This window comes from Metopolophium dirhodum, chromosome 1 (assembly GCF_019925205.1).
Source record: "Metopolophium dirhodum isolate CAU chromosome 1, ASM1992520v1, whole genome shotgun sequence".
NCBI classification, from domain to species: Eukaryota; Metazoa; Arthropoda; class Insecta; order Hemiptera; family Aphididae; genus Metopolophium; species Metopolophium dirhodum.
Window position 1 is genome coordinate 13793929 of NC_083560.1, and position 144179 is coordinate 13938107.

At 30.0% G+C, this 144179-nt stretch overlaps 4 protein-coding genes and 1 pseudogene across 4 annotated transcripts; 2 read left to right on the top strand and 3 right to left on the bottom strand.

Moving 5' to 3' along the window:
• Positions 1-7027: 7027 nt before the first annotated feature.
• LOC132935780 (uncharacterized) lies at positions 7028-61326 on the bottom strand. Its single transcript, XM_061002392.1, has 5 exons — positions 61269-61326; positions 10768-11172; positions 9657-9845; positions 8597-8739; positions 7028-7261 (listed from the first exon to the last, which is right to left on the bottom strand). The coding sequence occupies exons 2-5, from the start codon at positions 10865-10867 to the stop codon at positions 7028-7030; spliced, it is 666 nt and encodes a 221-aa protein (XP_060858375.1). The 5' UTR covers positions 10868-11172; positions 61269-61326.
• On the top strand, positions 47131-48820 carry LOC132937223 (uncharacterized). The gene is made up of 3 exons (XM_061004040.1): positions 47131-47288; positions 47882-48032; positions 48134-48820. The coding sequence occupies exons 1-3, from the start codon at positions 47132-47134 to the stop codon at positions 48729-48731; spliced, it is 906 nt and encodes a 301-aa protein (XP_060860023.1). The 5' UTR covers position 47131; the 3' UTR covers positions 48732-48820.
• LOC132937222 (uncharacterized) lies at positions 48826-50297 on the bottom strand. Its single transcript, XM_061004039.1, has 2 exons — positions 49947-50297; positions 48826-49834 (listed from the first exon to the last, which is right to left on the bottom strand). The coding sequence occupies exons 1-2, from the start codon at positions 50276-50278 to the stop codon at positions 48922-48924; spliced, it is 1245 nt and encodes a 414-aa protein (XP_060860022.1). The 5' UTR covers positions 50279-50297; the 3' UTR covers positions 48826-48921.
• A 4718-nt stretch (positions 61327-66044) lies between the features above and the next one.
• LOC132935790 (uncharacterized) lies at positions 66045-67764 on the bottom strand (annotated as a pseudogene).
• A 31651-nt stretch (positions 67765-99415) lies between these two features.
• On the top strand, positions 99416-115609 carry LOC132937360 (neprilysin-2-like). Its single transcript, XM_061004178.1, has 10 exons — positions 99416-99512; positions 102595-102717; positions 102859-103104; positions 107091-107308; positions 111513-111898; positions 112350-112652; positions 112755-112851; positions 112994-113162; positions 113670-113920; positions 115271-115609. The coding sequence occupies exons 1-10, from the start codon at positions 99449-99451 to the stop codon at positions 115607-115609; spliced, it is 2196 nt and encodes a 731-aa protein (XP_060860161.1). The 5' UTR covers positions 99416-99448.
• The last annotated feature ends 28570 nt before the right edge of the window (positions 115610-144179 follow it).

Genomic DNA, 144179 nt, shown 5'->3' on the forward strand with positions numbered 1-144179 from the left:
TTTACTATGGCACTGATAAAACTTGTTTTATACTTTTTTTTATAAATTTGAATTTGTTAATAAATTATAACCATAATTATTATAAACGATTAGTATTCAACAGTAATATAATATGAAAGACACGCCTTAAAATTATAATCAATAAAACATTAAGATGACGTCACACACACATGTGTTGTCTACGTCTTTACACACATGTGATATAAACAAACCACCTTTACATAATTTTATTGTATACATCTAAATGATAAATTTTTTAAGTTTAGTTTCATAAAAAGAAATATATATTTTAGTTAATCTTTTTATCGAAACATTAACAATGCACTAGATTTTTAAGTTTATAGCCATAGTTGGAAATCGGTATCGGGGATTTAAAATTTAACTTAAAAATATTAAATGTAATTTGTGAACTTTTTCCACTAAGTTTGTCCACGTCTAGAGGTGTATTGTGGATTATAACCAACAAGTATAACGTTACCCTTCCCCCAGTTGCATATTATACATATGAATGTATGTACCTATTGTACCTATGTGTTTATTTTTTTTCCTGTTTACACGGAAATCAGTCGAAAAACGTCGTTAATATTCAATTTTTAAGGTAGTTCTTCAGTTTCTGGTAAAAAATTGGAGCTAGTTGACAGATTTTGACAAAATTTATCGAAATCACGAAAATTAGCAAATTGTTTTGTATTTAGAAACTATAAAATGTTTGATTTGTATAGCTGAAGGATTGAGAATATGCTTATTTAATCATTCCATATGGATCGTAGTTACCCTGTGTCTTTATTTAAGTATAGAAATATTATATATACAGACATAGGTACAAAGGCGTATTTTCAATTTTTTTCTGGGGTTTCCAATAATTCCGATATGATATAGGACATAGGTACTGACATGTTGTTTGTGTATACAATATACATTTCACATATATAATATACTCAGTGGCGAATTTATGGAACTGAGATCTAAGCGATTCATTGTACAGTATGTCCCAATATTCCCGTATCAGCCTTATAATATCTCCATTGAAAATCAATAAACTTAAATGTGATTTTTTTACAGTAATAAGTATGGAAATTCTGATTGAATAGCATAAGATCCGATATTTTTAAACTCAAAAATTACTTAAACCTTTTTTTTAGGAAATTAAGTTATTTAAATTTTCAAGATAGACATTTTGTTGATCATATTATTTTTAAAGGAGTTCCAAAAAATAAAACGTTAAAATTTAATGAAAATCAACTTAATTCCGATTTTGAATTTCTAACAATAATAGTTATGTTACCTAGCAAAACACAAATGGCATGCTTTAATCAAAATTTGGAACGCTGATTTTTTTTTATGTCAATCTGTAAATATCTAATTATTAGTGAAAGCTTTCAATTAAGATAAGACAATTATTGATTTTTACCTAATACGGGTATTTATAAGGTGGTAATACATATAATCCACGCAAGCTAAATTTTCGATCGTTTGACCACGTCCGTTAGCTAATTTTAAACTGTATTTCATATAAATATTTTGTTCAAGGTAAAAGACGCGTAACTACATAAATTGGGGTCTGCACAAATATTAAAATATTTAGTTTTCCTTATTTTTTGGGGGGTTCTTGGGGGTTCTGGGGAGCCAGTACCCTGGGATTCCCCGTAAATACGCATCTTAATATATATATATAAATATACACCTGTATGCATAATATACAACATGGGTAATGGGTATAAATGGTTGAATATATGTTTGCTAAAAATATTGCATTTGAAAACGTCATTGTGCGTGTATAAAATATAATAATATAGGTACCTACATTAAAAGTTTCAAGTTCACACGAATAATATTTTAAATTACACAAAAAACCTAAAATCCTTATTTTAGATTCTAAGTTGAACGATGAATGTATTGATTTTACAATGATGTGTGTTTTAGATTCTGTGCGAAGCGATGAATGCATTGATTTTACAATGATGTGTGTTTATTTTTTTTTATTTTTTTTGTGTCTGTCGTCACCTTTTAGGACAGTAAAAGTGCTTGGGTTTTCTTTAACAGTAACTTTTATGATAGGAAAGTGAATCTAGTTGTTACTTTGGGGGTTTAAAAGTAAAAATTTCCCAGTTGTTTTCAAAAGCGACGTGAAAAACAAAAGAAAAATTAAGGAAAAACGGGAATCTTTACGCGAAATCTGTTTTTGAGAAAATCAATTTTGGTTAGGGAATTCATAAAATTTTTTTTTTTTAAATCTAAGATTTAAAATGTAATACAAGATTTCTCATAAGTTTGTCTACCTTTATCAAAAAAAAAATATCTACAAAAAAGTCAAATTAAATTTTTATGTACGTTTGAAATACATATTTTTACAACATTTGATATTCATTCGATTTCTCGTGTAACGATTTTCTTATTTTGTTGTAATTAAAAGTAAATGACTTAAATACTTGAAAATTTCACTAAATGTTGATATTAGAATTTTCTGTTCACGATAGGATTTTTAAAATAATTTGTCTCTTTTTTAGCTGTTTATGGACATTGTCAGTTTTTAATTTTTTTAGTTTTTTTTTTCTATAAATGTCAATAAAATTTTTTTTGTTGGGTAATAAAGCAATTGAAAAATATTAAAAATACATAGGTACAATTTTTTTTTATAAGCATTTAAAGTTAAAATTTTGACAAAATTTATCAAATTTAAAATTTAATAATTATTTTGTAGTTAAAAATTTATAAAATGTTCAACTTTTGTAGCTAAGGATTGAACATTTAAAACAATGCTTCACGTAAATAAGTAAATATATAAATTACTTTATTCACAATAATATCATCAAATATACCTAGTAATATAGGCTGACTGACCGTTTTCGAATTCAAATTTAACACCATCCATTACAGTGACCCACTTGTGCCTACTGTACAGCAGAGTGACATCCACTTACCCACCTTTTTTTTATAAATATCAAATTTTGACGTAAATTAAACTTAGAATATCTATAAAAAAAATTGTATAATATATTATAATATTATGAATATTTTATATTACATTTAATAAATTGTTAACTACAACTACCGTGTCTACGCGTGCCTACATAAATCGGGGTCTGCAAAAATATTAAAATATTTAGTTTTCCGTATTTTTTGAGGGGTTCTGGGGGGTCAGTACCCCTGGATTCCAAGTGTATTGCGTGCATAATATACAGATATACATATACATTAGTTGAATATATGTTTGCCAAAAATATTAAATAATTGTATAAAATATAATATTATAGGTATCTACTTTAAAAGTTTCACGTTCTCACGAATAATATTTTAAATTACTTAAAAAACCTAATATCCTTATTTTTTTTATAAATATCAAATTTTGACCTAACTTAAAATTAAATTATCAAAAAAAAAAAAAAAAAAAACTATGATATATTATTATATTATATTATGTATATTTTCTATAAATTTTGGTTAAAATATGAACTTCTCGTAATGAGCCATATTATAAATGTTCAATCCAAAAAATAGTACATTTAATAAATTGTTAACTACCATATAATTTACATTTTTTTTTTTTATTTTTTATGATTTTTGTCAAAATTACATAAATTTAAACAAATAAACACAATTTGAGTATTTTACCAATGATAAAATAAACTTAGGTTCAATAACTTGGTTCAACATTTTAAGTATCTATGGTTGTTCGTTTTTTAATTATAACAAAATAAGAAAATCGTTTAGTTTGGAATTCGTTAATTTACGTGTTACTATCGAATGTCGTAACAATTTGAAAACAATATAAAAATATTAACTTGACTCTCCGGTAAACTTTTTATTTTTAAGATTTGAAAACTATTGAGGTATTTTGTATTAAATTTTAAAATTTAATATATAAATATAAAATTGTTTTGTAAAATGTATTTTTAACTTAAAATAATTTTCATGTTTTCGTGATTTTGACGAATTTTGTCGATTAATTATGCATAAATTATTGTCTTCTATAAGCATTCCTAAACGACGACCAACAGGCATAAACATCGGTAAAACGTGCAACGTATAACAATTTAATAATAAATATTATATTATCGAAATACTACGCAGTAGGTTTAAAAATGTGATATAATAATTTATTTAAAACATTTTTTTTCCGGACTACGAGCTACGGTGGTGTGGGAACGGAAATGCCCACAAATTATGAACTATTGTACTATAATAATATAGTATAGGTGTTGCTATAATGATCAAATGGTACCTATATTACAGGGATGCCCAAAGTTTTCTCGGTAAAGATCTTCTATAAAATATATACTTCACCTAGGAGCAGAGTTTCTTCAACTTTTTATTCTTGGAAGATACATAAGTTTATACTGCGCACCACTTAATTTTGATTTTTTCATTTTGTAATGACCTCGAAACTATTTTCAAAAACATAACAAACCGATATAAAACTAACCTTTATGTACCTTTCTGTATATTATTGCATATATGAAAATGATAATGAATTTATTTTATGATAAAATAATTTGTAACGATACCTACATCTATAATAACGCAATTAAAATAAATCAGTTTTAAATTGTTTTACTCTTCTTTTTACACCAAGAATGGCGCGCGGTGCACTGCGCTTATATTATTTTACCGACGGAACTAAATATGCACTTTGTCAGACGACAGACACTGCGATTTGAAACAATTAAATATACAGCAAAATTACCACTATCTACAGTATACACATTAATTACTAACCAATGATATATAAAGATAATAATAAAACCGGACCTGCCTGTATTTTATTACTTTTATGAAAATGATAATAATGTTATTGAACTCTGCAATAAACCAATTATATCCATAAAACACCTCCTCCTAGAATTCCCAAAGCTAACTGAAGAAAGAAAAATTTTTCCACATCTAACATTAAAAGATATTTTAAGTATAGAAAATTTTAACTGTTTCATAACATTTTTTAAAATAACCAATCTATACAATAAAATTTAAATAGTTACTAAAATTATGTTTTATTATTAGTAACATTATTATTACCATTTTCGTTGTACTGAATTACCTTAATTTAAATATTATGATGATTGTAAATAACATGTAAATATATTTTTGTTCCCGGCTAATGACTATAATGTTAAAGCCAAATAGTTAAAACTAATATCATATTATAAACTATAATTATAAATTTTTCGCGGGTGCACTATTTGTTATTACAAGAGAAATAATTTATAAAAGTTTTAATATGACGTAATAATAAACTTTCATGTATAATAATGACTTTTGTACCATAAACCTTAAATTATTAAAAAGTCGTAAAAAATTTTAATTTGTTCAACTGTTATAGAATATATAGAGTAAGACAATTTAAATTTATTTATTTTATCTGGTTATAGATTTACTGTAGTTATCGTTAAAAATATCTAAAATGTCGATTGATGGGATTTCTGTAAACAGACTCAAACAGTTGACACCTCAAATAGTTGTTCCTATCTTTGGAATTAGGATTAAGTAAAAATGACAAATTTGGTATAACTTTGAAACATTAGAGTTAGAAATTATATACTTACCTACGCACCTCATGGAATCCCCAATCCACCGCAGGTAGATTGCTCACCTTAATATAATATAAATACTACTCTCATAATTAAAAGCTAGTTTCACGCTTTTTGTATTTATCTTATTTCATGTAAATTTATTTAATTTAAATTTTTGTAAGTGCCTAATTGATTCTACCTGCTATTTAATTTGATTTGTTATAAGTTATAATACGTACATACAGTGGAGTTCCAACGTATTTTATTGTATGATAGATTTATACATTCATCAATAAAATGGTTTCTGACTTATAGTTATGTTCAAGTTTTAGTCGAGACGTTTGTGGCCAATAACACTTGGAAAAGAATGCAAGACTCTTCGCGTAGTACTGACCTTCTATTCAAGTACTCGTTATCGTGGTCAGTTGTTTGAGAGTATAGCGACCTTACATGACCTTATAATTTAGTCACAAAAAGGAGAGTTGTAATATAATTTATTATATTATAAGTATTGACAGCTGGTTTCGATATTTACTCGTTTGACGGTCTGACCTTTTACAAATTAGTTTTATATCTTCACATACCTAAACACACGGCAATTGTAAATTCCACAGATTTATGGGTTGTCGATTTTAGAGTTGGATTTATGTCAATTATTCCACCGCCGGTGGACCACCGGTACGTATATTTCACCCGAAACACCATGGATAATACAGAATTCTTTATTATCTATGTAAAAAATATGTAAACTGCACATATGATAAAATCCACAGTTTACAATTGTTTTAAGTATTCCTACACATAAACTCTTGAATCTCTTATTTTATTTATTTAATATTAATTAGACTTCCACAAACTAATTATCATTATTGATTATTCTATGATTTTTAAAATTATTGTATTATAATGTAATAATTAATAATATATAATATATGTATGATGAACCTGTACCTACATAATTGATGTAAGAACCTACAGGTAAAAAAACGGTGGAATGTATTTATAGATTTATGTTTTAGGTAGGTACCTAATAAAAAAGTGACATTGGAGTTTACACGAAAAAAAAGGTCAAAATCGGTGCAACTTACACCCACTTTGCGCCACCCACACACACTTTACATAGATCATTAGATTTACACGACAAACATAACTAATCCTAGCTGTGGTATAACACCATTATACACAGTATTAATTATGAATGTTTATTATTTTATATATAACTCACAAACAAATAAAAATATGTTTTAATTTAATTTTAAAATAATTTGATAACTTCATATACTAAGCGTGGAAATGTCTTTATTAAGTACTTTACAAAATATAATGTGTGAAAATTATAGTCAAAATTAAAAGCAAAATGCCCATGATCACTAATTTTATGGAAAATTAAAATAGTTTCGTGAGTCTATTAGTTATTATCAACATTAATATAAGAACAATTAAATGTTTGTTTTTTGAAAGTTATTATTTAAAAAATTTGAGCCAGGGCAATAAATTATTATGTAAAAACGTATAATCCATCAACCTGTTATCCAGTAATATCTAGACCCTGAAAAGTTCAGTTGTGTTGAGTTTTTATCTTCTGATGTGGAGCGCTCATGTCGTAGATTGTCTCTGAGTTTGTTCAACCGCAACAACATTGATCCTTTGAGGGGCGTGGCCTTTGAATAAAACATCATGCGTGACAAGCCTTCGCACGATGTGGTACCGCTAACTGCCATCATGTTCATCACGGAGTTCGTCATCTTGTACAACTTTTATGTATGCGAGAACAATATAAATAAAAAACAAATTAATCAATGTAAACAAAATGTTATGTGAGGAAGCTCAAATTATAGGGACGCACTTATTTGTGGTAAAAAGCCCTATTTTTGTCATCTGCATCTAAAAATTACATCGTGGTTCTATGTCACTTTGTACGGTCAAGCACTAAAAGTGCAAAACGTTAACAATTTGTACAGTCAGGAAAAAATGTTAATTTCAGAACGCGTATATATCCAATTTGTACTGTAATGTAGTTCATTATACATAAAGCATATATATTGTATATATACGTTATATACCTAAGTATTAAGTATATATTATTATATTGACTATTATAAATATGTAAAAATTAAAAACTAAATCACAAATGTTTTAAAATATAGTATATTAGTAATAGTCAAAATAATCAAAGTTTTTTTAGATTACAGCTAAATAATATTTGGTGCCATAATAAATTTAGAAATAAATTTAGAAACTTAATAACCTAAAAATCTTGAAATCATTAAAATTATCAAATAATCAAATGTGATTAAAAATTATAATTGTATTATATTATTATCAAAAGTTATGTTAAAATTAAATTAAAAATGTGTAAAATATAAATATGTCAAAATGACAAATAAAAATTATTTTCGATAGGTAATAAACTAATAACTCATGATTCCCTCTTATTTGGGATACTTATATTTACAAAATAATAATTTAGCTAAATAATAAGGTCTGGTCATGACTTCAGACTTGTTTACATTAAATATGTTACGTGTATAATATTATGCAGTGTCCTTGTTCTGCAATCTAAAATTTGGCTGACCATACAAAGTATCCGCGTTATGCATTTTAAACACCGTACAAGGTAACCGTTCACCTATATCGTTCGTATGTTTATAAATTGATAATCATTTTTATAACATATTGTCATACAAATGGTTTCAAGTGTCTAATGAAATTTACTGTTGCATTAATATAATTTATTATCTATGAGTAAGCTGTAATTAAGTTAGTTAAAATATTAAATTTTCATTAAATATCGACGAAGCTATACACTCTGTCTCAAATAACGAGAAACCTCAGGTGGCTACTTATTCTGTAACACTACTATAGTAATTATGTTACAAGACACCAATGTTTAGATGGCATATGTACGCATATATCTATTGCATAATAAAGGTAACCCATTTTCGCTGCATCCCCCCGACCGAGGTTACAATTATTTGAGACAAAGTATACCTAGTAATGAGAAACCTGAAAACATATCATAACATAAAATATGTTTTCAGATGTACTGGTTGGAAAACCTAATATATTTGTAGGCACAATATACTTACGACACATCTAGTCTGGTGTTTGCCCGCCGGTTTCAGAACATGGCCGTTAAGTCTGTACACTTTTCCATTGTCAAATTCTAGTGGCGGTGTGGCTGATTGGGATATACAGGAAAACACCAACTGGTCCACATCTGCATAGTCGCCTAACGACAGAATAATAATGACGCGTAAGCTCGATGAAAGTGGTATATTTTTAAATCGAATTTCTACATTATAATACATATAGTGATGAGTGGAGATCTTACGTCTTATCCATCAATGAATAATCGGACAATTTATCATATTACTGTGTTCAGTAGGATCGTGTAGTGAGATTGTGTGTGTGTGTGGTGGTAGGGGGGAAGGTGGTGACACGAAGGGGACAGACGAGATAGGTAAAAATTATTAGGGGCAAAAAACTTGTTATGTTTATTTTTTGGTGGGTGTTTCAATTCATTATCATTTAAAATGAAATTCTAAGAGAAAGATTCTTAAGAGGGCCCGCAAGTGTTGTCTCCGTATTACATAATATGTACAACACAGCATTGTCTCGCGCAAAATAGTTTTTGGTATGTTGTACATTTGTAAGACGGAGACAACACACGCAAGTATGACTCTTAATATATAAATATTTTTTTTATATTATTTTATGTAGGTATTGTTTTTTTCTAATTCAACATAAATTATTTCAGTTTTAAACTAAAATGGCTAGAGATAAATATGTACATTTAAATTTGTGTGATTATAATATTTTTTTTTTTTTTTTGAGATAAGTAAAAAAGTTATAATAAGTGGCACCATCAAGCATTATTTGTATCTAGGCGCTTTTTGAACATTACATAGTGACATACCTATTTTGCTATATCATAAATATTGTCAATTTTATCAAAATGTGATATATTGCGATACATGATCCTGCCCTGGGCAATATAAATAGTTGTAAATCAAATAGTTAACACTATATTTAATGTGCACGCGCTATATTCAGAATAGATGTATGTTATATTGGAATAGCTTTCTGGGAGCCGCAGAATCAGTGCAATAATTGTAGTTTTAAAAAATAATAAATTTATCAACGTACCTGACACACAAACACCGTCATACAAACGGCCAAACTTCACGCTGAATACTTTCATTTCGTTAGAGTCATGACGAGATCTGAATTCGAGTGAGGCACAACCTTTAACCGTTGACGAATCCTCACTATTGAAGATCACATCAAAATCTGCAGTTACATTTGGTGGACATCTGCTATGGATAGTTGGAAACTCTATAACACAGATAACAAATCAAATAGGTTTTGTATTTATAATTAGTAAATAGCGTAATAATAATTATTATAATTATTATTATTTGTATTATTATAATTGGGTATGCAATTAATAATTACAATATAATGCAGCAGTCATTAACTTGTGGGCCACAGCCACCTAACGTAAATAATAAGTGACACGAGTGCATTATGACAGTATTGTTGAATTATAATTTTTATATTCTTATTCATGTAAATAATAATATATAATAATAATATAATAATTATATTATAATATATATTATTATAAAAGAGATAGACCTATTTTATATTTATCACACCGACCGAAGACGAGATATAATTAAGTGTTAGATCCTAGGTGTAAATACTACACCAAATAATTGTATTATTAATATTTATTTATCAGTTTTTTTTGTTCATACGAAATTTACAGCCGTACAGCACTGTAGTGTTCAGTCGTATATTTACTGCCACTAAGTGTAGTTGATCAATCATACTCAATTATACTTTTATATTACATTTTTTTAAAAATAAAGAGCAACAAAAAAAATTATAAATGTGTATGTTTAGTTATGTCTACGTATGTAATTTGTAATATGAAATAATTGTTACAATTTCAGTTATAATAACATGAGATGTTTTGAAAAAAATGGTATTTGAAAAAATAAAAGTAAGGGAGTCAGCGATTTCTGAAAATCTTTTATTAAGGGTCCGTGATCTACTAAAGGTTAAGAACCGCTGATAAATAGCAAAATAATAATAATAATGAATAGTATAAAGTTATACTTAAAATGAAAATAATATTTATCTGAAATCCAAAAAATTGAAAAAAATCGTTCTAAAAATATAATAATTGTAATAAGCTCAGTGATAATAGAAGTTAAATTTAACGAGTAACGATATTCATGCCGGAACTTACCTTCCATATAATCCACGTCGAGTCTAGCGTCGGTTGCCACATTAGGAACAGTTACAGTTGCGACGATCGTCATAATCACTGCTACAGTAAATATCTTCATTATTGCGTTGCCTTTTGTAAAATATGCAAGGGAAAATCGGGAAGAAAATCGACAAATAGAACAAACGGTCGGCAAAATATTAAAATATTTGGATGGGCGAGAGAAACGAGACGGGAAAACGGGTAAGCCGGTGAACTGTAAGTAGTCCGTATACGGATCGCAAAGTGATAGCGAGACACCCTTCGCGAGCTTTTTTATAAGCCGCCCATCGGTGGTGGTTGTAGTGGTGGTCGTCCCCTCTACCGGTTGCTTAACACATAACAATATCTGACGTATCACAGGCTTGCATCGATCAATACTCCCGCCTACCAAATAGTTTATATTACAGTAATATATTAATGTGTTCATCCGTATCTAACAGCGGTGCCGGCCCGAGGGCGTGTCGAGCGGTGTGCATGACCCAGACCCCACGTATTACGGGGTTCCATAATGCGGGATCATATTATATATAATATATCGATGGGGACTGGAAAAAAAAACAATAGGTTTTTTTTAACCAGTTTAAAACAGTGTTTCAAACGCTTTTTTTATTGTTTAAAATGTTTCGTTTTTCGTTTACATGGTTTAAACTATATACAGCTTTTTTAATAATCCCTTGTTTAATTCAGGACTACGATATAAACAAATGTTAAAAACCTTGTTATTTTAAATCGTAATACTAAGGAGAAATAACAAAGTTTAAAACACGTTTTAATAGTTTTGAACATTCATGTTTAACGAATCTACGAGTTAAAAACATATTTTTTAAAACATTTTGCAACCTCTTGTGAAGTTGAAAAACGATAGAATACTATGCCTCAACGACGGCTTACGAGGCATGCTACGATTTGCATTGAAACGGAATAATTAGAATAGTTGAACAATGTAGAAATTATAAATGACTTTTGTTGCTTCTACAAAAGTGAGAATGAAATTTAATTTTATTGTTCCTGTAGTTCCGCCACGGTGTACTAATTTTATTCGCCTTACAAAATTGTGTGTACATAACAAGCTTTTGAATATGCTATCGTAAATTCGTACCTATAACGCATTGTATATTATAAAATAAATATGCAATAACCTTGTTGATAATTCTCTCTATCTATTTGAAACTTATTGTCGTATGACTAGCGACCGTAGATATAATCAAATTATAAACAATAGCAGCCTTTTGACTTTTAATAAAAAATCATAATTCTTTAAAATTTGAAAGTTTAAGGATTTATAGTGCAAAATCCAAAAACTGTATTGGTAACTCATATTATGTTTTTCATGTGTTTATATATTATTGGAGCTAAATTCTATTTTTTATTTTATTTGACTGGGCTATTATGGCTATGGGCTTCTAATTCGTTTTTAATTTATTTATACTTAATAAATAAATTATTGCCCTTTCCAGAAATAAACTATTTTTAATTAGATTGATGTACATAATGATGTCCTTATTAATATTTCTATATTGTGTAGGTATACTTACTGTCATTGATTATTAATACTATTATTATACTATTAATAATAATACTTGTACTATAGTATGTTTTAATACTATGTAGATATAATATTATATATAGTTAAACAATAATTGTTAATGTCAACTTATTAATACATAACTGTTTAAGATTCTTAATACATTTTATTCGGAGAGGAAAATATCGAGTAGCGTTGCGTTTGTCAATATTTTGTACTGCCAGCGCAAATCGCCAAACTGACTGTCATTTTTTCCCCTTTAAATACCTCATACGGATTTCGGACTATCACGAAGATTTACAAAAAATATTAGACAAATAGTTCCAGCTATTCTCAAGTGATGCGGTTACCAACGGACCTAATTGGCTAGCAATTAATTAAAATAATATAAAATTGTTCGCGTTTTCTAAACAACTATGGTTTGTAAGTATGTATAGTTATAAGCTACATACAGTTGTGATCAAATTGCCAGGATTTTATTATTAAATTTACATAATCTAATTAATAACTATGTAAACACTACCTGTTCGATCCAGGAACGAATAATAATAATTCGTGAGCCCAGCCTCATAAATAATAATATTACGTCGCGTATCTGCTACGAAAGTATTTATATATTTGAAAATATTTTTTTACATAGTTTCAAGTTGTTCAAAAAAAACTTTTTTATTAAAAAATTATATTTTTGAACCATAAAGTTTTTTAAGTTGTTTACTTTATAAATGACAATATAGAGTTTTAATTTCATTTTCAAAAGTAGAATATTTTTCTAAGTATTTTGATACATAAAAATCGAATTTAGGACGAGTAGTTTATGAGTTATTAGTATTTGAATCTTCGACAAGCAGAGTAGTGTACAAACATTTTGCGGGGTAACCCCATACCACACTACCACCCACATACTTATAACTCATAAACTACTCATCCTAAATTCGATTTTTATGTTTCAAAATGCTTAGAAACGTATTTTGCTTTAGAATATGAAATTATAACTCTATGCTGTCGTTCAAAAAAGTAAAATACTTAAAAATTATAAGGATAAAAAATATTTTTAAACATAATGTTTTAGTAAAAATATTTTCAAAAACATTAATACTTTTGAAGATAATGAGTGTTGTACGCTTAATGAATCACCTTGTATTTATATATAATGTATGAAGGTAGCCGGTAGGTACCTACTTGTGACGGTGTATTTTGTATATATAAATATTATTATTGTGCATTGTATAAAGGTACCATAGGTACACCGTACGCAGATACAATTCACAATAATAATATTCAGGGTGATTCTTTTATCTTTAATTACTTATATTATTTCAAGAAATGTAAATGTTTTTAAAAATATTATTTTACATAGTTTTAAGTCGTTTACAAAACAACGTTGTAGCGTCTTAAGTACTCTAATAATATGTTCCTACACAGATTCGGTGGCGTCATTTCAGTTTTTAAATTTCAAATTTAGGATGACTAATTGAGGCTAGAATGAAACATCTACTCTTAGGCAACGATAAATCAAATAAATAGTTAAAACTTTTTTCTAGACTATGAATGATTTTAAAACATAATGGTGTGCCATTACTATGCATTCTGCAGCGAATAGTTTATATAATCATTTGAATATAATATGTATTATACGAAATAAATAATAATATAATACTATAATATTTTGTTCGGCATATGGAAGCTGTGAGTGTATTTATACCTACAAGTATAGTGGCAGTATCCGATGTAAATATGAGTGCAGGATTGCGAACTCTCGTCAAATTTTCACTCTTCCATTTTGTCTGGAAGTTTCGTAGATACCTATATAATATTGTAACTGAGTGAGTAGTATATATTATAGGGCTGTATTACACTATAACCAACAGAATATTTATACTTTAATAAATAATTGTACTATGCTATTTCGAATTATTATTATTATTATGTTAGTCGAAAATTGACTGACGAGTTACTATAATATAGTAATAGTTACTATAATAAATAATATAATATTATTATTAATATTTATTAATTATTATCTGTAAGTACTATTATTGTAATATGCTTTTTCAATTTATTATTATTGAGGGGACCAGGAGTGCTCAATACCAGGTACCGACTGTCTGTTATGTGTACATTTTAGTATTCGCCCGTAATTACTTATTCGTAAATATATGTAGGATTAATAACAAAGTATAATAAGACAACTTTGTAATTAACCTCTTTGTTTTTATTACAATTCAATATAGATATAGATTAGTTATAATTTTTGAATTTAATAGGTATTAACGCTACTTTGCACGATAAATGCAAAACTTGTTTTACGTTTTAGTTCTAAACAACCATGAATGCAAAACTTGGAAAATGTTTTAATTCTAAATAATTTATTATAAACGCAAAAATTGTGTAACTTTTTAATATTATTAATAACATAAAACGGATTTTTTTTTAAATGCATGCCCTGCTTGAACACATCAACGAGGGGTTATACATATAACATTATCAGGTTATGGGAGTAGCGACCACGGAAAATACCTCTGTGTGGCGGTTAGTAAATAAACAGGTTTACGTACGAGCAATAAGTATTAATATTTTCAAAACTACTGCGTAGTAGCGGTACATCAAAAATAATATAAAATTCAACTGCGTAGTACGTTTTACCGATTTGTAGGCGTGTTTGCAGTGTTGAGCAGTATCTAGATAAATGTATCTAGATAATGTATCTCATCTAGATAAATAAAATATTAGGTATCTGATTGTCATCTAAGATAAACTATTTACCTATCTAGATAAATATACCTAGATAAATAAATAATCTTTAGTTTCGATTGATTTGTTGGTAGTTTGGTACTTTTAATTTTTTTATTTTATCTTGTCATTGATCAAAGAAAATATTATTACACTATTTCTGAAAATAAACGTGAATATATTTTTTTTTTCTTAGCAGTAATTTTATTTACAATAATAATATTATAATAGTATAATATTCATACGAATGTGTTTTATTCTTTGTTATTTATTATTACGTTTCTCGTGTAATGTTGATTACTAGAAATGGTTTCAATGAAATAATATCGTTCTTGTCTATTTATATAAAGCTAAATAATATTGATATTACGTAATAGTGTAAAACCCTCGTCCAGCAGCGCACATTATTTCGTGAACTCGTAATGGAAATATTCTATTATGAGGCATGACTGCAAGTCTATACTCTATATAGTTAATATTATATTATAAATCATAGTATAGTAATAGTCTTCGGAATTCGGCACTGTCCCGATAGACGTTCACAACTTCATGTTATAATAATAATATTATCTTGATTTTTGAATTGTGAGGCTGTGTTCGGAGGGTATATCGAACATAAATAGCTCAGAACATAATAATATTTGGTATAATATCTCGTAAACAATAATATTTTATTCTTATTCATTTGCTAACGTTCACTCGCAGTCGTCGCTGAAAGTTGAACCTTCAATCTTGAACATATTTATGTGTACTTCCATATTAGCTGTAAAGTGTAAACTTTTGAAAGTATTTACCTGTTACCTATATTATATAAATAACGGTATTATTTTTAATGGAGCAATATATTAGTATTACTAAAACATCAGAGCCTAAACGAATAAAAGCACGTATTCATGAAAATGTTAGTGATCCTAATGTTCCTGTTAGTGTTGTGGCAAGTACATAAACACAAGGACTTCAACAAAGTCACTCAACAAATTTACCCAAATTTCAATATCTGTTCAATCGTTTTTACAAGTTAATGACAATAAATGGTGAGAAACTAACGGCTTCGTGTGAATATTGTCCACAAATTTTAAGTGCATCTACAACATCCAGTGGGAACTTGTTAAGCCATATTAAAGTAAGTACAAGTACAACATTTGTCAAATAGTACAACATCAAATTATAATTATTTAGTAGTAGATACTGTTTATATTTTCTATCAATATTTCAAGTGCAAACATTTATTATTAAAATCTAATCCATGTATCTACAGACTACAGTACCTACATGTATTTTAATTATTTAGTTATTTATTATTCAATATTGTTTTGTAAATTTGACCGGTTTAGCAAACTTTTATTTGTAAAAAAATAACATTTTATTAATTATCAATATAATAGTCAAACAATAATTTGTAAAAACATTGTTACATTCCTATTTAGTATTTTACAGAGTATTTTATTATCTTGTCGATTAGTTGTATCAATCCAAAACTTTAAATGGTTGTTTAATTAGCTACCTAAACCTAATGTTGTATTTCTTTTTTTTTTTGAAAAAGCATAGTGAGAAGATGCGAGAAGGGAAAAGAATCAGCCATCAAATATCACTCAGACAAAAATTATGATTAATGATGTTTCTTCAAATAAAGTTTCAAAGCAAAAGGTATTCCTTGTCAATAATTTAATTTATGTCCATGTATGTGTAATATTATATTATTATACTAGAATCTATTAAAATTCTTAACTATTACCTATACAAAATACATAATAGTCTTAAATTTATTGAAATTAAAAAGTCAACAACAATATGGTTTCATGTTATTAACTAATTAATAAACTACTACTATTACTAAGTCTTAGATGTATTTTAAGACATGAAATTGTGTTGGTCTAATACAGTAAATTTATTTATTTAACTCAATAATTTGTTTAATAAAATAAAATATATTATTTCAGATTAAAGAATTAGTGTTTAACTATATTGTCAATGAAATGCGTCCATTAATTACATGTGAAAAAAGGCTTTTCGGAAATTAATAATTGGGTTAACTGGATTGAAAGACATCTCTATGATCCCCGATCGAAGACAAATGCGGTCCCATTTAAAATCTACTTAATATGCAGCATATGTGGAGATGTTGACAGATTTAATCAAAAAGCATAACTATATTTGTATGACTGCAGACATTTGGAGCATAAACAAAAACAGTTACATGAGTAAGTAATCAGTAATTAAATATATGTGCCTATATGTAAATATGTATAAATATTAATAGAAAGCTATTTATTGTAAATATTTTTTTTTGCTACCATAGAATTTTGATTCTAGTTACGCCAATGAAATGTCATTAATAATTGAATATCTGGTAATCCAAAATATCTAAAATGATCCAAAATATTTATGAAATAAGTAATAACTAATTAATAAAATTGTTTCATTCTAGGTATGACAACACATACCAACGGGAATCATTCATTCTTGGATGCAAGCGGATAAAAGAAAGCCATGATTATCTTAATATTTCCGATGTTATGACAGATATTACTGATAATTATAGAATAGATCTTTTAAAAATAACCCACACTGTAACAGACAATGCAAGCAATTTCGGTAAATCTTTTCGAACATTTTCAAAAGCTTTACCTTCTGAACTTCAATCGAATTCTACTACTATGGGTAATTTTAATGAAGATGATGATGTAAGTAGCTCTAATAGTGAAACAGATGGTGAATGTTCTAGTCTAGATATAGTGAATGTTGACACGTGTCCAGTTATGACTTATGACTCTATATTGCACGCAATAATATTGTGTAAAATATAATAATATATAAAAATGAATTGCTTTTGTACACCAAAAAGGAGCCGCGTACATTATAATACTGCGGTAATATCGGTAATTTGTACCAGCACTACAGTAATAAATCATATTTAAAATTAAAGAATAATGAGCATTCTCGATGAAGAGAGAATAAAAAATACAACATTGTAATAGCCAGTAACTATAGGTATCAGATAAGGCACGACGTACCTACTATCGCAGTGACAAAACAAATGCACAAGGTATATTATAATATAATATTATAATATTATAATGTGATAAATGATAATGAATCCCGATACCATATCTCACGCACATACAATCAAAATATTCAGTACGTACAATACGTCTCAACATACGCGTTGTATTTTTTTCTGTGCGGATTTATTATATTATGCAGCTAAGTCATAAGACTAATTATTACTAGTTTCTTTTGTTTAATAATGTGCTCTGCATTTTAGCGAACAGTGTCATTTATATTCTATGTGATTTATTCAAATATTATTTAACCCATCTATGTATTGTGTACTGTTGTGTGAAATTATTGTAACAGGAAGTACACTGGCCAGTCTCCACACCAAATTTGTGAGAACCAAAATTATTATATTTTATTGTGATTTGCAAAAATGTTGTGCAGTAGCCATATTTTTATATTTTATCGAATTCCGAGTATCTATATTCTAATTCAGCTATACTATATTATTTAATTAAATTGCAAAACTGTTGTACATCAGCCCATACTAGTCTAGTTATAATTTATTGTTATTTTCTAATCTGTTGTACACCAGGGCATATTAATTATTATTATGTTGTTATTTACCAATATGTTGTAAATTAAAACATATTATTATTTTATACGACTAATACCTATATTGAATTGTAATAAAAATAAATAGGTTAATTACCAAGTCTTATTAGACTTACATGTATTTACGAATAAGTACTTACTTGCGAATAATAAAATGTATACATAACATAGACAGTCGGGACCGTGTAATATTATTGAGCAATCCCGGCCCCCACAATTATAATAAATCGAAAAACCAAAATACAATAATAGTACTTACAGATAATAATCATAATTAATAAATAATAATAATAATATAGTCACTCGTCAGTCAATTTTCGACTGTAACATAATCATAACAATTTGAAAGAGCATAGTAGAATTATTATTTATCAAAGTAAAAATATTCTGTTGGTTTTAGTGTAATACTGTAACATAATAAAAATACTCAGCTATTGACAAAGCTGGCAAGTTAATGATTTTTTTTTAACTCAGTTAAGTTAAGTTAATATGCACCAATAACAAAAAGTTAAAAGTTAATTGTCAATTTAAATATAGGTTAACTCAGTTAAGTTAAAAGTTAATTCACACTTTTTGTTAACTTTTTAGTAAGTTGAAAAAAAGTTAATTTGTTTATACAATGCTAGCGTATTTAATTTTTGCCCAACCCAAAACTAAATAATAGGATATTATAATGTTAATACTTCATACAGTATTTCCATATAAGTTAGATTCGAATGATATACATTTTCAACTTTAAACAATTGATGATACATATTTTTTGACATGAAAACTATATAGACTGAAATAGACTGAAATAGTGAAATATTATAAAATTAAAAACACAATAAATTAACTTAACTTACTTCTTAAAATGAAAAATTAACTCGTTAACTTCACGTTAATTAAGAAAAAAATTTAGTAAGTTAACAGTTAAGTTAATGAAAAGCCAAAAGTAACTATTAAGTTAAAAAGTTAAAATAAAATTAACTTTTTAACTCGTTAATGCCCAGCCTTGGCTATTGATAAATATTTAAACATTTTTACTGGTCATTAATAAATATATATATTAAATTGAATATATTGTATATACTCAATACTGGTTATTAATAATATATATGATACTAGAAAGATGAACAGGTTAAATGTCATTATTTTTTTTTTGTCTTTATCATCACCTTTTAGGACAGTAAAAGTGCTTGAATTTTCATCAACAGTTACTTTTCTGATAGGAAATTGAATCTAGTGGGTCATTTTTTTAGTTTTTTTTTCTATAAATATCAATAAAATTTTCTTTGTTGGTTAGAAAGCTTGAAAATTTAATAGAAGGCTCCCAGGTTATTGTTTCAATGGCAGATGAAAAAAATTAAAAATCATTAGTCACAGTTTTTATTTATAAGAATTTAAAGTTCAAATCTTGACAAAATACGGAAAAATCACGAAAATTAGCAAATTATTTTGAGTTGAGAATTCATAAAAATCTTTCTTTTTAAGTCTAAGATTTGAAAATGTAACAAAGATTATACATAAGATTAACCTTTATCAAAAAAAAATGTCTACAAGAATGTCAAATTAAATTTTTATGAGCGTTTGTAATTCATATTTTTACAACATTTGATCTTCACTCGATTTCTCATGTAACGACTTTGCTATTTTTTTGTTATTCAAAAACGAATACCTTTAAATACATGAACATTTTACTGAATGTTTATATTTTTATTTTATATACACCATACAATTTTGAAAATATTTTGACTCTTTTTGGGCTGTTTACGGACATTGTCAGTTTTCAATTTTTTTAGTTCTTTTTTCGATAAATATCAATAAAATTTTATTTGTAGGGTAAAAAAGCGTGAAAATTTAATGCAAGGCTCCTGATATAATGTTACAATCGCAGTTGAAAAATATTAAAAATACATAGCACAATTTTTATTTATAAGCATTTAAAGTTCGAATTTCGACAAAATTTATCAAATTTAAAATTTAATAATTATTTTGTAGTTGAAAATATATAAAATGTTTAACTTTTTTAGCTAATGATTGAAAATTTAAAACAAGGTTCCACGTAAATAGGTAATATATAAATTACTTTATTAAAAATAATATCATCAAATATACTTGGTAATAGGCTGACTGACCGTTTTCGCTCAGAATCGTTTTTCTTATACAATGATATTATATCATTGCATTAAAATTTAACACCATACATTACAGTTACCTACTTGAAACCTACTGTACAGCAGAGCGACATGCACTTACCCACCTTTTTTTACATGTTATTATATTTTACACATTTTTATATTTTTTTTCATGCATTTTTTTCCACAGACTTTTTATCGACGTATTTTCCGCGATTCAACATTCATTATATAAATTTATAATGTATAATATTAATAAAATTATATCATTGAAATCAAATTTAACACCACCCATTACAGTTACCTACTGTACAGCAGAGTGACAACCACATACCCAGTATTTACTGTTAAATAGGGCTCAAATAGCTATCATTTAATATTAAACATTTATCCTCTCTAATAGTGTTAATGATTGTTAATATTTTGTTTTAAGCGCAAAGCATAATATTATTTTATAATTTATGCGTGAATCACCACTGTTATTATCTTAATATGTGTATGAAACTTCAGCTTGTTGCTTTCTGACAAGCCGATTACATGGGTTATTAATTATTATTATGACCATTTTATTGAGTCCAGTGGCATAAATATCCTTTTCAAAACCTAGTGTTAATTGTAAATTTGTTATAATAAACAAGGTTTTGTTCAATATTTTTTATTCAAAAAAGCATTTTTGCCATAATAATATTTTAATATTTTATAAAAAAATAAGTGCATTGCATTATACTGCATATTTGTAGTTTTTTTAGTGAATACATGTGCACAAATTTATTTATTTTTTAGCGTATAAATTTCAAAGCCCTGAGTTATAAATATTCAATTTTGCAGCAGAATATCCTCGTTTGTCGTGTAGTCTTTTATTTGGATTCTCTAGGTAACATAATAAAATAAAAATAATAATATTTAACTGCGCAGTATGTTTATTGAGTTGTCGGAACGCATTCCAGAGTGCCGTCTTATACGGATTACTTATACAAACACGTGTAATTTTTATGAAAATAAAAACATCAAAAAGGTCGAGTAAGACTTGGTGTTATAATATATATATATATATATATATAGTATATACACAATATATCAGCTATATTGTGTGTGTCAAATATGGATACGATTAATAATAATAATAACGTTTCGGATTTTCAGGAACGAACAATGGTGCTATGCTTCGTACGGTTTTAAAAGATTTTACACAGCCGACAGGTTTAAGTATAATATAATAACATAATACTCGAATTCCGGTACCATAATTGGGTATTACCGACCCTTATTTTATAAAACATCTGCTTAGTATTGTCGTATTACGCAGTAGTTTTATTGAAGAATCTTGGAAAAAATACAAGACATTCTTAAAAATCATAAAAAAATTAACACCAAGTTTTGAATTGGAAATACGTTTGTTGGAAATTATATTGAATAAAACATTGCATTAATATGCTGAAAGTCTTTAAATATACAAAATAATAGTAAACATTTAGTAAAATATTCAACATATACATTTTTGTACTTCGATTGTATGTATCATAAAATAAATTTGTATCGAATTTGATTTTGAATATACAGCTTCCTAAGAATAAATATTCTGTAAATCCATGAAGTTCCGAGCCCTAATTATTCTTTATTTATTATAATGTAACTTAGAGACAGTTGCTCGATGAATACGTATTTTTAAACATGTACTTAATGCGACAAATAAGGAATTATTGTACTTTTTTCGTTTCACAATATTATTGAAATGTGAATACCTTATATTTATATAATATATATGTATATCATGATACACATTGTATGTCTAGTCGGTATGTGTATTAAAAGAAAAAAAATTCCTCAGCCCTCTAGTACACATTAATCAAACTTTTGAGAGTAGACCCGCCAACACAAACAGGACTTTGAATTAGCGGCTTCGATTCCGGTACTGGTTCTCCAAAAATAAAATAATTATTACGGTTCAGTTTTGGTTTTTTGATTAAAAAAAAATAAAGATACCCACCTTTCCGGAACGCAGGTTTAATTAATAGTATGAGAAACATTAGAAAACTCATATGATCATACATAGCTTATACACAAAAAAGTTTTGCCATTAAATTATAATACATAAAACAATTTTATTTTTGAACCTAAAAGAACCTATTTAATTTCAAAATTCCTGTTCGGTTCCGGTTCAAATGACGTGATAATAGTTTGACTTTCACTATTATCAGTTATCTCCTCAAGGGCTATTTTAGAATTAACGGCTGATTCCATTCGTTGGACGTTATCCTCAACTGCAGCGCGAAGAGGGGTACCTAAGCCAGTGAGGTTTTTTGCAATTTTGACTCGTTTACCAGAATGTGTACGGTCATCATTGAAATCAACAGAAGCTTGGGCAAAGGATCTACGCCACTAATGATAAGGTAGGTAAACAATTATGCCTACACCTTATTATTGAGGGATAAGCATCTATTTGTGCAGGATGACGACTAGGACTTTTAAATAATTTGGTGTAATTAGTATTTATTAATATAAATGTGTATACCTAATGAAGCTGTACAGTCATCACAATTAACATCCTCAATTTTCTCTTCCTCTTCATCGAAAATATATAGTCACCGTTTCCCGGCTGGGTGTCACTACCTCGGTCACCACTATATACCTTGGACACGTTTGTGTTTATTTTTCAAGTTTATGAACGGGTGATTTTATTGTATATATTTAAAGTAAATATAGGTCCATTTCAGCCTTTGCATTGTTATAATACTAGAACAAAAATCAATTGTAATTTAATTATTCCACGAAATAATACTAATTTTGGAACACAAAGTCCAATGATTAAAGGAATTCTGTTGCTTCGTAAATATAATATTAATTTAACTAATTTTGATAATTTTAATAAGTATAAGAAACATATTAACACTATTTTATCTTGGTTGTAAATGTCCACATTTTAGTTCAATGATAATTTTAAGTAACTACTCTTAACGTTGAACTTTTTTCTTTCTTTTTTTATTTTATTTGTATACTTTTATAATACACATAACATGAACCCAGCTCATCCGTCTACAAGCATATCTATGCTTATTGGATGAGCTTGCAAACCTACTATAATTTGTTTGAATATATTGTTTTATCTTGTTTGTTTGCTAAATAAATATTATTATTATTATTATTATTATAATTTAGTCACCGGTAGTTCAAAGCAACTAACATAATACACGATAAAACCATTTAATATAATTTATATATCTATATGAATAGTCGTGTTCGGGGAAGGTTGCGTATATAACTGTGAATTGCATGTTTACTACATGTAAAAATAATGAACTAATTGGCTTGAAATTTACATGGGATGGTCAGTGTGCTGCGTAGTAATACATTTATATAAATTTCAATAATATTTAATAAAATGTAAAAATATGCTTTTATTTTGAAAAATATTGTTTTTTTAAAGCATAAGATATGCGATAAATTTGTAGTTATAATATAATATTATAAAATACATTTGTAGAGAACAATTTATAATTTTTTTTTGTTTAATTTGTTTGGCTTTAAGGGTTGGACATTGATCCAAACCCAAAAATCTTAACTTAATGTGCGTTATTACTAATGATTATACCATCATTTAAAATCATGTTTAACGATAGAGAAAATAAAGCACGAGAAAAGCCATTAATATATAACAATAGTAACGACTTGCCGCAGTCGAAGCATAATATAACTCAATATGATTATTATATAACGAGAAAAAATTTGTATGAAGATAATCATCAAAATAATAACTATAATAATAATCATAATAATAACGACGATATTATAATATAATAAAATTGAAAAAATATAAAATATAATATTATATTATGATAACATCACAGCTTAATGTGGTGGTGAGGTTACTGCTGGAACCAACAGCACACGTGAAGCGGCGGCGACAGCAAAGGTAGGCGAGCTACTTGTAGGTAAATATTATTATATTAAATTATATCAATGTGTGTTATTGAAAAACAGTCGATAAAGAATACAACAATATTTACCCTCCACCGCGCCGGAGTACTCGAAAATACAATATAAAAGCATCGACGCGAAGTCCGGATTATGGATCAATTGGGCCCCGGGACACCATACACTTAGTGGGCTCCCTTTCAACGTTAGCTTAAAAATAATTGTATCATTACATATTGATGACTTTATATTAATGTATAATTTTGTACATTATATGTCATTGTACAAGCGTTTTTTATTAACAATAAATTATGGATCAATGACATGGAATTTCGTTAAAACAAAAAAATACGTGTTTCTTTTTAACAGCCAATTTTTTTATAACATTTTTAAACACACAGTTTTATACCAATAATAAAATTGATTTTATTTTTTCAAATGGTAACTACTATTTTTTTGATGGATTCTGGTAAAGCAGTTTTTTTGAAGATTTTTACAGTCAAATGATCAATTTTGGTTCGTTATAGGTGCTAGATAATTAAGTATGGTCCTCTAAGGTTTATTATAATTATATGCATTAATATACTTTTAACCGAAGTACCTAATTTACAAGACCTAAATAATTTTTTCTTATAACTACATGTTGCCGCCGAATAGGCAATGATGATATGGCACGGCCGACCGACCGGCTGACCGACACACACACAACACATCTTTATGTTTATATTTGTATTATTTTATTTCTGTTTAATTGTGTCAGCTGTGTATTCTGAGTTATAATATTATGTAGATTCGATACCAGCCGCCGCCGTCTAGCTGGAACGAGGGTAATTATCACGGCCGCCGATACAACTAGTTCGTTGCACACAGTCAACGCGATACACCTATAATTGTACGTGGGCGCACATCGCCGGCATTTTATTAGATACATTTTTGGCTCGAATAGCCAACAATTATTATACTCTTTGTAGGCGTGAATCGCCGTCAGTGTCTTTTATTATTCTTGTAATAATTCATTGTATTAATAGGCGCGAATCGCCACAAATATTATATTGTTAGCGTCGGCTCTAATAGCCGTGTGTATATTTTATTATTTTGTTGATAGGTATATACCGCAACGCTAATCGTCGGGTTATTTCAGACAGTATTATATTATAACATTGTCACGAGTGCGATCGTAATTTAAATCATATTTTGTATTATCATATTATAACTGTACTTAGTTATTGCTATTTAAATTGTTGTCTGGCTTGAATATAATTTATATATATATATTATATATGAATAGTCGTGTTCGGGGGAGGAAGCGTATACAACTGTCAATTGCATGTTTTCTACATTGAAAAATATGTAAAAGCAATATTATAAAAAAACCATTCCGATTCGTCTGACGTGGCTTTGTATATATTTGTTTTTAATTTCGTTAAAGGACATCACAACACTAATTATTAAATAAATAGTAAATATTAAAATAATGAAAAAGGTTTTGGTAAAAATCCGAAATTAAAAAAATGATTATTCAACGAGATGATGAAAGTTGAAGAATAGCCGCTTGATGTTATAGAGCCGACGAGTGATCAGCTGCCCATGTTTTACGTGTAAAAGTATTTTGATTTACACAATGGTATTTATAACGTACGACTGTATTGTGAAGTTCGTTTATAGTATTATTAACAAACTCTCTTCCATTGTCTGAGTGCAGTATGGCTGGTGCTCCAAATGTTGTATAAATATCTAGTAAATTATGTGCAACTTCTTCCGCACGTTTTGTTTTTAATGGTTTAAGTACAACAAACTTTGTTAGGTGGTCTTGGTAATTCATTATAAATCGGAAATCATTTACGCTCTGTGATTGCATATCTATTAAATCCAGTTGAGCACGTGAGTTGTATGCCGAATGTAAAATAGGTTTTGATACAAGCCCTCTTTTTGGATTCGAAGATTTTTTTATGGCAATCAGAACATAGACTTAAATAAACCATTATTGTTTCCTTTGTCACATTCGCGTATTTTAATTTAAGTTCAGCCATCATTCGGTCTCGGCCTCCGTGACCGATTGCTGTATGTGTAGAATGAATTATATCAAACAACTCTTCATTTTTTACATAATAACGCACACCCTCTGACGCATTGGTTATAGTTTTAATAAGACGATCTTTACCGTTGATAATAAGAATATCGTACTTACGAACATTCCTATAGTCTTTCGTACACTTGTTTTACTCCAGCCGTAGATAGTGTAATTTTAGATTTTTTTATTTCTTCGATTCGTTCACAATATTCTTCATTATTCAAAAAAAAGTTGTTGTCGTTACGTTTCGATTCAATTAATAATAGAATTGCGTTATCAAATTTTATGCGCATTTCATTTAAATCCATTTTTAAGGAGATTGTTGAAAAAAAATACAATGTTATTAGTTAGGTATTACACGTTACTATTCACTACTTCAATGCACAAACAGTACTGTACAGTGTACAGTCACTTTCGGGATGTGACCATAACGATACCAGCTACGATAGTTCTGTATAATCAATTTTATTATAAGTTATAACTTATAAGCAATAAAAACGATAACATAAAACAGGATTTACCATATTATATACTATAATAACTAATAAGTAATAATATAGATAGCTATGTTTCATAATCAGACCACTGCAACATACCTATGTAGGTACATACATACATACATACATGTATACGACACGTGCATGTGTCAATATAATATATATATCGTGGCAACCACCAGATGAAAATTTCGCTCCGAGCTCGTGCGGTGTGCTGCAGCAAACATAGCATTTTGTTTTCTTTCAACCTTATAAAGTTATAACAATATAGTAAGAGATTATAATCTCTTACTATATTGTGTTATACACGTCGCACAATGAACGCCGTTGATAATAATTATTTTCATATTATATTATTTCCTATTGGCATCTGAATGGTGGGCGTGGTCTATCTCAAACGAGGTAACCGTTGAGCGGCGGCATACGCGTCTTCCGGGATATAATGGAAAACTTTTGAAAATTGTTAAATATTTTCATTTTTCAATCATAATGGGTTGATATTTTATTTGTAAATAACATACATATAGTTTTACAAGCGTTATCGTCTAAATTGGTGTTTTAAATATATTTCATGCGATACTCAGATCATAAATCATATTAAAATATGTAGTGTACTAGTCTGTGATAGTATAATTCTATAGTCTAAAATATATATTATATAATGTATACAATCTGAAATCATGATAATATATAAGATTGTGCACCATAATAATAAAATTTCTCTCCAAATTCGATATCTGTAGACTGTCATCGATGTTACCTCATTTGAGTTGTTACAAACAAATCCACCAGAGCGCGTACCATAGCTGAGCGAATGCCAATTGATTGGATTAGGGCAAATCAGTTAGCAAAAACACAACAGATTATTTTTTGATTAATTTTAAACAGTGGATTGTATGAAAATCTTAATTATGTAACATGTTGTACAATTATGTGTCTTATATTTACGGGAAGTGGGAAGCTTATTTGATACGGTATATAGTTGGTATAAACATTACATACAATATATACATATATAACAAAAGTCTGACCTGATGACCCGGGTGATGTGTAGCGGTGGATTGGCTATTTTAGTTGGACACAGGTAATTGGCGTCGGCGGCGTTACTCGACGCGTATGAAGTGTATGTGTGGCGGCGAGAGCACATGGCGATACGAAACACAACAACAAGCTCGAGGCGTTACTCGACGCGTATGAAATGTATCGGTGAAAGCGAAGGCGCACGGCGATACGACACACGACAACGGGTACTTTTGGACGCACTTTCTGGCGTTAAGTCGACGCGTATAAGGTTTTCGGCGGCGGCGAGGGCGCACGGCGATACGACACACTACAAACGGGTATAATAGACGTACTTTCTGGCGTTAAGTCGACGCGTATGAAATGTATCGCTGAAGGCGAAGGTGCACGGCGATACGAAACACGACAAACGGGTACTTTTGGACGCCGAGACGAGAAAAGCTTGTGTAATGGTCGTTGTTACTTGATACAGATAACGGCAATACGAAAAACAAGACAGCAGCGGCGTTCGTACAATATCATATTACGCATTATCGAGGGTGCGTAAAACCGGTACATCCGAATTGCATGCCAAAAAAATAAATATAAATCGGGTCGTCCGAATTGCATGCCGTCTCTTGGAGGGGTCTGTCCGAATTGCATGCCATCTCTTAGAGGGGTATATCCGAATAAATAACTTACTTTTCAACTGGAGGATCGTGATTTTGTTACATTACAATAAAACATATAAATATTGTAGAAGGTGACACTGTGAATAAGAATCATAAAATAAAACTCTTTACAAAAATTTAGTTTTGTTTATTTTGTTGTCGGCAATGACATGTATGCCAACTTTTCTACATATAAAAGTCTATTAATTTCATTATTTTGAAATTCCGTCATCACTAAACTTATACTTTTTTCTTTTTCTAATATTTCCCGGCGTCTATTACTTAAATTTGAACTACGCAATTTTACATATATATCACATTGTACTTGCTTTAAGACATCAACTAATTGAAAAATATTAGGACTTGGGGAGTAAAACATGCTATTCAGCTTGGAATGGAATGATAGTAAATAAACGTGTGGTGTACGGCATGCAATCCGGACAAAGCCCTCTAAGAGATGGCATGCAATTCGGACAGACCCCTCCAAGAGATGGCACGCAATTCGGACAAACCCCTACAAGAGACGGCATGCAATTTGGACATTTTTTTTTTTTGGCATGCAATTCGGATGCAGCCCGTAAAACAGCTGACGCGGTACCACGACGACGGTTACGCGCGGTTTAAAAAGGCAAGCACAACCGAACAGGGAAACTGATGCCCGCGCGGGGTACCGTCGTTAGTTTCCGCACCGTCTTGCCATCGGCACTGATAATGACGTATACCCAACATTACTAATCATAACACTACCCGCACCTTACTGCCCTTACCACCCCTTACTAGGTTGGTAAAAGAAATTTATAATCAAAAAACGGTTGCCACCACAGAGTGGAAGTGCAGTCCAGCCCTAGGTATTCGAAATATATGCATTATTAAAAAAAAAAAGGTAAGTCAACATCATGAACGTTTGAACAGATATATAGAACGTGAGTATGAGTTAGTATCGAATACGACGTCCGTTTAACATTTTATATCCATGCACATCGTCGTCGTGGAGGCAATATAACTCAGGTACAGGTCGTAAATATATCGTCCTTCATCGTTCGCAGCTTTCGTTCCAACAGGGTGAACAAGTTTTCTTGCATATAATGTATATAATTTTTGAAACACAAAAAAAATATAACAGTGAATATACATTAAAAAAGTTATTACATAATATATTATATATTATTAATACCTTCTAACTTTGAAGCCTTTGGACCAAAGTAAGCAATAATTACCATGCTTCTAATTTCCCCGGTTGTGGGATCAGTAGGAAAAGTATATTGACCGTTCCTTTGACTCGTGTCACATTTTGTCGACGATCCTCAGGAAAGGCAACAGTTTTAAATAATAATTGTACAAGTACGCTGATCCGATGGTATGGCAAGTAACCACCTGCACAAAATATTGGTCAAGTACACAAGTCGTGAGAACTGTGTTCTTGTTTTCTTGTTTTCGTGTCGGGAGAAGATAAACATACCCCGGGAGAAGAATAAAAGTCTATATTGTGTCTTTTAGGTCTTAATTCTTAGAAACCGATGCCGGCCAGATAAATTTTAATGACGCCTCACTACACACCTACCTACCCTCCGCCGCATTATAGTCTTGATCACTGTAAAGATTATGTCGCGTCTCCTTTTTTTTCTTTTTTCCTACCACAAATTCTTCGAACAGCCCCCTTTGTAAGTGTTAGTAAGACAGTTTCGGCGTGTATCGGCCACAGTAAATGCACACGTGCAGCAAGGACAATCGTCTCACGCATCGTTCCAATAATTCATGGACGTCTTCGGGATCCACTCGCATACAGCGAATATATATTATGTGCTATGTATATAGTATATTTAAGTATATTATATATATATATATATGTCTATCGAAAAGCGCATTGTGTTGAATAATGTTGTTTCCCGCTGTTGTAGTGTTGTGGTGGGTTAGGTTAGGTATTTAATATAATTATTTTAAAATATATTTATTTAAAAGGTCTATTGGTTTCGTAAAATCATTTTATTTCATGCAAACAATCTAAGAATAACTACATAGTACAAAATAATATTATACAAATATAATCCTTATACATAATATTATATAAGTCAGTGAAAATGGCGTCGGCTGGCATATATAACGGTATACTACCAAAAAGTCCGTGGTAAAAAAGTCCTAGGAAAAAAAGTCCGAGTAAAAAAGTCCGTGGTTAAAAAGTCCGCAGTGAAAAAGTCCGAGGTGAAAAAGGGTGACTCTCGAATTGCCTCCCATAACATACCTGGAATATTAATTAATATATCGATAGTTGTACGTGTACTATCGATTATTATATTATTCCGTAATGGTCAAAAATAAAATGTTTAAGACAGTATTTCCCAGACAGATTAATTTTTCGAATGTAATAATCTTATCCGCGATTAGTGATTATCAGTTAATGATTAGTCTATCATCACTAGTTAAACACAGTCAGTTTCGTTTTTGCAACCACGATAAAACGTTATTATCCATAACACGTTATTATACAGTATACATATACGTACATATATTTTCATAAAAATGAACGTGATCAGCGAGATCAGTGAAAAGGGTAAAACCATTATAATATGTGATGGTTTTAAGTTTGGATATCAAAAAGAATTAGCTAATGACATTAAACGGTGGACATGTACGAAAAAAATATGTACAGCTTATTTGAAAACCGATCAACACAATAAAATCCAGTTCGAAAACAGTAAAACTAATCACGATTGTGCGAAAGACTCGGAGCAAAAAATCAATAGACAGATACTCAGCAACAAATTGAAACGGAAAGCTTTAGAACAGATCTCTGAACGACCAGAAAAATTATTTCATGACGAGATGAAAAATTGTAATGTAAGTACATTAACAAGCTTGGACGTAACTTACATAAAAAATAATATGAATCATGCTAGGAATTCTATTTATCCAAAATTGCCTCAAGACGTAAATGAAGTCCATAGAATTTTATCGTTCATTGAAGTTAAAACATTTACAGATGAGAACTTTATAATGGTAAATGACTCATTAAATGGTTTGGTGATGTTTTCATGTGACGAAAATATCAAGTTTCTAAGTACGCTAACAACAATATATGTGGATGGAACTTTTGACTATTGTGTACGATATTTTTGCCCAACTGTTTACAATACATGGATTTCATAATAATTATTATATACCCTTAGCATTTTTTTTGCTAAAGGATAAAAGTCAAGCATCATATAAACGAGCTTTCATAGAATTACGTAACCAATGTTTGAAGTCCGTGGAAACATTTGAACCAAAATTGTGTTTTGTTGATTTTGAAAAATCCATACATAATGCATTACGTGAAGTTTGGCCACAAATTGAAGTTAAGGGTTGTATATTTAATTTATGTCAATCTTGGTGGCGTAGAATACAACAAATTGGTTTAGCTACTGAATATTCAAATGAGGGAGAAATTAGAAAATATCTTACATACATATTTGGCCTTCCATTTCTGCATCCAGAAGAAGTAAAATTTTAATTACTTTATTTTGAAATTATTGTAATTTTTATCAGACAATTATTTATTTTTAGGTAGGTGACGTTTTTGCCATAGATCTTGGTGAGGTACAACCTAATAATATCAAAATAATTCGATTTTCCGATTATTTGGTTGAAAATTATATAGATGAAGATTTATCTTTCCCACCGAAAATGTGGGCTGAAATGACATCCAGTGCACAAAGCTCTACTAACGCTTGTGAATCATTCCACAGTAAATATAATTCTAATTTTTCATCAACTCATCCTCATATATATAAATTTTTGGATGTATTAAAAGCAATGCAGGTAGATACAGTAATATTAATAAGATCTTCCAAAATAGAAACCAAAAAAATTAGGACAACGACAAAAAATAAAATGTATTTTATAGACGACTTAATCGATAAATTAAACAGAAAGGAAGTTTCAAAATTGCAACATTTAAAAGTATTGGCAAATAAATTTAAACCACGGACATTTTTTTTTTTTTTTTATTATTCAAAAACCATCATAAATTACATAGGATACAAAAATATTACGTTAGGTTACATGGTTATCTATCTCTTTTAAGCTTTTAGCTTGTGTTAGAGATAGAGAGTAATAATATTTAATTAATTAAGAACTATATACATTAAATTATATGAGTAGCACAGTAAGTGATGAATGAACAATAGAAGTACCTAATGAGAAAAAATAAAAATAAAAAAAAAAAAAAAAAAATTAATACAGATAAATAAATATTTTTAACAATAGAAAAATTGTAAGAATGAGAGATGATATTAAATATTACATATAAGATATAACATATTAAATATAGAATATAAAAAAAAAGAAAAAATGATAAATTAAAATAACAAAATATATAAAATATAAAATATAACAAAGGATATGAGAAAGTTAGGTTAATTGAGAAAATAGCCAATGATAAACAATTTTTTTAACATTAATTTTGGAACAGTGAATATTTTTTTTATATTGACATGGCATACCGTTAAAATACACTGGGCCCAAATAATTTACAAAAGATTGACCAAAAGATTTATTCGAATATTTGACAGGTATATTATACCATGTTATTTCTCTTTTACCTTCCAACAATTTGTTATCTTTATCTTGAGTGAACCTTTTTAGAGTGAACAAAATGGCAATTTTTTTATATAGAAATTTGGTTGGTAAAACACCCAGTTCCTTGTAATTTTGATTCGTAGAACCTTGCAGAGAGTACTAATTGTTTAGGCAAATTCTTATAATGTTATTCTGGTTAACTTGCAATTTGTATAAAACAGTATCACTTAAACCACCCCATACTAACATACCATATTGTAATATCGATTGGTACAGAGCAAAATAAATAACCCGCATTGTTTGCTTGGGAACTAAACCCCTTAATTTGTTGAATCTATAGGTTATAGAGCGTAACTTTCCAACTAGGTTTTGAATGTGAAGATTCCATCTTAAGTTTTCATCAAATATGATACCTAGATATCGAGTACTAGTAACTTCTTTGATAACAATACATTTATTTATGTTATTACAACTGTTACCATCAACGCATCTATGAATTGTTATAGGTTTAAGATTTGGAAAACTTTTATAAATTGAAAACGTCATAAACATTGTTTTTTCTTCGTTGAGTGTTAAATTTCTGTCACATAGACATTGATAAACTTTACTTAACCCAGCAGTCGCTTTTTCATGAGCCCCATCCCATGACTTATCGGTAAAAAGTAGGCAGGTATCGTCAGCATATGAAACAACTAATCCATCCAGACTTAAATCACTAACCAAGTTTATGTATAATAAAAATAAAATTGGACCTAATACACTACCCTGAGGGACTCCGTATTCAACGACACCGTCTTGACCTATTATATTATTTATTACAACCATTTGTTTTCGATTGAATAAGTAACTTTCAAACCATTTTAAGCTAAGATTATTAATTCCAAAAGTGGGTAATATGTGAAGTAAAATTTTGTGGTTCACAGTGTCAAATGCTTTTTTTAAGTCCAAGAATATAGCGATCACCTTGTTACTGTTGTTTAACTCATTAAAAATAAATTGGGTCGTACTAAATAGAGCATCCTCTGTGCCAATACCTGGTCTAAATCCATATTGATTTTTAGATAACAGTTTGTTTTTCTCTAGGAATGAGATAAGTCTAATTTTAATTATTTTTTCAAGTATTTTGGCAAAATTATTAAGTAAAGATATTGGTCTATAATTATTTAGATTTTTGCGGTCTCCAGCTTTAAAAATTGGTTTAATAACTGCTACTTTAAGATTGTCTGGAAAAATACTTTGCTGTATACATAAGTTATATATATACTAGTGGGTTCACTATAAGTTCGGTAATACATTTTAATAATTTGATTGTTATCATGTCTATACCTGCAGCTGTATCATCTTTGCAATTATTTATTATGTTGATAACATCAGTATTTGTTATTTTTTTAGAAAAAAGATTATCGAAAGAAAGTTCATTATCCCGATGTAAGGCATAATTTTTCGCCGAATAATTAGAGCTCTCAGCTAATTTCTTTCCCATATTGATAAAAAATTTATTAAAAATATTTGACACCACCAACGGATCATTGTTAACATCATATTTTTGTTCGTTAAAGATAACATTTTTAATGTCATCTTTATTACTATTAATTGTAGAGCCAGAAATTTCATTAATGAGTTTCCAAGTTAATTTAGGATTGTCTGAGACGTTCTTAAATTTTTTCTCATAAAAGGTTTTTTTTGCCATTCTCAAAATTTTTTATAGTTGTTTTTATATTTTTTATAGTGTAGAGCTAGTTTAGTATTATTTGGAGTTGTTCTAAGTTTTAGAGATAAGGACTGTTTATGGCGGGTAGAGCAAAGCAAACCAGCTGACATCCATTCTTTTAATCGGAAATTTTTTGAAGTAATTTTTTAGAAGTAGTTGATTTATTGATATAAGTAGAAATTATTTTCATAAACTCGGAAAAACACTCATTTGCATTGTTTTTGTTATACACTTCCTTCCATTTTTCATCAAATAAAAGTTTTCTCATTTTATCATGATCAATGATAGAAATCATTTTACTTTTATTTGTCAAATCAATAGTGGTTATAGGTATTGAAACGCAAGTTGTGAAATGATCGGTTATGTCTGTTTGTAATATACCTGCGTTTATCTGGGTAATTAAGTGTTCTTCATTGTGAACAAATATATGATCAAGACATGCATGTTTTTGCCCGCTGGGTAACCTTGTATATAAATTTATGAAAGACAAAAACCCGTTTTGTGACAATAAATTAAGATAATCATTATTTAGAGCATTGTCCCCAATTATATTTATGTTCATGTCACCGATAAGCACAGTCTAATTACCTTTTATTTTATTTTCTATTATAACTTTATTGACCGTATCATTGAAAACATTAATATCAGTTGAGGGTGACCTATATATACATAATAAAATAATTGGTGTACCTAAATTAGCAAGAGTTAGTTTAACAATATTTGTTTCGACAAAATCATATTCAAAAAAGTCTACACTGTAATTAGATCTAACAAAAACGAAAATGCCATCATTTTGGTTCCTTTTTATTGTAGAGAAAAATAATTTATATCCTTCAATAGTAAAAACATTTTGATCCAAAGTATTATGCCAAGTTTCAGTCAATATAATTACATCTATTTTAACACTATTTGGATCATTTTCTAAAAAAAGCGTAAGTTCATCAAAGTTTGAGTTTACACTCCTAATATTACAACACAGAATGTTTACGTACCTGTTGTTTATATTGTTATTAACATGCCAAAATTCCGTAAAAGATTCATAGTAGTTTATTTTGTAGCTAAGATATCCATTAATAATTAAAGAATTCTCCATTTATTATGAAAAATTAAGTTTTTACATTAAAATATTAAAAAAAAAAGAAACTAAACTAATTTAGATAAAGAGTGCTCATCATTTATAATAACGGCTTTACTATTTTCATTTTTTTTAATAAAAATTTTCGAATCTCTAAACCAAACAAATTTGTACCCTGTATCACGAGCAAATGCTCTAGTTTTGAAAAATAAATTTTTATTGAATTGTGTAAGACTATCGTTAATATAAATATTCTCATCATTCCAGTTTGGATTTACTACTTTGCCCTTCAATTTTGCTTTTTTGACATTATCCATCATAGATTTCTTGTTTTCAATTGACAGCAACTCTGCGACTATTTTTCTGGATTTATTTGTGATTTTTGAATGAACACGGAAAGCTTTTGATACGGAAATGTTTGCTCCTACTGCTGCCGCGATTGACTCCACTGTTTTTATACAGTCTTCGTTGTTGACTTCCGGGACACCCACAATTTCCACACATTTTTCAATAGATTTTTGGTCAAAAACGTTCATTCGTTTGTCTAATAGAGCAACTTCAATTTTTAATTTACAATTTTCATCTTTTAAAAAAGAATTTTCTACTTTGAGATTATTTATTGTAGTAACTAACTCTTGTAATTGTTTGCCGAAACTATCGAATTTATCACTCATAAAATTTACCGATTTGACTAGATTATTAATAGTTTCATTATTTACATTAATTGTGTCCGAATGAGTTGAGATTGATACTGTTTTTGAGTCCGGTTTATTCAAACAAATCTCGTTCGATTTGCACTTACTGCAGGACCATTTTAGCTTGGCTGTTTTGGACATATTTCTAAAAGCAGACTCCCTCAATGCAGCACATCCGAAGTGCAGTATTGAATTGCATTTGGAACAATTAATGTTATCATCTTCAAAAACGTCATCGTTACAAATAACACACAACATCGTTGTCATTGTTACAAAGTTAGAGTAAACCACTTAATTAAATTCGAACACAAGAATAATCGCATACACCGAGTTTAGAGATAAGAGAGTCAGCGTTCTCACCATACGTGCGTACAGGTCAAGCACCTGACGATTACTGACATAAACTTAAATTATTTTTAAATGTTATGTTTTTTAATATTATTAACTATTTTATTAAAACTATTTATCAAAACATCTATTTTAAGTTTTAACAGATTGATATTTCGTCATTATTATTTTTAATATTATTAATTATGACTGCTGTGTCAGTATATTTATTACAACATTTATTTTATACAAACTTAAGTTTTTGACTGTATAACAGAATATTTCATCTAAATTATGTTTGATATATTTTTTTTATAAATCGATTAATTATAACTATGGCAGGCGATTCCAGTACAATAGTAGGTAGTGACCCTCTTAGGAGGCAATTCAAGTGAACAATGTTTTTGAAATCGAGAGGCAATTCGGGTAACCTTTTGAAAAAAAAAATTCACGGGAGGCAATTTGAGGGTCAGATGGGAGGCAATTCGTGAGCGCCCTGAAAAAGTTCCGATCAAATAATTAAGTAAAAAAAACTTCCAGTTGGTATAAATATAAATTGTAATTATATAAATTATAAAAGTGCAATAATATTATGTACTTATTATATCATTATTTATTACCTATATATACAAAAATCGAAAACACTCTGCACAATACTGAGTATGTATAATACAATGGGTACTTTTGTATATAATATGATTTTTTTTTAGTAAGGTATAGTCTAAGACTATAAAGCAAAAATTATTAATATTGAGTTGCTTTTAATTACGTTAACTAATTCAACAAGTATTAAGTATACTTCGTTCCATAAGGTATATAGTTTAATTTGTTTTTAATGTAGGTATAGTAGGTATCTATTAATTATTAGTACAATTTTTAAACAAATTAGAATTATATATATTTTTAATTTTACTATTTTAGAATAATGGATGATTTCCAAAATATCCGTGATCATTTGTATGATTCGAGTCTTATGAGTTCCCTAGATACGTCTAGTAAACTTGATATAACTATTGACAATTTATTTGAAAACATGTTTATGATTTATTTCTAACGTTAAACAGAAAACAAAAGATTAAAACAATGTTTAAAAATATTATCAAATGTAAAACGAAAAAAATCAAATAATGTTTGGGCACGTTCCCACAATAACAATTCAACATTATAACATGTAGGTAAGTATAATGTATTCAAATACCCAAAAACATAAAGAAGATATATAATATAATTATTTTTAGTTAAAGCCCTGAAATAGACGAAAAGAAAATGTAAGTGCCTGAAAACGCCACAGAACGTAACTAATTTTTAGACTGATGAGAAATTTACAATCATTATGATACATTAATACATATAGTTTATACGAATATCCAGCGACAATCTCAAAAAAAATCATAAGGGGGTGTATTCTTCAAAATTGCCGACTAGAATTTGAAATTCAAAATCTTTGTTAACTATTAAGTATATTAGTATATTAGGTATATCGTTATAAATATGCGTGTTATGTTATGAGCCGTTCATTAGGTTTTCATCTTGTGCCGACTGCCGATTCTCGCAGTCTCGATGAACTATTGCGAATTTGCTCCATAACCCATTATGAAAATATTAAGTTAAAACAATATTAACATTCAAACAATTTATTTAGTTTTCTTTTTCTCGTCTTAAAAAAATTGGTTTAATTCAGGTGAAAATAAATTCCATTTTGCCGACTGAAAATCAAATATTACCGAGTGGGGGGTGTAACACCCCCCCCCCCCATGACCCACCTTCAGTTCGTCCCAACAGTAATATCACAGAAATTGTATTATTAATTATTAATTATTATGTTTTTTATAATCTTTGGTGATATATTGTCAAAAAATCTAAAACATGTTTTCGTTTGACCGTACTAAAAAAATATGTATTATTATTGAAAAACTAAATAATTTTTTACGTTGTAATTCCATTCGTCCTATGTACGGCGACGCGTATAAAATATATTATTATTGTTGTTGTTGCTGCTGTGGATTGTGGCGCCTTATGAAAACATAATACTGGGCGTGGTCGGCGGCGTTAACATTTACCGGTACAATTCGGTGGCGGCGGTACCGGGGGGTGAAAAAGACGAGTAGTTCGGCAGCGGCAGATGAACACGTACGAGCGAGTAACTGCGTGGTTGGTGGACCACAGATCTGATGGCGGGGGCGTCGGGGGCGGTGTCGGTGGAATTCGTCGCCCGATTTACGTTGTTGCGGTGTCGGCGTTGACGAGAGACGCCGGCGCGGTCACGTGTTCAGCACTCGGCGGCTGGTCAGTAAAAAAAAGCGAATACAGATACAGAATAACACGTGAACGTGAAACGAATTATAGACGAGCGATAACAAACTATACACCATACGCAGTGTGACGATAACGCGGCTTATCACCACTTCCTAGACAGCATTTTGAAATGATAATATTATAATTACGAATAATATTATATTATTTTTAGTCAAACATTTGCTGTATGGGTTGCTTCCGCCTTTCACTATCCCGTTCCGCATCGCGGACTATTTCGTATTGTACCTATTCGTTTTCATTGATTTATTTTATATTCGTTTTTATTTATACAACTGCTGTGACAATTAAATTTACGTTCCTTGTAAAGGTCCCCCCCCCACACACTACAGCGGTGGTGTTAAATTCTATTGTCTTGGCTTTACCGCCGCGGTGAGCGGTGAAATGTGTCCTGCAGCAATTTACCGCCACCGCTGCAATCAGGCCCGGATTAACACTGTCGTAGGCCCTAGGCACAGTACAATTAGACTTAAGTGCATACACGCAATATGGCCCTACAGTGTCCAGTGTTTAAATGGTTAAGAAACCTTCTGTTTGGAAGAGGAAGTGTCAAATCTTAGTGTTAATCCTTTAAAAACAAAAAACATTTACAGCATAAAAATCAAATCTAAACTTTTAGAACTTTTTAGTTACATGATAACAATTTTAACAGATCTTAAAAACAATTAATTTTACTCCAAATATTATATACAATTATACTGTCGAAAACCATAAAAAAACAATTTCTTTAATAAGTATAATACTGTTACCGCCGCAACATAACAATTTATATAATAGCAATATACCTAATTAAATATAAGCATATAGGATAACGGTCACGGGGGAACAGCTGCAGGTCATACAGACATTCACATATCACTATTTCGTATTGTTTTATTATTATTATTATCGTTGAATTTGTCTTATGAGTTATATAATATGTAGTTAAGGCCAGAGCGTTATCGTACGCCGCCTCGTCGGCTGCCGAATAATATTTTAACACGGCCGCCGTGATTTTTGTCTTTCACCGTACGTTGATGCGGCAATATCAGCGTGTACCAATATATTATTATAAAGGTATTAAAATTTTTATTTAAAAAATAATGATTGGCCATTCAATGTTATAATTTATCCCAGTTGGCCATAAGGGCTGTGATTTGTTATTATTATAATATCTTTTACACATTTTTGCTACGGAGAGTTTTATTATATATTTTGTACTGCTATTATTTAAATTTGTGAATTATACAGCAACTTACTTACCAGAAACCGTGTTTCAATTTTTATTATTTTTGTATACACACCCACTGTTCGAACACGGACGCGTTTTCGCGCCACCGTTATTCGGCATACGTCCTCAAACTTCGGATGCCGAAGTTCACGAGGTGGCTTACCCCCTCCACGGCCGTCCAGCGCCGGGCTGTTCGCCGCCACCGCCGTGTGCTTTGTACCGGCAGAAACCGCGTGTGCCGTCCCGCCAAATTACTTAAGGTAATAACTAATAAGTTACCATTGGCTTGCGAGCCGCCGTGTGCGTTTCACCTTGTACGTCGACCGTTGGCGCATGCTGCCGCCCAAAACCACCTTGTTGTGTGGTGGAAAAGGTTGAAATCGTACCTGTCGACGGTAATTGATAATTTATTATTGTTCGTGCAAATGTATACCGTGACTTTTGTGCGGGTTCAGCCGGTGCCATTAGTCAATAGACCCCTTGGCTTTGTGGCGTTCATCTTCGGAGCAATCGCTGTCTCCGTTTCCAGCGACGGACACTTTCCGGACGAGCATCAACGTCAACAACATAATTGGAGAGGTTTGGCAGTCAGCATAGACAAGTCTGTTTGTATTTTGTATTATGTTGAAGCGCGGCTTAGTAGTCGTCACTTATGTTATTATTCGTATAAGTGTTAAGGGCGCCCGTGATTTGTAGTCTATTGTTTTTGCGGCATAATCGCCAATTATTGTTATTATTATATTATTAAGTGACTAGCTCATTTGTACTCGCAATTGGAGTTTATTATTTACTATTATATATTATTGGGTAACCCTTCCCACTCCTGTGCCCAACACAATCGCGAGTCGTTGCCGACAACCGCCATACTCGTAGGATCGGTAGCGGCGGAAACACCCACACACATACACATAATACACAAATACACATAATTACACAACACGCACTACATGTCTATAGCCGACAGTAATTGCTAGGCGATCCCAACCACTACTGTTCGAGCTATTAAGCCATTACACACCCAGCTTGTCCTCCATATTTCTCTGACTTAGGTGTTAGTGGTGTAAATACCCTAAGTTGATGTCCGGGCGGGCATGGACCAATTGCGCCTAAAACAAAATTTGTATTTTAGGGTCAGTCTACCAATTGCGCCTCTTATATTTTACGGTTAGTACACCAATTGCGCTCTTTATATTTTACGGTCAATATACCAATTGCGCATGTGAAATACAACATCATGATTACCTTAAACTCAAAATCTTATTACTTTATGATTTAACCACCTATTATTTTATTTTAGTTTAGGCCTTAGGGTCAACACGTGACTTATAGGTCATGAGTTAAGTGCTGCCCTTAATTCATGTGCGGTAAGTAGTGCTAAGGTAATACAATTAACAGAAATATTATAACCTATTATACAGAAAAACCAAAAATAAGAAACTTCACATAGTTTGTTTTAAGAAATTACTGGTCGACATTTTCACAGTCGGCATAAATTATATTTCAGTCGCCAAACACTTGATCTCAACCCCCCGTAAAAATCGTGTAACTCCGGTCGAGCATTTATTATATAATTATAACTGACTAATAAGTTTTCCTTAGGTAGTGTAAAATGTATAAGCGCAATTGGTCTATCGACCCTAAACATTTTAGAGCGCAATTGGTATATCAACCCTAAAATGTTTAGAGCGCAATTGGTATATGAAAAGATAATTTTAAGCGCAATTGGTATACTCCCGTCCGGGCGCGTGTATTATTATTGTACGCTCCCGGCCCGCACAAAATATATAATTGTAACAAAAAAGAACAGTATATTATTTTTTTTATTAATTACCCCGTGACAACTTAGGCCATTGGGTGGTTTTTAACTATGGGGAGGGTACTGTGGGTTTTTGTAAACACGTGTGTTTTAGTTTGGCAGAATTTTTAAGTGGGCACCTGCAGGTATCTGCCATGCCCGGGTGGGGGGAAAGCGGCCTCTCTCTCCAGACACCGTAAGTCCGTAACTGCCCGAAAAGAAGTGCCATCCGAGACCAAGGTTTGAACCGGTGACGGTGCGCGTCGAAACTGACGCCTTAGTATGCTCGGCCACTTTGTCAATTATAACATAAAATGTTTGAATTTTGAATTTATCTCTAGCACTCATTTGATCTACAACATCAATTGCATTGCCATTATTTACAGAGACTAGTGAGTACCGTGCAGTCTTACGCGGTGCGACCGACCTGCAGTCGACAATAAACTTAAACAACTTTCACTTCTTCGATGAAATCATGAAAAATATTTATTTTTTTTCAAACTGTGTTTATCCTGTGGTATAATATATAAATAAAAGTTGACACACACAACAACACAAAAATAATAATAATATGGCGATTTGTGCCATGGCAAAAAAACAGTAATGATTTGAACTACGCCGGCGATTTGCGTACGGAAAAAAACAATAATAGTTACAATATAATATATAAATCACACCACTGTGATTTGCGCACGGCAAAAAAACAATAATAATTACAATATAATATATAAATCACACCATCGATTTGCACACGCAAAAAAACAATAAATACGAACAATATAATAATCAGGGCTTGCAAACGTTATAATAACGTTATGATTATAACGTTATATTTGATAAAAAACGATTGAAATTTGTAAACGTAATTATAACGAAAAACGATAAACATAAATAAATAAATAACACAAAACAAAACGTAACGTTTAACAAAATATATGATATATCATTAAACAAAACATAACGCAAAACGGTATATATTGTATTCCATTAAACAAAATAATTAATTTCCAATTATTTAATAATACTTAGTATTATTCAATTATTTATTCGATCCAAGAATTAATTTTATCCCGTATCCGGCCTATCCGGGAGATCCCGTATTAGATTTATTTTAAAATTTAATAAGAAGGTATTAATAGAATAATTTAATTACCAATAGCTAATAATAGTGATACTCTGATAATATTGTACTGTACTACGGTCGGAATTTATACCATTCAAGTTATTCAACTATTGTGTTCGGTGATCAGTTTGCTCAGATTTGTTCAGTCGTCAGTGTTTGAGTAATTGTATATTTTATATTTATTATTTTATAATAAAGTCCTTAGAGCCTAGGCAATTTATTAAATTCAATAATACATTATCACTTATAACTTAAGATTAATTATCATCATACTGTTTTATCATTTATTTTGTTTCCATTTCTTTACGAACTATGTATATTGTAATTTAATCTGTATCACTGTACTCTATATTTTGTAAATAATATGTAATTGGGTTATCTAACCCATTTAATTAAATAAATAAAATTACACAATACCTACTTAAAACTCAGAATAGGGAAATTATGTCCCCAAAAAAGGTCATAGTCATATACTTTTTAATTGCGGCCTGTGTACTTTTAAAACGGGTATCTAAATGCTTTTAAATATTAAATAACGATAGACGCAAAAATTGTATAACGTTTTAATTATGAATAACGTTAAACGCAAAAATTGTATAACGTTTTAATTCTGAATAACGATAAACACAAAAGTTGAATAACGTTTAAATTTTGAATAACGATAAACTCAAAATTTGTATAACGTTTTGATTGTAAATAACGTAAAACAATATTTTTTTTTCAAATGCAAGCCCTGATAATAATATGTAAATCACACCGTTAATTTGCGCATGGCAAAATTATGCTTCTTGCTGACACCGTAGAGCGAACTAGTTTTCGGCGGCCGTGTTAAATGTTCACACCGGTGAGTCGGCGGTGTATTATAACGCACCGGACGATTACTTTTTCCTTAAAATTCAACTGTCTCTCTTAAAATATAATAACATTTTTACTAAAGATAAGAAAATATTTTTTAAACTACTTTAAATTATAAATGAATTAAAACAAAATATCGATTTAATTATAATAATAATCATTTAATTTTTTGCAACATCACAGGTTTTACGTCTAATGTAATTGTGTTATGATTTTTAATTATCTATAGATTTTGAACACCATTTTTTTGTAAGCCTAAGAAAACGAAATATTAGTTATATATTAATTATCAAGCCTGGGCATTAACGAGTTAAAAAGTTAAAAAGTTAATTTTATCTTAACTTTTTAACTTAACTAGTTACTTTTGGATATTCATTAACTTAACTATTAACTTATTAAATTCTTTTTTTAATTAACGTGAAATCAACGAGTTGATTTTCATTTTACAGAATAAGTTAAGTTAATTTTTAAAAATTTTATATTTTTCCAATCACTCTGTACTCTAAAGAAACACCCTGTATAGTGATACATCAGAAAATATTTTATAATAAAAGGTTTTATATTATTATTAAATTAATTAATTATATTATCAAGTAACAATAAAAATATAGACATAATAATATAGTCCCATTATGACTCTATGGCATTATGAACTCTAAAGAAACACCCTGTATAGTGATACATCAGAAAATATTTTATAATAAAAGGTTTTATATTATTATTAAATTAATTAATTATATTATCAAGTAACAATAAAAATATAGACATAATAATATAGTCCCATTATGACTCTATGGCATTATGATTTATAGCTATACCATTATGGGTATATTATTGTTATCGATAACCGAAGTCGCCATTTCGGGAAAAAAATATAAATCCAACAAGCCTAAAAGTAAACAAAAACCAATTATCGATATTATGATTTTGTGTGATGTGGTCCTGAAATTTTATCATTGTTCAGTTGTGAACTTTTGGTTATACACGAACGACACAAACAGTATGCAGTATGCACGTTTATAATTTATTAAAATATAATATACTATATAAAATATAATAACTATATCTATATGACTAAAATGTGTATGCTGAAATAATAAAATATTATATAATTATCCAACTATTTCAACTTATTTATTATCTTTTACTTTAAATTATATGTTATATTTTAGTATTTTACTAAGTATGTAATACCTAGTACCTATCTATTTAATAAAATATTTAGTGATTATTTATTAAACACAGTAATATTCCATTTCAAACCCACACACACAAATAGTATCTGTTTTCAAGGCTTGATTAAATAATATTAATTCATTATTTTTAGGTATTTATTTACTACTTATTATATATAGGTAAGGTAACTACTGTTCTTTTTTTAGAAATGAAAACTTCAATGAAGTTCAATAATATACTGTATAGAGTATAAACATTTTTTCTAGCCACAGTCCAATAATTAGTTTTGGGTTTCAGGGTTTGTAAGAAAATAAAATATGCGTAAAAAAAAAATTAACTTTTTTTAACTTAATAAAAAGTTTAAAAAAAATGTGTATTAACTTTTAACTTAACTGAGTTAACCTAAAATTAAATTAACTTTTAACTTTTAACTTATTGTTATTGGTGCATATTAACTAAACTTAACTGAGTTAAAAAAAATCATTAACTTGCCCAGCCTTGTTAATTATTATTATCATTATTATCTCCATATAAATAAAAATAATATAGACTTATCGGCTATTGTTGAATTTTATGTGAAAATGAAAATAATTATATTTTTAAATTATAAAAACGTTTTTTATTTTGGTACCTACATAATCCAGTCTGTTGTTGTAAACGCGAGTGGTCGGGTATGACTATATTATATAATAAGTTTATTGTTCTACCATATGGGTATAATATTATTATTATTTTCTGTCAGTCTTGTAAAATCATTTAAAACAGAACCCCACAGCAGCACCATCATAATACACTATATAATATAATATATTATTTCTACCCAGTTATCTGTATAGAATTAAAACATTTTCTTTTTTTCTGTGTGGATTTTTTATATGCAGCCAAGTCATAAGATAAACAGACGCGTATTAACGAATTTGTCATGGGGAGGGTCCAGATCATTTTCAGAAAACAGAGCTGCGGGGGCAAAGCTTCCCATACCACACATTAATTCTTTACTAAACAAATATACCATATTTATAAGACGATATAAAATGTTTGAGTTTTGAATTATTATATAATAATATGTACAAAACAAATTAAAAAAAGCGGGTAAGTGGATGTTGCTCTACTGAACTGTAAAGGTACGGTTTCCTAGACGCGACCGGTCGCCGAGACAGGTCGCTGCGACAGTCGCCGTCCGACTGTTAATATGTAATTCCTATTATCTGGTTTCCAACGCACGACTGTTGTCGCGCGACTGAACTTTATCGTGGCGACCGGCGACACTACCGGTCCGAGAGCAGTGTATTGCGACCGATGCGCGCGACCGTCGATTTTTTTTAGTCACAAACCAACTTTTGGGTAGTGAATTTCGATCATCACGTGCATGAATATGGCTAAATTGCATTTTTCGGGAGAAGAAGAAGAACAACTCATCGAATTGGTTCGAAAAAATGTTGAGTTGTTTGATCTGTCACACAACAAATATAAAGATGCAGAACATAAAGATAGTATTTGGTTAGATATTGCTAACACCATCGGGAAATCTGGTATGTAATATTTATCTATAACATAATATATAATCTAGCAATAAGATTAATTTAATACAATACAATGGCGTAGATACAATTTTTTGCCTTGGGAAAGTGTTTTTGTTTCAAATTAACTTAATATAATATTATTACTATTCATAATAATAATATGTACCTTACTCAGGCCCGTATTTAGGGGGGGCACGGGTAGGCAAATGCCTGGAGGCGCCATGTTTCAGGGGCGGCAAAATATTTTAGGGAATATAAAAATGTAATGAAAAAAAAATAACTGCATTTCATTTAATATTTTTGTAGTTTGTATTTTAGAAAAATGTTGTGAATCACTGTCTATAGTAAAGTTGTATTATTGCTACGGACTAAGATATTATGTAATATAATATAATATATGTATAAATAGTATATTTTAGTCATTTCAATGACTGAACCGATAAGATAAAATACTATGGCTTATCTATATAATATATATAATATATAGTAATAATATAGAACCGACACGTGCACAATTTTAATATCTTATCTTAAGTCTGTATAGTATCCAACTAACTTATTATTATTTTAATATTATTATGTAGTATTTTATATTATTTTAGTTGACGACTGCAAAAAAAAATGGAAGTATATACGCGATTCACACAATCGCTGCAAAAGAAAACTCGGCACCGGGTCTGCAACTTCAGCGAAAAAATGTTTACCTTCAGCAGATCGTGCATCTTTTCTAAATACAGTTCAAAACGAACGGAGGTATCTATACAAATTTTTTTTTAATAAAATGTATCAAAAGCATACTTATATACCTACCTAATAATATTAATATTAATAATAATAATAAATATTTTCATTAGTTCTACTTGCAACATCATACCACAGAGCGAGGAAGACAATGTCGAAGAAGATGTGGCCATTGATGGAGATTTGGGCGTTTTACCACTCCAGGATAAAGATTCCCCTGGATGTTCCCTAGTAGATAAGCGTGCACGGTCTAAAGTAGACAAGCTATCAGCGTTAGTGACAAAAAGGGCAGAAGAAAGAAACAGGACATTTAAACGAATTGAAGAACAAAATCAACTAATCTTAAATGCAGAAAAACACAAAGATGATGATATCGATTTATTTTTTAAAAGTTTGGCATTAAGTGTTAAAAAACTGCCACAGGCAGCCATAAAAGAAGCCAAACTAAAGGCATTAATTATGGTTAACGAACTTGAGGACAAATATAGTGCAATTTCAGCAACACCTTCAAGTACTTTTTTGCCTATTCAAACTTACAATAACTATGAATATTCTAGTACTAGTTCACCATCATCAATTGCATACAGTATGCCAGATAATCAAAGTACGACCTCACCAGATTTATTTCAACCACAAGCAACAGTTTCCACTTCTTTTTTCAGGTCAAGCGACTTAGGAATACAAAATGACGTACAATTTCACAATGAGTAACATAAACAATAATTAATTTAAATGATAATAAAATAATTAATAATGTAATATTAAAGTAATGATGTAATAATAATAATTTAATAATTAGAAAAAACACAACTTTGTAAAATTAAATTAATAAATTGTTAATAAAATAATATACAAGTTCATTGAAATCATAATCAAATAATAGTATTAGTAAATAATAAATTTAAAATATTGTGTTGTTCTGCCAATTTAATGCTCCTTCATGGTTGAAAAAATGTTTAAATCGATCCCTCACTTCAAATCCTTGCATATTAAAAAATCCTCCTACTCGATTTAATTCCAGCATGTTGCCCGTTGGCAAAGTTTGTTCACAGTCATATTCGTAATGCGGCTGTCTGTTGTCTTCTAAATATCCATCCCTTAACATGTTGTGTAAACAACAAGCTACCCATATTAAGTTGTCACATGTTGTACTTTCAATATTAATTGGTTGGTAAAAAACACGGAATACTTGGCTCAATAAACCAAATGCATTTTCAGTGACACGCCTTGCTCTACTTAATCTATAATTAAATATTTTTTTAGAGGCATCTCCCATACTAGATTTTCTAGAATATGGCTTCATTATATTTGGGTGCAAGCGAAATGCTTCATCTCCAATAATAACGTGAGGCACAACAATGTTTGAACCTGGAAGTGAACTTTCTTCAGGGAATCTAAATGACCCATTTAAAATTTGTTGACCAATAAGAGATTTAAGAAAAATGCTACTATCGCCTTCTTTCCCATAAGAGCCAATATCAACAATGACGAATTTATAATTTGCATCAACCATTGCCAAGAGAACGATTGAAAAAAAATCTTTATAATTAAAGTATAGAGACCCCGAATTGTGTGGACTTCGAATACGTACGTGTTTACCATCAATGGCAAGTATGCAATTAGGAAAGTTCCACTTATAGGAAAATTCATCAGCCTTTTTTTTAAAATCAATTTGAGATGAATCCGGTAAGAAAACTGGAACTAACTTTTCTTTTAAAACTGACAAGGTCTGTTTTATTATTATACTGATGTAGCTATGACATACTCGAAAACCAAAGGCCAGTGATCGAAACGATTCCCCAGTTGCCATGTACCTACAAAATAAAAAATAAAAATATGGTGATACATCCAGTTTTTAGTGTGGTTAAAATAAATGTGATAAGTGTAAATAAAAATACTATAAATATCTAAATACTATTAAAATACCTTAATGTCAATGCCAATTTTTCTGCGGCTGTTATCGGTTTCTTCACTCGGTTGCTAGGCAATTTTGTTAATTGTACCTCGACAAGTGATAACAGGAAATCAAATTGGTTTTTATTAACACGTAAAAACTCGCGAAATTTTGTTTCATTTCCTATTAAATGTCTACTTATTAAAATTTCAAAGTATCCTTCAGCTTTCCTATTAAGAAAAAGTGCATCAACTTTTTCTCTCTGTTCTGATTGTGTTGTGATTAATAACTCATCGTCCTCTTCCTCTTCCTCGAGAAGAAGTAACATAATTTTATTATTGTTAATAATTGTATTCATACTCATAATAAATATAAAATTTAACTTGAAAACACTAGCACTCACTGCACGAAAGCCACAATGATACTGATTACAGATATAGAATTTGATAGTTTTTTTTACGTCACCGGAGACTGGTCTCGGCGACCAGTCGCGCCTGGGAAACCAGCACGCGCCAACGACAGGTTATAGCGACCGATCGCGGCGACCTGTCTCGGCGACCGGTCGCGTCTAGGAAACCGTACCTTAAGTAAAAAAGTGATCAATGTATAATGCATTGTATTAAAATTGAATTCAATGATATATTATCATTGTATAAGAAAAACGATTCTGAGCGGAGACGGTTAGTCAGTCTGGATATTAGATTCTGAGTGAAGCAATGAATGTATTGATTTAAAATGATGTGTGTTTTTTTTAATTTTTTTATTTTTGTGTCTGTCATCACCTTTTAGGACAGTAAAAGTGCTTGGATTTTCTTCAACAGTAACTTTTCTGATAGGAAAGTGAATCTAGTTGGTACTTTGGGGAGGTCAAAAGTAGTTTCAAAAAGCGACGTGAAAAGCAAAAGAAAAATTAAGGAAAAACGGGAATTATTACGCAAAATCTATTTTTGAGAAAATTGATTTTGGTTTTTGGTGTAACTCTAAAACAAATGACCGTAGGGACATGACATTTTGACTGAATATTTATAATTGCATTTTCTATACACGATAAAATTTATAAAATATTTTGACTCTTTTTGAGCTGTTTACGGACATTGTCAGTTTTAAATTTTTTTAGTTTTTTTTTTCTATAAAATATATCAATAAAATTTTATTTGTTGGGTGAAAAAGCGTGAAAATTTAATTTAAGGCTCCTGATATATCGTTCTAATAGCTGTTGAAAAATATTAAAAATACATAGGCACAATTTTTTTTATAAGCATTTAAAGTTCAAATTTTGACAACATTTATCAAATTTATAATTTATTAATTATTTTGTGGTTAAAAATGTGTAAAATGTTTAACTTTAATGGCTAAAGATTGGAAATTTAAAACAAGGCTCCACGTAAATAGGTTATATATAAATTACTTTATTCACAATAATATCATCAAATATACTTGGTAATAGGCTGACTGACCGTTTTCGCTCAGAATCGTTTTTCTTATACAATGATATTATATCATTGAATTCAAATTTAACACCATCCTTTACAGTGACCCACTTGTAACCTACTGTACAGCAGAGCTACATCCACCTTTTTCTTTATATTGTTATTATTTATTATAGCCTTTAGCGGACAATATTATAATATTACACAGGTAGGTTAGGTGACTAGGCAATACAACTAGGATAATATTTTATAGACTAAACCAAAAATATAGAAAATAGACGGTTTTAGGTATTGTCCTCGACGTATCAAGGTAGGTATATTATGTTGTACCTTTAAATTTTATTGTGTCAATATTGTGAATAATGGATGATCCATTTGGTCACGATACAACGAACATTATTTGTTTATATTATTTGATTCTATGACAGGGGTCACCAATTAATACTTTCTTTGGGGACATTAAGAATTTGGATCATACAAATTCAAAGTACATAATATTTATGTTTTTTGTAATTTGAGTTGACAATTTCTATTTCATATGTAGATTTTCAATTTTTGACTTAGTAAGTTCAGTACCAATGGGAATTTTTAGCAAATGACTTATTTGAGGTCTCATATAATGACGTTTGATATTAAACGCTTTCATAAAAGCCACTGTTTGGTGACAAATCAAACAAACTGACAAGGCACCTACTCTACCTGGTAAAATATAACAATATAAGTCTGTTTTCAATCTCTACTTTTCATTTTTTTTATCCATGTTCAAATAAAAACAAAGAATAATAAACAAACCAAAAATTAATAAACAAAACGGATGAAAAACAAAAATTACGTCACAACGGACACTACCGTCGCACCGACAACTGACGGATTAACATCTGGGCGTATTAGTATCGACGTGTTGTACGTGTATTAAAATGTGTGACTTTACGTAATACCAAACTGTCGTAATTTCAAATATCTAATAAAACAAATACGATATGATTCACAGCTAGTATAATATTTGTTGCAGTCAAAAAAACTTAAGTCGCTGTTTCCCGCCTGGGTGTCTCCACCGAGGTCACCACTATATACCTTGGACACGTATATACGTTTGTGTTTATTTTAATATAATTTATATATCTATATGAATAGTCGTGTTCGGGGAAGATTGCGTATACAACTGTGAATTGCATGTTTTCTACATCGAAAAATATGTAAAAGCAATAATAAAAAAAACCATTCCGATTCGTCTGACGTGGCTTTGTATATATTTGTTTTTAATTTCGTTAAAGGACATCACAACACTAATTATTAAATAAATAGTGAATATTCAAATAATGAAAAAGGTTTTGGTAAAAATCCGAAATTAAAAAAATGATTATTCAACGAGATGATGAAAGTTGAAGAATAGCCACTTGATGTCATAGAGCCGACGAGTGATCAGCTGCCCATGTTTTACGTGTAAAAGTATTTTGATTTACACAATAATATTTATAACGTACAACTGTATTTCAGAATTTTTTTTTCATTATCCTAAGTATATTTATATCCTTAAGACGGTGATGTGTTTCAAAATGTAATATAGCTTGTTATTATATACATATTATAAGTTATAATTAAGTACAATTATTATTGAGTTCGAGACTCGCGTTGTATTGGCGTATAAACCAATATTTACGATATTTGCTATAATAGTTTTATCTACTATAAAAAAACTAGAAAGTATATCAAAATTAAAATCACACCAGTATCATAAACACAAAACAGATACTTAAGGTAAGAAAAAAAAATTTAAAACTACTATCATCAACGATTGAAATTGTTGTGTTAATCTAGACACTTCAGCTGTATGACATCACACGCATATTTTCAAACGACTATTTCTCATTGAATAATTAGTATTCAAGTGTGAGACCCACACCATATTTCTTAGATATTGGCATATATCAAATACAAGTAAACTTATTTATAATTATTATTGTATTATCGCCCCACCAATATAATTTATCTCCAATAACCGTCCCTTGTAGGTACCATGTTTCTTTTTATTTTCTATATTATTAAATTATCATGACAAGACTTTTAAATAAAATTAAATAATTGTAATCGGAATGTCGTTTACAATATTAATTGTACAATGGCTGTTGAGGCAGCTCAAATGCGAAGTAGCTACGAACAAACGATAATTAGAAAAATACATGGACACACATACACATACACACACACTTACTATCATTATAATTTTAGTCGTTATTACAACAACACACGTGTAGAACTTAAGTGTGTGAATACACATACCCAACAATAATGTAATAATACGCACCGTCACAGGACAATAAAGGCGTCGAACAAAGTTTCGGACAGAGTTATGGCGTGCCCATGGATCATTATTTGACTAGCGATGGGATTCGATTGGACGTCACGGGGTACGACGATTTTCTTATTCCTATTCGGTATTCCATTATATCTTGTACTATATACATATATACATATTGTATACCTGTATATATAATATATACATATATACAATATGCATACATACATACATACATACATACAGTGGTTGAAGTGATTGTGGGAGGAACGGTGGGATGACATTCTTCCACTTTTATAATTTACATTTTCCATCCCTCCACTTTTTTCGTCGAAAATAATGTATTCCCCTTATAATTATATACAAATATTATCGATGTATATTGTATAGTGTTGTTTTTCATACAATTTTAATTTATAAAAATAGTTATTTTTACGATGCTTTTTTCAATTAGTTTTACAATAATAAAATGAATAATTATTTTTATTAATATTACAAATAAGTATTATCACTTTTTTATTAATATTATTAATAGATAGGTACCTATTATTACTTTTTTATAAGAAATAAGTGCCTATTTGTTTGCTCGTTTAAGTTAAACCTCGTTTAATATGAAAATACTAGATCTAATAAATCTAAACGTAATTTTTTACACTATTACGTTGATAAGATAATATATTAATTTAGATCTTGGACGTTAGGTGTTTGCATGTTTTTAAATAATCATTCAAAACATAAATACGTGGTATATAAATTTGTTTCATATCATAATACTAGAAGTTGAATGCAATATTTTTTATATTGCATATTTATCTATTTTTTTTCATATAAAAGTGCATATAAAAGTGCATATTTTGTTGTATTTGTATTTGAAGTGTAAGTTTAACATATTACCTATACTATATTAAATACTATATTACATTTTATAAAATACATAGTATACATGGAACAATAGATAATATTATATTATACACACCTCGATCAATACTACCACACTTATAGCAACAATTAATTTTTTGACGAGATTTTCACGAAAACGCGTTTCTATTATATTATTGTTACTGTATTTTAAACTATATTAACCAGTAACCACATATTACTGCATTGACATAATAGTCAACGAAATGTTGTATTCAATAATAAAAATAATTTATATCACTTATCAGTCATTATCATTTTATAAAAATCCCGATTTGTATTAAAACCCTAATATCTTGATAAAAATTCAAAAACACGCAAACCATGTGGTTACTCTACTCTTTGAACAGTTAAAAAAATTTAAACAGTCAATCTTGCTGGTTTAATATAATATATATCATTATACACAATACGTACGAATCTCAGTGTTCGCGCGGACGATATAATTCAACTCAAACGTCGGAGGATATTTTAAGAGAGAGCATTCGATAGTGTAAAAGGAATGTGAACGAACGTGCGTATATAATGATATTGTTGTTATGTATGCAGCTAACATCATTTTAATTTGAAAAACCTATCGATTTAATAACACTTCGTAATATTATATGACAATTTTAAATAATAAAAACAATTATAATTTATTTTAAACGAACAATAATTTGATCACTCATGAGTTAATAAATGCCCAACAGAGATTGATGTATTGATCAAGATGGCTATATTATTTTATAATTTAAGCATTTTGACGAAAACAAATTGTAGGTGCTTAGTTCGTAATTCCTAAAAAAGGTTTTCAAATAATGTTACAATATATCAGGAGCCTTGCATAAAATGTTCACGCTTTTCTACCCAAGAAATAAGATTTTATTGATATTAATAGAAACAAAAACTAAAAAACTGACAATGTGCGTAAACAGCTCAAAAAGAGTCAAATTATCTTCAAAATATTATCGTGTATAGAAAATGCTAATATAAACATTCAGTGAAATTTTCAAGTATCTACAGTCATACGTCTTTTAATTACAACAAAATAAGAAAATCGTTACACGAGAAATCAAGTGAATATCAAATGTTGTAAAAATATGAATTTCAAACGCTCATAAAAATTTAATTTGACTTTCCTGTAGACATTTTTTTTTTGATAAAGGTAGATACACTTATGTATAATCTTGTATTACATATTATACTCGTATTTTGTCAATATTTGAACTTTAAATGCTTAAAAATAAAAACTGTGACTAGGGATTTTTAACATTTTTCAAATGTCATTGTAACAATATAGCAGGAGTCAATTTATATTCAATTTTCAAGCTTCTTTACCCTACAAATACAATTTTATTGATATTTGTAAAAAAGGTGGATAAGTTGATGTCGATCTGCTGTACAGTAGGTTTCAAGTGGGTCACTGTAATGGATGGTGTTAAGTTTGAATTCGTACTGCGCAGTTAAATATTATAAATTTTTATTTTATTATGTTACCGACAGAATCCAAATAAAAGACTACACGACAAACGACGATATTCTGCTACGCGTCGAGCTGCCAGCTGTTACGCATTGGAAACGTACGTGGAAAAACGTACGTTTCGTTGCTGCGAAATTGACTATTTATAACTCACGGCTTTGAAATTTAAAAAATCTAAAAAATAAATAAATTTGTGCATATGTATTCACTAAAAAAAGCACAAATATGCAGTATAATGTAATGCACTTATTATTTTATAAAATATTAAAATATTACTGTGGCAAAAATGCTTTTTTGAATAAAAAATATTGAACAAAACCTTTTTTATTATAACAAATTTACAATTAACACTAGGTTTTGAATAGGATAATTATGCCACTGGACTCAATAAAATGGTGATAATAATAACCCATCTAATCGGCCTGTCAGAAAAGCATCAAGCTGAATTTTCACACACACATTAAGATAATAACAGTGGTGATTCACGCACAAATTATAAAATAATATTGTGCTTTGCGCTTAAAACAAAATATTAATAATAATTAACACTATTAGAGAGAATAAATTTATAATATTAAATGATAGCTATTTGATCCCTATTTAACAGTAAAAACTGGGTATGTGGTTGTCACTCTGCTGTACAGTAGGTCACTGTAATGCATGGTGTTAAATTTGTTTTCAATTATATAATTTGATTAATAATAGGTATACATTATAAATTTATATAATAAATGTTGAATCGCGGGAAATACGTCGATAAAAAGTCTGTGGAAAAAAATCCATGAAAAAAAAATATAAAAATGTGTAAAATATAATCACAAGTAAAAACAGGTGGGTAAGTGCATGTCGCTCTGCTGTACAGTAGGTTTCAAGTGGGTCACTGTAATGTATGGTGTTAAATTTTAATTCAATGATATAATATCATTGTATAAGAAAAACGATTCTGAGCGAAAACGGTCAGTCAGCCTATGATATTACCAAGTATATTTGATGATATTATTTTGTATAAAGTAATTTATATATTACCTATATACGTGGAACCTTGTTTTAAATTTTTAATCCTTAGCAACAAAAGTTGAACATTTTATAAATTTTCAACTACAAAATAATTATTAAATTTTAAATTTTAAATGATAAATGTTGTCAAAATTCGAACTTTAAATGCTTATAAATAAAAATTGTGCTATGTATTTTTAATATTATTCAACTGCTATTGTAACAATATACGAGGAGCCTTGCATAAAATTTTCACGTATTTCTACCCAACAAATAAGATTTTATTGATATTTATAGAAAAAAAAACTAAAAAATTGAGAACTGACAATGTCCGTAAACAGCTCAAAAAGTATCAAATTATTTTCAAAATGTTATCGTGTTTAGAAAATGCTTATATAAACATTCAGTAAAATTTTTAAGTATCTACAGTCATACGTTTTTTAATTACAACAAAATAAGAATATCGTTACATGAGAAATCAAGTGAATATCAATTGTTGTAAAAATATGAATTTCAAACGCTCATAAAAATTTAATTTGTCTTTCTTGTAGATATTTTATTTTTCATAAAGGTAGACAAACTTATGTACTTATCTTGTATTACATTTTCAAATCTTAGATTTAAAAAGAAAAATGTTTATGAATTCTCAACTCAAAATAATTAGCTAATTTTCGTGATTTATCCGTATTTTTTTAATATTTGAATTTTAAATGCTTTAAATAAAAACTGTGACTAAGGATTTTTAATTTTTTTTTATCTGCCTTTGAAACAATAACCTAGGAGCCTTCTATTAAATTTTCAAGCTTTTTTACTCAACATATTAAATTTTATTGATATTTATAGAAAAAAAAAACTAAAAAAAATGGAAATTGACAATGTCCGTAAACAGCTCAAAATAAGTCAAAATGTTATGGTGGTCTTATTAAAAATTAAGAGAGGTTATGAATTTCAACTCCTGAATTTATACTTTGTATGCGATACCTACCAATATAGGCCTACCAATAAGTATAACCTATATGGTTCAAATTACAAGTTTATCCCACTACGAGAAGAGTACCACAAAACATTGCACTTTTTTCATTTCACAATTTTTTTAACCCCCATACATACCTAAGACATCAATGTCAACAATCGAATTCCATTTACCATTTTACCATAATTACTTTAGCCACCTAATGAATCCAAATTTATGATATTATAAGAAAAGTAACTGTGAAGTAATTAGTTACGATTATCTATAATAACAAATTAAAATAATAATATTGATTTTGATGATTGTATGTTAAAATAAAAATAATGAACTATGTTTGCCAACAATTTTGTTTATGTTTCTTTTTGAGTGTCATTAGATTACTGATTAAACTACTTAAGTGTATACAAAGGTAGTTATATATAGATATTTATTTAAATTACAGGGAACAATTAGTTTGAGGGAAATGTTCATCTTTGAAGTACTATCCTATAAAAAGTTTAAAGAATGACGAAAAAACGAAAAAACAAACTGTCGAATTACAGTAAAATAGATTTTGTAAGTCATTTTTACACGTGAAAATAAAAACAAATTGACGACACCGTGCGTGATCACGGAGTGGGCATCTTTCTCGTGCCGTTTGTGGTCGATATTATATTACTAACTACCAAGTACCTGTCTATCAAATTTAAGGTGATATATTGTATATACGTATATATAATATATATTATAAACTAAATTTATGCTAAGGACTTACGTAAACAACATAATTTATATTTATAAAATATACGGAATCGGGTGGTAAAAGGTATATTGTGCAGAATCACGTAATCATTTTTATATAATATTAAATTTCAAACTATTGTTTAAATGGTAATTCCAAACGGTTATCAGGCCATAGCAAGCCATGGAATTATAATTCACACGTATCAAAGAGGGTTCTAAGCGATTGCAATATTCGTGCATTTAGATCAATAATAATGAATGAATTTCTAGCCATCAAATTTTAGTTTTTAAAAATAATTTGGATTCGTCGGCCCTTTTTCTATGTTTTGAAGGAAAACATTTTTTTTCCTTGGCCCTTTATAGAGCATGTTTATTTGGGGAAAATAAGTTAATTAATTTGGAACCGTACGTACCTACTACATAAACTCTAACATACAATTATTGAATTAAATAATATTTTTTTAATCTTGTAATTAAATCATTATCACTCGTAAGTAGAACACGAATGTTTGATCAATCGTATTTATAAATTATACTATGTGTTAATTGATCGACATTTCAATTTTTTTTTATTTATGATTCTGAGTGGAGCGAAGAAGTTAGTGGTTTTATACAATAGTATTTATTTTTTTATTATTTTATCTCGTATACAAAATTATTATTAATTATTAATTAACCACTAAATAGGTCTAAATAACAAAACGACAAAATCATAAACATATTCATATTGTACATATTATTATACATATCATATTGTTATCAATATTATTATAGTGCTGATTATACAAAAACATGCCTAGATAACAGGGACGTCACGGATATGGGCCAGACAACAAATTTTTCCGGCAAAGAGACGTTAGACAGTAGGAATGGGTTCTTGATAATATTTTAGTGATTTGTTTTATGTTTTTTTTACATCTGAAATCTGAATTAAAGTGTTTTTGACCTGAAACCCGAGTTTAATAGTATAACCGTCACTTGTATCGACATTTTCCCTGTTTGTTATTTAGTTATTTATTAAATTATTAGTTTCATGCAGTCGACATTATCTAGTAGTTACTCGATTATATCGGTCGGTACTTATATTATATTTTATGCTCGTTAACGTCGACACTAGATGAATAGTCGAATTACAATGATAATTTTTCGAGATTTCTAACTACCGACCGCCTTATCAACGCATCTGATAATTATTACAAAGTTTGATATCCGACCCGTCGTATTAGCGTGATAACGTAGTATTACGTGTAATAGCACAATATTATACATTTATTAGTTTTTGATAAAAAGAACGCTTGCCAAGTCAAGAATCGGCATGTAAACTTTCTTGATTTTAGTTTTTAGAAATTAATGAACTGAGATATCACACCCAAGCGGTATAACAATTTGAATTCAGAGAAATCTTGCTCCCTTTTATAATTTACAATATATTTCGATCATTATGTATTATTTATTTTACATAGGTGAAACATAACAATTTGTATTGGTTTTGTTATTAGACGTGATGGTTCGAATAGTTATAATATAATATAATATATTATATTGGCATATAGCCGCACCCCCGTCGGTGTATTTGTATAAAATCAATAATATTATTCTATAAGATACGGTGCAATAAACATATATCACCACAATGCCACGAGGGTCTCTCACTGTCGCATTTTACCTCTGGCTGGCTGCGGATTAGCGGCGTGGTCGAGGGTGGGAATGTGAATGTTTTCAAAATGTCTATATATTTATATTTATTTTTAAAATATTCTCTCGTTGTGAGTCTATCACTATAAAGTTTAAGATAATATATTATGATACGCGATTTAATAATTTTAATTTTTCACGTAAATGACATTTTTTTGATTTTTTAAATGACTATACAACTACAAAAACCTATTTTTTTTTATTATTGCGTGGGAATATAGTGCTTTAATAAAGAATAATTTTGGTGGTCTAAAAAATGTTGTTAGACAATATTGCTTCCGTGTTTAAATATAAGTCGCGTTATACGCGTGACGTCATAAAACCACATCGTCCGACAGGCCTTATCTAATATACACGCGTTGAATTTATTTTGCGTGATTAAAATATTTCTAGAGAAAAATTGATTATAAGTACTAGTTATTAAAGTACATTTATAAAAAGGTTATATATTTCTTTAGATGGTCATATTATTTTTATTGTGTTAAAATTTGTTTTAGGGTAGTTTATATAGGAAAGACAAAAAATAAAAATTTAAAATATCGAACATAAATAGGTTATTATACATTAGTACCGATATTTAATAATATTATAATTTGTTATTTAATGTATTGACAAATGTGTTATTATAATTTATGATATAAAAACTAAAATAAATGCGTAAAAAAACTTCAAAATAAAATATATTAATTCAAACCAAAATACAAATATTATACGTAATTGAATTATTATAATTATCATTAACTATATAATATATTATTATATATTTACGCAAATTTTGAGCTGCACAAAAATATAATAATACGCGTGACCCTTCTGGTCTAACAATTTAAATGATATAATAAAGTAATAATAAAAACTCACAGATTGTGGAGCGCAGACTGGCCAGCTGCTGGTCCTGTGGTATAATATATAAATACAAGTTGACACACACAACAACACAAAAATAATAATAATATGACGATTTGTGCCATGGCAAAAAAACAGTAATAATTTGAACCACACCGGCGATTTGCGCACGGCAAAAAACAATAATAATTACAATATAATATATAAATCACACCACTGTGATTTGTGCACGGCAAAAAACAATAATAATTAAAATATAATATATAAATCACACCATCGATTAACACACGGCAAAAAAAACAATAAATAAGAACAATATAATATTATGTAAATCACACCGTCAATTTGTGCATGGCAAAAGTATGCTTCTCGCTGACACCGTAGAGCGAACTAGTTTTCGGCGGCCGTGTCTCGGAGTTCAGGTGCACGTTATAGTAATCGTGGAGAACTACCGTCCTCTTATATATGGATATTTGGCAGTAGCTTTACAATAATAAATGTGGCACCTAAAGGGGGGGGGGCTTAATGTATAGTCAGCATATTTTAAATAATAGGTAAATAATATTGTTATATATGTATAGCACTTGCCGACCCGTCACAGCTTCGCCTGTGATTAGTTGTTTATTTTGCCTTCAGGCGATGATATGTATAATTATTTATCGTTTTATGTGATTGGCAAGTAAATATAAAATACGGAAATGTTTCTAGCGGTATTAATGGTAAATATATTTTTATAGCAGAACCCGTGCACTTCGTTGCCCGTAAAAATCGAAAATCATAAAAATACTAACTACTTTTAGGTGTAACTTACTGCAGTAAAAGCAACTCAGCCACCCTGATAGGCAATCCGACTACGTTGAATCGCGGACAAAAGGAAACTTTTTCACCTTGGTAGGCAATGTTCAATAATTTGATTTGATGCAAGCTTGTATAGGGGCGCCATTTAGGGTATCGCAGGGTATACATTGGCGGCCCTATTTTTCACCGTATCATATTGGCCTGCCTTAATATCATGCTGGCGCCGATGTCCGATGTATCAGTTAAATTAAATTAATTGAAATAATTAATATGAGATAAAAATATTTTACAAGTAAAGGGATATACATTGATATACTTAGATATTAATGATATAGAAAGAAAACGTATATTAATGAATAATGATATTATAATTTAATCAGTGTTATCAGTTAAAATATTAGTTATTTTTCATCCCTAATAGTAAGGTAAGAAATGACTCCAGTTGTGATCTTTTGTCTGTCTAGTAAGGTTGTGTTACGATTAATATAGTTGTCCTCGCTCTCTTATCTATAATGCCGTGTAACGTCTGTAAATCGAACGTTTCACCAACAAAAAAAATCACGTGTTCTTTTTGTGGAAAATTTTTTCATCAAAACTGTTTGTCTAATTACAATAAAAACAAAAATGACCCACTAAACTGGATATGTGATGAATGTGAACAAGATATAATTATTAAAAAAAATGTTACCTCAAGGAAGAACCGTCAAGAAAATTAAAAAATAATTGACATCAACAATGTTAATAATATAACTTCGGTTGATATTAATGAAATAAAAACATCGATCAGTAAGATTTTAAATAAATTAAATAATCTAACAACATCCTACAACGCAATTGAAAAATCTATGTCCTTTTTATCTGATAAAGTGGATGAGTATAATTTAAAATTACAGAGCATAATCAAAAAAGTGAATGATAATGACACTAGACTAAATACTTGTGATACTAAAATTGCTAAATTTCAACGAGAAATTGATATTTTAAAAGGTAATATTAATATTACAGAACAAACAAAACTTGCTAACAACCTAGATATAACTGGTGTACCCAAAACGACAAATGAAAATTTAAAGGTAGTAATTTCTACTTCAGCTAAAATTGTTAAAGTTGAAGTAAAAGAAGAACACATAAATAAAATTTACCGTTTAAAACATAAAGATGAAAATAATAGTCGTGTTATCGTTGAATTTAACAATAAAGAAGTGAAGAATAATTTATTATCCGCCATCAAATCCAGAGTTAAGACGAAAATTCCTATCCTAGCAAAAGAAATACATAATAGTTTTCCTGAAAATCACATTTATGTGAATGAACAATTATCTGCTGTAAATAGAAAAATGTATTGGCTTGCAAAACAAATATCTAAAAAATACAAGTATGATTATGTCTGGGCAAACGGAAGTGGAGTCTTTATGAAAAAAGCGGAAGGTATGTATGGTACGCGTATTACTAATCTGTCCCAATTAATGGCAATTGATACCGAAAAATCATTTGATCAACTATGGAATGATAATTAAGCCTCATCGTTAGTCAAAAACTTAACCAATTTTAGTATTTTAGTTTATTTTTATGAAAAATATGAATAATACCGATATCAATTTTTTACTTAACAATATTATGGATATTAACAATGTTAAAACTATATCAGTTAATTATATTGACGATATAAAATTTAATAAAAATTGTATTAGTGTATTTTCGATGAACATTAGTAGCCTTAAAGCACATATTAATGAACTAATAACATACCTAAGTTCCATAAACAACAGATTTGATATAATAGTTTTAAGTGAGATATGGATGAAAGACGAGTGTGATATAAAAATTAATGGATACCAAGTGTTTCATTCTTTAGGATTAATAAATAAATCGGATGGGGTTTCCGTACTTATTAGTGATGACTGTACATTTGACAACATTTCTACTCAAATTGTTGATAACTGCAGTTCAATACAATTATCAGTAAATAAAGGTGGGTTTCAGTATATAGTTACAGGTATATATCGGTCACAATGTTATTATACTAAACAGTTTATTACCTCATTAGATGACTATCTTTCAGATAATGGTTTTAAAAGTAATCATATAATCTGTGGTGATATTAACATCAATTTGTTTTCCAATTCATTTGAATCTAATGCATATCTTAATACAATGGCCAAGTTTGGATTTACCTCTGCAATTAACGATTTCACTAGAGTTAATGGCAATTCTAAAACATGTATTGACCATATTTTTGTAAAACAATCTAAGACTATAGCTGATCACGCTATCATAAATGGTAGTACATTTACTGCATATATCCTTAAATGTAATATAACTGATCACTTTAGCACTATTATTATTAACGATATACCGCCTCTCATCGATAGAAACAATAGTATTAATTATACTGAACGGATCCTTATTAACTTTGACCATCTTAATATGCTAATTAGTACCGAGAATTGGGATTGGCTAAATCATTATAATTGTGTAGATAATATGATTGAAAAATTTAATCAGGTGCTAAATTCGTTTATTAATTCATCCTCAACCAATATTAAGCATTGTAAATCTAAAAATAAAAAAATTAAACAATGGATTACTAAAGGGTTAATTACGTCAATAAGAAATCGAGAAAAATTATCTAAGAAATTACTCAAACAACCATTCAATACGTTACTTAAATGTAAATACGTTAAATATAGGAACATATTAAATAATACAATTAAGCTAGCCAGGAACCTTTACTATCAAAATCTTATAAATCTTGCGGGCTCAGATTCTAAAAAAATATGGAATTTAATTAAAGATGTATCATACACTAATAAATCAAAAAAATCGAATGTTAGCAATCTAACAAATAACGATGGTGAAAAAATAACTGGAAAGCAAAACATAGCACACGAGTTTAATAGTTTCTTCTATAAAGTCGGCAGCGTAATTTCTAATAATATTAAGTTTAGCAATTTCCAACCTATAAGTTTTGATACACTAAACAAAAACTGTTATATTTCTGAAACTATATTTTTAAAACCAATTGAAACACTTGAAGTCCTTAACCTATTAAATAGTATTAAAAGTTTCAATTCCTTTTCTGAAAACTCGATATCTAATTATATTCTTAAAAAAACGTCAAATGCTATAGCTGTACCCTTATCTATAATATTTAATAGCTTTATTTCTAATGAGAAATTCCCTAAATCATTTAAAGAATCTATAGTTATACCTATTTACAAAAATGGCGATAAAAGTAAATGTTCGAATTACAGGCCTATATCGCTCACTTTAACTCTGTCTAAATTATTTGAAAAGTGCCTTAAAAGTAGGTTATTAGACTTTTTAAACAAACATAATTTTTTTCACAATAATCAATTTGGTTTCCGAAAAAATGTAGTAAAAAAGTAAGATCGGAGTTTACATTAAAAAAGTTCAAAATCGGTGCAATTTACATGCGCCACCAATACACACTTAACATATATATACGTCACATAACTAGTTCATTAGTTTTTACACGACAAACATAACTGATCCTAGCCGTGCTATAACACCACTATACACAATATTATTTATGTATATTACACTTTAATGTTGGTCAGTAGGACGAGTAAAACGATATTGCACAAAACATTGGGTACCTAACCATGATCGTGGATTATATATACGTTCCAAGTTCAAACAGTATTACACAATGTATTCGATTTTAAGGCACTCCAAAAACTTCCATTTTATATAGAACTCACATACAAATAAAAATATATTAATAATTTAATTTTAAAATAATTTGATAACTTCAAATACTAAGCGTGAAAATTTCTTTATGAAGTACTTTATAAAATACAATGTGTGAAAATGATACTCAAATTTAAAAGCAAAATGCCCATGATCACTAATTTTATGGAAAATTAAAATGTTTTCGTTAGTTTATTAGTGTTTATTTTGAAAGTTATTATTTAAAAAATTAGAACCAGGGCAATAAATTATTATGTAAAAACGTATAATCCATCAACCTTACGTTATCCAGTAATATCTAGACCCTGAAAAGTTCAGTTGTGTTGAGTTTTTATCTTCTGATGTGGAGCGCTCATGTCGTAAATTGTCTTTGGGTTTGTTCAACCGCAACATCATTGATCCTTTGAGGGGCGTTGCCTTTGAATAAAACATCATGCATGACAAGCCTTCGCACGATGTGGTACCGCTAACTGCCATCATGTTCATCACGGAGTTCGTCATCTTGTACAACTTATATGTATGCGAGGACAATATAAATAAAAAACAAATTAATCAATGTAAACAGAATACTATGTGAGAAAGCTCAAATTGTAGGGAAGCACGTATTGGTGGTAAAATGCTCTATTTTTGTCATCTGCATCTAAAAATTACATCGTGGTTCTAGGTTATTTTGTACGGTCAAGCATTAAAAGTGCAAAACATGGACAATTAATATAGTCAGGAAAAAATTTTAATTTCAGAACGCGTACACTTAGTATTGTTATGTAGTATATTATACATGAAGCCTATATATTGTATATATACATTATATACCTAAGTAGGAAGTATATAATATTATATTGACAATTATAAATATGTAAAAATTAAAAATTAAATCACAAATGTTTTAAAATATAGTATATTAATAATAGTCAAAATAATCAAAGTTTTTTTAGCTAACTGGTTAGATAACAGCTAAATATTATTTGGTGCTATAATACATAAATATTATAAATTAATTTAGAAACTTGATAACCTAAAAATCTTAAAATTATCAAATAATCAAATATGATTACAAATTATAATTGTATTATATTATTATCAAAAGTTATGTTAAAAGTAAATTAAAAATGTGTAAAATATAAATATGTCAAAATGACAAATAAAAATTATTTTGGATAGGTAATAAACTGACTCATGATTCCCTCTTATTTGGAATACTCATATTTACAAAATAATAATTTAGCTAAATAATATGGTCTGGTCATGACTTCAGACTTGTTTACATTATATATATATATTATGTGTATATTAGTACGTAGTGTCATTGTTCTGAAATCTAAAATTTGGCTGACCATACAAAGTATCCGCGTTATGCATTTTAAACACTGTACAAGGTAACCGTTTACCCTATATCGTTCGTATGTTTATAAATTGATAATCTTTTTTATAACATATTGTCATACAAATGGTTTTAAGTGTCTAATGAAATTTACTGTTATATTAATATAATTTATTATTTATGAGTAAACTGTAATTAAATTAGTTAAAATATTTAATTTTCATTAAATCTCGATGAAGCTATACTCTGTCTCAAATAAGGGTGTAACCTCAGGAGACACTTATTCTGTAACACCACATAATTCTAATTCTGTAGCAATCATGTTACAAGACACCAATGTTTAGATTGTTTGAATTATTTGAGACAAAGTATACCTAGTAATGAGAAACCTGAAAACATATCATTAACTAAATTAATTATGATAATATGGAATTAAAAAAATGGAATGATCTATTCTCAGTTAATTTTATAATTAATGCAAATATGTTTTCAGATGTACTGGTTGGAAAACCTAATATATTTGTAGGCACAATATACTTACGACACATCTGGTCTGGATTTTGCCCACCGGTTTGAGGACAAGGCCGTTGAGTCTGTACACTTTTCCATTGTCGAATTCTAGTAGTGGCGTGGCTGATTGTGATGTACAAGAAAACATCAATTGGTCCACATCTGCATAGTCGCCTAACGATAGAATAATAATAACGCGTAAGCTCGATGAAAGTGGTATGCCATATTTTTAAATCGTATTCCTACATTATAATTCATATAGTGATGAGTGGAGGTCTTACGTCTTATCCCTTAATGAATCATCAGACAATTTATCATATTACTGTGTTCAGTAGGGTCGTGTCGTCAGATTGTGTTTGATTGTGATGGGAGGGTGGGGGGGGGGGGGGGTGGTGGTGACACGAAGGGCACAGACGAGATAGGTATAAATTATTAGGGGTAAAAAACTTGTTATGCTTATTTTTTGGTAGGTGTTTCAATTCTTTATTATATCTAAAATGAAATTCTAAGAGAGATTCTTAAGAGGGCGTCACACCCGCAAGTGTTGTCTCTGTATTACAAATGTACAACATAACAATTGTCCTGCGCAAAACAGTTTTTGGTGTGTTGTACATTTTTAAGACGGAGACAACACACGCAGGTATGACTCTAAATATAGAAATATTTTTTTTTTCTTTAATTTTATGTAGGTATTATTTTTTTCTAATTCAACATAAATTATTTCAGTTTTTAACTAAAATGGCTAGAAATAAATAGGTACATTTAAATTTGTGTGATTATAATAGTATTTTTTTTTTTTTAGTAAAAAGGTTATAAAAAGTTGAACCATCAAGCATTATTGTGTTATAGGCACATTTTGTGTATAACATAGTGACATATACCTATTTACCTATATTATAAATAAAGTACATTTTGGAAAAAAATACATGATCCTGCCTGGGCAATATGAATTGTAAATCAAATAGTTAACACTGTATTTAATGTGCACCTGCTATATTCAGAATAGATGTATGTTATATTGGAATAGCTTTCTTGGAGTCGCAGAAACAGTGCAATATATTGTAGTTTAAAAAAATAATAAATTGATCAACATACCTGACACACATACACCGTTATTCAAACGGCCAAACTTCACACTGAATATTTTCATTTCGTTAGAGTTATGACGAGATCTGAATTCGAGTGAGGCACAACCTTTAACCGTTGACGAATCCTCACCATTGAAGATCACATCAAAATTTGCAGTTACATTTGTCGGACATCTGCTATGGATAGTTGGAAACTCTATAACACAGATATCAAATCAAATAGGTTTTGTATTTATAATTAGTAAATAGCGTAATAATAATTATTATAATATTTTTATTATTTGTATTATTATAATTGGGTAATAGTAAGAAAATATTGCAACGGTTCTTAACTTATGGTTTGCAGCCCCCCGTGGGTCCGCAATACTCATGTCGTGGGTCCGCGGGATCCATAAAACATAACTACGTAAATAATAAGGGACATGAGTGCATTTTTACAATTTTGTTGAATTATTACTTTTTTATTCTTATACATATATATGTAAATAATAATATATAATAATAAAAAAATAATAATATATATTATTATATAAGAGATAGACCTATTTTATTTTTATTACGCCGAAAACGAGATATAATTAAGTATTAAAGTGTTAGATAATAGGTTTAGATACTACACAAAATAATTGTATTATTAATATTTATTTATCAGTTTTTCTTGTTCATACGAAATTTACAGGCGTACAGCACTGTATTGTGCTGTCGTATATTTACTGCCACTAAGTGTAGTTTATCAATCATACTCAATTATACCTTTATATTAATTTTTTTTTAAAAATTAAGAGCAACAAAAAAAATTATAAATGTGTATGTTTTGTTATGTTTACGTATGTAATTTGTAATATGAAATTGTTATAATTTCAGTTATAATAACAAGAGATATTTTGAAAAATGGTATTTGAAAAAAAAAAGTAAGGGGGTCCGCGATTTCTAAAAATATTTTATTAGGGGTCCGTGGTTTACAAAAGGTTAAGAACCGCTGATAAATGGCGAAATAATAATAATAATGAATAGTATAAAGTTATACTTAAAATGAAAATAATATTTATCCGAAATCCAAAAAATTTAAAAAAATCGTTATTAAAATATAATAATTGTAAAAAGCTGAGTCATATTAGAAGTTCAATTTAACGAGTAACGAGATGAGAAAATTCATGCCGGTACTTACCTTCCATACAATCCACGTCGAGTCTAGCGTCAGTTGCCTCATTGGGAACAGTTACATTTGCGACGATCATCATAATCACTGCTACAGTAAATATCTTCATTATTGCGTTGCCTTTTGTAAAATATGCAAGAGAAAATCGAGAAGAAAATCGACCAAGTCGAACAAGTGATCGGCAAAATATTAAAATATTTGGATGAGCGAGAGAATTGAGACGGGGAAAACGGGTAAGCCGGTGAATTGTAAGTAGTCGGTACACGGATCGCAAAGTGGTAGCGAGACACCCTTCGCGAGCTTTTTTATAAGCCACCCATCGGTGGTGGTTATAGTGGTGGTCGTCCCCTCGGCCGGTTTCTTAACACATAATAATATCTGACGTATCATAGGCTTGCATCGATCAATACTCCTGCCTACCAAATAGTTTATATTACAGTACTATATTAATGTGTTCCTTCGTATCTAACAGCGGTGCCAGCCCGCACGCCCAGACCCCGAATTTTACGGGGTTCCACAATAAGGGATCATATTATATATATATATCAATGGGGAATGGAAAATAAACAACAGGTACCGTCTTGCTCCCAGTAATATTGCTAAAAATTCAATTTCATAATACGTGCTTTTACTATATAGAAGCAAAATTGAGCGAGTTCTACTCAGACTGTGTAAACGCGTTTTGTCTATGTCGTACGTGACGTAATCACGGCTACGAATAAACGAGTCGAGCCACACTGTCGATACTATAGGTACCTATCCGTTTACGAAGGACGGGTAAAAACCATGGTGTGTTGGTAAAAACGTCTACGTTTTTGAAGAATAGTGATATAGTGGTCAAACCCATCGGTTTTTAATCCGTATTAAATTAATATCCAATAATTTATTTTTGCATCACAACAAGGCCCGCAGAACCTTTCAATGCGCGGGGCCAATGCCGCTGCATAGCTCAAACCGCCTTCAAACCGCCTTCAAACCGCCTTCAACTGTAATGGATGGTGTTAAATTTGAATTCAATGATATAAAATCATTGAATAAGAAGAAAGATTTAGAGCGAAAACGGTCAGTCAGCCTATGATATTACCAAGTATATTTGATGATATTATTGTGAATAAAGTAATTTACATATTACCCTTTTTACGTGGAACCTTGTTTTAAATTTTTAATCCTTAGCAATGAACATTTTATAAATTATTAACTACAAAATAATTATAAAAATTTAAATTCAATACATTTTGTCAACATTTGAACTTTAAATGATTATAAAAAAATTTCGCCTATGTATTTTTAATATTTTTAAACTGCTATTGTAACAATATAATATCAGGAGCCTTGTATATAATTTTCCCGTTTTTTTACCGAACATATAAATTGAAAACTTACAATGTCCGTAAACAGCTCAAAAAGAGTCAGATTATTTTATAAATTTTATCGTGTATAGAAAATGCTAATATAAACTCGGTGACATTTTGGAGTATGTATAGTCATACGTTTTTTAATTACAACAAAATAAGAAAATCGTTACATGAGAAATCGAATGAATATCAAATGTTGTAAGAATATGAATTTCAAACGCTCATTAAAATTCAATTTGACTCGTTTGTAGACTTTTTTTTTTTTGATAAAGGTAGACAAACATATGGTAATCTAGTATTACATTTTCAAATCTAAGGTTTAAAAAGAAAAAAATTTATGAATTCTCAACTCAAAATAATTTGCTAATATGATTATTAATGATCACACCTACTTTATTAATTTATCATTTTTATCGTATTTTATTATATTATATCGTATTATATTTTATTTTTATTATCGTATTTTTATCGTATTCGTTATAATACAGGTAGCTACACGGAATCAGTGGCGTCATTTCAATTTTTGAGAGGGGGGCAAACTTTTTGACCATCCCATAACAAAACTAAAAAAAAACTGCTCACTAACAATATTACATTACATTATATTATTACAATTTAATTTTTATCTCAATACAAATTGCCTTCTTACATAATTTTATAATTACTTCCAGCTACTATCACGGTTATCTGAAATAATAACCATTGTTAACCATATCATAGCCTATATAACCATAGTTGCATAAATAACAATTTTTTTAACAACGAATAAATAATTGATACATAATAATAAGGATACCTAAATATTTTACCTATTAGCTATACCAGGGATGGGCAATTTTTCACTGGCCCATGCTATATTTAATTTAGTTTATAAAATTATAAAATGTTAAGATTTTTCGATGAAATGTTCATCGTAAAACGTAGATATAAATTCTTGACTAGTATTGAACCATTAAATGTAAATAATATAATATTATTTATAACGTTATGGTTAACATTAGGTTTTTTTTTTATTTATAAGTTTTCTGGCACTCTAGATATTCGCACATTCAAAATTGACCCTCTGGTAGAATTGAGTTGACCATCCCTAAGCTATACGAAGGCCTGAAACTAGTCCATACCTGTCCTGCTTATGATAAGGAGGAATACCAACCCTGCCCCCCCCTCCACAAATGACGCCACTGCACACCTTATTTAATTAGTACAATATTGTACTGTACTTCGGATTTTACTGTGAGCGTATGTAGTACTATATTATGTCATTAGCAATGGCTAGTGAAATATGTGCGTTAGGTTTTAAAACTAAATTTGGAAAAAACTAAATGAAATTACAAAAAATGAATATAGTGCTCTATTAAGTGATAATTATAAAATTATATTTAAATGTGACATTTATTTTAAATAGACATTTTGCTTTATTAACAAAATATTTTATATCAAGTAGGTATAACATACAAACACGTATGTTAAAGTTGTAGTAGTACAATTTTGGTGACGTATTTCGGATTGATGATGTAAAAAAAATATAATAATTTAAGACAACATGTGTGGTAACGGAGGCTTCGCCCCCCTCGAGTTAGTGGTAACTGCATAATTCATATTCCTCCTCAAGAAAATTCTATATAATATATTACGCCTATGCTACAGGATTTTCTTAATGTACGTTGTTAACTGCTTATATTACAAATCAAAGAACTATAAGATCTTTTAGTCTTTCATGGAATTGTAGAGAACAAATATGACTTAATATATTTTTTGAGCGATAAAAAAACCTTTAGTTAATTATTAATTGATAGCACACAATTTGTCAATTTATTTCATCTGTTAATCTATTAAATTTCTTTATGAACGTAGATAACTCATTGAAAATTGATTTATTTATCTCCAACATGATTTATAATTTTAAAAATGCTTTAATTCTCTTAAGTAATTAATGTCAAATTATTATGAAGTTATATTCTTGTTTGATGGAGACCTTGGAATCAAAATGAAAAATTTTGATTTTAACTTCAATTTCAATTTTCTGTGTTTTCTGATTTCAATTAAAAATAATGGTCATTTTATAATTTTATGATTTTTATATTGTTGCAAAATATCAATTTAATTATAATAATAATCATTTAATTTTTTGCAACATAACAGGTTTTACATCAAATATAATTGTGTTATGATTTTTAATTATCTATAGATTTCGAACACCATTTTTTTGTAGGCCTAAGAAAACGAAATATTAGTTATGTAATAATTATTATTATCATTATTATCTCCATATAATTAAAAATATAGACTTATCGGCTATTGTTGAATTTTATATGAAAATGAAAATGATTATATTTTTCTATTATAAAAACGATTTATATTTTGGTACCTACATAATATTATCGATTTATTTTTTTTTTTTATTTTAATATAAATTTTGAATAACATTAAAAGTAATATTTGATTTTGATATCACTTATGATTTCTTGTATGGTTTTTAAAAATTTTTATCAATAGTTAAAATCTTGCTTAAAATCGATTTCAAGCATCGGTTAGATTCAAATGTTCACCTTTTTCAGTGGATATCTCTAAATCATAAAACAAAGCTACGGCCAGATTGCGCATATTCATAGATTCAGCTTCTCCGGCTAGGCGATGATGAATCAGTCAGTCAGCCGTCAGGACGAGATATTTTATATAAGATTATAATATATTATATTCCATAATAATGAAATTATTTTCCTGGTCTGTTGTTGCAAACGCGAGTGGTCGGGTATGACTATATTATATAATAAGTTTATTGTTCTACCATATGGGCATAATATTATTATTATTTTTTGTCAGTCTTGTAAAATCATTTAAAACTGAACCCCACAGCTGCACCATCATAATACACTTTATAATATAATATATTATTACTATACCCATTAATCTGTATAGAATGGAGCCACCCTGTTGGCACGCCTCTATGTATTCCTAAACGACGACAAACATATCGACCTACACATCGGTAAACCGTACTACGCAGTTGAATATTGTATTCTTTTTGAAGTACCGCTACTACGCAGTAATTTTAAAAATATTGTATTATGTTATACCATACTATATATTAAGTTTATTGTCGTACCATATGCGTATAATATTATTATTATTATTTTTCGGTCTTGTAAAATCATTGAAAACCAAACTCTACAGCTGCACCTTCATTATACACTATATATTATATATTATTACTACCCAGTAATCTGTATAGAATGGTGCCACCCTGCTGGCACGCCTCTATGTATTCCTAAACGACGACAAACACATCGACCTACACATCGGTAAACCGTACTACGCAGTTGAATATTGTATTCTTTTTGAAGTACCGCTACTACGCAGTAGTTTTAAAAATATTAATACTTATTGATCGTACGTAAACCTGTTTATTTAATACCAGCCTTTTACAAAGTTATTTTCCATGGTCGCTACTCCCATAACCTAATAATGTTATATGATTAACCCCTCGTTGATGTGTTGTTCCAAGCAGGGCGTGCATTTGAAAAATAATAAGTTTTATGTTATTTACAATTAAAATGTTCAACAATTTTTGCATTTATCATTATTTAGAATTAAAACGTTATCCAAGGTTGCATTTATTGTTTTTTAGAACTAAAACGTTATACAAGTTTTGTATTTATCGTGTAAAATAGTGTTAATACCTTTTAAATTTAAAAATTATAACTAATCTTTATTGATATCTATATTGAATTGTAATAAAAACAAAGAGATTAATTACAAAGTCTTCTTATTATACATTGTTATTAGACCTACATGTATTTACGAATAAGTAATTACGGGCGAATACTAAAATTTACATATAACATAGATAGTCGGGACCGTGTAATATCATTGAGCACTCCTGGCCCCCACAATAATAATAAATTGAAAAAACATATTACAATAATAGTACTTACAGATAATGATTAATAAACAATAATAATATCGTAACTCGTAAGTCAATTTTTGTCCAACATAATAATAATAATTCGAAATAAATAAATAAATAAATAAATAAATAATAATAAATAATTTATTAATGAGTCACGAGTCACAAACAGACGAGTGTCTGTTTACACTTATTAGTGTTTAGCAAGTATTGCATATTTCATACTCGCATGGTAATATCGTATAACCTAACTTACAACACTGTCCAACAGACCCCCACAGAACACGTGACATTTCGATTCAAACCGTATGCAGTGTGAAAACATTTTTCTAATGGGTCGTTGGGCAACCATACTATCTTAAATTGTGCTGTTTACTCAACGCCATGTGGATGATAACGATAACAAGGTATCAGGTATACTACCATATCATGTAACCATGGAAAATGGAACTAAGATAACAAAGAACAATATAAAATAAATAGCAGCTGTTCGGAAAAAGTATGATTTACCTAATCGCGAATCAGCCTAATCAGTAATCAGCCGTTACCGAAGGTATGTAGTGGGGATTACAAGGAAGTATGCGACAATTAGTGTCAGTAATGGTCCAATTACTTATAACATGGATAAAATTGTGACAGTAAGTTATTAAAGGTATTTTTATTATAAATAGTAGGTACAAATGTACAATGATTATCACCATTATACTTAAGGGTCGAACGATATCAAATTTATTACTTATAACTTCTGGTCTTTATAAACGATAAGTATTATTATGGCAATTACCTGCAGTGGGTCGAACGTCGCGACACCCTACCAAATGGGCATTATACTTTAGTTAAATAAACAGGCACAACTTAAGCTTAGGTACTATACTTCGTTATTTTATTTAAAAAGTGAAATATCTTTTACCCCGGGACATAAAAATCATAATTTCTACGGTATCTGCTGACGAGGTATAACATATTTGCGCACTAATACCTCCCAAAACCAGCAAACTTTAAAGAGCTACCTATATCTCGTTTACGGATTAACAAAAAATGAAAATCTTAACGTTATAATTCATAAAAAAAATAGTTTTATTATTTTATAAGATTTTTATGATGGGTTGCCATTTGAAAATCAAAAGTTGATAATAGTTTGACCAATAAATATAAGAGTGAAAAAAATTAAAGTGTTATACAAATGTAGAAAAGTATATAACTAAAATTTTTAGAAAAAAAAAATTTGGTAAAAAGTCTATACTTTCAGAAATAATGAGTGTTCTTCGATAAAAAAATCATCCTGTAGACCGGACTGGGCGCGCATATGCCATATATGTTATAATAATAATTGTATATAAATACTAACTGATCCGGCAAACGTTGTTTTGCCATATAAATAATTTCCTAGTAATTTCTAGTGTAGATTAAAAATAGCTTACTTATTGGAAGTATGTATCTATGTTAGAATGTGTATATTGTATGTATGTAAGAATGTGGTATATGCGTGAAATAAGCATGGAGCGCTGTGAACGATGAGGGAATATAAAAATAACATAAGGCAAACATTATTTTTAAGTTATTATAATTTATTCCGTAAAATTATATATCATTAATTAAACAATTACGACAGTAACACTATTAAACAATATCAATCTCTTAATGCTATAGCGTGAACAATATTTTTTGTTAGTCCATCATTAGCTAACACAAACAAACTGGATGGTTTACCCACTTGAGAGCATGCCACGTATAATTGTCCGTGTGAAAAACATGGTGTTCTCAAATCTAATCCACAAACAGACATCGTTTGACCTTGGGATTTGTTGATAGTCATTGAAAATGCCAATCTAATCGGAAACTGAATACGTTTGAACGTTTTTTATGTTTTGTACGGTGAGCAATGCCAATAAAACGCGAAGGGGCAGATTAAAAGGAAAAATGATTAAATTACTAAAATGGCTATTAAATAATAAGGGTTGATCGTAGAAGGGTGAAAATTGAGGATTGTATGTATTTTTGTATGTTGTATCTATTATTTTTTTTTTTATATATAACCAATACCTTAGCAACCATTTATAAACAATTATTTCTACCGTAAATTATCAAAATCCCTGTTTGAGCACTTCTTTTATTTTTTTCTGGACAACCCTTATCACTTAGGGGTATGAAAAATATATGTTAGCCGATTCTCATACCTACTGAATATGCACAAAAAATTTCATCAAAATCTGTCAAGCCATTTCGGAGGAGTATGGCAACGAAAACTGTGACACGAGAATTTTATATATTAGATAATAGATATAATAATGTGTACCTATAATATAATATGTTTAGTAAACGATACGTGAATGTCATTCGTTTTTTTCAAATAGAACGTGAACGTGAACGACGTTTATATATTTAATGAACTTGAACGATTTTTAAGACGTGCAAATTTAATAAATATAGATTGATAAAACTATTATGGTTGTTGACAAAAATACAACATTATAATAGCCAGTAAATATAGGTATCAGATAAGGCACGACGTACCTACTATCGCAGTGACAAAACAAAATAAATGCACGAGGTATATTATAATATAATATTATATTATTATAATGTGATAATGAATCCCGATACCATATCTCACGCATACACAAATCAAAATAGTCAGTGCGTACAAAACGTCTCAATATACGCCTTGTATTTTTTTCTGTGCGGATTTATTATATGCAGTCAAGTCATAAAACAAATTATAATTAGTTTCTTTTGTTTAATAGTGTGCTCTGCCTTATATCGGGCAATATATTGTTGTAGTCCGTACAGAAAAAATAAAGCTTTTAAAAATGTATAAACGAATAATGTGCTCTGCCTAATAGGGAGCGATGAAAATTGGCGTATTATGTATAAAATATCTCATATCATGTATACCTATGTATTCCTATTATGTAACTAGCTATCTACAGTTGAATAGTGTGCTCTGCATTATAGCGAGCAGTGTCATTTATATTCTATGTAGACTGGCCAGTATAAGCTCCACACCACATATGTGAGAACCAAAATTATTATATTTTATTGTAATTGAAAAAATGTTGTGCAGTTGCCATATTATTATATTTTATTGAATTCCTAGTATGTATATTGTAATTCAGCTACACTATATTATTTAATTAAATTTCAAAACTGCTGTACATCAGCCCAAACTATTAAAGTTATAATTTATTGTTATTTTAAAATCTGTTGTACACCTGCAGGGCATATTAATTATTATTTTATTGTTATTTGACAATCTGTTATAAATTAAAACACATTATTATTATATAAAACTAATATCTATATTGAATTGTAATAAAAACAAAGAGGTTGATTACCAAGTCTTATTAGACTTACATGTATTTACGAATAAGTTATTACGGTCGAATACTAAAATGTACACGTAACATAGACAGCCGGGACCGTGTAATATCATTGAGCACTCCTGGAACCCACAATAATAATAAATTGAAAAAGCATAACAATAATAGTACTTATAGATAATAATCATAATTAATAAATAATAATAATAATATAGTTACTCATCAGTCAATTTTCGACTGTAACATAATAATAATAATTTTAAAGAACATAGTACAATTATTTATTAAAGTATAAATATTTTGTTGGTTTTAGTGTAATACATAATAAAAATACTATTGATAAATATTTCAACATTTTGACTAGTCATTAAAATAAATATATATATTGCTAGCTGATCCCGTGAACATCGTTGCCCGTTAAATGTATCAACTCTTTATGACTCAAACTTTGTTCACTTTGTTATTTAATATTCGGTATATGGTATTAACTTTTCCGTTGCCCGGAATAAAAATTCTGAATCACAGCAGTACATTAGCAGGTAGGCAATCTACCTGCAGTAGATCGCGGATCCCATGCTGTTTGTGCGTAAGTGTATGATTATAGTGTAAAACTCTAAAGTATTAAAGTTATACCAAGTTTATCGTTTTTACTTAATTCCACCTACAGTGGATTAATATAATCAATTTATACAAAATCCTGTTCTAACCTAATCGTACAAAAATCCGATGAATAAAAAAAAAAAAAAATTTAACCTTTTGTAAATTAACCTATCTTCTTCTCATAGGAAAACCCACCCGTGTATAATATATTGGTTGCTATTGGTTATCGGGCATATTTGTTGGTTTGTATTATTGTCTTTTGTCAATATACATATAAGATCTGATAATTAGTTCCAGAGTTTGTATAGTTATAGTCTGTGTATTTATATAGTTAGTTGGTCGATTAGACCAAGTGGGTCACTGTAATGGATGGTGTTAACTTTGAATTCAATGATATAATTTCATTGTATAAGAAAAACGATTCTGAGCGAAAACGGTCAGTCAGCCTATACCAAGTATATTTGATGATATTATTGTAAATAAAGTAATTTATATATTTACTTATTTACGTGGAGCCTTGTTTTAAATATTATATCCTTAGCTATAAAAGTTGAACATTTTATACATTTTTAACTACAAAATAATTAATAAATTATAAATTTGATAAATGTTGTCAAAATTTGAACTTTAAATGCTTATAAAAAAAAATTGTGCCTTTGTATTTTTCATATTTTTCAACTGCTATTTGAACGATATATCAGGATCCTTGTATTAAATTTTCAAGCTTTTTACCCAACAAATAAAATTTAATTGATATTTGAAGAAAAAAAAACTAAAAAAAATGGAAACTGAAAATGTCCGCAATTAGTTTAAAATAAGTCAAAATATTTGGAAAATGTTGTGGTGTATAGAAAATGCTAATATAAATACTATAATATAATACTTCATATGTTTTTCATGTCAATTTTGAAAACAACTGGGAAATTCATACTTTTGACCCCCTAAAGTACCAACTATAAGAATCACTTTCCTATCTGAAAAGTTACTGTTGAAGAAATTCCAAGAACTTTTACTGTCCTAAAAGATGATGACAGACACAAAAAAAAATTAAAAAATTTAAAAAAAAAACATACATCATCGCTTCGTTCAGAAAATCCCAGTAGTTTTCAAAAGCGACGTGAAAAACAAAAGAAACATTAAGGAAAAGCAAGAATTTTTACGCAAAATCTGTTTTTGAGAAAATCGATTTTGGTTTTTGGTGCAACTCTAAGACAAATGACGGTGGGTACATGAAATTTTGACTGAATGTTCATATTTGCATTTTCTATTCATCATGACCTTTTCCAAATGTATTGACTTATTTTGAGCTGTTTACGGACATTTTCAGTTTCCATATTTTTTAGTTTTTTTTTCTATAAATATCAATAAAATTTTATTTGTTGGTTAAAAAAGCTTTAAAATTTAATAGAAGTCTCCTAGGTTATTGTTTAAAAGGCAGATGAAAAAAATTAAATATCCTTAGTCACAGTTTTTATTTATAAGCATTTAAAGTTCAAATCTTGAAAAAATCGATAAAATTACGATATAAAGCAAATTCTTTTGAGTTGAGAATTCATAAAAATTTTTATTTTTAAATCTAAGATTTGAAAATGTAATACAAGATAATATAAGATAATGATATACAAGATAATGTTTACGGACATTGGCAGTTTTTAATTTTTTAATTTTTTTTTTCTATAAATATCAATAAAATGTTATTTGTTTGGTACAAAAGCGTGAAAATTTAATGCAAGGCCTCTGATATAATGTTACAATAGAAGTTGAAAAATACATACAAACAATTTTTTTTATAAGCATTTTAAGTTAACATTTTGACAAAATATTACAAATTTCAAATTTAATAATTATTTTGTAGTTAAAAATTTATAAAATGTTCAACTTTTATAGCTAAGGATTGAACATTTAAAACAAGGCTCCACGTAAATAAGTTATATATAAATTACTTAACTCACAAAAGTACCATCATATATACTTGTGAATATCATAGGCTGACTGACCTTTTCGCTCAGAATTGTTTTTCTTTTACAATGATATTATATCATTGAAATCAAATTCAACAACGTCCATTACAGTGACCTACTGTACAGCAGAGCGACACCCACATACCCAGTTTTCACTATTAAATAGTGCTCAAATAGCTATCATTTAATATTATACATTTATTCTCTCTAATTATTGTTAATATTTTGTTTTAAGCGCAATGCACAATACTATTTTATAATTTGTGCGTGAATCACGACCACTGTTATTATCTTATTGTGTGTGATTATATAATATACCATTTTATTGAGCCCAGTGGCGTAAATATCCTATTCAAAACCTAGTGTTAATTGTAAATTTGTTATGATAAGCAAGGTTTTGTTCAATATTTTTTATTAAAAAAAGCATTTTTGCCGTAATAATATTTTTTTATTTTATAAAAAAATAAGTGCATTACATTATAGTACATATTTGTGATTTTTTTAGTGAATACATATGCAAAAATGTATTTATTTTTTAGTGTATAAATTTCAAAGCCTTGAATTATAAATATTCGATTTCGGAGCACGTTTTTCCGATGCGTAGCAGCTGCATGAATATCCTCGTTTGTCGTACAGTCTTTTATTTGGATTCTCTCGGTAACATAGTAAAATAAAAATAATATTTAACTGTGAAGTACGTTTATCAAGTTGTCGGAATGCATATCAGAGTGCCGTCCTATACAGATTACTTATACAGACGGGTGTAATGTTTATAGGAAAAAAAAAAACATCAAAAAGGTCAAGTAAGATTTGGTGTTATAATATATATATATATATTATATACACAATATATCAGCTATATTGGGCGTGTCGAATGTGTATACGATTAATAATAATAATAACGAATCGGAATTTCAGGAACGAACAATGGTGCTACGCTTCGTACGGTTTTAGAAGATTTTACACAGCCGATAGGTATAAGTATAATATAATAACATAATGCTCGAATGCCGGTACCATATATGGGTATTTCCGACCCTTATTTAATAAAAAATCTGCTTAGTATCGTCGTATTACGCATTAGGTTTATTGAAGAATCTTGGAAAAAATACTGTACAAGATATTACTTATCATAAAAAAATTACAAAAATTAATAGTAAGTTTTGAATTGGAAATACGTTTGTTGTGAATTATATTGAATATTAAATACGACATTGCATTAATATGCAACTTAAAGTCTGAAACTTAAATATGCAAAACAATACTAAACATTTAGTAAAATTTTCAACATATACATTTTTGTACATCGATTGTATGCATCATGAAATAAATTTGTATCGAATTTGATTTTGAATATACAGTTTCCTAAGAATAAATATTCTGCAAATGCATGAAGTTCTGAACTTCATTATTATTATTATTATTATTATTCTAATAATTATATTAATAATTATTAATTTAATATTAATTTATAATTATATTATATTATTATTGCTCTAATTATTATTTATTTATTATTATGTTATCGAGACGCAGTTGTTCGATGTTCAAGTATTTTTAAACACGTACTTAATGCAGCAAATATGAAATAAGGAATTATTGTACTGTTTCCGTTTCACAATAATACATACATAAATATGTATTATATATGTATATCATGATACACATTGTACGTCTAGTCGGTAGGCTTATAAAAAGAAAAAAAAAATTTCAACCCTTTACACATTAATCAAACTTTTGAGAGTTGACCCCCTAAGCACACCCAGGACTTTGAATTACCGGTCTCGGTTCCGGTACTAGTTCTCCAAAAATAAAATAACTACTACCTACGGTTCGGTTCTGGTTTTTTGATTATAAAAAATAAAGGTAACGGTTCCAAATAATTTCGGTACTGATTGTAGATAATTTAGGTACCAAAAAGTATAATTATTTTGGATACCTACCTTTCCGGAATGCGGGTTTAATTAATAGTATAAGAAACATTAGAAAACTTATATGATCATACATAGCTTATACGGTTCCGCACTTTATTTATTAAAATGAAAGGTTCGTTTCCGGTTCCGTCCTTAATACTTTAATGGTTACGGTTCTAGAACCGGTTCTTTTAGGTTCAGCTCCAGTCCCTGCTGCACAAATACACATAAATATCCAGAGCTAAGTAAAAAAAGGGCTCGTGACATGACGGCAGTATATTACACGAGACGGCCAACTCTTAACCTGTGTAATTTTAAGAAAAATGGTTTGACCTCTCCTAAGCTCTCTAGGTTAGAGCCTAAAATAATGAACTGATTGACTTGAAATTTACATGGGATGATCAGTAGGCTATGTAGATAATACTTTTATAAATTTAAATAATAATTAATAAAATGTAAAAATATTTAATTTATATTGAAAAATATGTTTTTTTTTTAAGACATATCATATGCAATAAATTTGTAGTTATAATATAATATTATAAAATGCATTAGTAGAGAACAATTTATAAGTTTTAATTTAATTTGTATGGCTTTAAGGGTTAGACATTAACGATACTGAACCCAACCCAAAAATCTTATCCCTATGTGCATTATTACTAATGATTAAACCATCTTTTATGATAATCATCAAAATAATAATTATATTGTAATAATAATAATAATAATAACGGTGATATTATTATAATATTATAATATTTAAATAATATAAAATTGAATTATATTATGATATCATCAGTGCTTCATGCGGTTGTGAGGTTACTGCCATGATTATTCCATCTTTTATAATCATGATTACTAATAAATGATCAGTGTGCTATGTAGATAAGTTATACATTTATATAAATGTCAATAATATTTAATAAAATGTAAAAATATGCATCATGTTTATCGATAGAGAAAAACAAGCACGAGAAAAGCCATTAATATATAACAATACTAACGACTTGCCGCAGTCGAAGCATAATATAACATAATATGATTATTATTTAACGAGAAAAAATGTGTAGGTACGATGATAATCATCAAAGTAATAACTATATTGTAATAATAATAATAATAATAATAATAATAACGAAGATTAATTATAATATTATAATATTGAAAAAATATAAAATATAATATTATATTATAATAACATCAGAGCTTCATATTGTGGTGGTGAGGTTACTGCCGGAACCAGCAGCACACGTGACACACAAGGCAAGCTACGTGTAGGTACATATTATTATATTATATATCAATGTGTGTTATAGAAAAACAGTCGATAAGGAATACACGAAAATACAATATAAAAGTATCGACGTGCGTTCGAGCAGGCTGTCCTCCCCTGCACGCAAGCACGCCACCGGCAATTCCGGATTAAGGATCAATTGGGCCCCGGGACACCATACACTTAGTGGGCCCCCTTTCAACGTTGGCTTAAAAATAATGTATCATTACATATTGATGACTTTATATTAATGTATAATTTTGTACATAATATGTCATTGTACAAGCGTTTTTTTTTTACATTTTTAAACACGCATCAATATTTTATATCAAGTAGGTAATATACTAACATGTAGTTAAAATAGTACAATTTTGGTGACGTGTTTTATACGGATGATGTAAATTAAAATATTATAATTTAAGACAACATGGGTAGTAACGGAGGTTTTGCCTCCCTCAAGTTAGTGGAAACTACATAATTCATATCCCCTATTCAAGAAAATCCTATTAACTCCAATGCTACAGGATCTTCTTAATGTATGTTGTTAACTGCTTATTTTACAAACTAAAGAACCATGAGATATTTTAGTCTTTCATGGCATGGTAGAGCGTAAATATGACTTAATATATTTTTTGAGCGAAATAAAAACCTTTAGTCAATTATAATTAAAATAATTGATAGCACACTATTTTTTTCATCTGTTAATCTATTGAATTATTTTATGAACGTAGATAACTCTTTGGAAATCGATTTAAATATAATAATAATCATATATTTTTTTGCAACATCACAGATTTTACATCAAATGTAATTGTGTTATGATTTTTAATTTTTAACAGCCAATTTTTTTATAAAATTTTTAAACGCGCATTTGTATACTAATAATAAAATTGATTTTATTTTTTCAAATGATAACCACTATTTTTTTGATGGATTCTGGTAAAGCTGTTTTTCTGAACATTTTGACAGTCAAATGATCAATTTTGTTCCCTATAGGCGCTAGGTTATTAAGTATGGTTCTCTAAAGTTTATTATAATTATATGCACTAATATACTTTTAACCGAAGTACCTAATTTACAAGATCTAAATAATTTTTTCTTATAACTACCTTTTATATACTTAAATGGTTAAATCGGTAATTTAAATTGCTCAAAAAAAAAACAATTTGACGGACAATTCATTATTAATAGTTATTTTTCGTAATATAAAATTGAATACAAAACCTACCTACTTAAAAAATTCTTTTTTTTTGAAAACTGTATTGGACGCGTTAAAAAAATATATTTTGAGGATAAAGATGGGCCCACAAAATCGATAGATTTGTCCTAAAATAAACACACATCATTGTAAAATCAATACATTCATCGTTCCACTCAGAATCTAATAATTAACTAATTAAATTGAAAAGTTAAACTTTACTTACTATTAACAAGTTAATGCCCACCTTTAATCTTATATAGAAACATTCGCCTCTACCACCACGTCAACCACCGTCTAGTTAAAATGCAGAATAAGTCAGGAGATAACTCGTTCATATTTGGGAAGCAATTTGTATAAATATTATCGTATTATCACAAATCTATAGTTTGCTCCCCACATTATTTATCATATAAATCGTATATACAATCGTATTTGTATTCAATATATTATATTGTATACCGAGTGGTTCATTTAACGTTGTAATAGAAAAACATTTTGGTGACGTATTTTGGATTGATGATGTAAAAAAAATAAAATAATTTAAGACAACATGTGTGGTAACGGAGGTTATGCCCCCCTCGAGTTAGTGGTAACTGCATAATTCATATTCCTCCTCAAGAAAATTCTATATAATATATTACGCCTATGCTACAGGATTTTCTTAATGTACGTTGTTAACTGCTTATATTACAAATCAAAGAACTATAAGATCTTTTAGTCTTTCATGGCATTGTAGAGAACAAATATGACTTAATATATTTTTTGAGCGATAAAAAAACCTTTAGTTAATTATTAATTGATAGCACACAATTTGTCAATTTATTTCATCTGTCAATCTATTAAATTTCTTTATGAACGTAGATAACTCATTGAAAATTTATTTATTTATCTCCAACATGATTTATAATTTTAAAAATGCTTTAATTCTCTTAAGTAACTAATGTCAAATTATTATGAAGTTATATGCTTGTTTAATGGAAGCCTTGGAATCAAAATGAAAAATTTTGATTTCAATTTCAATTTTCTGTGTTTTCTGATTTCAATTAAAAATAATGGTCATTTTATAATTTTATGATTTTTATATTGTTGCAAAATATCAATTTAAATATAATAATAATCATTTAATTTTTTGCAACATCACAGGTTTTACATCAAATGTAATTGTGTTATGATTTATAATTATCTATAGATTTTGAACACCATTTTTTTGTAGGCCTAAGAAAACGAAATATTAGTTATATATTAATTATTATTATTGTTATTATCTCCATATAAATAAAAATAATATAGACTTATCGAGTATTGTTGAATTTTATGTGAAAATGAAAATAATTATATTTTTATATCATAAAAACGTTTTTTATTTTGGTACCTACATAATCCGGACTTTTGTTGCAAACGCGAGTGGTCGGGTGTGACCTTACTAATATAAGAAGTTTATTGTCGTACCATATTATGGGTATAATATTATTATTATTTTCTGTCAGTCTTGTAAAATCATTTAAAACGGAACCCCACAGCTGCACCATCATAATACACTATATAATATAATATATTATTACTACCCAGAAATCTGTATAGAATGGTGCCACCCTGCTGGCACGCCTCTATGCATTCCTGAACGACGACAAACACGCCTACAAATCGGTAAAACGTACTACGCAGTTGAATATTATATTCTTTTTAATGTACCGCTACTACGCAGTAGTTTTAAAAATATTAATACTTATTGCTCGTACGTAAACCTGTTTATTTACTACCCGCCTATCACAGAGGCATTTTCCGTGTCGCTACTTCCATAACCTGGTAATGTTTTATGATTAACCCCTCATTGATGTGTTGCAAGCAGGGCATGCATTTGAAAAAAAAAATCCGTTTTATATTATTTACAATTAAAATGTTACACAATTTTTGCGTTTATGATTATTTAGAATTAAAACGTTTTTCAAGTTTTGGATTCATTGTTGTTTAGAACTAAAACGTTACAGTTACAAGTTTTGCATTTATCGTGCAAAGTAGCGTTTATACCTATTAAATTTAAAAATAATAACCGATGTCTGTAAGTATTGGCCCGGATGCGGATAATATTTAGATTGTTTGCATGAAATAAATGTTTCTACGAAACCAATAGACCTTTTAAATAAAAGATTGTAAATGATTTCGTTTTACTCTATTTTTTGTTTAATGATATTCTTTAAATTATGGTTTTTGTTATGTTTTATTTAATGAAATATAATATATTTTGTTAATCTTTATTCGTTATGTTTTGATTTGCGGAATTATTTTTGATTATCGCTTTCCGTTATAATTGCGTTTACAAATTTTAATCGTTTTTGTCAAATATAACGGTATAATCGTAAGGTTATTATAGCGTTTGCAAGCACAGGTTCAAAAATTTGTATTTTATCAAGTTGTCCTACGCGCCTTGGTTATAATGGTTATCTGTTCCAGTGATTCCTACTATTTGTATTATTTATATCTACATCGCTGTATACTAGAACTCAGAAATAATCATGACAGTCACTCGTCATTCATATTTTCGACGGTAACATAATTGTAACAAATGTAAATATAAACATAAATTATCTGTATATCATCAACAAAAATACAACATTATAATAGCCAGTAAATATAGGTATCAGATAAGGCACAGCGTACCTACTAACAAAGTGACAAAACAAATGCGCAAAGTATTTTGTATTATGTGATAATAAATCCCGAATACCATATATCACACACACACAAACACGCGCAATGAAAATAGTCAGTATTACAAAACTTTTTTTCTGTGCGGATTTTTTATATGCAGCCAAGTCATAAGACAAACAGTGGTGTATTTACGAATTTGTCATGGGGAGGGTCCAGATAATTTTCAGAAAACAGAGCCGCGGGGGCAAAGCTTCCCATACCACACAATAAGTCTTTACTAAATAAATATACCATATTTATAAGACGATATAAAATGTTTGAGTTTTGAATTATTAAATAATAATATGTACAAAACAAATTTAAAAAGTGGGTAAGTGGATGTTGCTCTGCTGAACTGTAATTAAAAAAGTGATCAATGTATAATGCATTGTCTTAAACTTGAATTCAATGATATATTATCATTGTATAAGAAAAACGATTCTGAGCGGAGACGGTTAGTCAGTCTAGATATTTTATATAGTTATTATATATTATAGCCTTTAGCGGACAATATTATAATATTACACAGGTAGGTTAGGTGACTAGGCGATACAACTAGGATAATATTTTATAGACTAAATCAAAAATATAGAAAATAGACGGTTTTTGGTATTATTATTCCTCGACGTATCAAGATAGGTATATTATGTTGTACCTTTAAATTTAATTGTGTCAATATTGTGAATAATGGATGATCCGTTTGGTCACGATACAACGAACATTATTTGTTTATATTTTTTGATTCTATGACAGGGGTCACCAATTAATACTTTCTGCGGGGACATTAAGAATTTGGAAAATTCTCTCAGGCCATACAAATTCAAAGTACATAATATTTATGTTTTTTTGTAATTTGAGTTGACAATTTATATTTCATATGTAGATTTTCAATTTTTGACTTAGTAAGTTCAGTACCCGATGGGTATTTTTAGCAAATGACTTATGCGAGGTCTCATATAATGACGTTTGATATTAAACACTTTCATAAAAGCCACTGTTTGGTGAAAAATCAAACAAACTGGCAAGGCACCTACTCTACCTGGTAAAATAAAACAATATAAGTCCATCCACTCACGACAAAACTTTCTGTTTTCAATCTCTACTTTTCATTTTTTTTTATCCATGTTCAAATAAAAACAAAGAATAATAAACAAACCGAAAATTAATAAACAAAACGGATGAACAGCAAAAATTACGTCGCAACGGACACCACCGTCTCACCGACAACTGACAGATTAACGTCTGGGCATTGGTATCGACGTGTTGTACGTGTATTAAAATGTGTGACCTTACGTAATACCGAACTGTCGTAATTTCAAATACCTAATAAAACAAATACGATATGATTCACAGCTAGTATAATATTTAAAAAAAATATTTAAAAATCGTCGCTGAGTCGCTGATCGACCCACCGATGAGGATAATATCGCATCCGTATAGTAGATAAGGCCGACATCGTTATTGTATTTAATTTTATTTTAGTCGTACGTATAATTGGTCTAAAGCTCTGTTTATAATATTATAAATGACTATAATATCGTTGGACATTCATATGGATGTTTTTTTTATGTTTTCCACGGTGGTCTATTAATAGAGTATATTATCATAATCGGAATCAAGCAATGTTTGATTTAAAAATGACGACGCAGCTGCGTCCATCCTAGATGATATTGTCAATTAATGAGCATCAGCGAAAGCAGCTAACTCATGATTGAGATAAGAGTTTGACTTTCACTATTATCAGCTATCTCCCCGGGGGCTGTTTTAGAATTAACGGCTGATTCCATTCGTTGGTCGTTATCCTCAACTGCAGTGCGAAGAGGGTTAAGCCAGTGAGCTTCTTTGCAATTTTGACTCGTTTATCTGAATGTGTACGGTCATCATTTAAATCAACAGAAGCTTGGGCAAAGGATCTACGCCACTAATGATAAAGGAAGGCAAACAATTATGCCTACGCCTTATTATTGAGGGATAGGCTTCTATTTGTGCACGATGATGACTCGGACTTTTAAATAATTTGGTATAATTAGTATTTATTAATATAAATGTGTGTACCTAATGAAGCTGTACAGTCATCACAATTAACATCCTCAATTTTCTTTTCCACTTCATCGAACTATAGTCGCCGTTTCCCGCCTGAGTATCACCACCTCGGTCACCACTATATACCTTGGACATATTGTATAATATTATACGTTTGTGTTTATTTAGTCACCGGCAGTTCAAAACAACTAACATAATACACGATAAAACCATTTAATATAATTTATATATATAAATGAATATTCGTGTTCGGGGAAGGTTGCGTATAAAACTGTGAATTGCAGGTTTTCTACATCGAAAAATATGTAAAAGCAATTATAAAAAACCATTCCGATTCGTCTGACGTGGCTTTGTATATATTTTTTTTAATTTCGTTAAAGGACATCGCAACACTAATTATTAAATAAATAGTGAATATTCAAATAATAAAAAATGTTTTGGTAAAAATCCGAAATAAAAAAATGATTATTCAACGAGACGATGAAAGTTGAAGAATAGCCGCTTGATGTCATAGAGCCGACGAGTGATCAGCTGCCCATGTTTTACGTGTAAAAGTATTTTGATTTACACAATGATATTTATAACGTACGACTGTATTTTAGAATTTTTTTTCATCATCCTAAGTATATTTATGTCCTTAAGACGGTTAGGTGTGATTCAAAATGTAATATAGCTTGTTATTATATACATATTATAAGTTATAATTAAGTACAATTATAACCGAGTTCGAGACTCGCGTTGTATTGGCGTATAAACCAATATTTACGATATTTGCTATAATAGTTTTATCTACTATAAAAAAACTAGAAAGTATATCAAAATTAAAATCACACCAGTATCATGAACACAAAAAAGACACTTAAGGTAATGTCCATGAAATTGACCCACCCACTTTCTATGATAAGACCCAAACCAATACCAAAAGTTAGCAAATAGTTTGCAAATAATAGCAAATCAATTTTTGAAGTTGGCAAATCAAAATTCTATTTTTGGCCGATTTTAGAAAAAAAAATTCCAGCTCACCCACTTTGTCCGATCGTCTCCAAACAAACGCCGGTAGTTAGCAAACAGTTAGCAAATAATAGCAAATCAATTTTTGAAGTTGGCAAATCAAAATTCTATTTTTGGCCGATTTTAGAAAATCTCAAAACCTAACTCTGTATAGGTGTTGCTGTTGGTAATAATCTTGTCTTTTCAGGATTACAGAATGAACTAGCAACAAAATGTTTACTACATACCCGATAACTTTTATAAATATAATCTTCCGACTGGCCGCAAAGATCATATAATTTACAATTTTTCAACCACTGGTTACAACTACAATAATTGTAAAATATAATTAACATTGACTTGAAAACTTTTACACTAAAAAAATATTAATTATACATACCGGGATATATCTTTTGGAAACCTATGTAATTGACAGTCGCATTGTTTAGTCTTCCTTTTAGAGTTAACACAATTTTTAACAGCGCACACAAGCACCATTGTTTAAGGTAATTGAATATACCAAAATAATACAATCAAAACACTAAAATTGGGACTCGGAAAATCGAAACAGTCAGAAAAAAACGAATAACGAATCAATTTCGAATGTTATCATTGTTGTCTTATTCTGCGTGTTATCATGCAGAAAACACGTTGTTATCACAGAATAAAACAATGAACGTGATTTGATTATAGTGGTGATAACAATTTGTCCTCCAAAAAGATGGCGGCCGAGTGTCCAAGGGCTGATATTACTGTCCATGTATTTACTTTCTGTCATATTGCGGTCCGTGATATTAAGGTTTTCCGTTATACGGTCCGTACATTTTTTAATTCCGGTATTTGACGGTCCGTAATATGACGGTTAACACTATTTTTATTTCCGTAATCTGACGGTCCGTAACTTGGCACAAGAATTTCGCAATCTGACGGTCCGTTTGATTATTTTCCGTGTATTTACGGCTTCCCGTTAAATGATGAATCTACTAAAAACTAAAAACAAACATAAACATGAACAGGTGGAGACTGCAGTGAAAATTAAAATTCAAGAGATACGTAATGCATGTAAACGCAAGGCTTCTAATGGACCGTCGTTCATAATCGCACACTTTAAAAAAAGGTCGTTGTTGAAAACCGCACACTTTTCTACCTTAACCCCGCATATTTTCCCCAAATCAAACAGTATTAACATTAATAACAATAAAATATGTTTAATTTTTACTTGTCAATCAAATGTGTGCGGTTTTGAACTATCGACCTTTCAAATTTCCCTTTTTAACAATAGAATAAATGTGTGCGGTATTGAACGGTGTAAAATGTGCGGTTATGACGACCGCCGTTCTAATGACATTCATGAATCACCGTGAAAAATAATACATTTTTAGGAAGCAATGACGACATTTTTTTACATTAGTTTAACATTTTTACACATTATAATGTATGATTTCAGCCAATCAAACTTTAAAAATTGTACACTTCCCATTTTTCATTTTTTTTAAATTTGAATACTCGTTTCTATATAAATTTTTTTTTGTTTGAATAAATAATAATTAATAAATAATAGAATTTTAAAATACTTTTATTATCTATTTACTATATTATAATACTATTTGTCTGTCGACCTTTTTGTAGTCGAATTAATAAGTGTGCGGTTTTTGGATACAACAATTACAAAAATTGTGCGGTTTTAATCTATCAAATGTGTGCGGTTTTTTCCTGTATTTTATTGAAAGTGTGTGGTTTTGGGAGTCAATGATAAGTTGTAGCCGCGGCACCAAGGCACCAAAACCAGAATAATCATGTCCTTTATCGAATTTAAATGTAGAATCGTATTGTGGGCCTAGTGGCACATGAAACATTTTTTATTTGACGTATACAAACTTTGCACAACATTAAAGCATTTAAAAAAAAAAAATTAAAATTAAGGATGTTAATAGCCCTACGTGCATTAAGATGATAATAAAATCTATGCGATGTCTGTTTTTGTTCTCAAAAGTGACATCATCACATTGTAATATCTATGTGCCATCAAATAGATTTAGAGAAAAAAATATTATATTGCGATATCTATATTACGACGCGCTACAGTTGTATATTTGAATACAATAAGTATAGTTTACTGGAAGTTATTAATTGGTATCAATAGTTATTGATCATATAAGTATGTGACTTCACAAAGAAATTACAATGATTTTTAATATGTTAAGTTCTAAATCAGTTTATAATATACATATATTTAATGTTGGTATATTATGATATAATATCCATCGGGTTTTTATAGACAAATTATTAATAGTTTCAATAATATTACAAAAATTAACATTACAATATATTATATCATACGTCATGTATAATGTACCTACATATACATATATTATCACGATTATAGCCGATATACATCACATTATTAGACAATTTAATAATAGGTATAAATAGATGTATTATTATATATTATATATATACACGGTACCTACATTGGCTATTGGTGATAAGGACTAAGTCCTTAAACAATCATTTTTCACCGATTTACATTTCCTGGGCAATTTCAATTTTTACTATTGTTCTAGCATGCAGTGTCCCGCATTGAAGACACTCACATACATAATATACACTCTCCGTTACTCGTTACTACATGTTACTCAGTCGTTTGTATCGTAATATCGTTATTCGTTATTCTTATAACTTATATTCATCGGTTACAGTCAGTCCCGAAAAACGTATATACGTATAATATATAGTGTATAGTATAGCGTACTTACTACATTTAGTTATTTTGAACTTTGAAGTTACAAAGTGTTACTTTATTTAACTATAGTTTATTAATTGTTATTTGTGAATACTACCTACACAAACATGGCTTCAAAACAGGTAATTATTATTTACTTTTACAATTCAAAATTTTTACAATTTTTCTATAATTAATATTATGTGTCTATAAACTTATTTTAAATAGGATGACCAGGTGAATACTATTAAAATAAGAGATATGCATATACTAGTTTTCCTACCATGACAAATTTAATTTGTTATGGTTTCTTCACTTAATATGGGTTACCTATTAGAAGGGAACTCGTCGCACAGACAAAAACAGAAAAATCAAAATGTTCACAAAAATGAACTCTATAAAATGGCTAATTTAAATTGTTTCTAAAATAAAAAAAATGAAGTTTTCACCAAAAAATTTAATTAATTCAGAAAATAATATATGTGTAACCATTGTCTCTATGAGTCTAATAAAAAAAACTGATTTATGATATATTTTTTATCTCAGGAGATATCTGGAAAATTAAATCAATCTTTTTGAAATGTTATAGGTATATATATTATTTAGAATAAGAATTTAATTATTTCATATTAACTATATTGAGTTTACCCGTTACCACAATATAGGTACCTGTCAAATAATTGAAAATATATTAATAAATTAATACGCTGTAGGTTTGGTGGTTATTTAAATGTGGTTATTAATGACTAGTGAAATTGTATTACCTAAAAAATATTATTGAACTTGGTGAATAACAAGAAAATTCAGAACAACGGACCACACGGTTACAATTATTACGGTGACAAAGTAAAAAAGTTTTATCACCTTTATGGATTAATTGAATATTATAATAGCAGAGATAAAATTTAGTTATTTAGTTATAACGTTATATTATATTAAGTTTAGAAATTGCAATCATGGACAATGAATATACTTCGAAAACCAACATGCGATGCTTTTGAGCGTAATATCATAGCATAAGTCACGGAGGGTGAAGTTATTGTAAATTGAAGCGACATTAAAAATTGTTAAAAGGATCAAGTATTCTGTATTGTCAATAAGATAATAGAGAAAATTAGGTACTTACGTCTTAATTTTTTTTTAAGGACACAAGTTCGGTTATTAATTTTTAATACTTTAAAAAAAACCCGCCTTTTTTATAATAATACATTACATCGCATGAATTTTCTATATGCATAATACAATAAAGACACTGAATATTTATGGCCTTTAAAATGAATATTGTTGGATTTAGACTAAATTTACTGAAGTGAATAAGTGTTAAAATATTACCTATTATTACAATTTATACAGAACTAATAAAATGTAATTGAACCCATGCATTTAATCCAATTACTAGTTTTTATTAGGTATTATTGTTACATAAAATATAATTATATATACCTATATAATATATATTTTTATTGTTTATTGCAAAACTTTAAGTATACCGTTCATACCAGTATAATATATACAATAGTCAATACTGTTATATCTACGAGTTTGATGTGACTTAATCAATATTTCCAAATGAATATCAATAAATTATTTCACAGAACTGCATTCATTTTTCATATTAATGCTCGCTTTTATAATAATATAATTCTAAGCCTATTCATATTTTATATTCATAGTTATTCAATTACCTACTTAATCAATAATAGGTTAGATTGTTACACGCCACAATTGATATAACGATATCGTCTACTGTAAGTGATATGTGGAAATTTGTTTCTGGTAAATATAACTCCTATTATAGTATAATATATAGCTATGTAAGCTATATTATTCTACAGCATGTCATTTAACCGTGTTTTTAACCTACTCGTTTGACGTGACTTTATTAATATTTCCAATCGAATATCAATGAAATATTTCACGGAAATGCATTAATTTTACATATTAATGCTCGCTTTTATGGTATAATGTAAAGCCTAATCATATTTTTTATTAATAATTATTCGATTACCTAATCAGTAATCGGTTATATTTTTACACGTCTGAAATTCAATAACGATATCGGTTACTGTAAAGCGATTTGTGGAAATTCGTTTCTGGTAACTACAACTTCTGTAGTATATATCAAGCTATATTTTTCTATTGTGTGTCATTTACCTTCAACATTTTAGGTGTGAACGCGAGGCCGTGCAGTCTCTCGGGCCGTCATTCACGCCACACCATCCGTCGATCAACGTATTTACTATATCAAGGCTTGGCAAGTTAACTATTTTTTTTAACTCGTTAAGATAGGTTAATATTGAAAAACGACTTCGTCTTTATATATCTTTGAATTTCCGCAGTTGTATTTTCTTATAATTTACATGTATATCGAAAAACACTGCAAAACAAAAACAAAACAGATGTATAGATGATTGTGATCTAATTAAAGTTGATTAGAATAAAATGTTTAGACCTCGAAAATGTTACTGTTTTAGTTTTCGCAATTTTTTCCACACGCATCTATTTGTAACATTTTCTTTTCTCTCATAATACTGCACAACAGAGAACAGAAGTACAACTTTTATAATTAAAATAGCGGTTCGTATTTTTTAGTCTGAGGGGACCGATGAATTTATTGATTTTTACAATAATGCATGTTATAAAATCTTTATTTGTCTCTGTCATTACTTTTTGGACATTAAAAATGATTTGATTTTCTTGTGTAGTATCTTTTCTGATAGAAAAGTGAATCTAGTTAGTACTCTGACGGGAGATACAATTTGCAGTAGTTTTCAAAAGCACCGGGAAAAACAAAAAAAAATTAAGGAAAATCGGAAATTTTTACGCAAATTCTGTGTTTGAAAAAATTGATTTTAGTTTTTGGCGTTTCTCTAAAACAGATGACCATAGATACATGCAATTTTAACTGGTTTTTTATATTAGCATTTTCTATACAAGATAACATTATCAAAAAATTCAACTGTTTACTTTCCAATTTGTTGTTTTTTTTTTTCTATGAATGTCAATAAAATTTCATTTGTTGAGTAAAAAAGCTTGAAAATGTAATACAAGGCTCCAAATATATTGTCTTATGATATTTGATAAATATTTAAAAATCCATGGTCACAGTTTTTTTTTACAAGCATTTAAAGCTCAAATCTTGACAAAATACGTAAAAATCACGAAAATGTGCAAATTATTTTGAGTTAGAAATTCCTAAATATTTTTCTTTTTTACATCAAACATTTGAAAATTTAATACAAGGTTCCTTATAAGGATATGTACCTTCATAAAAAAAATGTCTATAATAAAGTCAAATTAAATTTTTATGAGCGTTTGAAGTTCAAATTTTTACAATATTGGATATTCACTCGATTTCTCAAGTAGCGACTTTCTCATTTTGTTGTAATTCAATAACAAACAACCGTAGACACATGATCACAATAATATGTTTATATTATCAATTGATAATATTTATAATTGAATTTCACTTATTATAGTATTATTAAAATAAATAAAGAAATAACTAATATGCAAGTAGGTACCTACTAGTAAATTATAATTTAACATTTCCCAGGATATTAACAATTAATTGTGATTAGGGACAAGTAATTAACTAGTGTGATTAAATATTTCAATACTTATTACTTATTACTACTATATATTTTATTGGCGAATGTCGACCAGTCGTCGTTACTCGTATCAATTGGGAAAAAATCATAGATTTTTATATAAATTAAATATAGCTTGTATACCTACATTTAATTAAAAATTAATTTAATTATATACAAAACATACAAAATATTTATCCTAAGTCCTAAAATATAAATAGCGTTAAGAATATTTTTCATTATTCTAGTAACAGCTGCTGTAGTTGTGAAAGAAGTTTCAGTAAACATAGCATGGCAATTTTATTCATAGAACATGAATTTGGTAGAAAAATTTCATATAACGAAATTATTGATGAACTATCCAGCGTTAAAGCAAGAAAATTCATAATTTCATTTTTGTTTGTTTTACCCAACATTTATGAAAATTACTGGAAATATTTTACTTTAAGGTGATGGCCGACACAAAAAATATAATAAAGAAAGAAAAAAGATACACAATTAACATTTTAAAATCAATAGGTACATCGCTCAAAATCTAAAACTATGTTTTTAGTAACATATTATAATATAGACTTAGTATATTATTCAACATTAGGCGCATAAAAAAATTAATTCTAAACATAAGTCTTATGCGTGTATAAATATTTTACTATTTTGCTATTTGCGGACTGAGAATGAAAAGGTTCTATGTCCACTTTTTTCAAAAATCGTTTTTTTGCATACATTTGTTTAATATTCAACTGTGGATTTTTTTGTCCAAAACGGTGTTTCTACATACAATACTTAGTGAGATACAGAAAATGAAAAGGTTCTATGTCATGAAAAATAACTGCATCGTGATTATAGTTGTAGTTCGATAGAACTTTTTTATTCTGATAAGTTTACATAAGTATGAAAAGGTTCTATCATCATATTATTCAATGTTGGTTAGTATTAAAAGGTATTATCAATAATACATATCAATGATACAATAAAAACAAAAATTAGAATAATATCATTCAATATTTTTGTAAAAGTAGGTATAATATAATAATATAGACTAAATAATATTATCTTATTATTAAGAATTGAATTTAAAAATTATTTAGTATGTTATCAATTTCAATTGCCACCAATATATATTTATAATTTTGTTTTAATGTTTTTTAAGACGTGTCAACGATGATGTCATAATGTGATATTACTTATTATAGTTATAGTATTAGCGGGGATATACATTATAATGTAGTCTCAATCTGAAATATAATTAAAATAATAAAATTAGGCAGGTAGGTACATTAGGCAATTTAATTATTTATTCGCTCAAATTTTTAATAATTGTTTTCGATTAAACATTAAAATAATGTAAAAACAAATGTTATTATAAATATTGATGTTGCATGTTTCGATAACTCTGATAAGAAATTGTAATGACTAATGAGTAATTATCTGATGGAATTAAAAAAAAAAAAGTTCCAAGTATATCCATCGGTATATCCATTTAGTTGGAAGAATGAAAAGGTTCTATACACAGAACTTTTTTATTCTTATACACTTTTTTCCAGTTTTTTTGGGTTTTATAAAATGTGTGGATGTCTAATACTTAATATTAATAATGTATCTGAAAATAATTGTATTTATTAATTCATTAAAATTATGGTTATATTCATAAGATAATCTTAAAAAAAGATATTGGGTATTAAAGTTAAGAATCGCTCTGCTGAACAATTGGATATTGTGACATAGAACCTTTTCATTCTCAGCCCGCGATATTAAACATCGTTGTATTATGTAAAGGAAGAACTTCATACTATTAGATAATTTACTACACACATACAAATACGAAATATGTATTTCAGTACTTTCTAGATTCCTTGATCTCATTTGTATAATAGGACGAATCATGCACTGTTGTTTACTTACTTGTCATACATTTCACACACACACGCATACTTACGTACGTTTTTTCATATAGTAATAGCTTAGAATAATAATATTGGTGATTGTTCCATTTCAGAAGCCTGACAAACTTGGAACTGAATCTGACCATCGTCACCAGCAGAATGCTATCCTGGTTCCTGGCCCTAGCTCTGTCCATGTTGTATTTGAACCACAGCTGCAATGCGAGTAAGGCGAAAAACTTATTGTAATGACATAATACCGAGCACAATCAGTATTCGGTAACAACGATAAAATAAATAAAGGCTAGATACGTGATGGTAGGTAGGACAGGTAGGTATGCAAAGCTGGGCAAGTTAGTTATTTTTTTCAACTAGTTGAAGTTAAGTTATTTTAATAAAAAAACTAAGTAAGTTAGAATATAAGTTAGTTTCTGAAACTGTCCAAATTTCTAACCTAGTTAGTTAGAAGTTAGTTTGGTGAAAATAGTAACTTAAATTAGAGTAGAAGTTAGAAGTTAGTTTTTTTTTATAGATTAAAAAACCTTTTTGTTGAAATGTAAATAATAAGTTATCCAACTTAAATTATTATTGATTATAACTGAGAAATTGAATTAAACACCTTGGAAATTAATTGGTATAATATCACTTATCAGTTATTAGAACATAAAGGGTGAAACAAAATAAAAGGGATATTAGGCATATAGCCATAATGCCATGATTGAAGAACAGCTTTTGGAATGAAAACAAAAATAATAATAATAACTAGTTAGTTTTATTTCTAACGAGTTAGATTAGACTATTTTACACATTAAATTCAACTAGTTAAGTTACAAAGTTTATATGAATTAAAACAAACTAGTTAAGTTAGAAAGTTACTTAAAAAGTAACTTTAACTTTCTAACTAGTTAGTGCCCAGCTTTTAGGTATGTACCTAAATATAGTATAACACTCCATACGAATGTGAACCTTTATAAAGTTGTTGCAGCTAATTATGGCCTTAGACGCAGAGGCTTTAATAAATAAATAATTACCTACTATATACAGAGTCGTTCACCATTCAACTAAACACTTTAGTTATCCTTAGTATCAGGGGCGGAGTGGCCGGTCTGGAAATGGGAATTTTCCAGATGGCCTGGACCATACTATGGCCTGGTGGCCTGGCCATTTTGTTAGATTTTTTTTTTTTAATTTAATTTAATTTACAAAATATTAGTTAATGCTAAATGCTAAATGTGTCAAAAATGTGTGTCTATTAAACTATTGTATTACAAATATTATTAATGTAATAATAGAACATTGTAATAGCCTCGTACAATCGTATACTCGTATGAGAAAGCTTTGGATATAAAATTACAAAATATTTGGTACATAAATATAGACATTAAATAAAATTAAAGCAATATTATATTGATATAGGCTGGTTATTTTTATAACATGACACCCAGATTCGACGTATTTCCACCTGTTGAACCGACAAGTTGTTTATCTGTACCCTTTATCTATAGACTGTAGTAGGACTGTAGAGTGGCGACGAATATAGCAATGCGCCAATGCCTAATGGCTAATAATAACTAATAATACTAATAATGTCTAAAATATTAGTATTTATAATAATATAATCAATATTAATGATAATACATATTAATTTTGTATTATTGGTCCCTTTACTTTGGTCATTGTTATTTTTTTAAATAATATCTATAATAAGCCCAAACAAATTAGTCATTAGTGTTTGATATTTGTACACTGTTCACTTGTTGTTGAGCGTGTCGACAGTGTCGTTTATCCACGTTTTTCCTTTTATTAATCCAGCTGTTGTTAACATGTTGATTTGTTTGCTCTCTAATGAAAATTTAAGTTTTATATTATTGATCGTACGATATTATATTGTAATTATGAATAAAAAAAGGAAAAGGGTGGCAGGAAGAGATCGCGAAAAAAACAAAAAATTACTTGCAAAATGTGCTGAAAAATGTAATCAATTAGATTCATTTTTTCTAAAAGGTACACCTACCTAAGAACTGTGTAATATGTTGTTATAATGTTTTAATTAAATATAATTTATTTGCAAATGCTTACCCGACATTAACTATAGCATATCAATATATTTTAACCCTCCCTGTTACGCAAGTTTCTGGTCATTCTCAACATTGAAATATTTAAAAAACCGGCTGAGAAATTCAATGACCAACGAACATCTTGAGTCTTTTATGCTAATGGCCATTGAAAATAAAATTCTCATGGAAATTGATAATAATATTATCATAAATGCAGTTGGTGAGAAATCTAAACTATTATTTAAATTATTATTATAAATGTATAAACCATTTTTAATTTTTATTATATTGTTTATAATTTATGTATTTATTTATTACTTATTACCTTATACCTACTATACCTAAACCATGAAAACACAATATATAATTATTAATTATTAATATTTCGTTGGTTTCAACTATTAAACTATGCCTACAAATTTTATTTTTCAGACATTCAGGTATTAGTAGTATATTAATAAAAGGTGGGCAATTTAATGAAAATAATTAAGTCTGGCTAGTTAAGTTAATTAAATTAAATTGCTTTCAGGCTTCAGTTAAATTTAAAAGTTAACAAAAAAAAAAAAATTAACTTAACTCATTGAAAAAAATTAATTTTTTTTTCAAGTTATAAATTGCACTAGAATTAAATCTACTTATATAATAGTTATGAAATAGGTGAATAGAAAAACAAAATTCGAGCGTAGCGAGAAAAAAATTTTTGGTGGGTGGCCTGGATAAATTTTAAACTCCCGGCCTGGATTTGGTTCCCACTCCGCCCCTGCTTAGTATATAATATTATAATACAATGTGTCATACAGAAATGTTTTCATTGGTTACGTTAAATAGAGTCGTGTTAATTTTTTAACTAATTTATTACAAATAATATCAAAATGAGAGCCAGTTAGACGTTATACCTAGTAATATTACACAGCCGTTATTGATGGTGTGCATGTTTATAACAATCGGTTATTACTTATAGATTATATGAAAAAAACAATTTATTTAATGTTACCTAACTTTAATCACTGCATTTTTATTTAGTTATTATTTTATAATATTCTGTAAATTAGATCAGTTCTTAATTGATTTATAACACGTTACGTCAACTATCCAACAGAAATGTATAATTATATCATTTACGTTGCAATGTTGTATACACATATAATATCAATTGTTAAATATTATGCTACATACAAATTAAGGTATAATGACAATTATTTAACTAGATTATACGATTATAATTTACACCCAATTTTGTAATTTTTACAGAGTGCCTTCCGTCGATATCACCTGAAAAAAATGGTTTGGTTGCCAATTCATGGAGATTGCTCCAGAATAGTGAATACGAAAAAGATAACCTTTTTTGTCTCTCAAAAGGTTGTGTGAAAGCTGGTAAGCATCATTTATTATTGATATACCACTCGACTAATTACTGATATATAAAAAATTTTATAAAACGCTCATGTCGTATAATTGGTAAATATATATATATCTGTATGCTTTATATGATACCAAAACTGATTAATATTCTAGCTGCTTCCTTAATCAACAACATGGATCGATCAGTAGATCCTTGTGATGATTTCTATCAGTTTGCCTGTGGTAGTTTTATAAAAAACACTATTCTCGACGATGACAAAGAGTCACGAAACGAATTTAAAGTGGTCGACGATGCAATTTCAAATTGGAAGCAAATTATCGTCGCCGAACCCATTCAACCTGATGAACTGAGACCGTTCAAAATGATGAAATTACTGTATAAATCGTGTATAGACCAAGGTATAATGATCTTAGAAATTATTATAGTTAATATTATGAAGTCATATATTTGGGCCTATTTTTCGTGATATACCTATGTTCGAACTGTGAGAGTAAAAGTTTGAACAAACGACCAGATTTTCTGACCTGCATATACCTCTATTATAGAATAAAATGTATAGCTAAAAATACGATAATATACTATAAAATGGATTATCTCAATGGGATTGAATCAGTGATATATATTATGTATGATTATAATTTGATAAGTATGTATAATATTATAATGATATATATATAAGTTAGCACCTAGATCAATATGGGTACGACAATCAAAATATAGGCTTACAATTATTTGTATTTATTTTAATTCAATTAATTTTAGAATATTAATTAGTATTGCTGTCACAATGTATGATGAGTATTTTAATTTTTTAATTTTCTTATGTCTCATTGCCTAATGTAGCAGTGAAAATGCTTTAATTTTCTTCTTCAGCATATTTTCTGTTAGGAAAAAGAATTCAAGTGACACATTGGGAGGTCAAAAGTAAAAAAGCGCGTAAGTGGATGTCACTCTACTGTAATGGAATGTATTGAATTTGAATTCAATGATATCATATCATTGTATACGAAACGATTCTGAGCGGGGACGGTTCATTGGTGTGGATATTTTATACTGTTATTATATTTTATTATAGCCTATATCATGTTGATTTAATATTATAAATTACAACAAAATTACTAAAATCGTTATTTTTATTTTTATTTTAATTCGTTTTTATGGTGATAAACAAAGCGTTGGAAATTAAAATCCCATTTTTAGCGGTTTTTTGTAATTTGTCAGTGGTTCTTCTTTTGACATTAAATATCTATTGAGAAAATCGAAAAATGGCCTCTTTAAAGTACCATCTTAATCCAATTTGCTAAAAGATAAGATACTAAATGTTGAAATCAAAGCACTCCTCCTGGTAGAAATTTTGTATACAGGATATAAAAAAAAATAAATAATAATAAACACCATTGTAAAACCACTAGATCCCTCACTCCGCTCAGAATCTAATAATAGTTTTCAAAAGCTTCGAGAATAATCTAAAAAATTTAAGGAAAAACTTGTATTTTTACGCTTAACCAGTTTCGACAAAAATGTCGGTTTTAATATTTTTGGTCAACTCAAAAACTGATAACCATTTATAGATACTTTAAAATCTCACCAATTGTTTGTATAACAATTTCCCATTCATAATGAAAATATGTTCCTCATTAGTTGTTAATGATGTAATTCAAAATCAAAAAGTTGTGCGAAAATCCGCAACAACTTTTTACGATCGTTTTAAATTAGAATTTTGATAATTTCGTCCGAATCGTGAAAATTTGAAATTTTTTTTTATTTTAGTTAATCCACGGCAACTTAGACCATTGGGTGGTTTTTAAACGGTGGGGAAGGGAACAGTAGGTGTAAACACGTGTGTGTAGTTTTTGGCAGATTTTCAAGTGGGCACACGTAGGTATCTGCCATGCCCGGTTTGAACCAGCGCCGGTGTGCGTCACATCCGACGCCTTAGTCTGCTCGGCCACTCCGTTCCCCAATTTGCAAATTATATTGTAATTAAAATTTATTTCAACAATTTTTCTTTTCTAAGCTAACTTAAGAGAAATTAATACATAATTTCTCATACATTTTTTAACCTTTAACAAAAAAAATTAAGTTTACCGCAATATCTAATACATTTTTATGAGTGTTCAAAGTTAAAATTATTACAACATTGGATAAATAACCAATTCCTCATCCAACAAAATCTTATTTTGTTGTAAATTGTAATTCAAAATATGAATAACCGTAGTTACTTGAGATTTTCATCAAATCTTTATTTTAACATATTATATACATGATTAAAATATATTTACTGGATTTCAGCTATTTATTAAAATGTTTAACTTTGTTTTTTTTAAATTTACCTACGCAAATATCAATAAATTTTTTTTCGTTAGGTCAAAAAGATTGAAAATTTAATACAAGGTTTGAAAAAAAAAACATCAAAACTTTAAAAAAATTTCAAATTATCATGTAATTAAAAGTTTATTAAATTTTAAATTTTAAAACCAGGTTTCTCAAGAAGTTCGTACTATAACCAAATTATTTAAAAAAATATATGAATATGTTAACACTGGTATTTTTTATAGATGTTTAAAGTTAACATTTCGACGAAATTAGATATTGAATTGAATTTTAGTTATTTTGTTGTAATTGTAATTAAAAAATATTATTGGTGGGTACTTGAAAATTGTAAAGTATGTAATAACGTAGAAATAAGATAAATAGATGGCGACTCCTGTCGATAGTTATATTAAAATATTAAAATTACGCTAATACCTTCCTCCAGGTGTTCGGAGGGCTCTCGAGATCGTGTATTCGAGAATTATATCAAATACACCATACAATATAATTTTATGGAAAAAAGCACATAGAATGTATTATCTGCAATCAACATAAAATATTATATTATATGCCTTACCTGATTCGCAGTTGTTTGTAGATAATATTGTAGGAGTTTTAGGTTTTAGATAAAACAAAGTAATACTTCAAATACACAAATTGAATTAAAGATTGCACTGATTATTGCTCGCATAAGGAGTCCAGTTGTCGCTCGTTGAAATCGGTTTCTTTGGGACTTGAGAGGTTGTTACTCTGGTGGTTGGTGCTCATGCACTGACTTAAGGGACGACGCGAGGATGCTGACCAGAGAGTGGTGGGCGACTTTATCAAAAAGTTATCGTGGGCCTGGGAACTAGATTATTCTTCGACGTCAGCATAAAATAAAGTCACACACATCCTACGTAATACCGTTATAAGTGCGTGCCGATATCTTAATTGTCGTTGTTAATGGTTTTATTTGATGCGACCGATTTCTACAAACGACAGTCTGGCCGTTGTTTATTATTATGTACAATTTTAGTTTATTATAATAGTGTGTGAGCATATCATTACAAGTATATATTATGATTATATTTAATACACACAATGATATAAATAATACGCGATAATATCATAAAATATAGGTACTTTGTAATATAGGCTGACAGACAATCTTTATTCAGAATTGTTTTTTTTTTTGTACAATGGTTGTTTATTATTATATTTAAATTAAATTCATCCATTACACAGTGACCCCTTCTAGACATCATTTAACCAAATTTATTTTGTATTTTTTTTATCAAACACATTATAACATACGATTATAATATCTAAATATAGTTACCTATTAACACGTATATTTGTTTTAAGGTGCCAATGTAATTTTGAACACAGAAATAGGCCTTACAATAATGACGATCCTGTTCCGTTGAATCAACCAAATTTTATAACTTTTTTTTAATTGTAGAAGTAATATTTTACAGGCCACGTCAAACACAATTTTTCAATATTTTAAACCCAAACTTTATAACATGTCTTCAAAAATAATACAATTTACAGTTTACTTATAAAATATATTATTATAAAATAATGGTGTATATATCATTATTTGATATAAAATAAAAAATCGGAGTTCGTAAGTAGTCTTATTCTTTCAGATAAAATAATAGTTATCAAAATCCGACAATTTTACAAGGCCTGAGAATTATTCCCGTTAGTTAATTTTTTTCGATATAATACACCCTATCAACCCACCTCCTCCTCTCTAAATAGGTATCGGGTAGTATATTTTGTGGAAAAGTATTATAATTAAGGTGGCAACTAAAATATAAACTTGAATTTTCATATTTTATAGAACTGCGGAAAATTTTAAAAACTGGCACCAGGCACCTGAATTTGTAATCTTTTAGTATTTACATATCCGATGATCGTTTTTACTCAATATGTATTAAACAATATGTCGTTTGTATATCACTCAAATCAGTTCTGTCGCAAAAAAATACCAATCACACAATTTAACCTAGATCATGATTTCACCACGTAATTGAGAAACACCGATAATATCAAATAACCACCATAAACTTTATGTTAACAGAACACATAAAAAAAATAGGCTTGGAACCGATAAAGGAAATACTGAAAAGCATCGGTGGATGGCCAGTACTGGAAGCTGAGAAATGGAACGAATCGAAATTCACGTGGACGGACAGTATGCACAAATTAATAGTGCCGGAAAAGATAGGGGGCGTGGACTACTTCATCAAAATACGTACTATAGTACATCCGGAAAATAACACGAACCCTATTCTATATGTGAGCTATCCTCTACTTTATCCATTAATAAAATACCATTCTATTCAACAGAAAACAAAACCAATTACCTATTGTCGTTATGTGCAGAGTCCTGGTTTATAAACATTTTCGTATTCACATTATGCGCAATGTGTTTGTACGACTATGAGGGTTTGAAATAGGAGCGATTCAAATCACACTGATTTCATAGACTAAATTGTATTTGGAATCTTATATATAAATGTGAAAATGAAAATCTTTGAGGTCTATGTTCTCGGAAACTACTGAACCGATAGTTATGAATTTTTTTTTAAAACTGAAGAGCTCATTGCGGAGAAGGTTTATGGCATTTGATCGATTCTCTAACTTAATAAACAAAGGAGTTATTAATTATTATAAATAATGGCCTGTTACGTAACAATAAATAATAATAATAAATCAGTATTATTCTCAACTCCTATAACCCATAGCAACCATTAATAAACAACAATTTCTATCGTAAATCTCAAAATTATTGAGATTATAATTATAATTATAATTACAACTTCGTTGCCCGTTAAATGTATCAACTCTATATGACTCAAATTTTGTTCAATTCGTTATTTAATATTTGGTGTATAGTATTACACTTTTAGTATACTCTTTCTTAATGTCCAGCCTTGCACTCTATTAAGTCTTATTAAATAATATATCAACTATATCCTCTTCGTAATATAAACAAGAATTAATGTGCTTATGTGTCGATCAAAAATTTATTTGAAAATAATGAAATAGTAAAAATAGTTAGGTATGTATAGGTACATTGTTCACAATAATATAATATATAATCTATATTATCTATCGATATAAATGTGAAATGAAAATCTCTCTACAGGCCAAACTCTGGAACTACTTATTAGAGCTTCTTAATTTTTTTTTAAACGCATGAGTATATCACTTATGAAATAAAATTTAAGGAAAATCTACCGGAAATGTAGGAAATCTGAATGTCAAAAATACAAAAGTGGCGCCATTTGTCCAGAAAAAAATAAACTAAATAATAAAAATGTAGTTAATTGTTACACATTAAAATAATAATAGTGTATTATATTATATTGGTTGCTATTGGTTAATCGGGCATGTTTGTTGATTTATATTATTATTTTTTGTCAATATATATAATAGGTATATTTATAAATAATGTTTGTGGGTAAATTAGACCTCTGGGAAGAAGATAGGCTAAATTAAAAGGGTTAAATTTGCTTGAGGAACACAAACACACAAAAAAGGTGGGTAAGTGGATGTTGCTCTGTTATACAGTAGGTTACAAGCGGGTCACTGTAATTGATGGTGTTATATTTGAACTCAATGATATAATATCATTGTATAAGAAAAATGATTCTGAGCGAAAACGGTCAATTAGCGTATATTACTTTTTTTTTGATACGGGTAAAAAAACTTATGAGGAATCTTGTATTAAATATTAAAATCTTAGATTTAAAAAGAAAATTTTTTATGGGTTTCTAACTCAAAATAATTTTCAAAGTTTCGTCATTTTTATGTACTTTGTCGATAATAGAACTTTAAATGCTTATAAAAAAAAATTGTAATTTCTAATTTTTTTCATCTGCCTTTGAAATAATATACTAGGAGTCTTCTATTAAATTTTCAAGCTTTTTAATCAACAAATAAAATTTTATTGATATTTATTGAAAAAATAACTAAAAAAAATGTCCTTAAACAGCTCAAAATATTTGGAAATTGTTATGGTGTATAGAAAATGCTAATTTAAACGTTCAGTCAAAATTGCATGTACCTACAGCAATTTGTTTAAAAGTTGCACTAAAAACCGAAATCGATTTTCTCAAAAACAGATTTTGCGTAAATATTCCCGTTTTTCCTTAATTTTTTTATTGTTTTTCACTGCGCTTTTGAAAACTTCTGGGAAATTTTTACTTTTAACCCCCCAAAGTACCAACTAGATTCACTTTCCTATCAGAAAAGATACTGTTGAAAAAATCTTAGTATTTTTAATGTCCTAAAATAAAAAAAAAATAAAAAAAAAAACACACATCATTGTAAAATCATAACATTAATTGTTCCACACAGAATCTAAAATAATTCTTAGATCTTAAGCGAAGCGAGGAAACTAGTGGTTTTACAATGATGTTTATTTTTTATTTTTTCTTACCTGTATGCAAAATTTCTACCAGAAGGAGTGCTTCGATTTCAACACATAGTATCTTATTTTTTAGCAAATTGGATCAAGATGGTACTTTAGAGAGGGCTTTTTTGATTTCTCAATAATTATTTAATGACACGGGAAAAACCACCGATAAATTACAAAACACCGCTAAAAATAGGATTTTAATTTCTAACGCTTTGTTTATCACCATAGAAAAGAATAAAAATTTTAATATTATAATATCAATTCCAACTTACATGCTATAATAAATAACAACAATGTAAAATACCCAGACTGACAAACCGTCTCCGCTCCGAATCGTTTTTCCTATACAATGATACTATGTCATTGAATTCAAGTTTAATACAATCCATTACAATATATTGACCCACTTGAAACCTACTATACATCAGAGGACATCCACTTACCCGTTTTTTTTTTTAATTTGAAAGAATGTTCAATTCTAAGAATAATGGTATAGGTTTTACGTTTCTACTCAAATTATTCAATAAGTTATGAGAAATTATAAAAGACGCATGACGCCCAGCTAATCGTAATTGTCTATCTTATACGTGTAAAATTTCCTCGCTTCGCACGACGATTTACCAATCAAAACATTTTATTTTTGAAATTTTGTTTACGTATAAATGTGTGCTTTTATGTGTTTAAGACGATAAAAGTATCCGAATTTCAATACAACGTTTAGTTTTTTAAATATTAAAAATCTTAGATGATGTATTAGATATATTTGAATTTTTATTTTATATTTAAATGGCTATGACGTGCCTTTTAACAAAAATATCACTTTAAAGATTAATATTTAAAAATTTAAACGTTATATTGAGTTTCTGATACTTTTATCGTCTTAAGCACATAAAATCACACATTTATACGTAAACTTAACTTTAAAAATAAAATTTTTTGATTGGTAAATCATCGCGTTAAGGAGGAACTATTACATGTATAAGGTAGACAATTATATAGCAATTACGATTAGCCCAATGACGTCACGCGACTATTCTACATTAATTCTTAGTAACTCTTAATGTAATAATTTTTTTTTACATCGGATTTTCACCAAATCATTTCATATAGCCATAGTATAACAATAATATAACATTTAAAAAAATTTAATTTTGTATTGTGTGCTCCTTTAAGTTCTGAAGACCATCACACTGAATACCAAATAACGAATTTTAACTACAAAATAATTTTCAAATTTCCACTTTGATAAACTTTTGATGAATCTTGTATACATTTTCAAACCTTTCATATAAACAATTTTTTTATAAATTTCTAACTCAAAATAATTTGACAATGTTCGTGAATTATTGACGCTAACATTTTTTTGACCCAGCGAAAATTGTTTATCAACATTAGTTAGAAGGGGTTTATAGATAATGTTTCCACCACTATATATAGCTGAAAGGTAGCTTCCTTTTTCACTCATTATAAAGATATTTACTCACAAAAAAGGAATATGTATAGGGTTGCCATTTAGTTAGGTATTATATTACTAATATGATTTGTGGAAATATTGCACATAATAATATTAACTTATTTTGGTTGTCATTGGTTACAGATTACCAATATTTCACATATTATATGATAAAATATTTATCATTATATTTCTTTCATTCACTGAATGACAGAAAGAAAAAAACACATCATTGCAAAATCCATACATAATTTCACACTACTCAGAATCTAAAAAGTGAAGGTGTCTATTATAGTTGTTCTATATAATTTTTTTTATATATTGTACATTTTTTTATAACCATACTATGATAATACATTATTGAATATATTGTATAGCAACAATCACAGTCTCAGTACGGACAATTTACAATGTAGCAAATAGCAATACAATTTAAAACAACTCTGTAGAGCGTATATATATATTATTTCCCTTTAGTTAAACATAAATGTTAACCCAGTAGAGTTTACCATATTATGGAGATTTTATTATCGGTATTGGTTACCATAAAATCAGGAGAGTTTACTATTGCCCATATCAATAATGCGTTTAACGGGTGTTGTTGTGTCCGATCGAAATTTCAGCTGGACAAAGCGTCCTTAGGACTGAAATTGGAGTACCTGGTGAAGGGCAAAGACCACGAACTCACGAACAAATACTACAGGTACATAGTGGACATTGCGGTACTATTCGGCGCTGACCGGCAGAGGGCCACCAAGGAGCTAAGTGAGTCGTTGGACTTTGAGATAGAATTGGCCAAAATAGAAGAGCAATGGAACTCCTCCTATATTGGATATAAAACTGTAGAAGTAAATATCCTCAATCTACAAGATTATTTCCCGAGTATACCATGGAAAGAGTTCCTCGACAAACTGTTGAACAAGTCCATACGGCGGGACGACATTATAATTGTGTCTTCGTTAAAATTCTTGGAGGACTTGGAAACCCTACTCAAGAAAACGCCCAAAAGGTAAATATTATATAGATATATAACGCAAGGCATAAGATCGTATTATTGTTGTTATTGATGTATATTCAGGTATAATATTTAGTAATTCAGAGGAAGTTATTTAATATACCTCCAAATGATTACTCGGAGAAATGTGATCACTGATCACTAGTTATCAATCGTTATATTTTTTGTACTCTTTGAAATTATTAAATAAATGCAAACTAATATTAAATTGAAAAACGAATCCGTCTGGTTTTCTTCGAAATATTGACATAATTTGGTTTTATAATAAAAACAGGAATAGCCGATGATCTGCGTCAATATGATAGAAATTAATTTTCCAATATATAATTTTCATAATTACGTATTGAATAATTTGATACAATTCGTTCAACATATATACAATTTAGAAATTATAATATAATTTTAAAAACACCTGTGTACTTACTTAATTTGATTATTCTATCAGGGTCCAATCGAATTACGTGATTCAGAGATCTGTTATTGACTCCTTAAGTTATATGACGGAAGAACTGAGAAACAGACAGTACAAGTACAAGAAAGAGCTAAACCCCAATTTTAAAGTATATCCCCGATCGAATTATTGCATGAAAATCAGTACTGAGTTGTTTAATTTAGCCACTGGGTCGTTATACGTTAAACGGGTTTTCAATGAAAACGCTAAACAGAATGCTTTAGAAATGGTGAATGGTATCAAGGAGGAACTGTATAAAACATTATCATCAAATGAGTGGATGGACGATAGAACAAGGTAAAGATTGACTTTCGGTTGATATAGCACTAAGTAAAAATAGATACGGAAGGTAGACAGTAAAAAACATTATGACATTATTATTTTTGTTATTTCATTTAGGGAAAAAGCGATGGACAAAGCAAAGGCAATGACACATACCATTGCATACCCTGATGAGCTATTGGATGACAGCAAGTTGAATGCGTATTATGAAAATGTAACTAATTCCTTAGATCCAGACTATAGTGCATTGGAGATTAGAATAAAATGCATGATAAAACGTTTTAAAAATTGTTTTTGTTATGATTAATGAGTATTTAGTTACTACTTAACTTACTAACTATAAGTTTTTTTCTTAGTTAGAAGTCAACGACCAAGACTACTATACATCATTATTGAATTGGACTAAATTTAGCACTGACTATGAGTTTTCGAAATTGAAATCTTTTAATAAATCAGATTGGGTTTTTCTCAGTGGTACCGTAACAACGGTAAATGCGTACTATCAACCTCAGAAAAACAATATCAGTGAGTAACATTGGAATAATATATACTATTTTATACTATACGTATACTTAGTCGTTAATTATAGAGTAGCCAATCTTGTTGAGTAATAGGTGAAAATGAAAATGAATCTTTTAAATAAAAATCAGAAACCAAAAAGAATTTAAATTTTAAATAATAGTCAATAACATTTAGAAGTAATCGAGAAGTTATTTTCCTGACAATTCCACAACATTTTAGATGAAGTATTGAGAACAGAGTAAATTCAAAATATAAATAAGAACGCTCAGAATTTCTCCCTCTAAACTCAATACATAATGTATTCGAAATTAAAATAAATTATTAGTATTATTAAATGATCCTTTTTTTACAAACATGTTGAGTTCTATATACTTTATGCAAAACATTTAAAAATATTTTTCACAGTCATAATTTATAAATTAGAACACTTTACCTATATAATATTAGTACTTAAAGTTAGGCATTATTACAACCATATTTATTATACTATAAATTATTTTAATTTTCCAGTACTTCCCGTTGGTATCTTGCAAGGTGCGTTCTTCTCTAACGATCGTCCTCAATACATGATTTACGGTGGAATTGGATCTGTAATTGGTCACGAGATCACTCATGGTTTTGATAACGAAGGTAAAAAATTTGATAGACATGGCAACCTGGCGAACTGGTGGACGGAGGAGACGAATAAACGCTTTTTGGAAAAGCAAAAGTGTTTTATCGATCAATATGGAAATTACACTGTTCATGAAATCGGTCTCAAGGTGTGTGTGATAAAATAAATTTCATAAGACTACGTTTTTGCATGGATTAATTTTGAAGTTGACTTATCATTTGTTGAAAATTTAATAATTCCCGAATATAATGATTAAAAAAAACGTATTCAATTTTTTTGCTTATCTAAATTTTTTGCGCAATACTCTTACCCCGCCACTTCTCAACCCGTTATTTTAGATTCTGAGCGGAGCGTTGAATGTATTGATTTTACATTGATGTGTTTTTAAATTTTTTTTAAATTGTTGTTGATGCCTGGTTTGGGGCAGTAAAACTTCTTCGATTTTCTATAGCAGTATCTTGTTCGATGGGAAAGTGAATCTAGTTGTTGCATTTGGGAGGCCAAAATTTTAAAATCGATCCTACTATATTGTTATTTGTAACAATGACAATTGAAAAATATTTAAAATCCTTAGCACAGTTTTTTTTTTTATAACATTTAAAGTTCAAATCTTGACATAATACGTAAAAATCAAGAAAATTAACAAATTATTTTGAGTTGAGAATTCATAATTTTTTATTCTTTTTAAATCTAAGATTATTCATAAGTTTGTCTACCTTTATCAAAAAAAAATGTCTAAAGAAATTTAAATTAAATTGTTATGAGCGTTTGAAATTCAATTTTTACAACATTGGATATTCACTCGATTTCTCATGTGCGATTTTCTTATTTTATTGTAATTCAAAAATGAATAACTATAAATACACGACAATTTTACTGAATGTTTATATTTTAATTTTCTATACACAATAACGTTTTGAAAATATTTTGACTCTTTGAAAGCTGTTTACCGACATTGTCAGTTTTCAATTTTTTATTTTTTTTTTCTATGAATATAAATAAAATTATTTGTTGGGTAAATAAGCGTGCAAATTTAATACAAGGCTCCTGATATATTGTTACAATAGCAGTTACAAATATTAAAAATACACGATACCACAATTTTTTTTTTATAAGCATTTAAAGTTCGAATCTTGACATTATTTATCAAATTTAAAATTTAATAATTATTTTGTACAGTTAAAATTTATAAAATGTTCTAGCTAACTTTTTTTAGCTAAGGATTGATAATGTATAACAAGGTTCCACGTAAATAGGTTACAATATATAAATTACTTTATTCACAATAACATCATCAAATATACTTAGTAATATCATAGGCTGACTGACCGTCTTCGCTCAGAATATTGAATTCAAATTTAACACCATCAATTACACTATTACAGTGACCCAATTTTAAGCAACTGTACAACAGAGCGACACCCACTTGCCCGCCTTTTTTTATTGATACCGTTCCATTTAAGGACTATGGCTTAACCTAACTATTAATTTTCCGCAGGTGGATGGCAATATAACGCTGGACGATAATATGTCGGACAATGGCGGCTTGAAGCTGGTGTACGATGCGTACAGAGTGTGGGCTAAAGGACACGGCGTCGAACCACGGCTGCCCGGGCTCCAGGAGTACACACCACAGCAGATTTTCTGGTTGAGCTATGCCAATGTGTGGTGCTCTAAGGATACGCTTAAATATCTGAAGAATAGTATGACAGACGTCCATTCGCCTAACCGTTTCCGGGTCAACGGCCCGTTGTCCAACAAAAAATTCTTCAGCGACGACTTCCGGTGTCCGCTAGGCTCCAATATGAACCCGGTCAAGAAGTGCCAGGTGTGGTGAGACCACACTCTCAGACCATCATACATATATTATTATTACTATTACTATTGTTATAATTATTATGTTTATTACTTTTTTTATAACATATTATATGTTTAATAACGCATAACGTTTTCTTAAATATATATTAAAGATTTATTTTATCATAAACATTATGACGTTAAGAACCAAAAAATATGTACAAGTGGTACCACTCTGCGGTACGGTAGTTCTTGAGTTAGTGTGTCAATTACTCCATATTTTGATAATGGTTAAAAATACACCTAAGTATTACAAAAAAATAACACCTTCTACCTATGACCGTACATTATAACCACTAAATATTCTTAATTGATAATAAAATAAAATAAAAGCAGTGGACTAATGAAAATTTCTAGTAAATAATTGCTTAATATTATAATTATGTTTCTTCTATAGTATAAATGTCTTAAGTCAAAAACTACTAGTTTTTAGGAAGATTAAACAAATCATTCAAAATCGTAGACAATAATGTCTGGGCTGATAATTAATTTAATTTAATATTCATTGTACCAACTTTTATGTTAACTATTAAGTAGAACTTTAAAATCAATTCTTCATTATTTTTAAGTAACTTAAGATAATTGGATTTTTATTTTATATGACTTACGCTGTTAGAGCATGCATTTAAAATTATTACTAAACTTGACTTAAGATATTAAAACCACCTTAAAATTATTTCTGCCTAGACATTTATGTTTTGTACCCAATATAATGTGACTTAAAATATTTAGACCAAAACAATAATTTCACTGATAGTGAGTTATTGTTTTGACTTACGTGATCTGTACCAACAAAATATAAAAATATAAAAATGTTTGATTTTTATAACACTATAAAGTCAATTTTTGACTTAGGTCATTTATAATATATACCATACGTCAAAGTATTATTCTTACTGAAAAGGTAAATCAATTCCATCTTTGCAACCTTTTTTATTAAATCTATAAAATATAAATTAAAAGTAATAAACTAATTATTGTAGAAATAAGTTTTACTCATTAATACAACCAATACTATTTGTTGCATAGGTTTTTATTATGTGAATAAATTTAATTTTGTTAAAATCAAAACTATGGTAATGGCATTTTTTATTTTTTTTTATTAAGTTAACCTCGCCATCTAAGCCTTTGACTGATAATTTTTTATTTTTTATTTATAAATGGAAGTCCATCTATTACAAATTCCACTTGAAATAATGGAGGTTTTGAAATAAAACTTTCCATACATTCTGTACCGGACTTCATGTGATTTAATAACTGTACTGGGTGTATTTTGTTGGGTGCGTGTTGATCTTCATGTGATTTAATAACTGTACTGCGTGTATTTTGTTGGGTGCGTGTTGATCGCGGTAAATATATGAATCATCATATTATGCCGACTATATTAGCTTAAGTTAGTATTTTTTTTTTTTTGAAACCTGAGAGATTTTGATCTTTCTGCAATTTCATATTTTAGAAATCGACGGATGGACGTTAGTGCAGGCGCGGATCTAGAACATATTTACGGGGGTAGGGCCATCTTAAATAAAATTTCGGCATAAGTCTGATAAAAACATTGTACATACCATGTAATCTAATAGACAAATATTATTATTTAAATCCCAGTTTATCAGTACAATAAAATATATAAAATTATTAGATAATTAATAATAAATGATCACAGAACAAAATCATTTCGTCTTTTAAATAATTAGATAAGTAATATAAATTGTTTACTTAATAATGATACGTAATATATAATAAATAATAATTAATAATAAAATATAATAAATATTAAAAAATTATCACAGAACAAAATCCATTCGTCTTTTAGATTTGGCAAATTCATCAATTACTTCTTCACAGTCAATACTAATATTTCTATAACAATTAAGTAATGCAAGTTAATTTAAGCGTTCTTCGGATATTCTTGATCGCATCCAAGTTTTTAGTCGGCGAAGAGAAGAAAAATTTCGTTTCGCAGTTGCTGAAGTGGCTGGTAATGTCAGGAGTATAAGAAAACAGCCAGACATTTTATTGCATCAAACAAAATTTAATATTCGATTAGATTAGATTAGCTTTTTGACGGCGAACGATGGAAACGGACACGGCCGAAACGCTATCGGCAAAACAATACATTTTATCGGCTGCCGAAAATAGATATAATAGAAAATCCACCAGTCTACGGTGGGGGGGGGGGAATGGCCCCTTGGATCCACGCCTGCGTTAGCGTGTATAAACTGTGCTTAAATTATATATTTGTTTAGTCCCATTTTTTATAACCTCGGCATCCTCAATCGGCAAACGTTCGATATCCGTGATATACGATATAATAGGTATATGAAACCAATATACATAATATAGGTATATTATACATGGTACATGTCATTTTTAATACGTTAATATTCGGTCACTGATTAAGGTCACTGTAATTTACAACAATAAACGATTATCTTGGAAACTTACGTTATTGTCCGGTAGTTTACGAAAATAATCAAGTGACTTGATTACTATTGTTAATGATCGGTTATTGAAGTAAATGTTCAATTTTCGTCATTGATCGTTGCATATATTTTTTATAATTATTGTACCTATAAGTACATGAAAATATGACCTATGAAGAACCTACAATTATTGCATTGGTTCTAGCAAACTTAGTTGGGGGGTGGGATGGTACTTTATGACTCTTGCTCCTTGATTTTTGTACACTCAAACTTCCACTGATGTAGACTGTCAGCTGACTCAACTATCTAGCGAAACCACAGCCAAGGAGGTGGGGCCTGTGTGTTTCGCTGGGCGCCGCGGGGTTGACGGACCGCGGCGCTTGCCGATGGCCGGGGCGTCCACGTCGCCGGCGGATGGATACTGACTTAGAAGGTTTGCTAACACCGAGCCAATCGTCCCATTTACGGTCGATTACGTGAATCAACCGGTGACACGAGATCCAATCATGGCGTCTCTGACGAGCGTCTCGCTGAAGTGCGTGAGATGAGAATCACAGAAGGCCGACGCTTAAGGCGTCGCATCGGGTGATTACTTTTCCGAACATCCCTCATGAGTACCTTGACCGATAGATGGTTCGCATTAGCTATGAGCAAAGATGCGTCCCTGGCGAGAGAGATCAAACCGAGTGGATGGGAAAGCGCACTGGCGACTCGGTCGGCGGAGGGGCGGTGATCTGGATTCAGTCAATCGTTTACAAATGACCCAGCTCTGGAGAGAGGACTCCGGTGTTGTGCGCCGGAACCAACCTCGACGGCTGGGGGCCACCAGTGGCAAAACCTTGAACGCACCAGCCTTAGGGCCGACAAACACAGTTTGTCGTCAAAATAAGCACAATTTGTTACCGTAAGACTGAAATCACCAAAGAGTGGGCGGAGTCAGGAACCACATGCCTGACCTACGGGCAGGTAACATCTTAGTAACGTTAGGCGGAAGCAAGGAGGCGGGGGCTAAGGTCCATCGCTGCCGTAAGAACTGCTAAAGAAACTGCGGTGACGACGGCGACGGGGGGCTCGGATCCCCCGCTGCTGAGCGGAAACCGACCGCTACAGACAACACGAGGCCACCAGAACTCTGAAGGCGGCAGAGCGAGGGCAGGTCTGGGGGACCGCCGGCTACACCGGGCCGGTATTCCCGCGCCCCCACGGGTGAAGCGCCCGCCGGTCGGGGAGGGGCTGGCGGGCCCCCGGAGCGGTCTGACCTAGGTTGCTGAAAGGGCATTGACGTAACCCCGTGAAGACTTACTGGCACTCACCCCGCCTGGCAAGGACGGCCCAACCAGGTCACGACGAGCCAGGCGTGTAGACTGACCAGTACAAGTACACGCCTGCTACCGGCCGCACCAAGACGAGTCACGTTGAGAAACTGGCTGACTAATCTGGTCCGGGAAAGGGGCAGGCGGGGTACGGTCTTAACGAAGCTAGCCCTAGAGCTTCGAGTTTACTGAACTGTAATCACAAGGGCTCGGGGCAGGCCATGCTTGGTGCTAGCGAAATGACCAAGGACCTCCGAGTTCCCTGGACCACCTGTACCTTCCAGGGTGGTAACCCGGTGGTTTAGAACACGCTAAGCCACAAAAGGTTTGAAATGGGTAGTAAGGCGGGGGGCGCTCGAACAAGGCTACACCCTCGATCGCCCTCACGAAAAGCTCACTCATGATTGTGCAGAACCGTGTGGAGCAAAAAGAGCCGCGGGATTGAGACCGCGGCTGACGATGTCCTGCCCGGGTACAGGACTGGGCGGATGACGAACGGCCGGAAGGCGTCTTCGCACCCCCGGGCCACTTGAGGGCCCCGTCCCGATCTCAACGCCAGTGGAGGGCGCATCTCCAAACCGAGCTTCCCGGGGTAATAGGAAGCACCTGGAGGTGGTCTCAGAGACTTACCGGTGGCGACGGGAAAGGGTCATCAATGAAGGAAAAGAGGACTGGCTAGGCAGTTTTCAGCAGACCAGCCACTCCAACAGTATACCCCGGAGATGGGCAGCTTGCCAAATGCAGGTCCTCAAGGATCGCAGAGCATCTGCTTACACATACGACTGCCCGACCGTCAGCTACGAAAAAGCTCCGCGCTCAAGGTGCAAGCGATCGGAGCGGACTGAAACGCAGAGCGCGGACTCACGGGAAAACCAATAACCGTGTTCCAGGCGTATCAACGCACTGAGGAAGGGTAGACCTGATAGGTACGTCAAAAAACCCCGGCGTGGGTCTCCGCATAAGGACGACTGAGGTGATGGAGGGCACCTTCCTTTTTCCGCACGGGAACCACCTACCCAAGTGGGGAATCATACCACCTGCGACAAACCAGTGGGCCTGAGCGAGAGGCGCCAGAGCATGACGTGGGAAGCAGACACGGCCCTCCGTCAGCGCGCTGGTGCCTCTAGCACGAACCTGACTGAGAGCACACGGGCCCGACCAACTCGTGTGCGAACACGTGCAAGGTGGAAGTCCGGCTGGGGGACACACACCGTCAAGCACTCAAACCCGAGCATTCGGTACGGACACGGCACCCGGCAAAAGAAAACCGTACCACTCAAAAAAGGTCGCATCGCGTCGGCGTAAGAACTGCCCCGGTGTCGATGCTAGTGGGAAAAGAGTCGTTGTGAGTACTCTGGATAACGGATCCTTCAATCTCATCTCGCGGGCGACGAGGACAGCCCCACTGAAAACCCGACCTAGCTTACGCCCGAACGGTAACAGTGCCCGTCGAGCTGTGTGGCGTGCGTCCGGCCGACGCGCGCGTGTACCTCGCGTGCTCGCGCTCGCCGGCCGCGCGTTTGCGACATATGTGAATGGCCTCGCGGGGGCTGTCGGGAGTAGCGCCTTAGTAGAAGGGGAGTTACTTGACTGGGTCGAATCCAGCGCTCGCCGACGCGGTTATACGAAACCCACCGATCTATCTCATACGAGAGCAGCCGGCGGGGGATCGTCAGCCTGGCGCCAGGGCGCCCTGACGTAACCCGTCGGAGGGATGTTTCTGCGTCACCCAAAGGCGTGAAGGAGCCGCCCTCGCGACATATGGCTAAAGGTGTAAAAACCCCCGAGGGAATGGTCTTATAACTCCCCGTCACACAGTGGTTAGAAATGTCAGCTGACTCAACTATACTTAAGGTTACGAAGTCGGTAGTAGGAAAAAAAATCCCGTTAAAAAATTCTATCAATTATATCTCAAAATTTATCTTACATAAATAGTAGTCGTAAAACCACTAAATGCTAAAAAACATAATTTCGAATACGTATCTTTAATATTGTTGAACTGCAATTTTTACAACTTTTGAGGGACCTCGTATTAGTGTCATTTATTGACAAAAATTGAAAAAATTGAAAAAACTTGAAATCTTCACATGTCTATAAATAATTTAAAAGAATTCAAAAAGTTTTAAAAATGCAAGATGTATGAAAAATGATAAAATAAATATATCAATATAATCAATATAATTTCAAGTGTCCACGGTTATTTGTTTTTGGATTACAACAAAACAAAAAAATCGTTCTATGAGAAATCATTAACTTATGGGTGAATATCCGATGTCCTAAAAATTTGAACTTGAAACATTCACAAAAACATAAATTTTACTTTCCTAAGTTTCTGGTAAACTTTTTATTTTAATCGTAAAAACACATACAAGGAACCTAACACGTGTTGATCATGCTAAATACATGAATCGTTGTACCAGCCACCTTCACAAACGATAATATTTTCTTTTAATACTCACGAGAACGTGATCTTTCTGTGATTTCATATTTTATAAATCGATGACGGCCGCACGTGTACAGTTAAGATGTTTCGAAATGGCCAAACGTGTGTATGCATAAACGGTTTTACATTAGGTATACATATTTGTTTTAATCACATCCATAACTCGGGGCATTATTTCAAGGTTTTGAAGGTATGCTAATAACAAGAAAGGCCAAAAAAATTTTCATCGGGCCAATATATATATAATTAGGTGCTAATTTGTAATATAGAGTTGTTCTAAAAAAAATGTTCACGCTCAAAAATTAGAATCTTTATATTTTTTATGCAATATTCTAATACGATTTTAAACATTGTTTACGGTATGCCAAATATTACTAAGTTAGTATTTAAATTATTTTTATAATAATATTAAATTTATAATCGTACAAGTCATTTTTAAAACTGCGATGGAGACACGGAGTGATTTTTACTGTGTTAAATAGCTTGAAAATTGAAAACAAAGTTCCTAATAAAGTCATAACTTATAAATTATTCATCTATAACAATTTGTGAATCATTTTGTTGTTAAAAATGTATAAAATGTTCAATTATTATAGCTAATAGTTGAACATTTAATACAAAGTTTCCATAAATAAATCATACCTAATGTAAACAAAAAATAACGGTTTTAGTTATTCTGTTATAATTTTAAAATATCACTCTTGGTCTTTGAAGCTTTTAAAGTATGCAATTATAATATTTTATATAATATTATATTATTAATTATGTTTCTTCACCACCAGTAACTAATAAACTGTGCTCCCTTAAATACACAGTGCAATCATCCCGATTGGCAACAGTAAAATAAAAATCTTTTAATTACAATGGCTTCAAGCCGGGTCCACACTAGGACGAACATTGTTGTCGAACATGTTCGTTGAGAATGTTTCTCCTAGTATGTACGTGTTTCGTATGTGTGCGCGTACAACTCTAAAATGTTCGCTCAACAGGCGGTATTTGAACGAACATCAAAGAAAATGTTTGCCAACATCGTCATCAGTGTGGACGTGATCGACAACAAATTTGTTATAAATTATAATTTATATATAAAAATATAAAATGTATAGTTTATCTTTAAATTCATAAGTATTTTGAATATTTTATTCAAGTATTTGAGTATTTAGAACCGGATATTAACAACCCTGATATCTTCAAGCTTTCACTCCTATGCTACTCAAAAATAAAAGTCGAAGCTCCTCGTCCCAAAAAAGACACTCTCCAATGCCTTCGATGTCAATCATATGGTCATACACGCACTTACTGCAACCACCACCCCAGATGTGTTCGCTGCGGTGATCCCCATGACTCATCACAATGCCAAAAAGATCGAACCCAACCCGCCAAATGTGCCCTATGCGGCGGCCCACATCCTGCCAACTACAAAGGTTGCTCAGTGCACAAAGAACTCGGCAAAAATAGAAAACACTTACCATCGAATCCCTGGCACAAAAACGCACCGAACCACCAAACATCTTCCTCCTCACAAGAACCTCACAAAAACACCAACGTGGAATTCCCTCCCTTGCCACAAAATACGTCCAATCATTCACACAGAACACATCAAGAATCTCCTATCCCTAGTGTTCCGAATAACACAACGGATCAGCTTACGTCTTTCATCATGGAATTCAGATCTCTAATCAATCCCCTGATATCCCTACTTACATCACTCATCGAAAAACTTATCTCAAACAATGGCAGAAAATAAGCTATCCGCCTTAAACATTCTTCAATGGAACGCAAATGGAATCACCAATAACACGGAAGAACTTAAACTTGTTCTCGCAGAAAAAAACATAGGTATAGCTCTCATCTCCGAATCTCATCTCACCTCCAGTTCAAAATTTAAAATTTTCGGATACGACTGCCTCCAAGCCAATCACCCCGATGACTCAGCTCATGCTGGTGCCGCACTACTAATTTCTACTAAAATCCCACACTCACCATTTCATCCTAAATCTAACCAACACATGCAGATAGTCGCTACATCTATAAATATTAACTCCATACTCACGTCTATTGCATCAGCCTACTTCCCACCTGGATCACCTTTTCCGGCAGAAGATCTGTCACTATTTCTTCAAACACTTAATCACATATACATCATAGGTGCAGACTTTAATGCGAAGTACGAAGCATGGGGCTGTCGCTCAAAGAACACTAGAGGTCGCACTCTACACAACTTTATAACAATCAAGCGCTCTAAGGTTATCTCTCCAGTCTCCCCCACCTACTGGCCAACCAACGTAAATCGTCACCCTGATTATCTTGATTTTTTTCTATCTAACCTCCCCAATCACATCCATATAAATATTTCTAACCTTAATGACCCTGCATCTGACCACACACCGATCATCCTCAATATTCGAGCAAATGTTCCCTTCCACCCATTCGTTAAAAAACGCACAGATTGGAACAAATTTCGCAATATTATGTCAACTTCTTCCTCTTTAAACATTAAGTTAAAAAATCCCACCGATATAGATACTGCCATAAACACCCTCACAAACAACATTCAAGACTCATTTCGAATATCTTCGACCACATCTGCATCTCAAGACAACTCCAGTAGAAATACCACTCCGGAAATAAGAGAGCTCATATCTCAAAAACGCCGGGCTCGAAACACTTGGCAACGTACTCACTACCCGATAGACAAACAACGGTACAACTATTTTTCCAACAAACTCAAGTCAACTCTCAAGAAACATAAAAATCAACTATACACCTCCCATATTCAATCTCTTTCCCCCTCAAATGGGTCTCTCTGGAGAAAAACCAAAGCTCTTTTAAAGCATAAATCTACCAGTCCCCCTCTTCGCTATCAGAACAACAATCTTGCTACCACTGACCAAGATAAATCAGATCTGCTGGCTAACCATCTTGCAAATACATTTAAACCTCACAAAATCTCCCCTGATGATACTCACATGCTTCAAGTTGATCAATTCATCTCATCGCCTCTGCCCATGGCACTTCCAGCCTCCCCAACTACTCCTGGCGAAGTTCTATCAATTGTTAAAAAACTCAGGAAAAATAAGTCACCCGGCCATGATCTTATTAACAACAAAATAGTCAAAAACTTACCTCCAAAAACCATCATTCTTCTCACCTACATCTTTAATGCTATATTTCGGCTATCTTATTTCCCTACCACTTGGAAATCAGCACTAATTATTACTTTACTTAAACCAGGCAAACAACCTGATTTGCCTGAATCGTATAGACCAATCAGCTTACTACCCACGTTTGGAAAAATTTTTGAAAAACTTCTTCTCAAAAGCCTTGTGAATATCGCACTCAAACAAAATGCCCTTCCCAGCTTTCAATTCGGTTTCCGTGCCAAACATGCAACTTTTCACCAGCTCCACCGTGTAGTGGACCACATTGCTACATCTCTAGAAACAAAAAAATACTGCTCAGGACTTTTTCTCGACGTAGCTCAAGCCTTTGACACCGTTTGGCACGATGGTTTATTATACAAACTTAAAAAAATCTTTCCGGCACCCTATTATTTACTTCTAAAATCATACCTAAATAACAGAACATTCAGAGTCAAATTAAAAACCACATTTTCCAGCACACAAAACATTCTAGCCGGTGTTCCTCAGGGAAGTGACATCGCTCCTTTCCTATACACATTGTTCACAGCTGACATTCCTACAACGGATAACACCCTAATAGGGACATATGCTGACGACACCGCAATCCTTTCATCTAATCAAGACCCTTTCGAAGTAAGCAGCCTACTTCAAAATCATCTGAACAGCTTATCTCACTGGTTTAAATCTTGGAAAATCAAGATCAACGACTCCAAGTCTTCTCATGTCACTTTTTCCCTCCACCCCGGGGACTGTCCTCATATAATATTCGAGAATGCAATCATTCCTCACTCAAATGAAGTCAAATATCTCGGCTTATTGATTGACAGAAGGCTCACCTGGGGCCCCCACCTCAAAACCAAACGCAAACAACTAAATAGCCGCCTTCACATCTTTAGGCATCTCATGAAATCCAATATGCACATCTCCAACCGTCTACTACTCTACAAATCCCTTCTGCAACCTATCTGGTCATACGGAATCGCTCTTTGGGGTACCACTAAACCATCGAACACTAGAACAATACAAGCTTTCCAAGCAATCTGCCTCCGCATGATTGCTAAAGCCCCTTGGTACGTCACAAATGTTGCTCTTCATAATGACCTCCAAATCCCCACCATCAAACATACAGCAATCAAACATTATCTTCGCCTGCACTCCAATATGGAACATCACTCAAACCCCCTCATCGCTCAACTTCACACCAACGCTCTTCCAGACAACCCAGCCAGTCGCCTCAAACGTGAATGGCCCAGAGATCTTCTCAACGCACATTAAACTCAACGTGTTTATTACTATCTCTCCCTAAATTACCACCCACGTAGGAATTTCTAATGTGAAACTCCTACTCATTGTCTTTTTCTCACTGCCTCATTTTATATTCTTTCATTCACATTTACTTATTGTACCATTTTAGTATAGATTGTAAATTTTCACAAATAAACGACATTTAAAAAAAAAAAAAAAAGTATTTTGAATAAATAATTATTATCCAAAAAGTTCATAGAATGACTGGTTATTGATCAAGTTTTCCTACTTACCTATAATTTTAAATATTGAATGAAGGATTAAAAACTTATGTAAATTATTGTTTTTGTTAAAATATTGCACAGAAATTATTATGATCGAACGTTGCTTATTTCTTCTACAATTTAGTATAATATAAGTACAACTAGTAAAAGTTATCTAAATTGTGTACAAACTAGCTGTATCACATAGGTGATATACTAATAATATATCTATACTGTGCATTAGATACCTACAGATATTATTATTTATTTCATTATTTGTATGTTATAGTGTCCATAGTTTTTACTAAATTATTATTGTGATCCGATATACAAATGTCAAAAATTTAAAACTGTACATAAAACATAAGACATAATTAAGTTAAGATGATTTAAGTCAGGAAAACTTTTATAATCATAATAATAATAATAAAAAATTATTTGTATGAAACTATAACTTATAACGGTAGTTATTATTATTTAATGTTTATCAAAAACAATAATATACCATCATACACTTGTTTAGAAGTATATCACTGCCTATCAAATTGGCAATTATATTGAATTAATTGGATAGGTATAAACTATAAGTACAAAATTTCAAATAGTACGTATTTTTTTCACGTCTTGTACTTGTACATTCAAACTTTAACTATTTAGTAAATATTTATATTATTGCTGCAGTAGAGAATAATATTGTATAATTACACATTATATTTTAATTTAGCCCAATACCATGCCACTCTCAAATATTTTATTTACACAAGCAAATCCAAAACTGAAGAATGATCCTTTAAATTATTTTAATAATAAATCTATGTTTATAATGTTTATTTTGTGTTTGGGTGCATTTAATAACCAATTCAGTCGTAACTCGTATTTCACCACTGTGTGACCGCCGTGTTGTGTTATAATCAGATAATCTATTAGTTTAAAATGTCTACCGAAAAAGACTGGAATCAAGTCCAAATTTTGAAACTTATTGATTTAGTACAGCAAAGTGATTATATTTGGAATCCACAAAACATAATATATTAATATACAGAAATCGAATCCGAAGGACAGATTCAATCAATGAAATCGCCAACATCTTGGGTGTTTCACAGCAAGAAGTTGACAAAAAATGGAAAACTTTACAGTCCTAATTTCGTAGGGAACAACATAAAGTAAAAAATAAAAAATCTGGCGCTGGAACCGATGATAATTACACAAGTGCGTGGTATTTGTACAAGCCATTAAGTTTTTTGTCAGATAGAAATAAACCAAAAAATACTAGAGACACTTATGATGCACAGGTAATAACAACATTATTTGAAAAATTTTTTTAAAACAAATAATTGGTAGTTTTTATTGGTTAATAATTAATAGTAAATAGTTAATAAAAATTAAGCATAGAAGTAGGTAGGTAATTAAATACAACTTATTCAAATTCATCTTGCCAATAAACACGCCCTGTAGTTGCAAAATAATGAGTAAATCGTTCACGAGTTTCGTGTACAGCTGCTGCTGATTTTCGTCCACATTTCTTCAATGGTAAAAATGACGTGGTTTCCGACGAATCACTCCTCCAAGTTCCTTTTTTAAAGTTCGGTTTTCAAAATCTTCAGAGTAAAAAATATCTGGTGGACTATATACATTTTTTGACGACTCACTCCGTCTTAAAAAATTATGCAAATGGACACACGCTAAAACAATTGTATTTATTTTTTCTGGTTGTAGTAATAACGGTTTCCTTAAGACTAGAAAGACTGAAGCCATTATGCCAAAAGTATTTTCAACGACACGTCGTGCCCTTGATAAACGATAATTAAAAGTTCGTTGTGGTGAACCTCGTAAATGAGTCCCGGGAAAAGGTTTCATTAAATTTTCCTTCAATGGAAAAGCATCATCGCATACAAAAACATATGGAGATTTTTCTTTTTGTCCTGGAAGTGCTTTTGGCGATGGTAGGTTTAAAGATTCATCGTAAATTTTTTTTGCCAAGATGGAATTATTAAATACACCTCCATCTGATATCCTATTTTGGCACCCAACACTTGCAAAAATAAAACAATAATGTGCGTCCACTGCAGCAAGTAGTACAACACTAAATGTCCCCTTGTAATCAAAATATTCCGTGCCACTATTAAAAGGTGCTTGCATTACGATGTGTTTACCGTCAATAGCACCTACACATTGCGGAAAATTTAAGAATTTTTTTCCATGGCCCTTTATAGCGCATGTTTATTTGGGGAAAATAAGTTAATTAATTTGGAACCGTACGTACCTATACCCTTCCCGTCTGAAAACGTACAGTTATCATAAGAGTTTCCCTGTTTGTTATTTAGTTATTTATTAAATTATTAGTTTCATGCAGTCGAAATTATCTAGTAGTTACTCGATTATATCGGTCGGTACTTATATTATATTTTATGCTCGTTAACGTCGACACTAGATGAATATTCGAATTACAATGATAATTTTTCGGGATTTCTAACTACCGACCGCCTCTATCAACGCCTCTGATAATTATTACAAAGTTTGATATCCGATCCGTCGTATTAGCGTGATAACGTAGTATTACGTGTAATATCACAATATTATACATTTATTAGTTTTTGATAAAAAGAACTCTTTCCAAGTCAAGAATCGGCATGTAAAGTTTATTGATTTTTAATTTTGAGAAATGTATGAACTGATATCACACCCAAGCGGTATAACAATTTGAATTCAGAACTTGTAATAAACTATTTTATAATTTACAATATATTTCGATCATTATATATTATTTATTTCACATAGGTAAAACATAACAATTTGTATTAGTTTTCATTTTAACCGATATGAGTGCTATATGCGGAAACAGTCACGTGTCACGTGACTTTTAGATTGAAATCGTATGCCGTGTGATAACATTTTTCTAATGGGGCGTTGGGCAACAATACTATCTTAAATCGTGCCATAGACATACAATATACATAGGTACCTAGTCTATAGGTATATACCTGGCGACCACGAAATCGGCAGGTGGGTGGTAATAAGTACAGAATTGAGCTTGTCGATACCCGACGGACAAAAAGAGAGATCTTCGTGAAAATCTCGTACGGATTTATTTAACGTTGCAATACGTATGGTAGTATTTATCAATGTGCATTGTGCATATTATGATATTGTCTGCTGTACATATGATACTATATATATAATGAATATATATATACACTGTATTTTAAGACGTGGTTTCAGCACGTATATGCGTGTTCAGCTATTGAAAAAGAATCGAGGTTAACTGACCCTACAACCACCCTCTAACCACGACACAAAAATTGTATTGTGGAATTCTCTTAGTTTCTTGCCAGTTTCGTCATCTCGCCACAATATAAATCGACGTGATGGTTCGAATAGTTATAATATAATATAATATATAGGCATATATATAGCCGCACCCCCGTCGGTGTATTTGTATAATATATATAATATTATTGTATAAGATACGGTGCAATAAACAATTATCACCACAATGCCATGACGAGGGTCTCTCACTGTCGGATTTTACCTACGGATTAGCGGCGTGGTCAAGGGTGGAATGTGAATGTTTTCAAAAGGTCTATATATAAGATAACCGCCCATGCCGACGCCCTGCAGATCGTAAATACAATTTAAAATACATACATTTAAAATATATACAAAAGGATAGGTACACTTGTATAACAGACAATTATCTTCGGGTCGTTTACTTAAACAGAATATAATATAATTTATAGCGTCATGGCCGAGGGTGGTAAATGGCCGATTTTGGAATGTGTCGACTACAGAAATATAATAGGTTACAAGTACCTACCTATTTAGCTTTATTAAATCTGATAAGAAGCTATTTATTTATATATTATGAATAATTATTATTAATACACTACAAATATACTGTTATAGTGTAATATAGAATAATATTATACAAAACTGATTTATTTAGTTGTAATTATATATTTTTTTATATTTACGTGTATAGATTATACATGCAATATTGCCGTTAATATTTCATAAAAAATAATGTTATATGTGTTATTGAATAAATTAAATCTACTAGGCAGTTATTTAGCTCAATAATTAGTCTTTCAAACCTGCAAATAACCTAGCGAAACTGGTGTATCGACCTAGAAAAGGACCGAGCGCATTTGCTAGATTATGAAAAGATCATTTTAATTTTAATAGGAAAACTCCTAAAAATATGTTCAGAATAAATTGAAAATGAAAATAATGATTGCGTCATAAACGTTATAATTAATCATAAACGTAATCATGTTCATACGTATTTGACTTTAACTTTTTTTTTTTTTATATTATGTTCTTTGGTAGCTACATACGTACTTACTTACCTATATTAATGCATATATAGGGAATGTATCGTATACATATACTGTATATTGTACAATGTATGTGTTTATACACAATACGGGCATAATATTTACAATTATGTGTTCAAAATGTTTGGAAACTTAAATTGTTGTCTGTATATTTTGATACCTATATATTATGGACTAATATAACAGATAACAATGCTGTTTGTTTATCAGGTCAAATACTTAATCACTTCATTAATATTTATTGTACTATATTAGTCCGTTTCCAAAGTTTTTGAACACCTTGTATACACATAGGTGTAAAATATGTATACACTGCATTGTTTATTTTTTATTCTATTATTATGACATAATGCGTGTCGTAATGTACACAATATTATATATGTAATCGGAGTTTCGGACCCTGCGGTAATAAAATATAGGTACCTACCCCACACCAGTGTCCTTCCAAATTGTACACTATGTTAATAACTACTATTATAATAACTGTCTACAGCATAGGTAGGTAAACAATGTTGTTTCGTGGTTTTTTACATAAATTGATCTCTTGTATATTTTTTTAAATTTTTAGTATGGCACTGATAAAACTTGTTTTATACTTTTTTTATAAATTCAAATTTGTTAGTAAATTGTAACCATAATTATTATAAACGATTAGTATTCAATAGTAATATAATATAATAGTGGCGCCTTATGAAAACATAATATTGGGCGTGGTCGTCGGCGTTAACATTTACCGTTGCAATGCGGCGGCGGCGGTACCAGGGGGTGAAAAAGACGAGTGGCTCGGCGGCGGCAGATGAACACGTACGAGTGAGTAACCGCGTGGTTGGTGGAACACAGATCTGTCGGCGGGGGCGTCGGGGGCAGTGTCGGTGGAATTCGCCGCCCGATTTTCGTTGTTGCGATGTCGGCGTTGCCGAGAGACGCCAGCGCGGTCACGTGTTCAGCACTCGGTGGCTGGTCAGTAAAAAAAAGCAAATACCGATACAGAATAACACGTGAACGTGAAACGAATTATAGGCGAGTGATAACAAACTATACACTATACGCAGTGTGGCGATAACGCGGCTTATCACCACTTCCTAGACAGCATTTTGAAATGATAATATTATAATCACGAATAATATTATAATATTTTTAGTCGAACATTTACTGTATTGGTTGCTTCCGCCTTTCACTATCCCGTTCTGCATCGCGGACTATTTCGTATTGTACCTATTCGTTTTCATTGATATATTTTATATTTGTTTTTATTTATACAACTGCTGTGACAATTATATTTACGTTCCTTGTAAAGCCCCCCCCCCCACACACACACACTGCAGCGGTGGTGTTAAATTCTATTGTCTTAGCTTTACCACCGCGGCGAGCGGTGAAATGTGTCCTGCAACAATTTACCGCAACCGCTGCAGTGAGGCCCGGATTAACGCTGTCGTAGGCCCTAGGCACAGTAAAATTAGACTTGCATACACGCAATATGGCCCTACAGTGTCCAGTGTTAAAATGGTTAAGAAACCTTCTGTTTGGAAGAGAAAGTGTCAAATCTTAGTGTTAATCCTTTAAAAACAAAAAACATTTACAGCATAAAAATCAAATCTAAACTTTTAGAACTTTTTAGTTACATGATAACAATTTTAACAGATCTTAAAAACAATTAATTTTACTCCAAATATTATATACAATTATACTGTCGAAAACCATAAAAAAACAATTTATTTTATACCATTTTGCATATTTCTTTAATAAGTATAATACTGTTGTCGCCGCAACATAACAATTTATATAATAACAATATACCTAATTAAATATAAGCATATAGGATATCGGTCATGGGGGAACAGCTGCAGGTCATACAGACACTCACATATCACTATTTCGTATTGTTTTATTATTGTTATTATTATCGTTGAATTTGTCTTGCGAGTTATATAATATGTAGATAAAGCCAGAGCGTTATCGTACGCCGCCTCGTCGGCTGCCGAATAATATTTTAACACGGCCGCCGTGATTTTTGTCTTTCACCGTGCGTTGATGCGGCAATATCAGCGTGTACCAATATATTATTATAAAGGTATTAAAATTTTTATTTTGGCCAGAACGGCCATTCAATGTTATAATTTATCCCAGTTGGCCATAAGAGCTGTGATTTGTTATTATTATAATATCTTTTATACATTTGTGCTACGGAGAGTTTTATTATATATTTTGTACTGCTATTATTTAAATTTGTGTATTATACAGCAACTTACTTACCAGAAACCGTGTTTCAATTTTTTATTATTTTTGTATACACACCCACTGTTCGAACACGGACGCGTTTTCGCGCCACCGTTATTTCGGCATATGTCCTCAAACTTCGGATGCCGAAGTTCACGAGGTAGCTTACCCCCTCCGCGGCCGTCCAGCGCCGGGCTGTTCGCCGCCTTTGTACCGGCAGAAACCGCGTGTGCCGTCTCGCCAAATTACTTAAGGTAATAAGTAATAACTAATAAGTTACCATCGGCTCGAGAGCCGCCGTGTGCGTTTCACATTGTACGTCGACCGTTGGCGCATGCTGCCGCCCAAAACCACCTTGTTGTGTGGTGGAAAAGGTCGAAATTGTACCTGTCAACGGTAATTGATAATTTATTATTGTTCGTGCAAATGTATACCGCGACTTTTGTGCGGGTTCAGCCGGTGCCATTAGTCAATAGACCCCCTTGGCTTTGTGTTTCCAGCGACGGACACTTTCCGGACCAGCATCAACGTCAACGACATAATCGGAGAGGTTCGACAGTCAACGTAGACAAGTCTGTTTTTCTTTTGTATTATGTTGAAGCGCCGCTTAGTAGTCGTCATTTATGTTATTATTCGTATAAGTATTAAGGGCGCCCGTGATTTATAGTTTATTGTTTTTGCGGCATAATCGCCAATTATTGCTATTATTATATTATTAAGCGCCTAATTTGTCGATGTGCGTGTGCAAACGTATACAATTGTATAATATTATTATTATTACCATACTGTGAGGACGATACCGGTGGTCAGTGCTAATTTGTTTTGGTAGAATTTGCTATTTTATTATTGTTATTATTATCATTAAATCACGTGTGCCACGAAAAGAATAATAAACATAAAAACGATACTTCTATCATCCGAAGTTTGTCCACGTCTAGAGGCGTATTGTGGATTATATTCAACCTATTTATTCTTATTCCTGTTTACTCGGAAATCAGTTAAAGAGTTTCGTTAGTATTCAACTTTGAGGGTAGTTCTTCAGTTTCTGGTAGAATTCTAAGATTTTGACAAAATTCATTGAAATCATGAAAATTTGCAAATTGTTTTCTATTTAGAAACTGTAAAATATTTAATTTTAAAACTCAAGGGTTATGTATATTGAATTACCCCACATTCTATATGGATCGTAGTTACCCCGTGTATTTAAGTATAGAAATATTATATATTAGTATATTACAATATATATATACAGACATACATTGGCGTATTTTCAATTTTGTTCTGGGGGGTCCAATAATATTCTGATATGATATATTAAGCCATAGGTACTGCCATGTAGTTTGTGTACTCAATATACGTTACACTTACATATTATACTTAGTGGCGAATTTATGGAACTCAGAGCTAAATGACCGCACTTAATTTACAATACGTGTTGTGATACACCATATTGCGAAGCATACCTAATATGCATTGACAATAAAGTAGGTGTGAACGTGAGGGGTCTAAAATCTTTAAGATGACTGAGGATCATGTCAAGGAGTGGTACAACTCATTGATCTGAAAAAATGTTTACTACTTTAAATTTTTTTTTTTTAATATGTTATAGATAAATTATTACCGATTGGTAATGGTTCTGTACAACCGTTGCAATGATGATAACTTCTATGAAACTGGAATAAGCCATTTCATACCTATGGTCCGTATAGAATGTTGTGTATGAAATGCCCGCATCAACCATCAACGAGGATTCTTTGACAACATCAGATCTGTATAACGAAGAACAGTACATTAAATAATTGTATACAAACAGGTAGTAACAATAACACTCATTGTAACTCACCAAAATCAAAATTTTTTTAAAGTTATCGAACTTCAGAAAAAGCAGTATGAAAAATAAAATATTAAAAATCTATAAAAATAAAAAAATATTTACAGACCTGTTTATCAGTTGTTGTCTTGAAATGACAACAAATGATAAATAGGTATGTATATATGATACCATTTTTATAAAAACGTATGTATTTTACCGGATGATATACCACGTTGTTGACTAATGTCGGGTATTGACAATTTCTGTTCATAACCAATGGGTTCCTCTGCAACAGTAATTCATGGAAATGTCTTTGTAAGTGTCTTGGGTGTATTGGTGATTGTGTTGGCCATATAGAAAGCAAGGAATAACTGTAAATAAAATATGGAAATTTATCATAACTCAACAGCAGGATCTGTACAATTGTAATATATTTCATTAGTTATATATTATGAAAGAAAAATACCGATACTTATAGATTTATGGTCTTACCTTTGACTATAACAATAACTATGTTGTGATACACCATATTGCAAAGCATACTGTAACAATAATTGTTATCGTCATCGACATCGTACATTACTCACTACGTTGAGCACGGCTAATATGCTGAGTGTTAGTAATGACAAATGTGTATATATGTATGAAATATATATTATGCTGACGCGATGTATCGGCACCCACGACACACCATGGCCCGATCGGTAGCCCGGAGTTATAATTTATAAGTATACTTTCAATATTGTAACTTGTAGTAAATAATAATAATACATCAATAACAGATATATAAATATATACATTACGTTGAGTACTTGCTTCACATAAGGTAACCCTGATCCCTAGTAATAATATCACACACCGAGGTCGAGTCTCCGAGACCTCGTTAATATAAACAGAACGACACCGGAACGGGTAAAAGCCCAGGTGAAGAGGAGACGTTACAGTTGGTGGAGGCGCCCGTCCCAGGAGTCCCGATTTTTTTTTAGAAATTATATTTCGTTTTTTTTCGAGAAAAATTTCGATTCTAAGGTACACCCCTTGTGTTGTGATATTATTGTTGGGTGTCATGTGAATCTTATGTGAAGTTATTGGCCTAATAATTCTTAATGGATGTCAAATTTTATATTAAACGAAATACTAATAATCAGATTGCTAAAGTAACAAAATTAAATATTTTATTTTTAAATGAACACTTCGATTCAGAAATAAATGCAACAGAATTGATCGGCATATTACGACAAATCGATGAGAATAATTTAGGAGATTTAGTTAAAAAATGTACGCTTTGCACATTATACGAAGTCGAATGTTTAAGTAAAGATGAATTTAATAAACTAACACCAGTAGAAAAAAAATTTGAATTCATAATATCTCAGAAAACGGTATCGTGGATACTTTTGTTAGATAAATCTGAAGTAGTCGGTTTTTTAAAATTTTGTAACATACATTGTGAAGAATCGTCAACTCTCTTACACTTAAGGGATCTCGCGAAATCAGCAATAAAAACTTTTAGAGTACTTCTTGATACCGAAGATAAAGATAATTATAACGATAGTACTGCAGATCTTACCTTTAATGAAAATTAGTTATCATTAGATTTCAATAATAGCCAGAAAAATCATTGTGAAAAAAATATTAGCGAACCAGACTTAGAGGTAGAATTAGAAAATAAGGGTACCGATACGGTTGGACCTAAAGACGTGGCCCAACAGTTAGAAAATCTCTTAATAGACCAATCACTTTCACCAATTAAAAATACTGAGCAACCGAATAATTTAAAATTTGAATCTGTAGAGGTAAATCAAAATAATAAATTGGACGCTAGTTCAAAAATTGATAATATAGTTAAATTAAATACGAAAAATAAAATGGCAAGACCACAACAATTTGTACCTAATATTTTAGAAGATTGACAGACACACATTTATAGGTACACTATTAAATGTTAATATTAAATCTAAGATTGTTACATATAGAAACAAGAAAAAGTATGTGAAATAAATTTAAAAATGTTGCATTTTAATCTTTAAACACTTACTAAAGAAATTAACCATAAGTTTATTTGCTTTTTTATACATGCAATTTTAAGATTCCCAGTTGTAGAGTAAATGAGTTTTTTTAAATGAAGTAGCATTAAATTAAAATATTTCGGACCTAAATAATTAATACATTTTTGGCCAAATGCTTTTTTGTAATGAGTTATATTCACATCAAATGCTCTTACTTCTCTTTTTTTTTCTATATTTTCCCTAGCTACAAATGTTTCGTAATTTTTTTAATACATATAGAATAATTACCTTCTTATAAACACTCTCAAATGGTAACACTCTGAACAGTTTAAAATTATCTCCCGTAGAGCCTGCTAAGTTATTCTTGCATAAGCAGATCCTAATAATCTTTCTTTGTAATATTTTTAAAGGCCTAACCGCTCATTCAGATCTCCCCAGACCAATAAACCATATTGAAATATTGATTGGAATAAAGATAGATAAATTATACGCATAGTTTGCATAGGTAAATACTTCCGTATTTTGTAAAAACTAAAAGTTAATGTGTGCATACGCATTACAATATTATTGGTGTGTATTTTCCATTTCATGTGTTTGTCAAAAGTTAAACCCAAATACCTGATACTAGAGACCTTATATATTGTTTGACATAAAGTTGTATTACAACTATCTTCATTCTCACAGAAACAGATTTTTAATTCATCATAATGGTTCTCATCTTTATTAATTGAAAAGTTTATATAATTAGTTTTTTGATAATTTATAGAGGGTTTCCTATGATTGAGATATTTAATTTCTTTTTTAAATTCTTTTGTTTCTTTTGAGCGAACTTCATCCCATGAATCACCTGAAAACAGTAGACAAGTGTCATCAGTAGGGCTCGGATGTTGTTGCATTTGCAACTTTTTTTTTATTGTTCGGATTCGTTGCTAAGTAGGCTCTAAATTTGTTTCAAACGAGTACCAATTAATATATAAAAATTTTAAATGCAACTTTTTGCAATTTTTGACCTTTTTTCAATACAATTTTATGTATTTTTTGTGTTTTCACTTTTTTTTGTTAGATTTTACAGGTTTAATCTATGGTTATGTCAGGCTTTGTTGGTTGTGACTCGTGACTCGTTACCGTCGTCGTCGGCGGTAACTGGAAAAACCATTTAGTATAGTAGATAGCGCGGTCATCACAGTTTGAGAACCTGAAGAAGTTGTTTATAGTACAGTGCAATAATTTTTAAGGTAAGGTAAAGTTTTAAAAAAAAAAAAATAAAAAATAATTTAAATAAAAAGTTTTAAATTTTGATAAAATTATTTGTAGGTTTCTGAAAAAATAAGAAGACCGGACAATTTACCAGATTTTTAATGACAACTGACGAGAATTTGAATTTGAATATTTTTTATTATCTACTCGTTTAAAACCTACCTAATAAAACTTTATAATATTACTTAATAAAATGACTTAATCCATTTCATAAAATAATTTGTTAATATATTTTTTTAATTTTTTTGGTACAAAATATTTTTTTATTGCAATTTTTAAGTGCGATTTTGGGTTTTTTTCACAGCAATAATGCAATTAATTTTATAACATTTTTAGTGCAACAACATCCGAGCCCTAGCCCTAATCTGTCCATCAATTTTTAAATCACATATAGAGTTGATGTATAATATGAACAGTAGAGGGCCTAAGACGGTGAAAGATATACACAGCTATTGCTTTTATTGTCTACATTTATTGAGCAATATTTATTGGGCTCGATTATGTGGTTAAATATTAAATATGTAATACCTATACTATGCAGTAGGTACTTAATATATTACAGTTTTTAGGTGAGTCAAATTTGGTAATCATAAATTTAGTGTAGCATAAAAAATATACTGCAACAGATTCTAAATAATACAATATTAATACAATAACAAAATAGAACTTATGGAATATATGGGACGGTTCTTTTATAATTGAATTAGACAATAGTAATATAATTTACCTACATGTATACTATGTAGGTATTACTAAATATATTACAGTTTTTAGGGCAGTTGATTGTTTGAGGTAATATAATTTGCTAATTATAAATTGTATGTATGATACAAAGCTGCTGCAGATACTATATAATACAATAATTATTATAAGCTAATAGATCTACATGTATTTAATTAAATTCTGGCAGTTAAATTGTATAATGATATGGCTATACTATTTGATATTACTTATGTAGGTAGGTTTAGTTATGAGTATTAAGTGATCAATTAAACTATTTGATAAATAATTAGCTATATTTATTACGCATCGGTTGATAGGTTCAATCATTAGCATAAAATCAAATTAATAAAAAACAATTATACACAGCTATTGCTTTTATTATCTAAGTTTATAAAGCAACGCTCATAAATCGTTTGACATGGGCTCGAATATGTGGTAAAATATTAAATATTAAAAATATAATATACTATATAGTGGGTTCTACAATTTTTAGGTGAGTCGAATTTGGTGTAAAATACAAACGATGCTACAGATTTTAAATAATACAATATAAATAAACAGTAAAAATGTATGTATTTAATTAAGGCCTGGAAATTAAATTGTATGATTATATGACTATATACTATTTGAAACAACTTATATAGGTAGGTTTAATTATGAGTATTATATGAAATAAACTATTTAATACATAATAAATTTTTTACTCAAATAGAAAATAGTAACATAACTAACGTACATGTATACTATGTTGTGCTTAACTATATAGTACCCACTTAATTCATTACAGTTTTTAGGTGACTTGATTGGTTGAGGAAATTAAAAATTATAATGCTGCAGATACCATATAATACAATATTAATAAACAAATAGATCTTCATATATTTCATTAAAGTCTGGTAGTTAAATTGAATAATGATATGCCTATACTGTTTTATATTGCTTATGTATAGGTACGTTTAGTAAATATTGTTTTTAAATAAGTAATTGATAAACAACAATAATTAATTTAGCGGCGTCAAGTCGTTATTACTATATACAGGCTTGAATATATGCGTCGGAGGGTTAGATTCTTTTGAGCATTACGGTTTAAGAGTCATTGATTTGACATCAGTTTTCAACTCGATAGGTAGGTAGGTAGGTTTAGGCGTATGTGCGGATGACTTGTGGCCTTGCGGGTCGTGGTTTCGATACCGGCCTCCGGGATTGTCGTTAATTTGCGGCGGCCTTATCACCGTATTTTTATTTCATTATTTAACTTTTGCTATCACTTCCGCCTATATTATTCGTAATTAACGAAAATTTTACGTTTTTTTTGAAAATTCGAGTTTTACTGCCTTTTCGGACTCCGTACAGTTCCGTTGAAACCTTATTCGCGTTCCCTCCTAGATGTATAGGCCGCCCTTCGTTCGCGACGAGTCCCAGGGGCCGATTGACATCGCGGAGAGCTCCGCCGTCGTGTCGCTATAAATGTTTTGAATGAGGGGCTATATTATGTCCGAAAATATATTATCCTAAATATATTACTTAATTTTGTGTTTTCGGTGACAGTAATGAACGCTGTCCGTGATTCGACGCAGACGGATTGCATACCTGAATATTTACCCTCCACCGCGCCGGAATACACGAAAATACAATATAAAAGCATCGACCCGCGTTCAAGCAGGCTGTCCTCCCACGCACGCACGCCTCGGGCAAGTCCGGATTAAGGATCAATTGGGCCCCAGGACACCATACACTTAGTGGGCCCCCTTTCAACGTTGGCTTAAAAATAATGTATCATTACATATTGATGACTTTATATTAATGTATAATTTTGTACATAATATGTCACTGTACATGCGTTTATTTTTAACAATAAATTATGGATCGATGATATGGAATTTCATTAAAACAAAAAAAGACGTGTTTCTTTCTTTTTGATGGCCAATTTTTTTATAACATTTTTAAACACGCATCAATATTTGATATCAAGTAGGTAATAATATACTAACATGTAGTTATAATAATATAATTGTGGTGACGTATTTTGTATGGATGATGTAAAATAAAATATTATAATTTAAGACAACATGGGTAGTAACGGAGGTTTTACCCCCCCCCCCCCTCGAGTTAGTGGCAACTACATAATTCATATCCCCTCCTCAAGAAAATCCTTTTAGCGTTAATGCTACAGAATCTTCTTAATGTATGTTGTTAACTGCTTATTTTACAAATTAAAGAACCATGAGATCTTTTAGTCTTTCATAGCATGGTAGAGCGTAAATATGACTTAATATATTTTTTGAGCGATAAAAAAAATCTTTAGTCAATTATTAATTGATAGCACACTATTTAATTCATCTGTTAATGTATTGAATTGTTGTATGAACGTAGATAACTCCTTGGAAATCGATTTAATTATAATAATAATCATTTATTTTTTTTCAACATCACAGGTTTTACATCAAATGTAATTGTGTTATGATTTTTAATTTTTAACAGCCAATTTTTTTATAAAATTTTTAAACACGCATTTGTATACCAATAATAATATTGATTTTATTTTTTCAAATGGTAACCACTATTTTTTTCATGGATTCTGGTAAAGCAGTTTTTCTGAAAATTTTGACGGTCAATTTGGTTCCCTATAGGCGCTAGGTTATTAAGTATGGTTCTCTAAAGTTTATTATAATTATATACATTAATACACTTTTAACCGAAGTACCTAATTTACAAGATCTAAATAATTTTTTCTTATAACTACCTTTTACATACTTAAATGGCTAAATCGGTAATTTAAATTGCTAAAAAAAAAAACAATTTGACAAACAGTTGATTATTTATAGTAATTTTTCGTAATATAAAATTGAAAACTGTATTGGACGCGTTAAAAAAATATATTTTGGGTATAAAGATGGGCCCTCGAAATCAATGGGCCCCAGGACCATGCCCCCCTTTCGATTTTCCTTCGTGTTCGAATGGCACACCAAACCCCGTTTTATCGGCTCAAACTCTTCCTCGATATTATTATACATTGTTATTACTTTTATTATTATTATTATTGTTGTTCATGTCACGTGCATTGTTGTGATACAATGACGTCGTACGTATTACGATACCCCTCCCCGCAATCGGTGCGATTGTTGATGCGTGCTGTATTATGGTTGCCGGGTAAACAATTAATAAATATTATAGCATTTAATACGATATCATAATGGCAGATAGGTAGATAGGTACCTGAGTGCCTAAGTACCTCCAATTAGTTATTATTTCCTTCGTAAAGACATTACCGAGGTATATAGTTGTATGTTCTCTTACAGCAATGTTGCTTCAGCAGACAATATTATAATATTACACGGGTAGGTTAGGTGACTAGGCGATACAACTAGGATAATATTTTATAGACTAAATCAAAAATATAGGAAAAAGACAGTTTTAGGTATTGTTATTCCTCGACGTATCACGGTAGTTATATTATGTTGTATCTTTAAATTTTATTATGTCAATATTGTGAATAATGGATGAACCGTTTGGTCACAATCCAACGAACATTATTTGTTTATATTATATGATTCTATGACAGGGGTCGCCAATTAATACTTTTTGCGAGCACATTAAGAATTTGGAAAATTCTCGCGGGCTATACAAATTCAAAGTACATAATATTTATGTTTTTTGTAATTTGAGTTGACGATTTATATTTCATATGTTGATTTTCAATTTTTGAATTAGTAAGTTCAGTACCCAATGGGATTTTTTCAGCAAATGACTTATGTGAGGGCCACATATAATTATGTCTGATATTAAACACTTTCATAAAGGTTTGTTTATTATTCTTTGTTTTCATTTGAACATGGATAAAAAAAAAATAAAAGTAGAGATTGAAAACAGACAGTTTTGTCGTCAGTGGATGAACTTATATTGTTTTATTTTACCAGGTAGAGTAGGTGCCTTGCCAGTTTTTTTGATTTGTCACCAAGCAGTGGCTTTTATCGGTAATGTCTTTACGAAGGAAATAATAACTAATTGGAGGTACTTAGGCACTCAGGTACCTATCTACCTATCTGCCATTATGATATCGTATTAAATGCTATAATATTTATTAATTTTTTACCCGGCAACCATAATACAGCACGCATCAACAATCGCACCGATTGCGGGGAGGGGTATCGTAATACGTACGACGTCATTGTATCACAACAATGCACGTGACATGAACAACAATAATAATAATAATAAAAGTAATAACAATGTATAATAATATCGAGGAAGAGTTTGAGCCGATAAAACGGGGTTTGGTGTGCCATTCGAACACGAAGGAAAATCGAAAGGGGGGCATGGTCCTGGGGCCCATTGATTTCGAGGGCCCATCTTTATACCCAAAATATATTTTTTTAACGCGTCCAATACAGTTTTCAATTTTATATTACGAAAAATTACTATAAATAATCAACTGTTTGTCAAATTGTTTTTTTTTTTAGCAATTTAAATTACCGATTTAGCCATTTAAGTATGTAAAAGGTAGTTATAAGAAAAAATTATTTAGATCTTGTAAATTAGGTACTTCGGTTAAAAGTGTATTAATGTATATAATTATAATAAACTTTAGAGAACCATACTTAATAACCTAGCGCCTATAGGGAACCAAATTGACCGTCAAAATTTTCAGAAAAACTGCTTTACCAGAATCCATGAAAAAAATAGTGGTTACCATTTGAAAAAATAAAATCAATATTATTATTGGTATACAAATGCGTGTTTAAAAATTTTATAAAAAAATTGGCTGTTAAAAATTAAAAATCATAACACAATTACATTTGATGTAAAACCTGTGATGTTGAAAAAAAATAAATGATTATTATTATAATTAAATCGATTTCCAAGGAGTTATCTACGTTCATACAACAATTCAATACATTAACAGATGAATTAAATAGTGTGCTATCAATTAATAATTGACTAAAGATTTTTTTTATCGCTCAAAAAATATATTAAGTCATATTTACGCTCTACCATGCTATGAAAGACTAAAAGATCTCATGGTTCTTTAATTTGTAAAATAAGCAGTTAACAACATACATTAAGAAGATTCTGTAGCATTAACGCTAAAAGGATTTTCTTGAGGAGGGGATATGAATTATGTAGTTGCCACTAACTCGAGGGGGGGGGGGGGGGGGGTAAAACCTCCGTTACTACCCATGTTGTCTTAAATTATAATATTTTATTTTACATCATCCATACAAAATACGTCACCAAAATTATATTATTATAACTACATGTTAGTATATTATTACCTACTTGATATCAAATATTGATGCGTGTTTAAAAATGTTATAAAAAAATTGGCCATCAAAAAGAAAGAAACACGTCTTTTTTTGTTTTAATGAA

Excerpts from the sequence above, each read along its gene's own strand:
- LOC132937223 (XM_061004040.1), top strand. The coding sequence starts at position 47,132 with ATGGCTAAATTGCATTTTTCGGGAGAAGAAGAAGAACAACTCATCGAA. Across the intron at positions 47,289-47,881 it reads TAACACCATCGGGAAATCTG|TTGACGACTGCAAAAAAAAA; the intron begins GTATGTAATATT and ends ATATTATTTTAG. Across the intron at positions 48,033-48,133 it reads ACAGTTCAAAACGAACGGAG|TTCTACTTGCAACATCATAC; the intron begins GTATCTATACAA and ends TATTTTCATTAG.
- LOC132937222 (XM_061004039.1), bottom strand. The coding sequence starts at position 50,278 with ATGAGTATGAATACAATTATTAACAATAATAAAATTATGTTACTTCTT. Across the intron at positions 49,835-49,946 it reads AAATTGGCATTGACATTAAG|GTACATGGCAACTGGGGAAT; the intron begins GTATTTTAATAG and ends TTTATTTTGTAG.
- LOC132937360 (XM_061004178.1), top strand. The coding sequence starts at position 99,449 with ATGCTATCCTGGTTCCTGGCCCTAGCTCTGTCCATGTTGTATTTGAAC. Across the intron at positions 103,105-107,090 it reads TAAATCGTGTATAGACCAAG|AACACATAAAAAAAATAGGC; the intron begins GTATAATGATCT and ends TTATGTTAACAG. Across the intron at positions 113,921-115,270 it reads TTCATGAAATCGGTCTCAAG|GTGGATGGCAATATAACGCT; the intron begins GTGTGTGTGATA and ends AATTTTCCGCAG.
- LOC132935780 (XM_061002392.1), bottom strand. The coding sequence starts at position 10,867 with ATGAAGATATTTACTGTAGCAGTGATTATGACGATCGTCGCAACTGTA. Across the intron at positions 9,846-10,767 it reads CGACGTGGATTATATGGAAG|AGTTTCCAACTATCCATAGC; the intron begins GTAAGTTCCGGC and ends TCTGTGTTATAG. Across the intron at positions 8,740-9,656 it reads TGACGGTGTTTGTGTGTCAG|GCGACTATGCAGATGTGGAC; the intron begins GTACGTTGATAA and ends TTCTGTCGTTAG.